Below are 134,107 nucleotides of genomic sequence, written 5' to 3'. Positions count from 1 at the left end.
AAGCAGCAGGGATGACCGTAGCCTGGAGAGGATTGTCAGGAAAAGGCCATTCAAATGTGTGGGGAGCTTCACAAGGAGTGGACTGAGGCTGGAGTTACTGCATCAAGAGCCACCACACACAGACGGGTCCTGGACATGGGCTTCAAATGTCAAACGTCTTACCTGGGCTAAAGAAAAAAAGAACTGGTCTGTTGCTCAGTGGTCCAAAGTCCTCTTTTCTGACGAGAGCAAATTTTGCATCTCATTTGGAAACCAAGGTCCCAGAGTCTGGAGGAAGAATGGAGAGGCACACAATCCAAGATGCTTGAAGTCCAGTGTGAAGTTTCCACAGTCTGTGTTGGTTTGGGGAGCCATGTCATCGGCTGGTGTTGGTCCACTGTGCTTTATTAAGTCCAGAGTCAACGCAGCCGTCCACCGGGACATTTTAGAGCACTTCATGCTTCCTTCAGCAGACAAGCTTTATGGAGATGCTGACTTCATTTTCCAGCAGGACTTGGCACCTGCCCACACTGCCAAAAGTACCAAAACCTGGTTCAATGACCATGGTATTACTGTGCTTGATTGGCCAGCAAACTCGCCTGACCTGAACCCCATAGAGAATCTATGGGGCATTGCCAAGAGAAAGATGAGAGACATGAGACCAAACAATGCAGAAGAGCTGAAGGCCGCTATTGAAGCATCTTGGTCTTCCATAACACCTCAGCAGTGCCACAGGCTGATAGCATCCATGCCACGCGCATTGAGGCAGTAATTAATGCAAAAGGGGCCCAAACCAAGTACTGAGTACATATGCATGATTATACTTTTCAGAGGGCTGACATTTCTGTATTTAAAATCCTTTTTTTATTATTGATTTCATGTAATATTCTAATTTTCTGAGATTCTGAATTTGGGGTTTTCATAAGCTGTAAGCCATAATCATAAAAATTATATCAAATAAAGGCTTGAAATATCTTACTTTGCTTGTAATGAGTCTATATAATATATTAGTTTCACCTTTTAAGTTGAATTACTGAAATTAATGAACTTTTGCACGATATTCTAATTTTTCGAGTTTCACCTGTATTGGAGGTTGCAGGTAACACTGCCTTCGCCACTGAATCCACACATTTTAAGCGCAAGAGCTTAATTAAACACGGGGAGAGTGCCAAGCACAAGAAATGCCAAAATCAGCGTGTGCCAAAGAATTCAGGATCAGGTTTGATTGTTGAAGCTTTTAATCACCAGGATGCTGCCGGACGTTCCGCTCAATTGGCAGAGCTGAACGTGAAATTTAACACCACCATAGAAGAGCTCACCTTTACTAAATTTAAACCCATGTTGCAGCTTATGAAAATGAACGGTGTTGAAATCAACATGACGTATGCAAATGACAAGTCATGTGCCAACATCATCGGCGTGATGGCAGATACCATCCGCGAGAACACCGCAGATAAAGTATCGTCAGCTCAGTACATCTGAATCATCAATGATGGAGACACCGAAATGCTTGTCAAGTAGTGTGTGATGGTGTATGTCCGCATCCTGCTTGATGGACAGCCCACAAACATCCTCGTCGGACATGTTGAGGTGGAACACACCAATGCTGATGGTGAGGATTTTTTGTAAAAAAAAAAATACATAGCCTATTTAGTTTTATATAGTAACACGTTGATTTACCTGCAATAATCAATGGCAATATATTAGCCTACTATATTAAGGTCACTTGTAATATCACAATTTGTCAGTGTCTTACTGAACAGGTATGTTGGTTTTTCTATTCTAATTTGTTTTATTTGGTAAATGTAATTGTTAAATTATTAATGATATTAGCCTTGTTTAAACAGCATTTAACCAGTGGGAATTATTTTAGTAATCTATGCAGCCACCAAGTCAAACGAAATCTGTTATTATATATTGCGTGAGTGTGAGGGAATTCATATAAATTGGTAAGGAAGTCAGAGTTGTGTTGATATTTTTTATGTTTTGTTTAAATTTTTATTTTTTTACAAAATAATTATGCAAAGTGCCCTTTTTTTCCACTTGAGCCCCTGCCCCCAAAAATGTCTGTGCACGTCCCTGATTAACGTTATTAAATTATTATGTATATTCTGTAAATTGACTTTCATTTTATTCATCTACTAAGATACATATAATTCTCTGGTTGTTTTAGGAAACATTTAGCCAAAGGCTGTGTACCAGTTTACAGTAGTTTAGATATACTGATAAACTACATTACCAATAATGCAGCTGAGTAGGCAGTACTTTCACCTGTTACACCAGGTGGCTGGTTGAGAAGGAAAAGATAACAACAAGAGAGGCAAAGACAGGCATGGAAACACAGACACACAGTGGAGATTTACATTAGAGAGCTGAAAGTGCTGCAGAGGATATCAATACCAGCAGAACACACCATCAGGATTGAAACAGCAGAAGGTCTTTGTGCTCTGAGATGCAAGTACATTGAGAGCTCTTGTCTGTTCTTTGTTCCTGTGGGAATTACTGAGAGAAAACCTGCGCACCTCTCAGGAGAAACAAGATATGTAAGGACAGGGTGTTAGGAGCAACACCTGAGCTCAGGTGAACAGAGACATATAAACACATTTAACTACGGGACACTGGTTCAGCACTCATTTTGGGAGCTTTACTGAAGAACGTGTTTTAACACCATATAACATTGATATTGACACTGGACCAAGTACAATGTTGTCCTGATCTTGAGTCAGTCTAACACATGGATCAAGAGGAGATGGAGTGGACTATGCATTCTGGATTAGAACCAGAAGACTCATTTGACTTCCTCTTTAAGATTATTCTAATTGGAGATTCTAATGTGGGGAAAACCTGTGTGGTCCAGAGCTTCAAGACTGGACTATTTTCAGAGAGGCAGCAGAACACTATTGGAGTCGACTTCACTGTTCGAACGCTCAACATTGAGGGCAAAAGAGTAAAGGTCTGGCTCATTCATGTTTTAAATTAATTTAAAATATTACTAGAATGTAAAATACCTGCACAACATTACAAATGAATTTATTTGATGTTTTTGGCTAATACAGTCTTAAATAAAAGTTAGAATGCAAAAGTGTGTAATACATTAAGCTCGCCTGATTCTTATAAGCATTTACACATTGAATGTCTTAGTGTAAGACTGAACAAGTTAAACCAGCATTGGTTTAGCAGAACAGGTTCTGTTGGTATATCTAGCTCCACATGCTATAAGGTTTTACACCAAATGTGTTACGTCATTACTCAACAGGAAATGATAATATAAATAAACATGGTAGTTCTGTTTCATGCATAAACTTTGTGTTTGTCTCTCGTATCTGTGGACTATACAGACTAATCTGATGTTGAATAAGAACATACAAGTATAAACCCATTACAGGAGGGTTGGAAACATTTTCATTTTGATTCGTGTAGTTTCATTAGAAATCACCTTTGGACTTTAAGTTTTGTTATTTGGACTTTGTGTATCATATTACATTAACATGTAATATAGTTCTTCTGAGGCAGAGAGGGCTCTTTCAGACTGCAAACAATTTATTAATTTGGTGTTTACCACCTTCTTTGTCTTATGCCCTGTCAGTCTGTAATCTTTAATCTGTACACCTTTAACCTTGTCAGTCTTGTGTACCCCTTCAGCCCCTTCAGTCTTGTAAATCCCCATAGCCCCATCAGTCTTGTGTACCCCCATAGCCCCATCAGTCTTTTGTACCCCCACAGCCTAAGTCTTGTGTGCAACGTCAGTCTTGTGTACCCCCACAGCCCCATCAGTCTTTTGTACCCCCACAGCCCCATCAGCCTTGTGTACCCCCACAGCCCCGTCAGTCTTGTGTACCCCCACAGCCCCGTCAGTCTTGTGTACCCCCACAGCCCCGTCAGTCTTGTGTACCCCCACAGCCCCGTCAGTCTTGTGTACCCACACAGCCCCATCAGTCTTTTGTACCCTGTTTGATTTGATTTATCTTTCAGTTTTTCAAACTCTTCAATCATGTTGATGAAGTCAATTTTAATAACTACTTAAAGTTTATTTCACAAACAAAAAGCAAGGAAAGATATGTTGTCTATGTAGGGGACAGACTGTCAAGACAGTGGGTGCATAATGAAGAATGTGTTGAAGGACAGAGAAGTGTGGAATATTACAGAAGAGCCTTAAGTGAGGATGCATAGGTGCCACTTATGCAGAAGACCTTTTTTGTTAAAATGATCTACAAACCTACAAAACAGTTGCTGTTAAGGCCCTTAACAATGAAATACTGTGTGCAAAATTATCAATACAATAGCTTCAACATCTTTTAGAGGAAAAGTTGGATAAGTCTTGAAATTACTAAAGCTAGCATTCAATTCACTATGAAAGGATTCACAATATTCTCAGTGAGTCCACTGTATTTTTTAGGGTGGGCGGAATTTCTGGTTGGCTAGCGGAAGTGCGATTGGTTGGTATTTTTTGTTTGTAGCCGGTCACTGCTTGGTTGCATGTCATGCAGTTAGATTCTTGCTTTTTAAATGTTGTAAGATGTCTTTAAAATTTCACAGACAGGAGGTGATGGGTGATGCCATGCGAAGAGCAGATGTGTGAGCAAAATCTCTGTGCCTTTGGCTAGTTTTTTTTTATTATTTTCATATTATAATCCAGTGAGATTCAAAACACCCAGTTAAATACTTGCTCTTTGAGGTAAACATGGCAAAGAAGTCAAAATCCTCAGACTCTGGAGATATTAAAAGACATCTCGGTGATGCTGATGAAGGTTGTTGCTGACTTGGAGGATCTCGCTGTAATACTTCAATCGATTATGGCGATGGAAACAAAATTCTCTGAGTAGGTCACAAGAGTGGCAGATGTTGAGAAACTGATCGATTATCTGGAGTCATCTGAAAGGGAATTATCCGCTAATCCATCCACGTCCAAAACAGACTTGGAACACATTTTGGAAAAACTGGAATATTTCGAAAATATGAGCAGAAGGAATAACATACAGATTGTTGGAAATCCTGAGCATGAAGAAGGCAAAGATATGGTGAAATTCCTTGATGAGCTCTTCCTGAGTCTGCTCGACATAACAGGCCATAAATTGGAAATTGAGCAAGCTCACAGAGTCCTGGCTCGCAGATCTGCTGAGGGAGACAGGCCCCGATCAATTCTGGCCAAATTTCTGAGATCATCTGATAAAGATCTTATGTTGCACCAAGTTGACGGGCTGAGTAAGTCACGGAGTATTTATTTATTTATTTTATTTTTCTTGATTGAGAAAGGTGGGCTAGGCCTACTCAAGGTTTTGTTTTATAATTATGCATTCGGTCTCAGGCATTTAGCTCATTGGTCGCTTCCACCTGAAAGAGCCCCTCCCTAGTTTTCTATTGAACAGTAAGTCCTTGCCCCTATTTCATCATTGTGAAGCATTTATATCAAACTAACCAGAGAAGTTAAATCTCACCCCGTTATCTCTCATTTGCACAAGATTTGGACAAGAGTGGCCAGAGTATTCAATTTGGACATTTATTTAAATGTTGCCTCGAGCATATGGCTTAACACAAAATTGTGTATCAACAAGTCCCCTTTCTGTTGGTCAGAGTGGATTTTGAGGGGGGGTTGCTACACCCGGCTACCTGAATGAGAGTGGAGTGTTGAGATCTTTTGAGAATTTGGGTCATAATTTTTGGATTCCCAGATCTCAGTTCTATAGGTATTGTTTGCTTTGTACTGTTTTTGGGTGTAGCACACACCCCCTAAAATGGCAGCAACTTTGGGAGAGGTGATTACTGCTTTTGGGAAAGGTCATGAGGCATCAGTGCATTACTCCCTGCTAATTCAGAGTCTGGGGGATGGAGCTTTAACTTCTATTAAGAGATTATGGGAGAAAGATTTGAATTTGTATTGGAGGATGGCGTGTGGACTAAGATTCTGAAAAATGTCAAATATGGATCTAGAGATGCAAGGGTTCGCATTATACAATTTAAGGTTTTACAAAGATTTTAGTGGACCCCCTTTAGTGTATATAGGCTTGGTCTTAAAGACACACCCACCTGATGGCTTTGCCAATCAGAAGTTGGAGTCACAACCCATATTTTGTCGGCATGTTTTAAGATCCAAGATTTTTGGATAAAATACATTTTAATTACTTACTTAAAATCCAGTTGTTTTTGGGTGAAAACAGACCAAAATATAGCGCCATCTAGCGCTCTGCACATGTGTCAAGCACTAGGAAGTGTAATCGAGCTAGAAATCATGATAGTGCCTAGAGACTGCAGAATAATTTGTGTGACATTCTGGGCACACAAATTTTACTTTGCCCCAGACTTTTGGGTGATGGGGAAGTTATAAATTCAGGGGACAAATATATAAAAAAATTGGGTTCTGACTGGTGTCATGATTGGCAGACAAATTATTTTCAGGGGGTGGACGTCAGATGGAGCGCCACCATTTCCGGAGTGTTGTGTGGAGATTGGGAGGATGGCGGCTTTTGAGAAGATTAGAGATAGAAGGCTGGGGCTGGAGGACTTGTTTTTCAGGAAGTGGGGTATTTGATGGTTTTGGGGGACTCTAGGGGAAGGGAGTGGGATAGATGTTTAGTTCAATTATGCATGTTTATTTGATTTTATTTTATTGTGTGTGTGTGTGTGTGTGTGTGTGTGTGTGTGTGTGTGTGTGTGTGTGTGTTTGTGTATTATTTTATGTGACCACATGGGTGTTCTTTGTGTTAGGGTGGGGTTGGTGTTTGGGGAGGGATATTAATGAGGGTTAAATGTTGATTCGGTGTGTATATGTTGTTGTGTTTTTCTCTGTTGTGTTATTTTCTTTGAATCAATAAAAAATGTTAATTACAAAAAAAATCAATTGAAGCTAAAGTTTTGTCTAAAACAGCAATGTTATGATCAGAAACCACTCGCAAAGTACAGCGCTCTAGTCCCAGATGCAGAAGGATTGACTTCGGAACATCTGTTTGAAAAAGCTTTGGAATAATTAGTTTGTGTGCTCTTTTAACTTTATTGGCAAGAAGTCAACAGGATTACTTATATAATCCACCGTTACGGTCCGGCTACGATAGACGTCCAGAAATGGAGCGCAATTATTTACATGTAAACGACTGCATTATTGTGCTAACAGGTGGGTGTACATGTGCAGAAGTTCAATAAAAAAGTTGAGAGTTTTTTCATTTGTTTAGCATCCTTTTTTGTAAATGCTTCATGTGTTTTGAAATGGCATTATTACGGAGTATAAAAAGTGTTTTTATTAAAGTGTTTTTCCTGAACTGTCTGTGACGATGCTAAATGCATTTTCATGCTGTCATGCTTAATGGATAAATTCAACAGTGGAAGACCATAATTATTATATGAGACATGTACAGTAGTGAGATGTTTTATCACTCTGAAATTAACTGTATTATGATTTTCCTCTTTCCTGCATTTTACCTGCCTGCAATTATCTTTCCTTTGAGTGGCTTTGCAGAATGTGCTTGTCTTCCCTTAAAGGGAAATGGTGATTTGGAAAACAGTGTGTACATTAATTCATTATCAATTAAATGTATTTGTACAGTGCTTTTAATAATACATACTGTTTTATAGTTGCTTTGCAGAGAACATTGAACTTTTGTGTACAATCTTTATAATGTACACTGGCGGCCAAAAGTTTGGAATAATGTACAGTTTTTGCTGTTTCGGAAGGAAATTGGTACTTTACTTCACCAAAGTGGCATACAACTGATCACAAAGTATAGTCAGGACATTACTGATGTAAAAAACAACACCATCACTATTTGAAAAAAGTAATTTTTTGATCAAATCTAGACAGGCCCCATTTCCAGCAGCCATCACTCCAACACCTTATACTTCAGTAATCATGCTAAATTGATCATTTGGTACTAGAAAATCATTTGCTGTTATATCAAAAACAGTTGAAAGCTACTTGGTTCGTTAAATGAAGCTTAACATTGTCTTTGTGTTTGTTTTTGAGTTGCCACAGTATACATTATATTGGCATGTCTTAAGGTAAATATTAGGTCAAAATTTGTGATTATACACACCCGGTCCATTATCAGTCTAATTAAGCCTCCGAGAGGGATAAAGGCCGATGGCAGACGGTGGTGTGACGAGAGAGAGATAGTTTACAGACATGTCCGTCATGTGTGTGTTTGTCTTTTTGTTTAAGTTATTCAATAAAATATTATTTATATTGCCAAGCCGGTTCTCTCCTCCTTTCCATTAGACCTAGGTTACACTCATCAGTCAGTCATTGTTTTGAGGAATGAAGGCTATACAATGCTTGAAATTGCCAAAAAAGATTTCACACAAAGGTGTACACTACAGTCTTCAAAGACAAAGGACAACTGTCTCTAATAAGGACAGAAAGAGATGTGGAAGACCAGATGTACAACTAAACTCACATGTCCTCAGCTGACAGCTTCATTGAATTCTACCCGCTCAACACTGGTTTCATGTACAACAGTAAAGAGAAGACTCAGGGGTGCAGGCCTTATGGGAAGATTTGCAAAGAAAAGACCACTTTTGAAACAGAAAAACAAAAAGAAATGGTTAGAGTAGGCAAAGAAACACAGATATTTGGAAAAGTGTGTTATGGATCTAAACCCCATTGAGCTTTTGTGGGATCATGCTTTTTCAAATTGTAATAGTCATTTTTCACATTATTGTGAAAACTATACATTGTGATCAGCTGAATGCCACTTTGGTGAATAAAAGTACCAATTTCTTTCCATAAGAGCAAAATCTGTACATTATTCCAAAGTTTTGGCTACTGGTGTATGTCTAAATAAATATGTTTATTTGTATTGCATATAGTTATTTCTGTATGGTATAGTTTATTGTGTGGCTGCACATACATTATTTTGTACACAAGAACAATAAATTCAATCAATCAACAGGATAAGTTGTTCAGTTAACACTAAAACATTTCATGTAGGTTATAGCATTTAGATACTGAGATTGTATGTAAACTGACAGTTGAAAGCTAGATTGAGTTTACTACACATTCATCTCCCGCAAAATTATTATATTTTAGCCAAAAAACAGCAGCATGACAGTCTCATCACCTGAGTCCTGTAATACACGAGCATCCTGCTGTCTGGACCTCTCCTGTATCTGCAATAAGTTCATCATCTTGGTACAACAAACTCTTCAGGTTCTGAATAGACTCAGTATAAGTTTAAAAATTCTGCCCACATTACCTGCAAAGAATCATGGTACTCAGGAATATTGTACAATATGAAACAAATTTAAAATAAAATTGTTTCTGAATTAAACTTCCCAAATATTATGGTAATGAAATTTGACATATCCAAAACATTAACATTTAACACAATTATTATCTTTAATTTCACTTCTCATTTAAAAACAAAAAATGTTCCCTAAAATGCTTGGTGTGATGGTAATGACATTGTCATATTTGGGACAGTGATTCTTTGTGATCCTTTTTTTTCTTTACAAATTCTACATATCAATTCCAAATTAATTAAAATTATGCATTAGGAAAAAGCAAAGTAGTTTTATGATATAATCTTTTTAAATATACAGTACAGTATCTAATAAAACTATATTAATATATCCTTTAAAACTAGAATGAATGCTTTTCATAAGACATTTTTAATCAGAACATATTCCTAATTAAAGCATCACCCTATACAATTTTGGTGAGAATATAGAGAATAATTAGTTTTTTTGACAGTATGAATTTTTTTCTGGCAGATGCAGGTCTGGGACACGGCCGGGCAGGAGCGTTTCCGCACCATCACACAAAGTTACTACCGTAGTGCACATGGAGCCATGATAACCTATGACATCACACGTAGAGCCACGTTTGATTCGGTCCCACGCTGGATCCATGAGGTTAAACAGTTTGGAGCAGCTAATGTACTCATGGCTCTCATAGGTAAAACCACAGCTGTATTATATAGTACAAAAACACACACTTAATTGAATTAAAATCCCACATTCAGCAACCTGGGGTTTAGTGTTTTGATCAAATGGGCCAACCGTGATAACTTTGTCAGGGTTTTAAATTGGCTCTTATCTGTGCTACAAGACATTTGAATATTTTGATGTTGTTGTTTTTTTCTAGGTAATAAATGTGACCTGGAGTCCAAGCGAGATGTTAATTTTGTGGATGCATGTAAACTAGCAGAAGAAAAAGACATGTTAGCAGCGTTGGAAACCTCTACGAAACAGGCTAAGAGCATACAGGATGCGTTCATCCTGATGGCACGAGAACTGCTGCTACGACATGGAATGAACATGAAACGGGACGATTTCTGTAATGACTCCTCACAAGTCATACTTCTGACAAATTCCCGAGCCATTCACAATCATGCTTCATTTACACATGAGAAGAAGATCTGTGAATGCTGATACACAATAAACACACACAGTATGTGAGATCTGATCCATTATCTCAGTGAAATGTGACAGTGACTGTTTTACTACTACTAATTTGATCTGTTGATCTGGAAAAAAATCATGTAACAAGATTCAACTAAATCTTTCAGACAACCTCATGACAAGTGTGAATCTTATATAGTAAATATCACTGAATCAAAACAAGAAGATGGCACAGACACAGCAATATTAATTTAAAGACTATGGGCTCTATTTTCATGACCACGCTTGCCGCAATACAATTATGTTCGCTAGATTTATTCAGTTTTCGTGAGAGTGCTAATTCTAAGTGCAGTTTGTGTGCCAGTGCAAATCTCAAGTGTGTTTGGATGGGAGTGTTTGTGCTATCTGTGGGTGTTTGATTGCAAATTGTGGGTATATTGTAATAGAAGTGGTGCACATCCAGGTGTTCACAACTAATGGATGTGAGAGAACAATACGTTCTGCATGCTGTACCATCAACGCCGCAGCAGTCACTGCTCACAAACATGCAGGGAGGCCTTTGGCGACTGCCTCTAAAATGTTGACAAGTACGCCACTGGTCTATATGTTCCTCAATGGGACTGAGCGAGGATCACTGCTGCTGTGCCTGCCGCCTCGTGCACGTGCAGATGATAGGGTTCATCATGATTTGGTAGCAATGTCCATTTCAGCAGTCCACTTGATAGGTTCCTCAGCCCTTGAGAGTGTTGCTTCTCTCAGGATTTTCTCATATAACGAGCAGTTTGGCACCCCATGCTCGACAAAATTTCACTAAACCCAATAAGCTTGCATTTAAGCCTTTGTTTTAGGGTGTTGGAAGGTATTAATCATCTTCACTCTGTCTGTGGAGAGACGTACTGTTCCTTTCTGTAGTTCATGACCCAGATTGATAGTTCAGTTTCACACCATTGCATCTTTTCTTTTGATGTCTTGAAGCCAGCCTTCGCTAATACATTGCACACAATAGTTGAAGCGGTGGTGCATGACTTGATGTCCGGGCCGGAAAGCAGAACGTCGTCAGCATATTGCAATAGACAGGTGGCAGCTTGGTGTCCTTCAAAGTAGCGTGCACTACAGCAGAGAACACAGCAGGCGAGTCTCTAAATTATGTTACTATTGGCCTCCATATGTGAATGCGAACAGCGGCTGTGTAATTGGCATAACTGACACTGAAGAGTGCAGAACACAAAATAATAGTAGTAAAATGAGTGTGGTCTGCTGGAATTTAGTTAATAGTAGTGCACACATCCGGCACCACTGGTGACAATGTCATTCATTTTCAAATCTTGTGTTAATCGCCATGTATTATTAGTGTTATGTTTCGGTGACATATTACACTTCACAGGAATGCCATTCATTCCCACAGAGTTCAGAGTGTGTCCCGTAACAGAGCCCTCATAGCAATGCGCCGTTAATTAACTTTTAGATGCACCAGTTTCGATGATAAAGGTATGCGGTTTTAATATATTAATTCTTTGCATATAGCCAGCATCTCTGGCAATGTTATTGAAATGATTTTATATCCGTCTGGGCACTTGATTAAAGGAAATGCAGATGTTGTACCCTCGCTCGTATCTTTCTTTGAATCTGAATCGAATACATCCGCAGCTGCAGCGAATGAGTTACCCTTTAAATTGTGTTAAATCGGGATACAACAGTGCGCATGGTGAATTTGGGAGGCTAGGGGTTATAGCTTTGTTCAAGACAATATCATATTTAGGCAGCTTGTTTTGAAACCGAGACCGCTGCGTGCATTTGATTAGTCTCTTTTTGTTCAGGACCTTTGTCCCAGAATAGTTTTATTTTGTTCTACACATCGCATGACCCTTTTATGTATTTATAATCCCACCGAGAGTCCTTTCACCCTTTTTAACCATAGATTTTAATTTACTCATGAATTGATCTAATTCATTTTTTTCTTCTTTTTTCTTTCTCCTTTCTCTGACCACCCAGTCAAATTGCTGATATATGGCTCAGTATTATAATCTTATTTATTGCAAAACATCCATTATTTTGGATTTTTCTTCGATAGAGGACGGCTTATTTCCTGTCCCACAATGTCACCCTTTTAATAATACTACAATAAAATGCCCGATCGACACGGTTCCTGCAGATCAAATTCCCTCTTTTCCTTAGGACAATTCCCGTCCTCTTCTTATTCATACCAGAATAAGGATATCCTTAAAACCCCTGGGGTTTTCCCTATATTATAATAGAGCAAAACCCTCCTTCCTATTTCCTAATAGGGCAAAATCGTCTCTTTGAAGAGGCCCCCGAGCAGAGTTATTAATGGAGTTAATATAGAGCCAAATTAAACTAAGTTTTATTCAATCTCGCATCAGACAGGAATACCTGATATATAAAATCAGTCTTACCTGTCTGGAGATATCCCGGACGAGCCCCCAAACTGTTACATAATTTTGTCATCCAATGTTTTTAATTTATTTGTTGATCTGCAATCCTCGTCTCGATACGGCTCAGCTGAGGGAAGAAAGAAATGACAGAGAACCAATGCTATCAAATCTCTCTTCAAAATTTATTGTTTCAGCATTCTGTTATATGGTCCAGAAAAACCACATTCCACTGGACCCCCACCAATGAAATAGTTCTTTACCTTATATGGGGGTGACATACATTTGAGGTACGTGGGAAACGTGAGAGTAGAGACAAAAAACACATTACTTAGAACATCAAATGCTATTTCTAGCCATTTTGCATGCACCAGAAACTTTGTTGTTACCAGAAACAATCATATTTATTTATCAAGAAAATTCACGTTGGATCATAATATCTTTTTTCTAGTAAGACCTTTGACATTAGGGCAAAAATAATATTCTTGATAATAATTTTTGTATTGTTTTCCTGTAGAAATATCTAAAAATCCTTAAAACAAGATCAATTTGATTTACTGCATAAGATGTGTGCATTTTGTCTTACTGTACAGGCAGAGTTTTTATAGTCAAAACAAGTGAAAAATCTACCATTGTTGAAGAAGTAATCCAAAATATTTAAAATACATTACTGACCTTGAGTAATTAATGGGAATATGTTACAAATTACATTTTACAGCAAGTAATCTGTAGTGCAGTGGTTCCCAAATTTTACAGTTGCATACTTCTTCAAACATTCAACATCCTTTCGTGTACCCCCTCTCTAACGCATAGATAATATTCACACAAGGTCATTTGAAAATATGTCTGTTTAACACAATTATCTTTGTAAATCAACTCCCTTATATTAAACATATTATATTGGTACATGTTATATGAATCATATACATAATGAATAAATGGATCAACGATTGAGATGGGAATGCTAGATATGACATAACTGCATAACCTTCATCGTGTCACGGTATGCAATAGTTCGGTTCTGTGCTTGGAATTGCACATCACTGCAGGTACGGCATTGCAGGCCGAATTCGAGCATTGTGGGTAAGTATCTGAGCAATTGCGTGGTCAGCTCAATGTGCTTTTTATGTCACATTTGACACTGTTGTGGGGGGACACTAAACTAAAATTGTGGATGACTGACATGTGCGAGTCTGGTAAAACAGTGAAGTATTTTACTTGCTATCACTTAGCTACGTCACTGGACTGGGCTGAAGAAAAAAGATACTTGTGTGACGCACGACGCAGTAGATGCATTTTTTAACCACAAAAGATAGGGATATTTCAGCTCATATTTTTCTGACCTTTATGACACAACGATTTTGGTGTTTCTACACTAGAGAGCACACAAAATAATTGTTGCCAGTGAGAAATACATGAACTTGGTTTGAATGTTATTTTATATTGTGATAAAATTGAAAGAACGATAAATCCACTGATCTATATTACTGGATTGCTGCCAGCAGTAGGTGATGCTACCGAAAGTGCTCTGGCGACCATCTTACTATTCCCTACTAATAGAGGGAATTGCGGCATGTGCAGCATTTAACAGCGAAACAACACTCACTTAAGGATGTGGCAAAAGTGCCCACAGGTTTTAATTTATACAGACTATGTACCTATTAAGCACAAATTAGTCGTTATCCCCATGTAGAGTGGCCATAACGATCATAATCTTTAATAATCAACAGTAAAAATACAACGACAAAGTGTATCAATACCCCTCTTTAAAGTAAAAGTATCCAATAGCGACATCTGCAGATTGTTACAGGATGCAATGTTTCTCTGCCTTCATAGTTTAAATCTGTTGATGCTCATTGTTCATAATGTTGACAAATCATCAGCATAATTTGCCAACATTATTAAAGGGTAACTAAACCCTAAACCAACTTTTTTTAGTTAATGATCTGTAAGAATGGGGCTTTATTAGTACTGGTCATTGATTCAAGTAATTGTTTTGACATTTGTGTATAAAGTGTTTTAATTCTACAATATATGGTGTAAAAACGTCTGAGTGCTGCCCTCTTCAGGTTGAACGGTGGCTATTGCAGTTGAATTTTCCTATTGGCTGTTTGCGGTACTTCGTGACGTAAGCGGTGACAGCTGACGTAAGCAGGTTCCAGCTCACCACGCCCTTGGTACGAGCTACCACTCCCATGGCAGTATAAAAACCATCTCGTCTGTCAAAACCACTGTAGTGAGTCAGGAGTTGGAATTGCGAGTATTGAAAACGATCAGGATAGAGTATTTTAGCATCTATTTAGCATAGCATTTATATAGTTATTTAGATTATTTCGTGTAGCCTAGGTAGTTAATTAGCATATTTGTTAGTGTAGTATTGTTAGAAGCATAGTTAGTTAGTAGCATAGTATTGCGTCAGTTAGGATAGCTTCAAGTTAGCGTAGATTATCTGTATTTAGTACAGTGGTCAGGATGGTACGTAGGTGTAATGTTGCTGGTTGCAACAGCACTGCTGGACTGTATTGCTTTCCATATAGACTTGGAAATTAGGCCAGGGGTTGCACGTCCTTGTTCTGGAAGACCATGAAGTTCCCGCCTAGAGCTGTAGGAGTGTGCAAACTGCATTTTACGCGGGATTGCTTCTCCAACGCAATGGAGGTGGAAATGGGCTTCTCCAAACAGCTTGCGCTGAAAAGCTGACGCAGTGCCAAACGCTGCTCCTCCTGCATGGACTCCACCACCTCAGCGGCGTCTTGAGGTGAGTGATCATATATATTTGAATCACAATTTATGGTTAGGCTAAAGTTAATCCTCTGGGGCCGACAAACGCGCGTTCGCGATGCGGGAGTGTTAAACGTATTGCACCCTTATACATTGTATTACGGTATTGACTACCTGTATAGTTTTATTTGGAGGTATATGGTTTTGTACATGATGACGTTACGATTTACGTCACATTCTTCTAAGTTGAGAGAACAGCTAACTGATGTTATGTTCAAGTGAAGCTTGCTAAATAAAAATCCTGCTAAAAGGATAAACATCACTGAACAGCGTTTCGTTTGTTTTTCCTGCACGTGAGTGAAGGTGAATGCGCACTCGGATACTCAACAGGGAGTTAAAACCGCAGTTTGAGCCAGCGGCTCGAATTGATATGGCTCCGGCCCTGTGTCCACAGACAATTCACCCTCCTCCACTTCAGGTGAATGTGGGGGAGAAAGGTCCTCGACTTCAAAAGACCGCTCCGTGGCAAAGCTACTTGCGTCACTCCATTTTAGAGTCTGACAGCAGCTGTCAATTAATCTGTTAACCCCCCCCGCTCATCCCCGCCCATCCCCGCCCTAGGTTCGTCCCCTCTATCCCCGCTGGGGTCTGCCCACTTTTCGAGCATTTTTCAAATATTGCTAGTGGGTGGAGTCAGACACTGAGCAGGGGTTTATTTACCCTTTAACTCTTCTTTTTTTTTTTTTTTTTTTTTTTTTACTAGATTTTATAGTAAATGTGAACTCATTTAAGCGAAGTTCATATGCATTATGTGTATTTATACACACACACATAAATGAATTTACCGTTACATGATGCAGTTATCCATTTGGAATATGTTCATACCAGCTTGTGAGCATTTAATTATTTCAACAATCCCCTGATCTTTTAAATCATAATCAGAAATAAGTTTATTGACATATGCACACACAAGGAATTCATACAAATTTGTTCAATAACAAAAGCTTCCCAAGTACACACAAAAATTTACTTAAACTGAACAATACAATAAAAATAAGCAGATATGTGGGGATAAATCTGCTAATGGATTTAACAACAATCCCACATATAACAGCTTTCAAAAGAATGGTAGCAAGACATGCCATCAGAGCTAGTGGCAACTGTTCTCCACTGGATAGCACAGTACACCTTCTGATATGCTGGCATTTCAGGCAGTGATGTTCAGCCTGAAACAGAAGACACAGTGAAAAACATCACTGTATGTCTTCCCAGCTTGTTCCATGTTCAAAGAGGCTATGGTGGGGTACATAGCAGGCTTTGCAGTTAAAACAACTATGAAGATAATTCTGTGCACTACCTGTTTATCAGCACTCAGTGTCGAGAGCTCTTCCCAAGATGAACACACTGATCGACATGAAGTCCTGAGGTGGATATATCAGACAGTGTCCTGAAAGTCTGCAAGACAGCTGAGAAGGTTCTGGAACTCCATGATGGTTCTGCATTCAAGTAACTTGAGGCACACATGTTCAACCTAGAACCATACAACAATCACATCTTCATACTCAAAGTGCAGTTTTCAGGATGCATCGCCCAGTGTCAAGTTTCAACACACAGGCATGTGATCAACAAAGGACAAAAAAGTAGGCTGCAACCCCAGCGCACCGAACCCCCCATTTCTCATTTGGCCACACAAAATATGAATCATTGTAATTACTCAATTCTGATTAGCAATTTTAGTTTTATCAGTACATTTTGTGATTTCTGCAATTAATCTGCATGTAATAATAGTATTTAAAATACCTTTTTAGGGGTTCTGCAAAAGAAAGTCAAATATGAAGGCTGCTAATTGGATCAATGCAGGTAAACGTCATATTATACGACTACGCATCACTTTACAGAGAGTTTACGAATTACTAGTTAAGTCTTGCCTTAAGAACAGGTGGTGCAACCAAATTAAGCACCGTCTTAGTTACAAATTTATTAGTAGTTACTAAACCCTTAGTGTGAACTTTATACACAAACCTAAGACCTTACGCACAGCAATTTACTCAACCTCATGTCCTTCCAAACATGTATGACTTTTTCTGTGAAACACAAAAGATGACATTTTAATGAATGTTTTTATCCATACAATGAAAGTCGATGTTGACCAAAACAAGCTATTTTGCTCACCATTTACTTTCCTTATATGGAATACAAAATACCTTTTTGGGGGTTCTGCAAAAGAAAGTCACATGGATTTGAAAGGACATGAGGTTGAGTATATGATGACAGAATTTACATTTTTGGGTCAACTTTTCTATTAATATTAAAAGTTATAAGTATCTGAAACACAGGGATTTTATAAGACTTGTAAAAAGTTACACTGCATGTTGCAAAAGTATCTTCATTGCAAATAGAAACAGATAGTATAATATTTTTTACTCAACTAATGTTGTCAATTCTCTTACCTGTTAAAACAGCTCTTCAGTGAAACCAGACTGACCACTGTCTCCTCATACATGTCTCATACATCATTTCCTCCTGTTGAAAACCAATTCCAGTTTTATCTAACATTCAGTGGGATGTTTATTGAAATCCAAACTGCAAACTTAACTTGTTTAACTTATAAAATATCCATGTGCTTCCAAGTCAGGGCTGGACTGGAAGATAAATTTACATAGCAACTGGCCCAAAAGTTGTTGAGGGGGGTGTTTGCTGTCCTTTTCTGCATATCGCAGCGCCGTTTTGTGGACCACAACGTACCATTCAGCAGAACGCGGCAGCTCATTTTGGCTTATCGCGGCCGACACAGCGGCCCGCTCGGTTCTCCCGATGGCCAGTCCACTCTGATCCCCCAAAGTGCGTCGGTCCACCGGAAAAATGCCCGATATGCCAGATTACCAGTCTAGCCCTGCTCCTCGTGAATTCCAATTGATCACTTTAGAAATGATGCCCGTGAGCTGGTCTGTATTCAGGCGTGCACTGTAAAAAGAACAAATTACACAAGGAGAATTAATGCAAGCCCACATTATATTCACCATATGTAACCGGTGTTGATCTGCAAGTAGATATTCAACTTGACCAAAAAAGCTAATTTGGTGAGTTATACGGTTTTTCATTGTAGTTATTTTCTATGGGTCAATTCCACACAACATATATTTGCAAAAATATAAAGTATTGCAAAATAAAATATATATTTTTTAAACAAAAATTAAGTATCACAAAACTATCGAGAGAAAAAAGAAAGTTTTGCAAACAAAAATAAACAATTGCAAAATATAAATAAAATATAGCTTATAATTAATTGCAAAAATCAATGACTGTTGTAAAAGAAACTAAAGAACTTTTATCCTTTTTTATCTCTGCAACAGATTTTTAGGCAGCAATGATTTTGCCACACATCTTTTTCTTTGCAAAGCCTACTAATTATTTTGCAACACTCCTTTTAATCTGCATTTCCATCACGTGTGAGCCCATGATACCGTTTTGCCTTTGCGCTTCACTTTTCTGTGCTTTTCACTTTATGGCACTGTTTTGACGTGGGGGTGGGGTCAGGGGAATGGGGCGTGTAAAACGGGCACAGTGATGCCTCCCTGGAAGTTATGTCATTGGCTTAAAGGGTAAATAAACCCCTGCTCAGAGTCTGACTCCACCCACTAGCAATATTTGAAAAATGCGAAAAGTGGGCAGACCCCAGTGGGGATAGTGTGGACGAACCGAGGGCGGGGCTGGGCGGGGCTGGGCGGGGCGGGGTGCACCTGAGACCCGTAGTGACAGATTAATTGACAGCTGCTGTCAGACTCTAAAATGGAGAGTGACTGGAGTGACGCAAGTAGCTTTGCCACGGAGCGGTCTTCTGAAGTCGAGGACCTTTCTGAATTGTTTGTGGACACAGGGCCGGAGCCATATCAATTCGAGCCGCTGGCTCAAACTGCGGTTTTAACTCCCTGTTGAGCATCCGAGTGCGCATTCACCTTCACTCGCGTGCAGGAAAAACAAACGAAACGCTGTTCAGTGATGTTTATCCTTTTAGCAGGATTTTTATTTAGCAAGCTTCACTTGAACATAACATCAGTTAGCTGTTCTCTCAACTTAGAAGAATGTGACGTAAAGCGTAACGTCATCATGTACAAAACCGTATACCTACAAATAAAACTATACAGTCAATACCGTAATACAATGTATAAGGGTGCAATACGCTTAACACTCCCGCGCCATCGCCAGCGCTTGTCAACCCCAGAGGATTAACTTTAGCCTAACCATAAATTGTGATTCAAATATATATGATCACTCACCTCAAGACACCGCTGAGGTGGTGGAGTCCATGCAGGAGGAGCAGCGTTTGGCACTGCGTCGCTTTTCAGCGCAAGCTGTTTGGAGAAGCCCATTTCCACCTCCATTGCATTGGAGAAGCAATCCCGCGTAAAATGCAGTTTGCACACTCCTCCAGCTCTAGGCGGGAACTCGTGGTCTTCCAGAACAAGGACGTGCAACCCCTGGCGCCTAATTTCCAAGTCTATATGGAAAGCAATACAGTCCAGCAGTGCTGTTGCAACCAGAAACACTACACCTATGTACCATCCTGACAACTGTACTAAATACAGATAATCTATGCTAACTTGAAGCTATCCTAACTGATGCAATACTATGCTACTAACTAACTATGCTTCTAACAATACTACACTAACAAATATGCTAATTAACTACCTAGGCTACACGAAATAATCAAAATAACTATATAAATGCTATGCTAAATAGATGCTAAAATACTCTATCCTGATCGTTTTCAATACTCGCAATTCCAACTCCTGACTCACTACAGTGGTTTTGACGAAACAAGATGGTTTTTATACTGCCATGGGCGTGGTAGCTCGTTCCAAGGGCGTGGTGAGTTGGAACCTGCTTACGTCAGCTGTCACCGCTTACGTCACGAAGTACCGCAAACAGCCAATAGGAAAATTCAACTGCAGTAGCCACCGTTCAACCTGAAGAGGGCAGCACTCAGACGTTTTTACACTATATATTGTAGAATTAAAACACTTTATACACAAATGTCAAAAAAATTACTTGAATCAATGACCAGTACTAATAAAGCCCCATTCTTACAGATCATTAACTAAAAAAAGTTGGTTTAGGGTTTAGTTACCCTTTAAGACACAGATCAAACATCATGGCCGAGCAGAGGCTTGCGGGTGGATCTCAGGTATGTAAAGTTGATTGTTTCCTTTTATTTAATTAGCAATAAATGTGTTTTAACAGCGTTTGCTTCAGATAAAGTAGTTAGAGATCAGTTAAAGCGGTGGATTTATTAGCCATACTCGCTTAACGTGTCTGAAATAGCCAGCATCTGCAGTTTTTTCTCTCTCAATTGATTCGACTATTGATTGATTTGTATGTTTACTTTATAGATTATAATTGTCTATACCATAGTATGTTGTCTTCTAAAAAAATTTAAACTACATATTTAAACATATATAAATAAATAGATGTTACTGTTAAAGGAGACAATAAATAGATTACAAAAAAAAGTTAAACGATCGTAACAAATAAGCATCCCAGGAAACGATCTACAAACAATAAAAGAACATCATATAAAGTTACACTTATAAAGTTAACTGTGCAAAAGCAAAACAAATTTAACAGATTGATTCTTAAGAGCAGGTGCTGATAACCTGGCCATATCCTGCTCTACTCGAGGCAGAGAAACAGCAGGAGAAAGCTGCTGCTGACCCTGAGCTGCCTGAATATACTGCGGTCAAGCCAGCCGCCACTTCGAAATGAGCGGTCAAACTAGCCGCACCTATATTTCGTGGTGCGCGTATACACTGGTTATTGCGGTATGACCGTCAGAACTAAAACAGGTTAAATTCCTGCCAAGGCAATTTCACATGCATTCATTTATTCTGTCTGTCTGTCAGAAATAAAGAAAGACAGAACGAAAGAAAGAAAGATTTTAGCACACCTCACAACCTGTCACTGCATGATATATTGAATTCCAAAATAAGAACCCCCCCAAAACACATATATTACCTTTTTTGTCCATACATTCAGAAAATCATAAAAATAAAAGTCCTAGCTTCCACAGACCAGTTTCACCTCACATGGAGAGGACACCTTCTCAAGGTGTGAACTACAATGTTTCAGGACATTCTGATGTTGAATTCCAAAATAAGAGCCCCCCAAAACTCGAATATTAGATGTTTTGTTTACACATTCAGAAAATCATAAAAATAAAAGTCCGAGCTTCCACAGACCAATTCCACCTCAGGTGGGGAGGACACCTTCTCAAGGTGTCAACTACAATGTTTCAGGACATTCTGATGTTGTCTTCCAAAATAAGAGCCCCCCAAAACTCGAATATTAGATGTTTTGTGTACACATTCAGAAAATCGTAAAAATAAAAGTCCTAGCTTCCACAGACCAATTTCACCTCAGGTGGGGAGGAAACCTTCTCAAGGTGTGAATTTCATTGTTTCAGGACATTCTGATGTTGTATTCCAAAATAAGAGCCCCCCAAAACTCGAATATTAGATGTTTTGTGTACACATTCAGAAAATCGTAAAAATAAAAGTCCTAGCTTCCACAGACCAATTTCACCTCAGGTGGGGAGGAAACCTTCTCAAGGTGTGAATTTCAATGTTTCAGGACATTCTGATGTTGTATTCCAAAATAAGAGCCCCCCAAAACTCGAATATTAGATGTTTTGTTTACACATTCAGAAAATCATAAAAATAAAAGTCCAAGCTTCCACAGACCAATTTCACCTCAGGAGGGGAGGACACCTTCTCAAGGTGTGAACTACAATGTTTCAGGACATTCTGATGTTGTCTTCCAAAATAAGAGCCCCCCAAACACGAATATTAGATGTTTTGTTTACACATTCAGAAAATCATAAAAATAAAAGTCCTAGCTTCCACAGACCAATTTCACCTCAGGTGGGGAGGACACCTTCTCAAGGTGTGAACTACAATATTTCAGGACATTCTGATGTTGTCTTCCAAAATAAGAGCCCCCCAAAACTCATATAGTACCTTTTTTGTCCATACATTCAGAAAATCATAAAAATAAAAGTCCTAGCTTCCACAGACCAGTTTCACCTCAGATGGGGAGGACACCTTCTCAAGGTGTGAACTACAATATTTCAGGACATTCTGATGTTGTCTTCCAAAATAACAGCACCCCAAATCTCGAATATTAGATGTTTTGTTTACACATTCAGAAAATCATAAAAATAAAAGTCCTAGCTTCCACAGACCAATTTCACCTCAAATGGAGAGGACACCTTCTCAAGGTGTCAACTACAATGTTTCAGGACATTCTGATGTTGAATTCCAAAATAAGAGCCCCCCAAACTCGAATATTAGATGTTTTGTTTACACATTCAGAAAATCATAAAAATAAAAGTCCTAGCTTCCACAGAACAATTTCACCTCAGATGGAGAGGACACCTTCTCAAGGTGTCAACTACAATGTTTCAGGACATTCTGATGTTGTCTTCCAAAATAAGAGCCCCCCAAAACTTGAATATTAGATGTTTTGTGTACACATTCAGAAAATCATAAAAATAAAAGTCCTAGCTTCCACAGACCAATTTCACCTCAGGTGGGGAGGACACCTTTTCAAGGTGTGAACTACAATGTTTCAGGACATTCTGATGTTGAATTCCAAAATAAGAGCCCCCCCAAACTCGAATATTAGATGTTTTGTCCATACATTCAGAAAATCATAAAAATAAAAGTCCTAGCTTCCACAGACCAATTTCACCTCAGATGGGAAGGACACCTTCTCAAGGTGTCAACTACAATGTTTCAGGACATTCTGATGTTGAATTCCAAAATAAGAGCCCCCCAAAACTCGAATATTAGATGTTTTGTTTACACATTCAGAAAATCATAAAAATAAAAGTCCAAGCTTCCACAGACCAATTTCACCTCATATGGAGAGGACACCTTCTCAAGGTGTGAACTACAATGTTTCAGGACATTCTGATGTTGTCTTCCAAAATAAGAGCCCCACAAAACTCGAATATTAGAATTTCCCCTTCTGTCGCTCTCTCCACGTTGTGTCAGAGAAGCGACACTAGGGGTCTCACTTGAGCGCCGATATCGCTCAACATATCGCACAACAGCGGCTTTCTCCTGTTTGCACAGCTGTGCATTTCCTGCCCCTGAGCGCTTCGACAGTGCAGATTATAAAGAACTCTCACGAGTCCTTTTCTGTCATAAAAGAGTGATTTTATTTAAAAGAGTAATTTCCTCTAAAAGAGCAAAACACAGCGGCGTTGAACGTCCTTTTAAGGACGCGTCTTTATAAAGATGCCTTTCCGCCCCTGTGTTGTTCCTGGATGCGGTAGAATACTCTCCGCTTCCGACAGCTTGTCTCATGTGTCTGGGTAGCAATCACACCGAGTCTGCGTTTGTGGATGGTTCATGTTCTCACTGCGAGAACATGACCATGACAGCGTTGCGGTCGCGGCTTGCTTACAACCGTAAGCAAGCCACTCCATCTGCCCCCCGTGTCGCTCCTTCCCACGGGATTGAGGACAATGCGGCTGGGGATGGAGGCGATTCGGGGATGGTAGCGGGTGCAGCTCCGCCGGTTACGCCCCCTCGGACCACCCGCGCCCCGGCACGCTCATTGACTCCCGTCCCCGCTCGAGGCAGTGGCGACTTGCCTCACAGCCAGTCTGCCTACCCTCTTGCGATGGAAGTAGACGAGTTCGCCGCGGAATCGGAGGGCATGGTATCTGATGCTGAGGACTCCTCTGGGCTGCCACCTTCGGGCCTGCATGCCTAGGAAGAGGCCGACGCACAGATGTCCGATATGCTTTCCCGGGCAGCCAACAGCGTGGGCTTGTATTGGAACCCTCCATCCTCCCCATCCCCACGGCTGAGCGCCGCTCACAGCATCGCCCCCCCGGTCACGTTCTTCCCGGAGGTGCATGATGAGCTGACGTCTTCGTGGAGAGCACCCCTCTCCACTCGTCGCACCGCCACCTGCTCATCCGCCCTCGCCACCCTTGACGACGGAACGCGCCACTGGTACACGGTGATTCCCCAGGTGGATAGGGCTGTTGCGCTCCATCTATGCCCCGGAAGCCCTACCACCTGGCGGGGCCGCCCTGTACTCCCTTCCCGGACCTGTAGAGCAACATCCTCGCTGACCCGGAAGGCTCCCAGGCGCTCCTGAGACAACGTACCCAGAGTTCAAGAAGTTAGCTCCGGAGGTGGTAAGACCGCTCCGTCCCCCGGTGGAGGGCCGGGAGGAGAATCTTGTGTTTTTTTCATTTGCCGCACCCCTCAACAGGGGCTGCGGTACCCAAATTCTCAATAAAAGAGCCTTTGTCTCTGGATCATGTGGCCCGCAAATGCTGTTCTCACGGCACTCTACTTTCAGGCCTCAACAGTCCCGGGTCCCTGGACGCGGTGCCCCCGCCCTCAGCCCCACGACTGTTCCCCGGCCGGCCGGTTCAGACGAGTCCAGAGGACGCCAGCATCAGACCTCCTCCTCAGTCACGAACCCGCCCCCCACCGGGTGCACGGAGCAAGGTAAGTGCTTTGAGTTTATTCTCAGCACCAGAGCCTCGGGACACTACGTTGCTTCCCGACGCTGTGTTACCTGTTCCGCACCGCTGCGAAGCCCTGCCGGGTACGTATAAAATACTCGTCCCCTTGGTGCCCCTAGCACGGAGCTTAGAGGCGTGGCTTTCACTGCCCAACCCGTCGAGCTGGCTGCACCGGACCATTCGACTCGGTTATGCAATTCAGTTTGCCAGGTCTCTGCTCCCCTTCGTGGGCGTTCATTTTTCCGTAGTGCACGACAAACATGCTCAGTCTCTACCTGAAGAAATCGCCTCCCTTTTCATCAAGGACGCGATAGAGCCTGTCCCTCCAACCGAAACGAAGAAGGGTTTCTACAGCTTTTACTTCGTTGTACCCAAGAAAGGCGGCAGCTTACGACCGATCTTGGACCGGCGAGTTTTCAATCGGACCTTGTCCAAACTCCTGTTCACAATACTCACCCAGAAACAAATTCTATCTGGTGTCCGGCATCTAGATTGGTTTGCAGCGGTAGACCTGAAGGACGCGTACTTCCACGTCTCGATTCTCCCTCGACATCGACCCTTCCTGCGGTTCGCGTTCGACGGCCAGGCGTATCAGTACAAAGTCCTCCCCTTCGGCCTGTCTCTGTCCCCTCACGTCTTCACGAAAGTCGCAGAGGCGGCTCTTGCCCTGCTCCGAGGAGCTGGCATACGCATACTCAATTACCTCGATGACTGGCTCATTCTGGCCCCCTCGCGAGGGTTACTATGCGCGCACAGAGACCAGGTGCTCAAGCACCTCAGCCGTTTGGGGTTTCAGGTCAACTGGGAGAAGAGCAAGCTCACCCCGGTCCAGAGCATCTCTTTTCTCGGTTTGGAGTTAGACTCAGTCTCAATGACAGCACGTCTCTCCAACGAGCATGCTCAATCAGTGCTGAAATGCCTCGCTTCCTTCAAGCCAGGCGCCGTGGTCCCTCTAAAACGTTTCCAACAGCTCCTGGGGCATATGGCATCCTCCGCGGCGGCCGTGCCGCTGGGGTTGATGCATATGAGAACACTTAAGCACTGGCTCCAGACTCAAGTCCCGAGACGAGCATGGTACACAACGTGAAAGTTACTACTGCCTGCCGCCAAGCCTTCAAACCCTGGACAGACCTCTGCTTTCTACGGGCAGGAGTACCCTTGCAGCAGGTGTCCAGATGCGTTCTGGTTACAACCGACGCCTCCAAACTGGGTTGGGGCGCCATGTGCAAATGGCGTGCAGCCGCAGGCCGATGGAACCGAGGCCCGCTGCGCTGGCACATCAACTGCCTAGAGCTGCTGGCTGTTTTTCTTGCCCTGAAGAGGTTTTTCCCGTTAATTCGGGGCAAGCACGTCCTAGTCAGGACAGACATCACCACGGTGGTAGCCTACATAAACCGCCAAGGCGGAGTACGCTCCCTCCACATGTCACAGCTCGCCCGCCATCTCCTCCTTTGGAGCCAGCAGGGACTCAAGTCACTGCGCGCCACTCACATCCCCGGCAACCTCCATGCGGTAGCGGACGCGCTGTCAAGACAGAGCTTGCCCGGCGGAGAGTGGAGGCTCCACCCCCAGTCGGTTCAGCTGATTTGGGACAGGTTCGGCAAGGCCCTGGTAGACCTGTTTGCCTCCCAGGAAACCTCCCACTGCCCGCTCTGGTATGCCCTGACAGAGGCTCCCCTCGGGGCAGATGCTCTGTCGCACAGCTGGCCCGCGGGGCTGCGCAAGTACGCATTTCCCCAGTGAGCCTTCTTGCACAGGTGCTATGCAAGGTCAGGGAGGATGAAGAGCAAGTCACTCTGGTGGCCCCCTACTGGCCCACCCGGACTTGGTTCTCGGACCTCACGCTCCTCATGACAGCCCCTCCCTGGCGAATTCCCCTGTGGAAGGATCTTCTTTCTCAGGGATGGGGCATGCTCTGGCACCCGCACCCAGACCTCTGGAACCTCCACGTCTGGCCCCTGGACGGGATGTGGAAGATCTAGCCAGCCTACCACCGACAGTCATAGATACTATCAACCAAGCCAGAGCCATGAGGTTGGGTCTACCACCGCACCAACTTTTCCACATAGGTCCTAAGTTAGGCCATCTGATGTATTTGCCACTTTTTGCCTCCCCTGCCGGGTAGGTGTGGCCTCCGCAGGGTCTTCTCCGCCCTGAAAGAAGGGCTAAGACCCCCTTCCCTCAATGCGTGTAAGGGCCCTGGCCGTAGTTGCTCTATGCGAGAAACATAGAGAGAAAAGAGGCCCAGCCAGGCTGGCCCGTTCCCAGGTTGGCGGCCATCACCTTGTTCCCCCCTCCAGGGTAACGATAAGGAGTCTGATGGCTTAAATGGGGCATTGGGGAAGGGTACGTGCAGCCTGATACAGTTGGTCGTCCTGTCGTCCTGCACGAATACCTGCTCGCTCCTGTATCAGCAGTTCACGTACACGGCTCAGCGCATGGCACTTTATAAGTGGACCCCTAGTGTTGCTTCTCTGACACAACGTGGAGAGAGCGACAGAAGGGGAATGTCTAGGTTACATATGTAACCTCCGTTCCCTCCATCAGGGACGTTGTGTCTCCCCCGCCACGTCGCTAAGCCGAGCCACTGTTGTGGCCGGACCATTTCCGGATCCTCAGAAAAATCCTGAATGAACTCCCGTATTCGCCGCTTAAATACCCGTATGTTCGGGGGCAGGACATGCAAATACTGACTGCCAACTCTCATTCGCCTTTTTTCATAGATCAGAGGTGGATATCGGCGCTCAAGAGAGACCCCTAGTGTCGCTTCTCTGACACAACGTGGAGAGAGCGACAGAAGGGGAACATCTAATATTCGAGTTTAGGAGGGCTCTTATTTTGGAAGACAACATCAGAATGTCCTGAAACATTGTAGTTCACACCTTGAGAAGGTGTCCTCTCCATATGAGGTGAAATTGGTCTGTGGAAGCTAGGACTTTTATTTTTATGATTTTCTGAATGTGTAAACAAAACATCTAATATTCGAGTTTGAGGGGCTCTTATTTTGTAATTCAACATCAGAATGTCCTGAAACATTGTAGTTCACACCTTGAGAAGGTGTCCTCCCCATATGAGGTGAAATTGGTCTGTGGAAGCTAGGACTTTTATTTTTATGATTTTCTGAATGTATGGACAAAAAAGGTAATATATGAGTTTTGGGGGGGGCTCTTATTTTGGAATACAACATCAGAATGTCCTGAAACATTGTAGTTCACACCTTGAGAAGGTGTCCTCCCCATATGAGGTGAAATTGGTCTGTGGAAGCTAGGACTTTTATTTTTATGATTTTCTGAATGTGTACACAAAACATCTAATATTCGAGTTTTGGGGGGCTCTTATTTTGGAAGACAACATCAGAATGTCCTGAAACATTGTAGTTCACACCTTGAGAAGGTGTCCTCCCCACCTGAGGTGAAATTGGTCTGTGGAAGCTAGGACTTTTATTTGTATGATTTTCTGAATGTGTAAACAAAACATCTAATATTCGAGTTTGGGGGGCTCTTATTTTGGAAGACAACATCAGAATGTCCTGAAACATTGAAATTCACACCTTGAGAAGGTGTCCTCCCCACCTGAGGTGAAATTGGTCTGTGGATGCTAGGACTTTTATTTGTATGATTTTCTGAATGTATGGACAAAACATCTAATATTCGAGTTTTGGGGGGCTCTTATTTTGGAATACAACATCAGAATGTCCTGAAACACTGTAGTTCACACCTTGAGAAGGTGTCCTCCCCACCTGAGGTGAAATTGGTCTGTGGAAGCTAGGACTTTTATTTTTATGATTTTCTGAATGTATGGACAAAACAGGTAATATATGAGTTTTGGGGGGCTGTTATTTTGGAATACAACATCAGAATGTCCTGAAAATTGCAGTTGACACCTTGAGAAGGTGTCCTCTCCATATGAGGTGAAATTGGTCTGTGGAAGCTAGGACTTTTATTTTTATGATTTTCTGAATGTGTACACAAAACATCTAATATTCGAGTTTTGGGGGGCTCTTATTTTGGAAGACAACATCAGAATGTCCTGAAACATTGTAGTTGACACCTTGAGAAGGTGTCCTCACCACCTGAGGTGAAATTGTTCTGTGGAAGCTAGGACTTTTATTTTTATGATTTTCTGAATGTGTACACAAAACATCTAATATTCGAGTTTGAGGGGCTCTTATTTTGGAAGACAACATCAGAATGTCCTGAAACATTGTAGTTGACACCTTGAGAAGGTGTCCTCACCACCTGAGGTGAAATTGTTCTGTGGAAGCTAGGACGTTTATTTTTATGATTTTCTGAATGTGTACACAAAACATATAATATTCGAGTTTTGGGGGGGCTCTTATTTTGGAAGACAACATCAGAATGTCCTGAAACATTGTAGTTGACACCTTGAGAAGGTGTCCTCACCACCTGAGGTGAAATTGTTCTGTGGAAGCTAGGACTTTTATTTTTATGATTTTCTGAATGTGTACACAAAACATCTAATATTCGAGTTTTGGGGGGCTGTTATTTTGGAATACAACATCAGAATGTCCTGAAACATTGTAGTTGACACCTTGAGAAGGTGTCCTCCCCACCTGAGGTGAAATTGGTCTGTGGAAGCTAGGACTTTTATTTTTATGATTTTCTGAATGTGTACACAAAACAGGTAATATATGAGTTTTGGGGGGCTGTTATTTTGGAATACAACATCAGAATGTCCTGAAACATTGTAGTTGACACCTTGAGAAGGTGTCCTCTCCATATGAGGTGAAATTGGTCTGTGGAAGCTAGGACTTTTATTTTTATGATTTTCTGAATGTATGGACAAAACATCTAATATTCGAGTTTTGGGGGGGGGGGGGCTGTTATTTTGGAATACAACATCAGAATGTCCTGAACATTGTAGCTGACACCTTGAGAAGGCGTCCTCCACACCTGAGGTGAAATTGGTCTGTGGAAGCTAGGACTTTTATTTTTATGATTTTCTGAATGTGTACACAAAACATCTAATATTCGAGTTTTGGGGGGCTGTTATTTTGGAAGACAACATCAGAATGTCCTGAAACACTGTAGTTGACACCTTGAGAAGGAATTCAATATATCATGCAGTGACAGGTTGTGAGGTGTGCTAAAATCTTTCTTTCTTTCGTTCTGTCTTTCTTTCTTTCTGACAGACAGACAGAATAAATGAATGCATGTGAAATTGCCTTCGCAGGAATTTAACCTGTTTTAGTTCTGACGGTCATACCGCAATAACCAGTGTATACGCGCACCGCGAAATATAGGTGCGGCTAGTTTGAACGCTCATTTCGAAGTGGCGGCTGGCTTGACCGCAGTCTGAAACATGACTGAGGCTTTGAGTCAGAACACTAATAAGATTCTGTGCTGCCGTCACGACATCTGGATATTCTCTTTGCTAAATGTGACATGGCAAATAATTACATGAGATGACCTAGATACACGTACATTTACTGTGAGCATCCTAAGAACTTAAGAAGCTGTATAACGCAGAGTTAAGAATATAGGGGATGTGAACATTTTATATTTCAAAACAAGTTTTTTTTTTTAAAAGACAGAACACATGCACATTTGTTACGATCGTTTAACTTTTTATTTGTAATCTATTTATTGTCTCCTTTCACAGTGATAATGTAACATCTATTTATTTATATATTTTTAAATATGGAGTTTACATTTTTTTAGAAGACAACATACTATGGTATAGACAATTATAATCTATAAAATAAACATAAGAATCAATCAATTGAGAGTGAAAAAAAACTGCAGATTCTGGCTATTTCAGACGCGTTAGCGAGTATGGCTAATAAATCCACCGCTTTAACTGATCTCTAACTAATTTATCTGACGCAAACGCTGTTAAAAAACATTTAATGCTAATTAAATAAAAGGAACCAATCAACTTAACATAGCCTACCTGAGATCCACCCGCAAGCCTCTGCTTGGCCATGATGTTTGATCCGTGTCTTAAGCTAATGACGTAACTTCCAGGGAGGCATCACTGAGCCTGTTGTACACGCCCCAATCCCCTGACTCCACCTCCACGTCAAAACAGTGCCATAAAGTGAAATGTACAGAAAAGTGAAACGCAAAGACAAAACGGTATCATGAGCTCACACGTGATGGAAATGCAGATTAAAAAGAGTGTTGCAAAATAATTAGTAGGCATTGCAAAGAAAAAGATGTGTGGAAAAATCATTGCTGCCTAAAAATCTGTTGCAGAGATAAAAAAGGATAAAAGTTCTTTAGTTTCTTTTACAACAGTCATTGATTTTTGCAATTAATTATATCTTGGTTTTTGCTGTATTTTATTTATATTTTGCAATTGTTTATATTTGTTTGCAAAACTTTCTTTTTTGCTCAATACTTTTTTCTTTTGCAAAACTTTATATTTTTGCAAATATATGTGGCGTGGAATTGATTCCATAATTTTCCTAAATTAACGTTAGCTGCATAGCTAATATGCATTTAGCCTAAGAAAATAACCATAATGCACGTTCAACGTAAACAAAAGCTAGGTTTAAGTTATGTATTCAGAATAAAAACTTTAAAGCCTGCAAAACATGTTTGAAAATGTCTACTGTTATATATTACCTCAGTTTCTTTAACTTGTTTCTATTGAAGTAAAAACGTGCACCGCTGAACGTAATGCTGCTGCAATAGAGTAACATAACACGCTCAAACTTACAATAAGCGGGGGGGGAATTAGAGTCCAAATAAATAATTAATTACATATTTAGGAAGATTGTATTGTTATGCAGTATATGCAGATTTAATTTAGGTTTTTTTTATGTGACTGGATAGGTAAAAATTACTCACTAAAACAAACGATTTCCCATTGAGACCCATAGGAATACAAAATGTTAGGGAATACCAAGATGGCGGCGCAGTAGCTTCACTGTTTTGAGGTCATGAGCAATCCAGTTTATATATATAGATCAGTGGGTAAATCTCCAGAATGTCATTCGCATACTCCATTGTATGGAAAGCCATAAGGGTCAAAATTCATGTGTTTTGTATCACCATATTAAGCTTTGAAACGCCGTTTTCTAAACACATACGCCGTCACGTTAAGTTAACGTGTGTTATTTTAGCGCCTCACATTCACACACACTGCAGTAAGTGAATGAAAGTTAGTAAATACTGTCTTGGTTAGCAAATATCCAGCTTAGTTAGCCAAAAGTCGGCTGCAGTCATTTAATGTGCATTTACAATGTGAAACAAAGGTTCTCGTTGCCATTAATGATTTGAAACCTCCGACTTGCTATAGATCCCTCAAACGCAATAGAGAAGTTATGTACATTAGCAAATGAATGGGCTTTATGTTATGTGAGGCACTAAAATAACACGCGTTAACTTAACGTGTGTTATTTAACGCCTAACCGTGCGTTCACACCAGAAGCAGCGAGAGCGTCAAAATTCGCTCTGGCTGCCCGCCTTCAACGCTCGAGGACGCTCGTGGACACTCTGACGTAGTTGAAATAGGCGGCAACGTTTGTTCAGAATGCTTTGTTTTGTGAACTATATTTAAATGGGCCGCAATTTAAACATCCAGACATGTCGACCATTTACTTTTTGCCGACCTATCACAAGTAGCGTATATCCTCATGAACTCTTTAAAATGTGAAAATAAGAAATCGATCGATGGCAGAAAGTAATTAAAATTATAGTTGTTTGTTATCAAAATAAAATACATTTGTAATAATAACTGTGGTCTTGGTTGTTTTATATCCCTGTAAGCAAACAGGGACAGATCATATATTACTGGGAAACCCGCCACGGCAATAATTAGTTTCTCCTCATTTTATCTTCGGAACGAGTGTTTGGTGGGAACCAAAGTTTACACTGTTGTGTTCTCTAGACTTCGCTAGAGCGGAGCACTTCTATATTCCAATAGGTTGCCGCCGAAGGTCGCAGGTCATTACCATAATGTTGACTGCACTTGAACTTTCATCTGACGCCCACACCGCCCAAGATTCGCCGTGCCGCTTCTCGCCGCTGAGAGACTCTGGCTGTCATTGAAAATGAATGACTTCCGGTCGATTTGACGCTCTCGCCGCCTCTGATGTGAACGCACGGTAACTTTACTTAGCGCCTTGTACCGTTTAGAAAACTGCGTTTCAAAGCTTAATACGGCGACACAAATACGTGAATTTTGACCGTGTTCGGGAAACACTGCTGTAGTGGAATACATTTCCAAAGTAACCCTTCCAACTCTGTGCACCTCTAATCTCAGCGGAAAGTTTAAACTAATTTCATTTTCTCCTAAAATCTGTCTTTTCCAAAGACATTTCCAAGTTCATGCCACTAACTGGTGGCACTTTCTACAAATGTATAACAAGGTTGCAAGTCATATGTTTGCAAATGTAGCGTAAATTCAGGAATACCTGGAGTGGCAGACCAAAAACTTCGTCATGTAAAAGATTGTCTTAAAAACTAGATGCAAGGTCCTTTTTGACCCACGTAGGTGTTCTAGGGTTAGACATCAAATGTCTGTATCCCCTGTTACCATATGATATCTCCCCCTATTAAAAAAAAACATGAAACATTACTTAAAAATGCAACGGCCAAGAAATAACATAATTTGTGATTGTTCTATATAACTATTTTAAATAACTATTTAAAAAAATAACTAGTTTTATTGTGTGACTGTGTTCGTCAAGCTCAGCATGAAGCCCTGTTACTTAAGAACAAATTATTAAACAAATACATTTTCTTTACATTTATGAGAACTGTATTAATATACTATTATCAATTAACTTTAAAACATAAAATTAAATCATTAATGACTGGTTTATTTATTAATAACTATAAACCAGCAATTGGTCCCAAACTATCTCAACATTACTGACTGATAGCTCAATTAATGTGTCTTCTATCATGTGAAATTACTTGTTTAAAATGTTGTTGAATTTTTTTTATTATTATTATAAGAGAACTTGTAATACTGTCTAACCTAGAATGTATATTTGGGTCATATATGTGTTTCCTATGGTATTCAATGCATTTAACGCTGGTAATGCATTGTTTTCAGTTTCCATTTGTATTATACCGTATGTTAAATACCATGTTCATGTTCATATCCAAAGTACTTGATATTATATCTATTACAGGGTAAAGATGAAACATTCATTTCAAAATTGTAAGCAATATTAGTGTATTATTTTTTATTTTGTACAATTTTAGAGTGAAAAAAAGGAAAGGAGCACCATGCAAAGATTTGGGCACCCCAAGAGATTTGAGCTCTCAGATAACTTTTTCTATAAGAAGATAGCAAAGCGTTTTCAAGTAGCTCAGTGCGTAAGTACACTCAGTGCGTAATGTAATTAAGAAATGGCAGTTAACAGGAATGGTGGAGGTCAAGTTGAGGTCTAGAAGGCCAAGAAAACTTTCAGATAGAACTGCTCGTAGGATTGCTATAAAGGCAAATCAAACACCCTGTTTGACCGCAAAATACCTTCAGGAAGATTTAGCAGACTCCGAAGTAGTGGTGTACTGTTCTACTGTGCAGCAACACCTGCACAAATATGACTTTATGGAAGAGTGATGAGAAGAAAACCTTTCCTGCATCCTCACCACAAAATTCAGCATCAGAAATTTGAATCTAAACAAGCCCGATTTATTTTGGAAACAAGTCCTGTGGATTGATGAAGTTAAAATCTAACTTTTTGGCCACAATGAGCAAAGGTATGTTTGGGGAAAAAAGTGTGCAGAATTTCATGAAAATAACACCTCTCCAACTGTTAGGCATGAGGGTGGATCAGTCATGCTTTGGGCTTGTGTTGATGCCAGTGGCACAGGGAATATTTATCTGGTAGAGGAAAGAATGGATTAAATGAAATACCAGCAAATTCTGGAAGCAATCAAAACAACATCTGTAAAAAAGCTGAAGATGAAAAAGGATGGATTCTACAACAAGATAATGATCCTAAACACTTCAAAATCCACAATGGACTACATAGATTTGCAAGCTGAAGGTTTTGGCATGGCCCTCACAGCCTCCTGACCTAAACATCATAGAAAATCTGTCGATTGACCACAAAAGAGCAGTGCATGCAAGACGGCCCAAGAATCTCACAGAACTAGAAGATTTTTGCATGGAAGAATGGGCGAAAATCCACCAAACAAGAATTGAAAGACTCTTAGCTGGCTTCAAAAAGCTTTTACAAGCTGGGATACTTGCCAGGGGTGTTACTAAATACTGACCATGCAGGGTGCCCAAACATTTGCTTCAGGCCCTTTTCCTTTTTTGTTATTTTGAAACTGTAAAAGATGGATATAAGAAAAAGTATTTAACTTTATGTCTTTTGGAAATCAGGACATCTTTTGCTCGCTAAGCTATTCACAGCTACAGAAATTTTGATCAAGGGTGCACAAAATTTTGCATGCCACTGTAGCACTTTTCATAACAGGCATTGCTTCAAAGCAGATGTACGTGAAATTATTAGTGGATAAAATGAGTAAACGAAGTGTTGTGGGAGAATGATTAACAAAACGATTTTATATGAACTATAAGTTTTAGTGTTAAAGTCAATGAAGTCATCCCGAATGAACCAAGAAAATACATGTACATGCATTGTCCTTTGATTTTGGCCAATTAATTTTCTATGTAGTTAATTTTTTTTTTATACTATTACTATTTCTTAAAAGATATTGTTGGTTTTTATCCACGAGTGCCCTCATCACCATGGAGTAGTCACATTTGTGACGTGACTGTTACCAAGCATTTTTCTGGAGTTCTTCTGCACTTAAATTATTTAGAAAATCAGAGACAAAGATGTTCATGTTCTGGAAATTATCTAAACCTTCATTCTGCATGATGAACTTTACTTGAAAAGTTTCTTGATTAAGTTTTCACAAACGCAACACTGCACATATGTAACAAAAGAAGACTTCCAAAAAAAAAAGGCATTTTAAAACAGAAATTGTTCATAAAATTGTTCAAACATTTCTACAGAGAAAATCTTAGTTTTCTCTTTTGAAATATGGCAGGTTAAAAATTGGATTCTTACACAGTCCACTTCTGCAACAGCAGCACCGCAAATATAACATCAAACAAACATCACGTATCAACAGTTCAAACACTCTCCCATCTTTCTGGTCTGTTTCCCTTTTGTTACTGGAGAAGATCATTACAATGTGAATGAACATGTCTCTCTGAAGAGATATACAGGGTCACAAGAGACTGAGGGTGTGCCAGTGGTTTAGTTGTCGGCACGATTCATTTGTGTGAAGAAACACATGTAAGTAGTCTGTATTATTTCCACCCGATCAGACGCATTTCACAGGGATACATGGACACTAAGTGCACACTGAATGAAGCATGTGAAAACATGAGACTAATGAACATATGAATGTAGAAGTAGATAATGAAGTCTTGGTGTTTTACAGTGCTGTGAAAAAGTATTTGCCCCCTTCCTGATTTCTTCTATTTTTGTGTATTTTTCATACTAAATTGTTTAAGATATATAACATAAAACAAAGTCTACCTGAGTAAACACAAAATACAGTTTTCAAATATAAATTGCATCAGTGGGTGAAGAGCTCCAGACCAGAAACAAGTATGCCAACCATGACACAAGCCCAGATCAGTCTGATGCTTAAAAAGGACAAAGATTCAAGCAAGTGTAAGAGTTCCAGTCCAATTTCCCTGATCCAGCTAGATGTTAAAACATTATTTAAAGTTATGACTTCTCTTATACATATATATCAGGTGGTGTTTATTCAGGGCCACAGTTCTTCTGATTTAGGCATTTCACCAATATCATGTGGTCAGTAGCAAATGATCAGTCTCCGGTCGCGGCTATCTCACTTAATGCCGAAAAGGTGTTTGATATTATAGAATGGGATTATCTTTTTAAGATTTTGGAAATATATGGGTTCGGGAATACTTTTATTGGATGGATTAAGTAACTTTATAGACTGTGGTACAAACAAATTGATTAATTTCAGATTATTTTACTCTGGATAGGGGCACCCGGCAGGGTTGCCCTCTTTCCCCCTTTATTGTTCTGTCTTGCCCTCCGACCCTACTAGATCTATGCCTTGCCTCCAAAGAATTATTAATTATTTTTCTAAGTTCTCAGGATACAGAGTCAATTGGTCTAAATCCGAACCTTTAGTTCTGACTGCGTACTGTCCAGTAACGGCTTTTCAGCCAGACACATTCCAGTGTCCCAAACAGGGCATTAAGTATTTGGGCATTATATTGCCAGTAAATTTGTGTGATTTAGTTTTGACCCTTTAATAAAAAGTTTTTCGAGCGATGTGGGCAGATGGGCTTCATTACATTTATCTATGAGTGGGAAGGTAAATGTTATTAAAATTAATTGTATTCAAAAATTCAACTACCAGCTCTCCCTATAGATGTCCCCCTCTCTTATTTCAAGCAATTTGATAGCATAGTTAAGTCCTTCATTTGGAATGGTAAATGTCCCAGATTACATTTCAGTAAATTGCATAGGCAGATTGACAAAGGTGAGCTAGGCCTACCCAAGATTTGGTTTTATAATTATGCATTCAGTCTCAGACATTTGGCTCATTGGTCGCTTCCACCTGAGAGAGACTCTCCCTGGTTTTGTATCGAACAGAAAGTTCTTTCCATTATTTTGCCATTGCAAAGCCTTTTTATCAATCTAACCTGAGAAGTTAAGTTACACTCCATTGTCTCGCATTTGCACTCGTGTCCGGAGTGTTTAATTTGGACATTTATTTAAATGTTGCCTTAAGCATATGTCCGAACCCTAAATTATGTATTAATAAGTCCCCTTTCTGCTGGACAGAGTGGATTGAGGGAGGTTACTACACTCGGTGACCTAAATCAGAGTGGAGTGTTGAAATCCTTTGAAAATGTTGTTCAACTTTTTGGGATTCCCAGATCTCAGTTCTTTTTGGGAGTAGTTTTCACCACCCTAAAGCAGCAGATACTCTTGACGTGGTGATTACTGCTTTTGGAAAAGGTGTATTACTACCTTTTAATTCAGAATCTGGACAGGCCTGCTGACTCTGAGTTTGGCTATGGGGGTATGTGGCAAGCAGGGTCTGGCCGAGCGGCATCATGGCAGAGCGAGTCCAGAGAGATAAGTGGTAAACAATTTCCACCTGTGCGCCATACCTGTGTCTTGCATTCTAGGGAGGAGCAGTGGGAGAATTTAAGTAGAAAAGACAGCAGCAGATGGGGAGAGAGAGAGAGAGATGCACAGAGCTGTGTTTGACTGTGTCACAGTGACTGCTGAAAAGTGTTTTTGAATGTGTTTGTTTATTGTGCTGAAAAGCACGTTTATGTTTTGATGTACACTGAAAAGTGTGGCATTAAAGTCTTATGTGGATTGTTCACCCGGCTCCCACTTACTCGTTAGGAAAGGCAGAGGTCTGCCACACACGCCACACACACACACACACACACACACACACACACACACATATATTTACCATAGAAGAAACTGACCCCACCATTTTTGTCAAAAGGTGGTGCTGCAGAGCTCCCCAGCCACACCCATGTGTTAACATTTGTCTAGGTGTAATGGCTGACAACTCTGATGTGTGTACAAAATATCATGAAAATTCAAGCATGCCAGTAACTCAAAAACATGTGAATATACATAAAAAGGAATAATGACATTTAATGCATTGCCATGGCAACACTCTTTAAGATATCAAGAATCCCTTCTGATTGACTACCACCCCTGGAGTTGCGAGTTCGATACCAGGGCATGCTGAGTGACTCCAGTTAGGTCTCCTAAGCAAACCTCCTTGTGGTTGTTATAATGTGGTTTGCTCTCAGTGAGACACATATTGAGTTGTGCGTGGATGCCGTGGAGACTAGCATGAAGCCTCCACATGCTCTATGTCTCTGCGGTAACGTGCTAAATAAGCCACGTGATAAAATGCGTGGATTAACTGTCTCAGGCATGGAGGCAACCGAGATTCATCCTCTGCTACCCGGATTGAGGTGAGTCACTATGCCACCACAAGGATTTAGAACACACAGGGAATTGGGCATTCTAAATTAGGGGGAAAAAGGGGAATAAATCACACAAAAAAAATCCCTTCAGAATTTTAAATCTGCGCTGTCTTAACATTATGATTTTTTTTTTGAAGCAATTCAGGTAAATATAAGAGGGATATTTCAAAGTCTGTTAAAAGTGCCACACTTCCTTCTGCCAGTTGGTGGCACTACAACCGTGACCAACAATAGCCACACAAGGCCAAACACTTGAACACAGAAGATATTACTTTTTTTGACGTTACTTTATCATTTGATATATCAAAAATCTGTTCACAATTTTGCATCATCAATGTCTTGTTGTTGCCCACATTTGGTACATGTAAAATGAAATTCTTAGGAGTATTATTTCAAATTCCAGATAATGCATTTTTCAAACAATTCAAAATGTCCAACTTTTTGGGCAGAGTTTATGACTCTCAATGTAAAAGTTGTCCGGCTTGATGAGATATATATATGTGTACAACGTTTGGTGACTGTAGCTTAAAAAGGATGTGCTACAGAGCCCCTTGAACATGCCCATCTTCTAGGTGGTGCTACAGAGCCCCCCTGCAACTTTGCCCAGCCCTAATGGACAACAACTCTGATGTGTGTGCAAACTTTTAAGAGTTTTCACACGTTAAGTATGCCAAAAGTACTGAAAACCTTGAAAAGAAGAAGAATAATCCTTAGAAGAACAATAGGGTCTCCGCACTTTCAGTGCTTGGACCCTAATAAAATATCTGCATAAATTACATGCACTTTTCTGTAAATAATTACATTAATAAAAACTATTTTCTTATAGTAATGTAATTGGAGAGTCATTCAAGGTGTAACGTAATATTTACAATAACTGTAATATAACTTAAAGAATATTCCAGTATTCTGTTCACATGCTGCATAATATATCCTGATATTGATTGTAAAGAGTTGATTAAAAGGAGTTTCTTCACACAAATTACCATTTCAGATAATATTTTTCTGAATTTTATAAAAATAATGACAACCATGATCTCACACAGACAACTCACAGACAGACATCCATCTATCCATCTTCTCCAATCAGTCTGAGTTTCTCCGAAGATTATTTTTTCTCCAATTCTTCTGGAGTTTTGTGGTCCTTGCCACAGTTGCTTACTCACTGGGGTTATAAATACAATTATTATTTAATCATTTATTTTTAAACACAATTCACAAATCGTATTTAATCAAACTACACAATGATGACTCTAAGACATTATAGATATTAAAGTTTAATTTTTTGTTAATGCATGATTTTCTGTAAAGCTGCTTTGAAACGATGCGTGTTGTGAAAAGCGCTATACAAATAAAAATGACGACTACAACTGGATAAACAAACAAATATCTTTTTTACCTGTTACTTCTTTGAATATTGAGTCATTGGTTGTAATAATTTTTGTTTTAAATAATTTAATGCTTTTATTAAAGTCTTACATCCATTCAAGTACATTTTTATAACACCTCTCTAACTGCATGTTTTTAAAATGGAGCTGTCTCAAGCATTATTCTGCATTTTAAGGCCTTAAACAAAGATAATTAAAAATGATATTTTATCAAACAAATAAAAATGATATAATATAACTCCAATAACGTTTTATTTGATTTGTTTTACTTTGGTGTCATTTAATTAGTATGGATTGTTCGGTTTTAATCTCAGTATGCAATGAGGCGTGTTTTCATGGATATTTGCCTTTTTGTTGTGTTGTGGGAGAGTTTGATCCAAATATAAAAAGAAAATGTTATGGCTTGAGAGTTCCCATAATTAGCTACATTGGAGTTATACTGAAATAACTACTAAACTATATCTATAAATGATGAAAGATTCAAAATAAAAGACCCGCTACACAAAAGAGATTCAAGTTTAGTTACTTAAGTCAGTTCTTTATTGATTTATTTTATGGAATTAAACAAGTTTACTAAATAAATCAGTAGCCAAGATAATTCTGACCCTTTATACATTTTTATAAATGTAAAAACAAAAGTCACACAAAGTAACAAAATGACCATACTTCTGCAAATGATTTCCTGCCAGATTTTTCATGTCAAAAGTGACTTAAATCACGGTCACTGATCCCAGATAAGCACTTGCGTTTCCTTTGACAAGAACTGTACTCTTTAGTGCACACGACAGACCTGCACTCTTTAGTGCACACGACAGACCTGCACTCGCGTTCAGTAAACCCCTGTACACAACATTCACACAAGTGACCCAGAATCTCTTCAGTTTATTATAAAACTAAAGCCCACTGATTGGAAGTATATAACAACAATATACCCCTCTATACATGACCATATGAAAATATAACATTTTCTTTTGTGTTTGCATGACTTTCAACAATCAGAAATGTAGTGTATTATTTTTCATTACAATTGCACTTACAATTATCTTATGATATGCTGTGGCTGAAATGGGACACTTTGAAAAATAATGTAAACAAATGCAAACATTTGACTTCAAATAATGAGACAATTTTGGTCTTCAAGTGAAGGAAAAGCTAAATTAATGCCATTTGATCCATTTTAGTCCATCTTATATAATTACCAACAAAACACAAACAACCACATCTTATATAATTACCAACAAAACACAAACAACCACATCAGAGTAAATCATTCTGATAAATACAGCAGAAAATATAGTGACCTAAAAGCCCAAATAACCAAAAGTGCCAAAGCAATGAATTCATAAGAAATCATATAATAATCAACTGAACGATTGCACAGCAGAGTTTAGCGGAATATAGTTCATATGTAAACCAGCTGCTGCAGTAAAGCTGCATATGTGCATTCAATGTTTGTAATGCAATTATAACTACATTCATCACTTCTTTTGCTGTAGTGTTTGTGATGTAGATCCTTCAACAGCTCATGTACTGTAACGATCCTGCAGTGATATAAACAAAAACACACTGTAAATAAAAAGAAAATAAATGGCGCTCATGCATGAATACTAAAAGGTGTGGATGTTTCAGATCTGAAATGCATATGTTAGCCATTAAAACCGGTTTTGACTACAAAATGTGTAAATAGTTTTCACAGTATTGAATTTAATTTAGAAAAATGTGCTACATCTATCAGGGATGAACATACCTTGTTCATTTGTACTAATTATGTCAATGTACTTATTTGTTTTGTCACATAGCTTGTGTTGGACTAATGAGGTTCCGCCAGACAAAAAGAAGCATATGTTTAAAGGGTTTGTGAATGTGATGAGAACACACCTGTATAGACGTCACGACTCCACTGGCCATGACCGACAGTTTTCCTGCCACAGATCTCACGCCGCTCTTAAACTGCATCATGTCAGGAACATTGGGCAGCACGTTACTCAACCTGTACGAACCACTGGGCGCTGACATGAACAAACACAAAATCAATTCAATACATGTTTATTACAGAGCTGTAAAGTGTCTGAATCATCCCTCTTCTAGTGCTTTTAGATCTTAGTGCTGCCTTCGACACCATAGATCAAGTTATTCTCTTGAATAGACTTTGGAATTATGTTGGTGTTTGTGGACTTGCATTAGAATGGTTTAGGTCTTGGGTGGGACTAGATTTAGAGCTCAATGCGTTTTTGTGTAACATATAATCTGGATTACGAAATCAATTACAAAATTCAAGTACTTTTAATTAGATCACATTTCTTTTTAATGGATTGCATTATTAAGTCCAATCCCTATTACTAATTTCCTCAACACCAATTCTCTTAAAATATATATATTTTTTAAAAACACCACCACAACATGCACATATTCATTGTCTTCCATCTTGAGCAAGAGTTAGTTTTTCATTAAACAATGTTTTGCTCATCGACTGAAAATTGGTAGTTGATGTAATTCAACATCATCATTAGTCCACTGAAGTCACTTCAACAAGCATTAAAATAAAACTCACATGTTGGTTTCTTCTGCACTTCAAACAGATCAGCTGAACTGATCGCAGAACTTCCTGAGAAATTCTCCAGTCGAGTTTGAACTTCATACTGCAAATGAGAGACAACAAAATCAGAAATTAACGTCTAATCTGAGACATCAGTAAACATACAGACAGAAGACAAAATAACACAAACACACTAACTGCAAACTGTTGAAAACCAAGAAATACGGCCAACACTTGAAAAATTAACAATTGTTTTGAATGATGATGAGGATCATAAAATATAGCTGAAGCAGCAATTATGAGGCCAAGCACACCAATGGCAAACACTTGGATCAAATATAGAATTCTGATGATATATTTAAGCAGACTGGTGAACAAAGACCAGTTTAATGTGTTGTAGTATAATACAAGTGCTTATAACATTTGACCAATAGGTGGCGCTGTCACCAAACTGATATGGTATTGTAAATGGCTTGGTCAAGATGAAAGCCAATGTCAATACTCAAAAGCATTCATGAAATACAGCCTCAGATCCTTATTGGCATTTTGCCATATAATTCATTTATGCATTACATTAGAACAGTTAGGTCAATCAAAAAGATTATGAATTTTTGTCATTGATGTCCCTATAATACATTTGTGCAAATCGGATATACAGCATAGGAGCTCCAAAAAGTAGGTTTTCAATTAAATTCAGAATGGTGGACAGAAAGTATGGCAAATTTGGTATCAATGTATTCGGCATGACCCAAGGAATCTAAAGAGACCGCTTAATGATTTTATGCCAAAGTATTCAGAAGTTATAAGCATAAATACCCCTCATATTTTTTGACCACAAGGTGGCACTGTGTCAAAACTGTGCAGATACCCACATTCAAAGTTTTAGGACTCACAGAAAAATAATATAGTTTCAAGAACATACACCCAGTCTACACCGGACAAGAGCATCGTGTCGCGTCAAAAGCAATAGAACTCCATAATAATCAACAATGTGGTCTACATTGGAAGCGTCCATTACTGCGCATTCGTCGTTCTGACAGTAAACGTGTGTCCCATTCCATTTTGCACTACACGCGCTGGCACTACTACACAGTTTAGAAAGTTTGTAACAACGCATCCAGTGTAGACAGCCTCAAGCCGTTGCAGCGAGTCACGTCAACAGAAGCGGAAGTTCAAACTTTTAACTGTTAATGGCGCTAGAGGGTTTGAGATAAAGACCCCAAATTTCATGAGCACTAGTCATACCCACCCTATCAGTGTGCCAAATTTCAGGATTTTCTGACACACGGTTCTATGGGCTGACATTGACTTCAAGAACAGAAGCAGAAGAATAAGGAGAAAACTAATAGGTAGAGTAGGTGATGGTTGGCCCCTAAACAAGAGACATAAAACGTTTTTCACTCATTTCACATTTAATGCTTCTACGAGAGGATTGGGAAAATCTCAATTAGGAGCAAACGTGGTACACCTCAGAGCGGTCTTGCTTGTTGAAGTACATGTCTGAGGAGATGGCTTTAATGTCACCAAACTTCCTGCGAGCGTCATCTGACACGGACTGATGCCCGGGGTCAGCATTCCTCCTCGCTGTCGCCCTGTCATAATCATGAGAGAACATTCAGATGGATTCACATCATCACTCTTCAAATAAAACTTTGCAGTTGTTTATGCGAGTCAGACCTCTCGTCTGCTGATGGGATCTTCGTCTCCATGTAGAAGTCTGACTCGGCTTTCATCGTTTCTTGAATTTTTGTTTTTGTTTTCGTCCACTGAGAGAAAAACTGATCTGATGAACCTGGTGCTTCATCCAGAAACCTATGAGAAGATCCGAGTGCAGAAAACCACTCAGAACTGAAGACACAAACCTCCTTACACACTAACTCATCCTTTACAAATAAGTCCTGAGGTGGTACCATCTCAAAAGGTCTCAAAGATCCCATCATGCTTTTGCAAAAGACGTTTTAACAGAGCAACAGCATATTCAATTGTTTAAATTTCTAAAGTAATAAAATTAGGTTCTCACTGTTAAAAGAAAAGATCCTTTAACTCATCATTCACTGACCTCATGTTGTTTCAGACCCATATGACATTCTTCTTTTTGGAGCTTGACAAACATTGAACTTTCCATTTTTTAACAGAAGTTTGGTAATAACATATAGCTCATATTTATAATGCATTCATAATATGTTGTATCTTATAAATAATTGTAACAATTATAATACATTTATGATAATTACATATTCATAGTTATATAATGCATTATAACTTAAACCAACCTCCAATTGCATCTGTGGAAGTTATAATGTATAACATCTATTTTAATTATATACATTAGGTATGCTTAAATTATAGTGACAATGTCTTTTATAATCCAGAAGATATTTTTACATGGTTGTAAGATAGGAGACATTACATATGTTTTATTCTTTAACACATCTCTCTTAATATCTAACAATGTATATTATGAATGTGTGCATTCGTAAACAGATATTTGTCTATAAATTCCAATATATACACTTGACATGTTATACAGTGCATCCGGAAAGTATTCACAGCGCTTCACTTTTTCCACGTTAATTCCAAAATGGATAAAATTCTTTATTTTCCTCAATTCTACAAACAATACCCCATAATGACAACATGAAAGAAGTTTGTTTGAAATCTTTGCAAATTTATAAAACAAAAAAAAACACATGTACATAAGTATTCACAGCCTTTGCTCAATACATTGTTGAAGCATCTTTGGCACCAATTACAGCCTCAAGTCTTTTTGTGTATGATGCTACAAGCTTGGCACACCTATTTTTGGGCAGTTTCTCCCATTCTTCTTTGCAGGACATCTCAAGCTCTAACAGGTTGGATGGGGAGCGTCAGTGCACAGCCATTTTCAGATCTCTCCAGAGATGTTCAATCGGGTTCAAGTCTGGGCTCTGGCCGGGCCACTCAAGGACATTTCACAGAGTTGTCCCGTAGCCACTCCTTTTTTATCTTGGATGTGTGCTTAGGTTCATCTTCCAACAGGACAACAACCCTTCGCCCCAGTCTGAGGTCCAGAGCACTCTGGAGCAGGTTTTCATCAAGGATGTCTCTGTACGTTGCTGCATTCATCTTTCCCTCGATCCTGACTAGACTCCCAGTTCCTGCCGTTGAAAAACATCCCCACAGCATGATGCTGCCACCACCATGCTTCACTGTAGGGATGGTATTGGCCAGGTGATGAGCGGTGCCTGGTTGCCTCCAGACATGTCGCTTGCCATTCAGGCTAAAGTGTTCAATCTTTGTTTCATCAGACCAGAGAATTTAGTTTCTCATGGCCTGAGAGTCCTTCATGTGCCTTTTGGCAAACACCAGGCAGGCTGTCATGTGCCTTTTACTGAGGAGTGGCTACCGTCTGGCCACTCTACCATACAGGCCTGATTGGTGGAGTGCCGCAGAGATGGTTGTTCTTATGCAAGGTTCTCCTCTCTCCACAGAGAAACACTGGAGCTCTGTCAGATTGACCATCGGGTTCTTGGTCACCTCCCTGACTAAGGTCCTTCTCCCCCGATTGCACAGTTTGGCCGGGCGGCCAGCTCTAGGAAGAGTCCTGGTGGTTCCAAACATCTTCCATTTATGGAAGATGGAGGCCACTGTGCTCATTGGGACCTTCAATGCTGCAGAAATGTTTCTGTACCCTTCCCCAGATCTGTGCATCGATACAATCCTGTCTCTGAGGTCTACAGACAATTCCTTGGACTTCATGGCTTGGTTTGTGCTCATGAACTGTTAACTGTGAGACCTTATATAGACAGGTGTGTGCCTTTCCAAATCATGTCCAATCAACTGAATTTACCACAAGTGGACTCCAATCAAGTTGTAGAAACATCTCAAGGATGATCAGTGGAAACAGGATGCACCAGAACTCAATTTTGGGTGTCATGTGATGTGTATGTACATGTGATTTGTTTTTCATTTTTTATTTTTAATACATTTGCAAAGATTTCAAACAAACTTCTTTCACGTTGTCATTATAGGGTATTGTTTGTAGAATATTTAGGAAAATAATTAATTTAATTTTTGGGTGAATGAATCCTTTAATGCAGTGAGGTTGAATCTGAACAGTTAATTTTCTACATGGCGCGAGTGTGTGATGTTTGACCTGGAGGAGAAGCGTGTATCATCATCATCCTCATACGTTCTGCTGCTTGGGGAGGAAACGGCAGCAGATGGAGTTTCCTGTTTTATGGTCTGCATGTCCTCCATCACGGAGTGAGACATTCCACTAAAATGACACCACGACAGTCCAGATCAAAATGGAGAATCAACAGCAGTGCAACTCCTTAAACAGCAACACGTTCACTTTTAATCTCTGTTGCACTGTTTTGTTAAGCTCTGCCCACAGTGAAATCGTATTTGGTCCAAAATGCACATGATATAAATTCATGTATATTAAACAGCACAGTGCATTTTCCTCTTTAGTTTGGATGCATGTACAGACCTGCGTCCGCCGAAGCCCATTCCCAGCCGCTCCGCCTGCTCCTTCTTATTCCCCTGCAGACAGTTCATCTGCTGCTCGTCTCTCTTCCGCTGCAGCTCCAGACTCTCATACGACACACTCAGAGAAGGCACTCTTATCACGAGAAAGAGAAATCAGAAAAACATCAGGAAACCATACTGGATTAGCAAATATATACCGTTTCTCACTACATCTAAACATCCTTCAAATTAGATACATTTACTTAAGAATTCACAAGTTCATTTCAGACAATACAGAATAACATACACTTATTTTTCATTGGAAATACGTTTTTTTCTTGTTTAAAGTGTAAATCTAGTAATAATTGTGAGATTAATGTTTAAAACAATGAAAACTATTTGACTATATTACACTTCAGTCAAGATATGGACACATGCATTTGACAATTCTAAACAATTTTGAAGCAATTTGGTAAATATAAGAAGAAAATTTTAAAGTCTGTTGTAAGAGCCACACTTCCTGCTGCCAGTTGGTTGAGCGAAAACAGTGACCCACAATAGCCACATCCATGCGATCAGTCCCCATGAACAAAAAGACTGCACCAAAATGATTTAAATCACACAGAAAATATGTGACACTGAGAGCAGAAAATTTGGGACACTTCCTGTTTCCCACTTTTTCCATTAACTTAAAGCCTCGCCATGGCAACATCGTTCAATATATAAAAAATCAGTTTGCAATTTAGCATCGTCATTGTCTTGGCATAAGGTTGCCAAAATTGGTGCCGGTCACATGAATCTCTTAAGAGAAGTATTAAAAAGTTCAGGGCCTGCAATTTTCTAAATAAATTATTTACCATTTTTATTTATCCATAAACTGGCTTTAAATTAAATTAACAAATGTAATTAATGGCATTAGGTGTTAAGATAGTCCAAGTAAATTTTAATATGCGTACAGAAGTCATTTAGGTTTGTAATTTCACTGCAATTGTTGTTGCATTTTTTTTTCCCTGTCTGCATTCATTATTCATATGCATAACTGTTTAAATAGCCTCTAAATTAATGTAGGGCAAATGAGGGCATAAATGTGTTTGAATAATTATTCTATGGGTGAACATGCAGTATTCTAAAGCATAAATGACCAACAAACAACTAATTGTCATGGTTCTGGATTTGTGCCGGCTCATACTGTTGTTTGTTTTTCTCTCTCCCTAGTGTCTCATAGGTGGAGCACGCGTTTACTTTGGTCTGTTCTATAGAGTGGAGCACATTAGCATTTCCATGGGAATGGCGATCTATCTCAGGGAGATGCTGATCACAGCAATGATTTACTTGTTATTTGCCTGTTTATTGTTAACTGTGCTCTTGTGTAGTTGGAGCATGCTCGTGTGTCTGTTGGTTGCACCTCTGTAGAGGTGCGGTTACCTTCCTGCTTGCGGTCACCCTCGCCAGTTCTGTGGGCAGTTCACATGGAGGAGGATTCCTCAGTCTCTGCCCGCACATCGGGGACTATATCATCTGGGCTTTGCTTTGCAACACCAGCTTCAACAAACTCTCTTTAGATTGTTCCTGACTTCCACAAAGCACACACTTATCATCTGAACACACCCTTCACTAGCCTGAATCTCAAGATCACTGAATCTCAGCCTTCTGCAGCCGGCATGCCTTATCTTGACATTGAGAATATGAAAATGAGGTGACCTATGACACTATTGAACCACAACCTTGCCACAACGTTGTCATGATGGACTGGCACCGCTCCAAAGATACATTGTGGCAACGAATACAGAAATTTAACTTGTCTGATTGTCATAACATATATGACTCCGAGAATGCAATAAAACTTGTCTGAATTTCAGTGCTATTCATGCCATTAAGAAAACAGTTTCACAATGAAGACACCATATAACCATATGTGGCAGTCAACTAATAATACCAATTGACATTTTAAAAACACATCCACACATAAAAGCTAGAACAAAGGAGCTCTAATACAAAGAAAAAGCCCTCTAATAATATTTGCGACTTAAATTTTGCTTGCAATACATTTTGTTTTGTCAGGGTACACTTTTCCAAACTTGATCAGACACTGAATGCTCATGCAGCCTAATTTACACTTAGAAAACTCATGATGTTGCTATATCAATACAACTCTTTGTGGTGCTGCGTATAATTTTAGCCACATTCAAGCATGTGAACGGCACGTAACATGATTTAAAACACTGCGCTGAAATTTCTAAAAAATATTTGTAATATTAACTAATGGATTATGGGCCATGGAGAGTGACATCATTGTTCCCGAATAAAAGCTGTTATTTCTAAGAAACAGACATTGTTATTTTGCTAGCCATCTTAAATGGATCTTTAACTTAAAGTTCTTCAGTTAACTATGTTTATCAATAGAATAACAGATAGTTACACATACATAGAACTATTGTTCGTCGATGTTGCCACAATGTCGTAATGCCAGACTGTCCAAAGTTACGTTGTGGCGCAGGTGTACGCATGAATGGAGAGTTCATGCATATCCAATGTTATTCTGCTAATAAAATCCTATAAGCCTATTAACTTCAAAGTTAGTTATAAATAAAAATACACTAGGAAAACTGTACTTTGGGTGGCAGTGCTGCAAATCTCATGAATATTAATTATTTTATGCACAATAAGAGATTATTTTAAAATCACCTATTTTGATAAATAGTCGTTCTTATTGACTCATTCAATCACTCAAATAGATATACACATGAAATGAGAAATATAATTAACTGAAGATCATAGTTACACATGTTTCATATACATGACTTACGAAAGAGGGATTGCTTCTAGAGACAACACGAAAAACCTTCTGTGTTTTTTTAAGAATCATTCAACAATGGAGCTTGGATGCCCTGTATTGGACATTTCTTGTAATTGCCACTGAGTGTCTAACACACTGGGTTAGACTTAGCCTGGGTTTTCAGTTGATATTTGTAGTCTATTTTATTTATATTACATTTAATAATTATGTTTATTAACAATAACCTTTAAATTCAAACATGCAAAATACCTCAAAACATGTGAATATACACAAAAAGGAATGATGAGATTTAATGGATTGCCATGGCAACAGTATTTAAGATATCAAGAATCCCTTCATAATTTTAAATCTGCACTGTTTTGACATTATTATAATTTTTTTTTAAGCAATTCAGGTTAACATAATAGGAATATTTCAAAGTCTGTTGAAAGTAACACACTTCCTTCCGACAGTAGGTGGCACTAGGGCATGACCCACAATAGCCACATCAATGTGATCACACTGCAAGGACAAACATTTGGCTCAATTTTTATGTAAAAAAAAAATCACACCATGCACACAGACGATATAAGACATTTCCTTATTCCATTTTTTTAAACGCTATTTTATCACTTCGCCAAGGCAACACCGTTCGATATAGCCTTTCACAATTTAGCATCGTCAATGTCTTGGCATGATGTCATCCACATTTGGTACCTGTAACATAAAATCTCTAGGATTTCAAATTCCTAAGCATACATTTTTCAAACAATCCAAAATGTCCAACTTCCTTTTGGGCAGAGCTTATGACTGTCACCGTGAAATTTGTCCGGCTTAATGAGATCTATTTGTATAAAAAGTTTGGTGACTGTAGCTCAAAAGGGATGTGCTACACAGTCCCCCGAACATGCCCATGTTCTAGGTCGTGCCGCAGAGCCCCCCCTCCACACACCTGTAACTTTGCCACGCCCTAATGGCCAGCGACTCTGATGTGTGTGAAAACTTTCAGGAGTTTTCACACGTTATGTGAAACTTTCTGTGCTTGGGCCCTAATAATAATCCTTAGAACAACAGGGTCTCTGCACTTTCAGTGCTTGGGCCCTAATAATATATATTGTTGCAAGCAATAATTAAGGGGCCAAGCACATCAACAATTATTAGGAATATCAATGGGAAAAAAATAAGTAATTAAAGCAATCTGGTCATGATTTTAGGCAAAATGGTTGAAAAACTATGAATACTATCATTTAGCATTGCACTAGCATTGGGACATAAAAGCTTAGAACTTTTGACCAACAAAAATGTATATAGTGTGGTCAAGGTGCGGTCATGATGACACAAAGTTTCATGTCAGCATTACATTTGGCATGCTCTACGTCGAATTTGATCGCATGTTATTCGATAACCGCTTGACTAATCAACTTGAATTCCATAATGTTTTGTCAGCCTGGTCTGAAGATGATCCGATAAAATTTTCGTGCAAATTGGACAAACATCTATGAGTTCGAGGTTTTTTTTTTTCAAGACAGAAAATTAGTAAATAGTGTGCAGTCGATTTGTCTCGAGCCGAGGAATTGGAGCAAAACATTATTTTGATTCTAGCACTTACGGTTCAAAATCTATTAGCATAAACGTGTGAAATTTGGGCAGTTGGTGGTGCTAGAGGGTTTGAGTCAGAGACTCCAAATTTGCTACAGGTAATGTTCAGACTGTCCTTTATCAGTGTACCAAATTTCACAAATTTCCCACCTGAAATATGGGCTGCCATAGACTCAATGGCGGAAGAAGAATTTTAAAAAGAGCACTAACGATTACTACACACTTTCAGTGCTTGGCCCCTCATAATCCTTAGAAGAACAATAGGGCCTCCACACTTTCCGTGCTAAGTTTAACTTTGAAGTTACTTTCTAAATCACACAACAGGTTCTTTGTTTATTGTCGCACGCTCCACAGCTTTGATCACAAACAAACAAACAAACAAACAAACAAACAAACATACATACATGCATGCATATTAATTCATCTTTTATATGTTTTATACAAAAAAATATTTTTTAAGAAATATTTGAAACCCAAGTAATGCACATAAAAGTAATTAGCTTAATTGAAAGTCAGTAACTGTAATTTGATGACAAGAATTTAAATGGTAATGTGCTACTCTACTAATTTAATAAAAGTAATCAGATTACAGAACTGGGTGGTTCTGTCAGATTATTATGATCTTGAATGTTTGTAAATCTTTAGAAGATGTCTTTCAGATAGGGCTGTGAATCTTTGGGTTGAAACCAAATGCATTTGAGTCACAATTCATAGTTTTTTTATTTGATTCAAAACATTTTTTTTTTTTGCCAATTCAGAACGATTTGATCCATTTCAATACACAATTAAATTGATCCAATTCGATCATCGGATTCTTTAAACACTCCCCCTAATGTGTCTTGGACAAGAAAATTTGAGTTTTGGTGGCGTAGTGAGCTAAAGCACTAAACTGTAAAGCAGAAGGTTGCTGGTTCAATCCCCACAGCCACCACCATTGTGTCCTTGAGCAAGGCACTTTACTCCAGGTTGCTCCGGGGGTACTATCTCTCTAAAAAGTGCCCTGTGCTTTGGATAAAAGCGTCTGCCAAATGCATAAATGTAAATGTATATGTAGAAAAAGAAAGACAAATTACTTCAGATCAAAAGCAGCTTGAAAGAAAACACATTAAATCCTGTACATGTTTGGAATTAAACAGAGTTCAATGTGCCAAAAAATATTTTAGAGCCAAACAGAACTACTAAAATTATTCTTTTTTTTTACTACAAAAATCCATGATTTTTTTTTTTAAGATTATATTCATTTGAATGACTTTTTCAGGCCTGCAAAATACCATTTTAAAATTCCCTGATATTCGCTGACATGACCATGGGAACCCTGAATCAGTAAAACAATCCAAATATTACAGCATTAATAAACACAGTTGAAGTCAGAAATTTGCATACACTTAGGTTGAAGTCATTAAAACTAATTTTTTAACCACTCCACAGATTTCATTGTAGCAAACTATAGTTTTGGCAAGTTACTTTGTGCATGATACAAGTTATTTTTCCAAAAATTGTTTACAGACAGATTGTTTCACTTTTAATTTAATAACTTTTCCACGCTTCCAAACTGGAATTGTAATATAGTCATATTACAATTCCAGTTTGGAAGCGTGGAAAATTCCAGAAAATTATGTCAAGCCTTTGGACAATTAGCTTCTGATAGGAGGTGTACTGAATTGGAGATGTACCTGTGGATGTTTGTTAAGGTATCTTTAAATTCAGTGCCTCTTTGCTTGATATCATGGGAAAATCAAAAGAAATCAGCCAAGACCTAAGAAAAGAAAAAAGTGGACCTTCACATGTCTGGTTCAACCTTAGAAGCAATTTCCAAATGCCTGAAGGTACCACGTTCATCTGCACAAACAATAGTACTGAAGTATGAACACCATAGGACCATGCAGCAATCATACCGCTCAGGAAGGAGACACATTCCGTCTCCTAGAGATTAACGTAGTTTGGTGCGAAAAGTGCAAATCAATCCCAGAACAACAGCAAAGGACCTTGTTAAAATGCTGGAGGAAACAGGTAGACAAGTATCTATACCCACAGTAAAACGAGTCCTATATCAACATAACCTGAAAGGCTGCTCAGCAAGGAAGCCACCACTACTCCAAAACCACCATAAAAAACTAGACTACAGTTTGCAAGTGCACACAGGGGACAAAGATCTTAATTTTTGGAGAAATACCCACTGGTCTGATGAAACAAAAATGTAACTGTTTGGCCATAATGACCATCGTTATGTTTGGAGGAAAAAGGGTGAGGCTTGCAAGGCAAAGAACACCCTCCCAACCGTGAAGCGTGGGGGTGGCAGCATCATGTTGTGGGGGTGCTTTACTACAGGAGGGACTGGTGCACTTAACAAAATAGATGGCATCATAAAGATGGAAAATAATGTGGATATATTGAAGCAACATCTCAAGACATCAGCCAGGAAGTTAAAGCTGGGTCGCAAATGGGCTACCAAATGGACAATGACCCCAAGCATACCTCCAAAGTTGTGGCAAAATGGCTTAAGGACAGCAAAGTAAAGGTATTGGAGTGGCCATCTCAAAGCCCTGACTTCAATCTGATAGAAAATTTGTGGGCAGAACTGAAAAAGTGTGTTCAAGCAAGGAAGTCTACAAACCTGACACCGTTACACCAGTTCTGTCTGGAGGAATGGGACAAAATTCCAGCAATTTATTGCGAGAAGCTTGTGGAAGGATCCCTAAAATGTTTGACCCAAGTTAAACAATTTAAAGCCAATGCTACCAAATATAACACAATGTATGTAAACTTCTTACCCACTGGGAATGTGATGAAAGAAAAAAAAAAAAAAGTGGAAATAATCACTCTCTCTAATATTATTTTGACATTTCACATTCTTAAAATAAAGAAGTGATCCTAGCTGACCTAAGACAGGGAATATTTCTCCAATTAAAAGTCAGAAACTGTGAGTTTAACTGCATTTGGCTAAGGTGTTTGTAAACTTCTGACATCAACTGTATGACTACAGTCAGTATCGTCAAGGTCTATATGAGGAAAAGAAAAAAGCAACATCGACTGATGACTTGAACCAAAATATATTTTGCACGTCAAGTCTACGATATCAGAACACACCATTTATATTATAGAAAATAACGTCTTTGGCTCCCTGCAATGAAAGCAAATTATTTGAGTAGTGGAAACAATCAGATTGTTCAACAATCTGTTGAGTTGTTAGCTGTACGCTGCTTTCAATGTTTCACTTGCGAAAAGAGCGCAAGCTCATCTGATAGTCAGTAGCATCTAATTTATTTATACATTTTAAAATATTGTACACTTTTTTTTTTTTTTTTTTTTTTAAGAATCACGATTCATTAAATCTTAAGTATTTAAAATGTGTCATTGATCAACATAGACGATTCTGGAATGAAAAATAATACTTCAAAGATGGATGCATGTAGAAATCGAGACAACAGAAGAACTCACGTGAAGTCTTCAGTGCTCTTCTCCTCTGCTTGAGCTCTCTTGTGCTGTGCGGAGAAACTGGCACTGCTCACCTTCTGAGCGCCCAGACCGCCTTTTCTACCACCCGTCTGATTCACACACCAATAATACAACATCATATAAACACAAACACCCAACCACAATTATCAACTCATCATCTGAACAGTCAACAAAACTCACACTTCTCTTTCCTGCAGTCGGTTTCTTCTTCAGAAGAGAGGACGGCTCTGAAAGAGCACAATAATTAATCAACTACACAAACACTCAAACGTTCTGCTGTTTGTGACATGGCAGGTACATTAGCTAAGATGTCTTGTATGACATTTGACAAGAAATGCTGTTGCTGAGACACAAAGAAATACACCACTTTTTTTGTACTCTTTATTGCTTTCTATTATGATTTAATAACGAAGATGGACAGGTAACAAGAACTTCTAAACTGTGTTCTAAAAGACATATATGAATGTAATGTCAACAGAGACTCAAACTAAAGAGATCCACTTTCAATTAAAGAACTGGGTTCTTATTTTGGTCCACTTACAGAATTCTTTGTACGTTTGTTCAATTTCATATGTAAAAATCTAGTGGCACTTTTCTACTGCCCGTTACGGTTCGATTCTACCCACTTTACTTTTCTGAGCTTGCATTTCCACTGCGCCTCAACATGGGTGGGATTATAGGCTGATCGTGATAGTGGGGCTGCCTCTAATGCTCTACATTATCTTAAACGGTGGTGGCAGTGGTGGCTCAGTGGTTGAGGCTCAGGGTTACTGACCAGAAGGTTGGGGGTTCAAGCCCCAGCACCACCAAGATGCCACTGTTGGGTCCTTGAGCAAGGCCCTTAACTCCAGGTTGCTCTGGGGGGATTGTCCCTGTAATACAGCGACTTAAGTGCACTGTAAGTCGCTTTGGATAAAAGCGTCTGACAAATACATAAATGTAAATGTGAACGCGACACAAAACAAACAATAACACGACTGCTAGCTGTTAGCTATTACCTCATTGTGCTGCATAAAGCAGTTGTTGCATGGTGATTTTACACAAGTGTAAGAGTTAAATTGGCCTGGTTGTTTTAGAAGCAAGCTTTCCAGTAGCTAGTCAACTAAATAAAGAGAAGATTTCAAGCAGAGTATAAAGTTAACATACCATCCTCCATCGTGGACTCCAGCCATGGCGGAGTCAAGGGCACTCTCCCTCCCATTGCTCGCCGGTCTAGATAGCGTCCATTTGGTCGAACCACATCCACTTATCCTTCATGGTTCTGTAGTCACTTTTCCCTACTCTGTTGGTAGGTCCGGTGGTAGCCGTGTGCGGCCAACAGCTGAGACACTTCCTGAAATACTTCGTTTCACTTAGTTTCGTTCGTCTGCACCTCGTTTATTGACGACGGCATGGTTTTGCGCATAGCCATTTCTTTTTACAATTCGAAAGTGGCATGAACAAATGATACTGCTATCACTGTAGCTAACTTTAAAACTAGTGGGTTGATGTCCCACGTTGCAAATCCAGTGACGCTGATATTGACAATTCTCTCAGACCAATCAGTGATCTGCAGGGTTTTGACGTGACATTTAGTATCGGCTCGGCTGGAACCTTGTCACGAGGTGGTACTAAAAAAAGTACCAGGTACTATCCACAGTGGAAAACCCCCAAAAAGCGAGCAGAGTTGAATCAAGCCGTACAGTGCAGTGGAAAAGCCCCATAAGTGTCTGTTAAAACTGGGCAATGAGCAGTCATTCCCACTGCTGTATTGTACATGTATGGACTGAACAGTCTGAATATGATGAATGTTCAAGTGTTACCTGCGGCTGTTTTAGGTGACACACTGAGCTGATCGACACTAGGACCCTCTTGACCTTCACTTGCTGATAAAACACACATTAATAATACATCTGTGATCAGTTACTTGTGCTTGAATTTTTCTTATTTCTAAGGCAGTTTAAATAAAAGGGTCTGAAAATGAATAACTGTAAATGTAAGCACAAATTATCTGTATAATTATCATACCAGTATTATTTTTAGCCTGAACTGATTCCAGTGATTGGTTAATGTCCAATTGAAAAGTCATTTCTTCATTCTGTGCAGTCTGAAAAAAAAAAAAAAAGGCAAACAAATACACAACAGACAGTTTTGACAAAAATACAATAGATTTATGTTAACGTTTTACAGAAAAATCTAATGTTGCAAGAATAGCAAAATGGCACATAAAGATGGCAGTGTGTGATATGTCTGTCTGCTTTGTGTGTTAAATAACGCCATATAACTGGGACTAACAATATGGGACTCACAATAAAAATTCACAATATAACACAACATCTTGTTCCTTATTGATAAAATATAATAAAATACAATATAAAATAACATAATACATTATACTGTAATTCTGTCTAACATAATATAATATTAATATATAATGATGACAAACACACACAACGTGTTCACTGGCGGCTGAACTCTCACCTGTGTGTGTTGAGTGAAGAAATCCAGCTGTTTGTCGAGGGGTGATGTGGGCGACAGAGGAGCCTGACTGTCCAACCATAACTGAACACACACACACACACACACACACACACACGCAAAAATGATATAACGCAAGACAAATTATTAAAAGATTCACAATGGCATTATGTGATGGCAGAAGAACATTCATGCCCATGTTTAACAGATATGGATGACACCAGGTGTAAGTACAGTATGAGCATATGTGACCTCTGTGCCGTGTTGTCTGGTGGCATGTGAAGCCAGGCTCTTGACCTTGTCTCTGTACAGCACTGCCGCTCTGCTGTTGTATTTGGTGTTCGCTGCGTTGGCGATGCATCCATGCTGACTGAAAAACGCCCTCTGTAGGAAGCATGAGTGATAGATCAGTGTATACCGATGTCAGATTTGCAGGATGCAGATTTAACACTGAACAAACCTGACTCACCGCACTGGCATTACCGCCCACCTGCATACAGCGCAACTGAAACCACGACCAGTTTGAGTCCAGTTCAGTCGACCTGCAACAGCCACAAAGAGTTTAAACTCACCTCAAAAACATTCTAATCACTATGCAATCGTGTTCATAAAAGATACTGATACTTTAAATGTATCATACATTACAGTGGAGACATTTCTAATGTTACAAATGACTATTTCTTTTTAAATGAATGCTGTAATCATCCATGATCTTCAGGTGAAGTTTCAGCTCATGTTTTCTGCAGCACTTCTCAAACATCTCATTAGTGTGTTGGACACTTCTCACACATTTTCCAACCAAGCTTGATTCCACACTTTCAAAAAGTATGTATAACTTACACAGTGTGCATAAGGTGTGAAAATGCAAAATAAATGGCCAGAAAAACATTAACAATGAGAAACAAAAAAAAAAATAAAAGGATACCAATGCTTTATTTTGGGGTAGTGTTTTATTTTTCATTTGGTGACCCAACTGAAGCAGGTAGCCCATTATAAATCATCAGCTGTCCAAAGACAACAGAGCGCAACAGTCTGCTTCTCAAAGTAGAAATCACATAAATGTTCTCCATAGGGGAATTTATTATTAACTTTAAAGGCCTAGAGATGTACCATGAGTGCGGAGGTTGTTCATCGATGCTTCTGTCGAAGACATTAGTCCACATTATTTCAACTTCATTGTTTAAAAATCAAGTTTAACAGCAGAATTCCAGGTGAAGTACTACACTACCCATAATCCTAAAGAGAGATCCACCAATCAGAGAAGAGTTAAGCAACTCCACCCACTGTATCATTATGCAATCTAGTCTCCCTCCCTACACTGTCAACCTACTGATTTCTGTATATTTGACAATACATGTAAAACATTAAGTTTCTATACTTCTATTTAAGAACTTAAATAGTTAAATGCGATAGTCACAGACAATAAGTACTCAGTCTTGTACATTTGCCATTTTGTCTGATTTTCAAATATTTTTTGCTTCAAACCAAATTTGTAATGTGATTCACCTCAGAGCTGGTTGGTTTGGTTCATGGCACACAACTCTTATATGAAGACTCTTCTAAAATCCCTATGGTGAAAAAATAAATGTGAAAAATACTTCTGGAACCCAGACCAAGGTGCCGTGCCCCTATTTAAGGCGAAAGCGACCAATATAACCACCCTGTTATTGGACACTCATGAATTAAATGAATTGTGACTGACTGTGCACAGTGAATATCTACAATGGCATCAGTAACTGTAAACTACTGTGTTGGAATCAGCACAAAACACCTCAAGTACTATTGTGTGACTGTTTTAAATAGTTTGCTGTCTGTTTATTGGATAATAAATCTTAAATCTGACCCACATCAGCTGACATCAGGCCTGTGCCAGTGTGTTTTACCTGATGAAGGACAGGTGAACTCCCAGAGATCTGTGTGTCCCGGAACAGTCAATACATAAAAACACACCGTATGTGATGCTCGCCCAACTCGGGTTCTTCGCCGAACAGTCGAAACACGCCTACAAACAACATTCAACCAAATAAATAAAACACACTGTATGTTAATAACGAAGTTAAAAAATGTCTTTGCACAAACCGAACCGAAGGTTTTAAACAATCCTCAATCCTTTAATTTTGCACAATTAATGACGTATTCTTTGACGCAACAATCTGCAAACTACACTGGCGTCTTTAAAACGCTGTAGGTGACACAAAGGGTCTTATGGTAAAATCATTCTAAAAGGTTTTATTCGGATTTAAAGAAATAATGAAATTGTCAGACGTCTAACAAATCGTGTATTAAAAGTCATGCAGATTTATATTCAGAAACATTTATGCATTTCAAAAGACATTCATGCAAGACAGTGTTTTGTGTTTTTATTTGATCGTTTTTCTGTTACTGTACAATTCTAACTCCAATTAAAGATCTGATAAAACAATTGTTGAAGTTTGCAGGAATACGAAAAGCAAAGTTGGGATTGTTTTTAATGAGTAAAGCTTGTTTATGAATAATAAACATGATTTAAGACACACAGGTTTTCTCTAGAAACAACAACCTGAGCTGCCATATGTCTCATATAAACATGCGACGTGTCAAAACTCTTCCTGCTTCTTTCGCCAACACAGAATCGCGTGCTTCTCCAGATCAGTTTTACCTTGTTTGTTGGGATTGAGCGCAAACGCTTGAAAACGGCAATGATGTCGTGTTTGGATGGTTCTGTCATGTTTCCACCTGTTGCAAAGTCTCTCAGAACGATGAAAGTGGTCAAACACAGATTATATGCGCACTTCCTGACAGTGTGACGTCACAATCAACGTTCACGCACAGCGCGCTTCATTGGCTGAAACACTCACACTCAGGTCATACATAACCTATTTGAAACAGTTAATATTCTATTAACTGTTATTTATATTGTTGTCTTTTGTTTTGGTTGTTTGTTATATAGCGGGAGCCAAGAAGTCCGAGAACACCAATAAAAATGCTCTTATTTTGCAATCTTTGATAATTGAATTGTAAACGAAACAAACAACAACAAAAATTATATAATACAAAAAAAATATATAATCATTACACATTATATTATCATGTTCTAAGTCTTTATGCAATCTTATGGGATCAAAATCCCGCCAAATGTATTGCGGTCACGGATCCAAAGATAATAACCGTGAATCAAAAATAATAAGCGCAGATTAAAAAAACAACAAGCGCACAAATAAATAAAAATTGCAGATCAAAATAATAAGCTCAGATAAAAAAAATAACAAGCATGAATAAAAAAATATAAGCAAATTTAAAATATGCTGCAAAAAAACAACAGATTAAAGCAAAGTCATCAGAACTGCAAACAAATCATGTTTTCCTTAGTTATATTACTGTTGTTTGTGCTCTCTGACAATTTTGCTCATATTTTCATTTTCCAAGTGCTGCGCTTGATTTTCCAAAAACTTGTGAGAAGATTTCATGTAAATCAGGAGGCGTTTTCCGTCGTTCTTGATCGACAGCTCCTCTTCTAGCGACTTCATTGGTACAGCTAGTAAAATATACATCTTTTTTTTTAAAGAAATGCAGCCAATAACTTACAAACAAGGAAGTCTTAAATACTGCCTAAAGACTCTACTCTACTCTATTTAATTTATGCCTAACTAAATTAAAATCCATTGTATACATAAAAAAAATATATATATATGAGCAAAATTGTCAGAGAGCACAAAAAACAGTAATATAACCAAGAAAAACATCTCGGTTACATACGTAACCTTGGTTCCCTGAGACAAAGGGAACAAAACAATGCGTTTACTAACACATATGGGGAGTGCCTTCATACATAACCTATTTGAAACCTCTCTACAATAACGGCAATATTCTAATATTGGCTATGGTGTTTGAGCCCTGCCTGTGTGAAACTGACCGCTCGTTTCGGCGTGAACTGACAGCAATAAAACAGGTGCACAGACACATTTCCTCAGAATTTCTGACTGAGAACAAGGAGCGCATTGCTCGTGCCTCAAAAACTTTCAGTCTTTTGGTGCGGCTAGCGTTCACAATGTCACGTTCCTGTTAGATAATTTTGTCATCCAATGTATTTAATTTATTTGTTGATCTGCAATCCCCGTCTCGATACGGCTCAGCTGAGGGAAGAAAAGAAATGACACAGAGACTCAATGGTATCAAATCTCCTCTTCCAAGTTTATTGTCTCAACACTCTGTTTTATGGTCCAGAAAACCACATTCCACTGGACCCTCACCAATGAAATAGTTCTTTACCTTATATGGGGGTGACATACATGTTTCAGTTACGTGTGAAGCGTGAGAACACAGACAAAAACACATTCCTTAGAACATCTTTGGAACAAGAAACAGTTGTAGCTACCCCCAACAAAAGAAGTGTAAAAGAGGCCTTCATTATTTCACATTACATCACCAGAGAAGTTGTTGAGAAGCATTATTTATTCCACAATGCCCACTTTGATCCTGAAAGGATCACATAGCCTTCTCAACCAACTTCAGTATTTGGTACACGCATATAATGGAGCATGGCGATATTATGCCTGTTTATCATTACATTCATCTTTTGCATTAGTAGTAATTGTAGCAAACATGGGCCAAATAATAACATAAGTATAATGGATACACCAATCGATATAATGGAAGACATCCAGGGTGCGAACCACCCAAACATATTGAAAAAGTTTCCCCATATTCCCTGATGTCCGGCGTTATCTGCTAACTCTTTATTCAACCTATCCATTTCCTTTAATACTTTCGTGAATTCTCCATCATCATCAGTGTGACCCGGAATGTATGTACAGCATTTGTCACCAAACATTTTACATACTCCTCCATCTTTAGCCAAGAGGTAATCCAAAGCTATGCGATTTTGTTTAGTCATTTCACTTGTGGCATGTAATTGTTCTTTCACCAAATCGAAGGCCCGTTTAGTTTTATTAAAGAAACGCTGCTGATTATAATAGAGGTAATTGATCCATTCAGTGTTTTTATTCGGGGTTATCCATAAAAAGATGGATTCAAAACCACTAGCAATTTCGTTTCAGGCTTTGTACTGGTTTGGAATACCTCTAGGCTGTCCAACACTGTCTAAATATACTTCAGGGTCACTCGAGGCATCACCTTCTAGGTACCTGCGTATCCGGGTGTTCACCCGTACCTTCATAATAGAAACATCTTCCTGTAACATTACTATGAAACACAAACCATCAAATGGGGTGGGGGGTGCGACAAGAAGTTCTGAATCATTACCGGAACAAATCCACCACATATCTGCAACCCCCCTCATGTTGTGAAATATTTGTGCGGGTAAACCGATGCTTTGATGTGAATAAGATTCTACAGCCTCGATCCACCTCACCTGAGAACAGTATTTGATCCGAAACCATTTTTTATGTAATGAAGTTCTGTTACCTGTATCTGAGAATTTATAACATTCAGTCTTATTAAACTTGACCCAGGAAACTAGCTTGGGTGGACTGGCACCTGGCACTGGCCAGTTTGTACATTGGGAATTGTCCAGTATAGTTTTGTTAACACGTCCACTGGCCCTGTAGAGTAAACAGTTAAAAGGACACATTGACTCCTTCTGGAGCACGGCTATGGCATTAGGGTCAGTGCAAGTTCGAGTTGTTTTGTTAGTCCCGGCTATTGGCAGATTGATTGTATAGTTCAAACATGGAGGCCTTTTCTTAACCAGCTCCCCCTGATGAGTTAAACATGTTGATGTATTCATTGGTACAGGGATGACATAAGAAATTGATGCTGGCGATCTAGAGCACACTATACATTGTTTACCCCCAGCGGTATAGTTCATCCATAACCACCATACATTGTTCCTGGGAATTGGAATTACACTTGGGACTCCCTGCTGTTGTGTTAACACTGAGCGGGTAAAGGCAAGCATAACCGCCTGACATATACAAAGCGTCAGTAGGAGTACTTTCATGTTGACTATTCCGGGTCCCTCCTCAGGTCCTTCTAATTCAAAGATTCCGGTTGGGCACTGGCGCTGCGTGTTCAGCTCCTCCAGTGCTTTCACCGTTCACCCTGAATTAGTAAGTCCCTCCTCTGGAGCAAGCTTCACGCGGCTTGCGTGGATCCACTGCGGTTGAAGGTCAGTCAGCACCCATGTTCTTGTCACTGCCAGTACAGTAGTTGGGGCCAAATACTTTGGTTCTCCTAACTTCGTTGGTCTCAGACACTTCACAAGAACCTGCTGATTTGGAACAAATGGATGAGTAGGACTTTCTGCAGGCAGAGGGAGAGAGAGAGAGACATCACCATTTATGCCATTTAATGTCTTAATGAGGGAATCCACATATTCTGCAATCACCACCTCCGTGTCACCTGTGGAGAGAAGCCAGCTGGCCTTTGACCCAAGGGGTCGGGAAAGGCCTACCCATTAGTATTTCAAATGGAGAGAATTTAACAACAGAAGATGGTGACATTCTGAGTTCAGTCAACACAGCCGGTAGAACATCAACCCATGTTCTTCCGGTTTCGGTGCAGGCTTTGTTCAATCTTTCTTTTAATGTGCGATTCGTTCGTTCAACGACGCCCGCCGACTGTGGGTGGTACGGTATGTTGAAATGCCAATTTATGTTCAATTCCTTTGCGAGTAGTTGCGTAACTTTGGAGGTGAACGGAGTGCCATTGTCACTCTCAATAACGGTTGGAATGCCGAATCTTGGTATTATTTCTTTTGCCAGAATTTTTACCACTGTTTTAGCATTTTCCCTCACACATGGGAAAGCTTCTGTCCACTTAGAAAAACGGTCCACGATTACGAGTAATAATTTGTTATTCTTACATGGCGGCATATGTGTAAAATCTATTTGCAGGTGTTGGAAAGGCAATTCCGGGTGCGGTAATGAGTCGTGCTTTGTAGACTTGTGTCTGTTATTCTGTGCGCACGTTAGATATGAGTCTAGGATTAGTTTTACTGCACTTCGTACCCCACTTATGCAATATGTTTGATTTATTGACTGTATAACTTTTTCTTTTGAAATGTGCGAGATACCGTGGTAATGTCGACAGAGTATTACTATTGTGGTTTTAGGCAGAGCCAGACGCCCTTGTTTATCCCTTAACAAATTATTCCGGTCTGGTTTCACTTCATTTGAGGCCCAATGTTGAATATCAGATTCAGATGGATTTGCCTGCAACAGTTTTACGTCAATGTCTCTTACCAGGGTTGATTGCATCATGGAAACTCTCTCTTTAGCTTGATTCAGATCTGGGCTTCCACAACTTCCTTCGCAGCCCACTTTGCTACCTCGTCAGCTAATTTATTTCCCCTTGCCTCTTCCAGCTCCCCTGTCATGTGCCCCGCAACTTTTATTACGGCCAATTTGGCAGGCAACTGTGCTGCTCTTAATAATTCTGAAACCAGGTTATGATGTGATATAGGTTTGCCTTCAGCTGTCTTGAAATCTCTTTCCTCCCACATTCGAGCAAAATCATGTATCACCCCATAAGCATACTTCGAGTCTGTGTATATATTGATTGATTTACCTTTAGCTAATTGGCATGCTCTGATCAACGCAAACAACTCAGCAGCTTGTGCAGATTTATATGGGAGCGAATAGGCTTCAATAATTCGATTTGGAAGTTCTGTTACAGCATAACCACACCAGTATACTGAATCATTTGGCTTGGAACAGGACCCATCAACGTACCAATGATCCCCCTCCTCCAGGACGGATGAAGAAACATCTGACCTGCAGGAAGTACATGTTTTCAAGCGATCAAAGCAATCATGTGTGTCATTGGAAAATTCACCTTCAGTTAGCAATTTGTGTAATGACAATGTCGGGCCGTGTACAGAGGAAGTTGGTTTAATGGACAGATTAGCAGTAGCCAATAAAATAGCTTCATACCCCGATCGACGTTGTGCTGTCATGTGTTGCGTTGTAATATTGTGCATGATCGTTCCTACCTGGTGAGAGGTGTGCAGAACTAATGGATGTGAGAGTACAATGCGTTCTGCATGTTGTACCATCAATGCCGCAACAGCCACTGCTCGCAAACATGCAGGGAGGCCTCTGGCGACTGCATCCAAAGTTTTTGACAAGTACGCCACTGGTCTATATGTTCCGCCATGGGACTAAGCGAGGATCGCTGCTGCTGTGCCTGCCGCCTCGTGCACGTACAGATGAAAGGGTTCATCATACTTCGGTAAACCTAGCGCAGGTGGAGAGCAAGGCTGTTTCGTGGATGTTTGAAAGCCATGTCCATTTCAGCAGTCCACTCTATAGGTTCTTCAGCATTTGAGAGTGTTGCTTCTCTCAGTATTTTGTCATATAATGAGCAGTTTGGAACCCATGCTCGACAATAGTTCACTAAGCCCAAGAAACTTTGCATTTGAGTTTTTGTTTTCGGGCATTTGAAGGTAGTAATCGTTTTCACCCTGTCTGTGGAGAGACGTACTGTTCCTTTTTGTAGTTCATGACCCAGATAGTTAACCTTTGGTTCCACCCATTGCAGCTTTTCTTTTGATGCTTTGAAGCCAGCCTTCGCTAATACATTGCACACAATAGTTGAAGCGGCTGTGCATGACTTCGATGTCTGGGCGGAAACCAGGATGTCATCAGCATATTGCAGCAAACAGGTCTGTGGTGGCAGTTTGGTACCTTTGAGAGTAGCGTGCACTACAGCAGAGAACACAGCAGGCGAGTCTCGAAATCCTTGAGGCATTCGCGTCCAAGTATACTGTTGGCCTCCATAGGTGAATGCGAACAGGGGCTGCGTAACTGGTGCAACTGGCACACTGAAGAAGGCAGAACATAAATCAATAACAGTAAAATGAGTGTGGTTTGCTGGAATTGAGTTAATGATAGTGTGTACATCTGGTACCACAGGTGACAATGGAATCATTAAATCATTAACTTTCCTTAAATCTTGTGTTAAACGCCATGTACCATTAGCTTTCTTTACTGGATTAATCGGTGTGTTGTATGGTGACTGAGTAGGTTTTAAAATACCTTGTGATAGGCATTGCTGTATTATTGGGCCAATGCCTTGTTCTTTCTCTTTGGAAAGTGGATACTGTTTGCAGTATACTGGTAGGTTTGAGCAGAGCTTGGCAACATATGGTCTTACGTCAATAAGGCCCGCCTCATCCTTGTGGGCGGCCCATAGCGCTGGGTCGACGTCGAGCATTTCTGGTTTCGCAGCAGAAGTGCGGACAGACGTTGAGCTGCAAACATCTCCACAATGTCCTGTATACACAGACTGAAAATATACTGAGGGAAACAGTAATTGTAGTGAGTTGGAATCAAAAGTTATTTTTGCCCCAATTTTATGCATCAGATCACGACCCAGTACGCAGAACGGAGAGTCAGGCAAAATCACAAAATCGTGCATTTTAAACAAATTTGGGTTATCCGGAGATGTTACGGGTAATTTTGGTGTCATCTGACACTTAACGGGAACGCCATTAATTCCCACAGAGTTTAGAGTGCGTCCCGTAATAGAGCCCTCGTAGCAATGTGCTGTTAATGAACTTTTAGATGCGCCAGTATCGACCAGAAATGTGTACGGTTTGTGGTCAATATTTAACGATATAAAAGGCAGTGTTGAGTTATCGAAACGCAGCGTTGATGCTAATGCATATGCGGAGGGCTCAGTGCTCTGTGGGCTTCCCTAGCGGGGTGTCCATTCTGTGGGATATCGCGGTGTGGAGCGGTTATGTGGGCCAATTTCTCGTGACTGTTCAGAGCGCGGTGGTACAGAGCGCGCTGAATGTTGTCTCTCATTTCGTTTACACCAATACGATTGTCCCAGATCTTTCATCATTTTACGACAATCTTGCTTTAGATGTCCCTGTCTGCCGCAGTAATAGCATGTGCGAGAATACATCTGGGGCGTAAATTGCACCATTGCGGATGCCGTTTTCAAGAACGCTGACAGTCCTCAAAAGCCCCAGCAGTGGACAGCTCACGAAGACGTCGTCCGAACTCTGAAATTGTCATTGCAGTCAAACCAGCAGTTGTGATACGAATTAATCGAGCGGTTTCAGGGTCCATGTTATTCAAGAACGTGTTTATAAATAGAACCGCTTGATCATCATCAGTCGAAAGGGACGATTCGTCTGTCCACGAAGCTTTAAACCGGGCAAAGAATGCCACTGGACCTTCGTCTTTTTTTTGTTTCGTGTTAGCCGCATGCGTAATATCTTGTCTGGATGCGGCCATGCCCTGCAGGAATTTGAGGAGGTCTCCAAAAAATATTGGCAAGGCGTCATTGTCTCCCCATGCCCAGTCTATGGTTGTTCCTTTAAAGTCTCTTCCTGACCTGGTTTTCCCTTCCTCCACTCGTGGCTGATCGAATTTAGAATCCAGCAAAGGCACTTTATCAACTAATACTGTTTCAGTTACGTCTGGAGGTAATGTTTTGGACAATATGAATCTATAATCGCGCCCGGTCAGTTGACTGTACGTTGTAAGTTTCTTTAAAATATTCACGTATTGCAAGGGAGATCTAACTGGGTCGGGTAATTCCTTGCATATTGCCAGCACCTCCGACATTGTTAGTGGAATGATCTTATATCCATCTGGACATTGGATAAAAGGAAATGCAGCTGTTGTACCCTCGCTTGTATCTTTCTTTGAATCTGAATCGTATACGTTTGCGGCTGCGGCTGCAGCGAATGAGTTACCCTTTACTTGTGTTAAATCGGGATACAACAGTGCGCATGGTGTCGCTGGGAGGTTAGGGGTTAAAGCTTTGTTCACGACAATATCATACTTAGGCGGTTGTTCGGACACAGAGACATTCGGAAATGCGTGCATTTGATTAGCTTCTTTTTGTTCAGGACCTTTGTCCCAAAAAATGTTCATCTTCTTCCATACCTCATATGACTCTTTCATGTATTTATAATCCCACTGAGGGTCCCCCCACCCTTTTTTAACCATAGATTTTGAATCGCTCATGAATCGATCAATAAATGAGCCATCTCTAGGATATGTATCCAATTGTGTTTTTCCTTCTGACCATCCAGCCAGATTACTAATATAAGGTTCAGTATTGAAACCCTGATTATTGCGAAACATCCACTGTTTTGGAGTTTCGTTCGATAACGAAAACTGTCCCATAATGTCCCATTTCGTTCGATATTTCCTGTCCCATAATGTCACCCTTTTAATAATAACAATAATACAAACAATTTCCCGATCGACAAGGTTCCTGCAGATCAATAATGCAGATCAAATTGTCTCCGTCTTTTCCTTAGGACAATTACCGTCTTCTTCCTATTCATACCAGAATAAGGATATCCTTAAAACTGCTGCTGCGGTCGTGGGGTTTTCCCTATTTATAATAGAACAAAAACCCTCCTTCCTATTTATAATAAGGCAAATTCATCCCTCTGACAGGGCCCCCGAGCAGAGTTATTAACTGAGTTAATATCGAGCCAAATTAAACTAAGTTTTATTCAATTTTATTCAATCTCTCATCAGACAGGAATACCTGGTACTTAAATCAGTCTTACCTGTCTGGAGAGATCCCGGACGAGCCCCAAACTGTTAGATAATTTTGTCATCCAATGTATTTAATTTATTTGTTGATCTGCAATCCCCGTCTCGATACGGCTCAGCTGAGGGAAGAAAAGAAATGACACAGAGACTCAATGGTATCAAATCTCCTCTTCCAAGTTTATTGTCTCAACACTCTGTTTTATGGTCCAGAAAACCACATTCCACTGGACCCTCACCAATGAAATAGTTCTTTACCTTATATGGGGGTGACATACATGTTTCAGTTACGCGTGAAACGTGAGAACAAGAGACAAAAACACATTCCTTAGAACATCTTTGGAACAAGAAACAGTTGTAGCTACCCCCAACAAAAGAAGTGTAAAAGAGGCCTTCATTATTCCACATTACATCACCAGAGAAGTTGTTGAGAAGCATTATTTATTCCACAGTTCCCTTCATCTCAGGGAACCGAGGTTAAGTACATAACAGAGACGTTCCCTTACGACTTCAGTCCACTTGACATTGCGTTTACTATGTCAACGCATATGGGGAACAGAATCCCATCACGCTGCATTAAACAACATAACTTCATAGAGAGGAAACATGGTGGCGCAGTCTTATGAGATGGCAACTGACATGTGTATGCCGCAGTGAGTAATCCTCATGATGGCCAGGAGGAGAGCACTTATAATGAATATATGAGCTATAGCCATATAGTATGAATTACTCCTTATGAACCCGGCCAGGAAGGGAGTTTATTTATAATGAAGTGCTTGTGACTTATGAAATTACAACAGCCTCAATGCAGGAGGTTGTATAAAGGATGCAGAGCCCATACTTAAAAAGGGGGCATAAGTGTATATATATATATATATATATATATATATATATATATATATAAAACCCAAATTCCGGAAAAGTTGGGACGTTTTATAAATTTGAATAAAATGAAAACTAAAAGACTTTCAAATCAAATGAGCCAAAATTTTATTCACAATAGAACTTAGATAACAGAACAAATGTTTAAATGGATACATTTTTACAATTTTATGCACAAAATGAGCTCATTTCAAATTTGATGCCTGCTACAGGTCTCAAAATAGTTGGGACGGGGGCATGTTTACCATGGTGTAACATCTCCTCTTCTTTTCAAAACAGTTTGAAGACGTCTAGGCATCGAGGTTATGAGTGTCTGGAGTTTTGGTGTTGGAATTTGGTCCCATTCTTGCCTCATGTAGGTTTCCAGCTGCTGAAGAGTTCGTGGTCATCTTTGACATATTTTTCATTTAATGATGCGCCAAATGTTCTCTATAGGTGAAAGATCTGGACTGTAGACAGGCCAATTCAGCCCCGGACTCTTCTAGCAGCAGTATGTGGTTTTGCATTGTCCTGCTGAAATACACAAGGCCTTCCCTGAAATAGACGTCGTCTGGAGGGGAGCATATGTTGCTCTAAAACCTTTATATACCTTTCAGCATTCCAAAACATGCAAGCTGCCCATACTTATGCACCCCCATACCATCAGAGATGCTGGCTTTTGAACTGAACGCTGATAACACGATGCTCGGAGGACACGGCGTCCGTGATTTCCAACAAGAATGTCAAATTTGGACTCGTCGGACCATAGAACACTTCCACTTTAAAATAGGCCATTTTAAATGAGCCTTGGGCCACAGGACACGACGGCGCTTCTGGACCATGTTCACATATGGCTTCCTTTTTGCATGATAGAGCTTTAGTTGGCATCTGCAGATGGCACGGCAGATTGTGTTTACCGACAGTGGTTTCTGGAAGTATTCCTGGGCCCATTTAGTAATGTCATTGACACAATCATGCCGATGAGTGATGCAGTATTGTCTGAGGGCCCGAAGACCACGGTCATCCAATAAAGGTCTTCGGCCTTGTCCCTTATGCATGGTGATTTTTCCAGTTTCTCTGAAACTTTTGATGATGTTATGCACTGTAGATGATGAGATTTGCAAAGCCTTTGCAATTTGACATTGAGGAACATTGTTTTTAAAGTATTCCACAATCTTTTTACGCACTCTTTCACAGATTGGAGAGCCTCTGCCCATCTTTACTTCTGAGAGACTCTGCCACTTTAAGACATCCCTTTTATAGCTAATCATGTTACAGACCTGATATCAATTAACTTAATTAGTTGCTAGATGTTCTCCCAGCTGAATCTTTTCCAAATGTCTTGCTTTTTCAGCCATTTGTTGCCCCCGTGCCAACTTTTTTGAGACCTGTAGCAGGCATCAAATTTGAAATGAGCTCATTTAGTGGATAAAAGTGTAAAATTTCTCAGTTTAAACATTTGTTCTGTTATCTATGTTCTATTGTGAATAACATATTGGCTCATGTGATTTGAAAGTCTTTTAGTTTTCATTTTATTCAAATTTAAAAAACGACCCAACTTTTCTGGAATTCGGTTGTAGCCTATACATATATACATATATGGCCAATGAATAGCAAGTGCTCTAAACAGAGAGGACTTGTGAAGAGACGTTACATCTAGGTTGTAAAACCTTGCGAACGTGCAATTATTGTTCCTCATCTGAATTAAATGGAGGAGGGAAGAAGGCCTGAAGGTGAACCACCTGCGCTTTGAAGGGTGTGATCAGGACCTTGGGTACATAGCTTTCCTGGGTTTGACAGTGGCTCTTGAAATACCAGGGCCAAACTCCAGACATGAATTGTCGACTGATAATGCATGTAGGTCACTGAACTGTGTTTCAGAGGCCAGAGCCAGCAGTAGTGCAGTCTTAAGCATACGCAAATCAACAGAGTCCAAAGGCTCGAAGGGGGCCCTGCGAGAGCTTTTAGGACTAAAGTTAAGTCCAAATTCGGGACTGTAGCTTGCTGAGGTGGGTTTAATCGTCTTGCTCCTTTAAGGAACTTTATGATTAAATCTTGCTTGCCTATAGAGGCGGCGGTTTCATGTGCGTGATACGCAGATATAGTTGCCACATACACTTTGAGCATTGACAGGGTGAGTCCTGCGTCTAATCGCTCTTGAAGAAATATTACAATTTCATGTATGGGGCAGTTTACTGGGTCCTTGCTGTGTGAGAGACACCAATCAGCAAACACCTTCCATTTTAGTGCGTAGAGGCATCTAGTGGACGGTGCTCTGGCTTGTAAAATGGTGTTCATGACTGAACACATCAGTTCTGGTGCATGTAGTGCATACCGTTCAGGGGCCACACATGCAGTTTCCGCAGCTGGGGCTGGGGATGCAAGATTGTGCCTTGCACCTGAGAGAGGAGATCCCTCCTCAGTGGTATTTCCCATGGTAAGCTGAACAGCATCTCCATCATTTCCGGAAACCATGGCTAGTTGGCCATTTCGGTGCAACCGTTTCCTTGTCCTCTCAGACTCTGCATATGGCAGAGTGGATCAGGCATACCGGAGGAAACGCATATTTATTTTTCACCGGCCATTTGTGTGCCATTGCATCCCTTCCAAGTGGAGCTTGGGACTTCGAATAACAGAGGGGACAGTGGGCATTCTCAAATAGATTGATTTCTGCTTTGCTGAATATTTCCCAAATCCTCAGTATAGTTTGAGAATGAAGTCTCCATTCGCCCGGTATCACCCCTTAGCGTGACAGTAGACCCGCACCATAACTCAGGCAGCCTGGGACATATGTCGCTCTCAGGGAGACATGATGCTTGCTCCATAGGAGGGGGTGACGCGTTATTCTTGATAGTGGCGGTTAATGAATTCCGCCTTGGCTGTTTATATATACCACAACTGTCATGTTGACTGAGCAAACCAGGACATGACAGCTCACTATTTCTTACTAAAAGCCTTTAAGGCTAGAATTACAGCCAATAGCTCTAAGCGGTTGATGTGCCACGCCCTCCTCGCACCTGTCCAGGTGCCAAAAGTTGGGCATCCATTGCACACCGCCCCTCAACCTGTGTTGGAAGCATCCGTGGTCACCACTTTCTGCCTGACAACTTGGGACTTTGAGTACCAGAGGGGACAATTAGATCGATTTCTGCTTTGCCAGATATATCCCAAAACCTCAATACAGTTTGAGGGTGAAGTCTCCTGAATAGAGAGGTTTATATATGCCACACTGTCATATTGTCTGAGCGAACCAGGACATGACAGTTTGATATTTCTGACTGAAAAGCCTTTAAGGCTAGAAATACAGCCGATGGCATTAGGCACTGCGTGACACTTGCCCCAGCTCGGCACCTCGCTGGTAAAATGTAGGAGGAGCTGTCCGTGGTGCTAAACAGCAGCTGGATATAGTGATGCACATGCGTCATTGGCACTGAAGAGGTCTCATGTGTAAGAGACCTAATGGAATGACGGCGGATGACGCCGCCACAAATCCCAATGCTTTCTGAAATACGTTTCCCTGGAAATATTCTCCCCAGTTTGAACTGAGATGGACACTGTAAAATGGCTGAAGCAGTAAAACTGTGCTGGCATAACAAAGCCTCTGATTGCGGCAGTAACTACCAATTGTCAAGGTAGTTCAAGATGCGCATGCCGCTCAGTCTCAGAGGGGCAAGAACCGCTTCAATGCCCTTTGTGAATGTACGAGGAGCCAGAGGCAGTCCGAAGGGCAGGATTTTTAATTGATACGCTGTTTCCTCGAACGTGTGTAAAATTGGATCATATAACCATGTCCGATCGTTTTTGCACCCATTCTGAAATACCTGTTAAGGCTCGCCACGCATCCGTGTAATGGGACAGAGGGAAATTTGGTTTGCTCACAGTATGATATGATGCAACGCTCACTATAGGGAAGCGGTTGCGCATAATGTGTGTGCTTTGAAGAAGAAAAAGGGGCTCTTTATTGAGAATGTGTGAGAATCTTATTCTTTTTTTGCACTTATTGCATTTTTTATTGGATTTATTTGAGCGCAAGACACAGAAACAACATGCCTGTTAGGCAGCAGGTATGGGGCTTTTAGTCGCACGCTGACTCGAAACAGAGCAAAGGCGAACCGGCTGTGATATACTCCGTGTGGGGATAAAGTGTCTCATAGCCTGTGACTGCTGCTGAAACATAATGCTCAGCAAATGTATTCATAGAGCTGCCAAAAAGGCTGGCTGGAGTCACTGGAGAATCCAAAAGAGTGGCTTTTTCCTTATCACTATTTTCTGGCCTGGAGCACCGCCATTGTGTGGAGTGCTGATAAAGCTTGTTCTGCTGCTGAGTAAGCTTTTCCCGCCAGTGCCGACATTTGTCGACACGGTTTGGAAGGATGTACATGTTACTCGCTGGGCAGAGGTGTGCCCCTACTGCCTCCTCCACAGGGGATAATTGGGCATAACCGTTTTCTTTCCTATGATCCACATTAAAGAGGATGGTGTCACTGCGCGTGCGCGCCATATAAGGTCACACGCCAGGACTTGAATAGTTTGTTATGAACTACGGGGAAGAATTGTGCGGGATGCTGTGCGGGACTGCTGGAACCATTCATTGAGGCGAGACTGTTCAGGTTCCTCTGGGGGAGACCAGTCAGGGTGAAGCTCTTTGACTGCCCTTGTAAGAATGCGGAGCATCTCCCTGTCAGTGGCATGTGCACGTTCCTCGTCCTCGCTGGGGGGAGGGGTGACAGCATCATCCACTGACCATTTGCCTGATGTGGCGAGAGACATGACATTGTCATCATCCCCAACATCAGATCCACCAAACGAGACAAGGCCGCACACTCCTTCAGAGGACCGGAACTTGTCTCGCACATATGCGCTTCGTGGAGATTTTCGTGCCAAAACAGGCGGGGTTCAAACACCATAGCAATATTAGAACATTGGCATTATTGTAGGGAGGTTTCAAATAGGTTGTGTATGAAGGCACTCCCCATATGTGTTAGTAAACGCAATGTCAAGTGGACTGAAGTCGTAAGGGAACATGATTTTGTTTGCAGTTCTGACGACTTTGCTTTATTTTTTTAGCTGCATATTTTAAATGTGTTTATATATTTTTGATTCATCCTTGTTAATTTTTGATCTGTGCTTATTATTTTGATCTGCATTTTTACATTTATTTTTGCGCATATAATTTGTTTTATCTGCACTTATTATTTTTTTGATTCAGGCATATTATTTTGATTCACACTTATTAATTGTGGATCTGTGACTGCAATACAGTTGGCGGGATTTTGATCCCATACAATCTGACCGTCTATATGAAGAAATGACACGAACACTTTACAGTAGGAATGTATTTCTTAACTTTAGTAAATCCATGAGGTGTCATTAGCTAATAATGAACAATATTTTAACAGTCTTTGTCAATCCTGCTTCATGTTAAATTATAATATTACAATTGCTCACTGTTAGTTCTTAATGCATAAAAAATGTGAACAAAATTTTAATAGTAACATGAACCAAGATGAATAAATGCTGTAAAAGTATTGTTCAATGTTAGTTCATGTTTACTCATGTTTTAACTATGTTAACAAATACAAACTTTTTGTAAAGTGTTAAATAAATGAAATAATAAAATAATAACAAGAACAGTCAAAGAAACCAAACTTCTGTTTATTTATTGCCAATTTGACAATATCAAAAATGAAATAAACTCCTAACTGTGTGACTGAATTTTGCAAACTGAACATGTCACCACATGTACAACAATATTCAATTAATTCCATATAAACTTGTCCATTTCATTCAAGTATTGCTCATTGGTAAAAATATCCATGTGAGAATATTGCAACACTCACTCACTCACTCACTCACTCACTCACTCACTCACTCACACACACACACTACACACTCACACTACACACACTCACTCACTCACTCACTCACTCACACACACATTCACTCACTCACTCACACTACACACGCACACTAACTCACACTACACACTCACTCACAATACACACCCACTCACTCACTCACACGCACGCTCACACGCATGCTCACACACGTGCGATAACAAACACGCGCCCACACACATGCGCTCATACACACACATATCTCAATGTAAAGACCACCGGAGAGGTTTGGTGGTGTTGGGTATTCAAATTTATCTATAAAACTGTAAAGCAATGAATACATGACAGCGCTCATTTCATATACATTCTGACTGTGAATCACAGCATTAGTCAAAGCACTTGAGGCATATTTCATAACAATCCTCTATATTTAAACTCATAACACCCCATTTCCTTTCAATTTGTGCTGGATATTGCTATATACATGCTCACTTCTGTAGTCGCTCTATCTGTGTGAGAAACTCAATATATATGAGGCAGGTTTCCACACAATGATTCATCATGTTCTAGTATTGAACTACAGCATATTGTCCAGTGCATACAGCCGACAGTGAGACCCCTAAAACAAACGACAATAACAGAGAAATTAAAATAAAACAATGTGAGTACACACAAGAGGTCAAATGAAGATATTACACGCCATCTTGGTGTGGTTTATATAGAAGTTTGTTCATCTGTTTTATTATTGTCAACGAGGGCCGTTTGAAAGAAGCAGGTAAATATAATAAAATCATTTTGATTTGACTGCTTTTTACACTTAAATCATGAAAATCAAAGAAGCATTTAAAAAAATATCTTTCTAAAAAAAGTTAATTCAGCATTCGATCCAGACATTTAGAATTTGAACCTTGAGCAGCGCCTATCGCTCTGAATCATGGAGATTGGCAAGAGGAACGCTTGTTTTTCCTAATCTAAGGAAACTGTAAAATGGCAGTTAAATGTGACAATAGATGTTCCGCTCAGAAAATCAAGTGAAGAAAAATATTAAATTTAAGAATACAATAGTGCAACGTGAATGTCATGCTTTAGTTTTGCATTAAAACCTGTATTTTCCATATTCTTTAAGATTATACTCCACAATTCTATTGCAATTTTATTGAACATATTAATTGTGATTTGTTTTAAATACGTGGTGAGATGAGACTTATCTAATTAATTGTTCTCTAATGACTGTCTTTCATGCTGATCAGTGGCCAGTAAGGAAGAGTTGACTGTCTGTAGTGCGTGTGTCTGATCAGTGTACAGATGAGCATTCAGTTAGAATCTCTACGGGCACAAAATACAATCATCGGTCACGCTCACTGAACACTTTCTACATAATTGGCAGGATAGAGTCCAATTGTCCCATTAGACAGACATCCTTTACACCAGCCCTGCTCGTCCTCCTCGCCGATTTTAGTGAACTCCTCTCCTGTGATGACACATGAACAGACAGTCACTTCATTTTTAACATTACAGAGTCCAAAATTCTAAAAAATATAAATATAATAAATAATATAATATTCAAGGTTCTCCGAAATCAAAATTAATAGTAGAGATATTCTGTCAAATATCATTGTGACACAAAGCAATAAACCATAAAACGCCATGTGTTACAGTGATTATTAACCATGGTAGAATCACTGTAACAAAGTTATCGAGAGAAGCTCAATCTAGGTGTCGTTGCAAAGTTGAGATCCTGTATTATATGTATAATATTCCACAAACCTATTTTGCCAGTGACTGTTTATCATGCTTTTCCTGCTGAATGGCATATTTTGTTCTGGAAATCTGAGATATTAGATTGGTCTATTTACCTCAGCAACTCACAGAAAGTAGAAAAAGTCTCATTTTGAAAAAACAGTGTAAAGTAAGAGCTGATACGGAGTTTGTGGCTACTTGAGGATTACAAATGCAGTGATCAGAGCTGACATGAGACATTTCTCTTTGTTGTCTTACAGAGACATATTTTACTGACTCATAATCATTCACAGTTGCGTTCCTGAGAACAAGAGCTTTCATTTGATATATGTCATGTCTTTTTTAGTGCTATATGAAAAACTTTCATATTATTATTCATATCACATACGTCATTACCTCAAGGTGGTGCAATCAGTATTCAGAGGCTGAACCATTAATTTTAGAACTGTATAATTTAACTTTATAACTACAGCAAAGTGTTTGGCACTGAAATGTTTCCCTGTCAGACAAACTCCTCACACCTGTTTTGAAGCTCAGCTCGTCCTGCTCCTGCCCCTCGTAGTCGTATAAAGCGCGAACAGGTTCGGACACTTCAGGAGAAGACGGCTCCTCATCAAACGGATTGCCATTAGAATTTGAGATCGCGAAAGGATTCCCCGTCTCTTCATCTGAACAATCAACATTCTTCTCCACAATAATGGCACTGAGAAAGACAGGAATAAAACACTTGTGAGCTGGACACGTTAAAAACACTGAAAAAGCTAAGGTGCTGAATAAAATCACAAATTAAATGAAATGAAAAGAACAAGGAAACACAAGCCACAAAACATACATAGTTAATACAAATGCCTGAAAACAGCTCTGCATTTGTAACAGACTTTATTTTCAGATTCATACATCAATTACTTATAATTCATCAGGTAATTATGATGTCATTAGCATTATCTGAGGTGTGCTTTTTAACACAGAGCTGTGATGAGGCAAATATAATGAAGAGCAGAAAAACAGCACATGCATTTGAACATCAGAGGATGCATTTTGTCACATCACCACCAAATGGCAGACAGAACCACAGAACTGCACACACACACACACACACACACAATATAAAACACACAGTTTGTGCTCACACCTGAATAAATGTTTGCTTTTTGAAAAGGCAAATATTTGTTGTGAATATATTTCCCACACTGAGTCACATCCTGTCATATCCGGTCTCCAGAGACATTTTCCTGTCCTCTCCAAAGTTGGGTGATAATATTTCATTTTATCCATGTAAAAGTTTATGAGAGTGTCTTTCATGAGGATTTTTTGGACATTAAATTTCCTATGCCAGTACACAATGATTCGATTCATCACACCTTGATTCTTGCATTAAACATTTAGAATATAATGGCTGCTTGGTTGAAATGATGATTCCAAAAAATACAACATCACCCTTGTAAACAATTTCAGAACAAATACATAAATATCAAGATTAATATATTATTTTGAATATTGTCAAAATTCAGAAAATTTATATATTTCCTTATTTAACCCAGTCCTAGTCTAAAATCACAGCCAATCAGAACATACCCTGATAGCACACGTGCATCAACCAGACGTCTATTCGATGTGGGTTTACATTTGGAAGATGTGTTTTTATGTTGTTTGCTCATCTGCAAACGTCTAAAAGATGTTTCTTCCCAGATGTCAATAAGACATTCAAGCAGATGTCTTTGAGATGTTTCTGATTTAGAATATTTGTAAATCTGATCTTTTTAACATGTTTAGCAGATGTTAATTAGATAGTGATGCTTTCTAGATGAAACACTCTTAAACAGACGCCTCGGAGATGTACTTTGAGAGATCTAGCGTGTCTGCGAGAGAGTGAATGACATTTGCTCACATTAGCGGGTCTGACCACACTAAGAATTGCCCGTTTCACAGCCGAGTTTCATATCTCAAATATATGATTGTACTGACACAGCCACACTCAGCAATACAGTAAAAAGACACAGTGAGTGAACATGTGAGTGTGTTCACTGAACAGTCATGCAGAAACACATCTGAGCTAGAGAGAGAGCGTACATTAGAGCGAGCCACATAGACAGAGAGCACAGAATAAAGCAGGTGCTTTGAGTTCACCAACGTTTTGGCAATCACTTGTTCAGTTGTGATATTTTGAGGGCTGCTCTTGTTGAGGACTGCTGCATCTTCATCTTCATCATCCTCATCGTCAAATGGGTTTGCACACACTGGTTCTGTGCTAGAGGGCACAGTCAAGCTAACAACATAGAGACAGCGCTGCGTCACATACACGCATCATACATGACACACACACACACATACACACAACATTATACAGCTCCTGAACCTAAACAGTCAGGGACTCCAGAAGTATATGCTGGTGTGTCCTGTACAGCTCACAGCTAAATTAAATATTAGAATAAAAAATAAATAAATAAAAATACTTTTGAAACTTTGATTCCCCGTCTGTCGCTCACTTCGACGTTGTGTCGAAGAAGCGACACTAGGGGTCTCTCGAGCGCCGAATATACCTCTAATCTATAAAAAAAAAGCCAATGAGAAGTTGGCAGACAGAATTTGCATGTCCCGCCCTCAGACATACGGGAATAAAGGCAGGGAAATGCATCTGTTTCATTCAGAAATTTTCTTTGGAGCCGATGGTCGTGTATGCAGCGAGCTGCGAGTCACCCACCTGTTCCTCTACCTCTGAGCGATCTGCTGTTGGATCTACGGCGCACTTCAGCGGCTTTCTCCTTCTCTGCACGGCAGTGCAGTTTGCCCCTGGGCGCTTCGATAGCGCTAACTTAAAAGAGTGCTGTAAAAGAGTGATTTTCTCTAAAAGAGCAATACACAGCGGTGTTGAACGTCCTTTTCAGGACGCGTCTTTATAAAGATGCCTTTCCGCCCCTGTGTATTTCCTGGATGCGGTAGAGTGCTCTCCACTTCAGACGGCCACAGGCGCTGTCTCGTGTGTCTGGGCTGCGATCACACCGAGGCAGCGTTTGTGGATGGTTCATGTTCTCACTGAGAGAGCATGACCATGGCAACGTTGCGGTTGCGTCTTTCCTGCAACCGAAGGAACGCCACTCCAGCCACCCCCGCGTCGTTCCTTCTTCCCACGGGATTGAGGATGACGTGGCTGACGATGGAGGCTATCTGGGGATGGCAGCGGGCTTGGTTTCGCCGGGTACGCCCCCGCGAACCACCCGCCCCCTGGCACACTCGTTGACTTCCGTCCGGGCTCGAGGCAACAGCGGCTCGCCTCACAGCCAGCCTGCCTATCCTCTGGAGCCCCCCGAGCTGGATGAGCTCGCCGCTGCATCGGAGAGCAGTCCGGCATCTGACGAGGGTGACTCGTCTGGGCTGCCGCATTCGGGCCAGCACGCCCAGGCTGAGGCCGACGCCCAGATGTCCGACATGCTTGCCTGGGCCGCCACCAGCGTGGGGCTGGACTGGAACCCTCTGTCTTCCCCACAGCCATCGCGGCTGGATGATTGGTTCCTGCCTCGCCGCCTTCAGGTGCTGTGCAAGGTCAGGGAGGACGAGGAACAAGTCACTCTAGTGGCTCCCTATTGGCCCACCCGGGCTTGGTTCTCGGACCTTGTACTCCTCGCGACAGCCCCTCCAAATTCCCCTGAGGAAAGACATTCTTTCTCACGGACGGGGCACGCTCTGGCATCCGCATCCAGACCATCTTGAACCTCCACGTCTGGCCCCTGGACGGGACGTGGAAGATCTAGCTGATCTACCACCTGCCGTCGTAGACACGATCAACCAAGCCAGAGCCCCTTCTACCAGGCAACTTTACACCCTAAAGTGACGCTTGTTCGTGAATTGGTGTTCTTCACAGGCCGAAGACCTACAAAGGTGCGCAGTCAGGTCAGTGCTCTCATTTCTGCAAGAGAGGTCCCCATCCACCTTGAAGGTGTATGTAGCTGCTATCGCAGCCCACCACGACGCAGTAGACGGCAAGTCTTTGGGTAAGCACGACTTGATTATCAGGTTCCTAAGAGGCACCTGGAGGTTAAATCCCTCCCGCCCAAGCCTGTTCCCCTCCTGGGATCTCTCAGTGGTCCTCTCGGGCCTTCAGAGACCTCCTTTCGAGCCGCTAGAATCAGTTGGACTCAGGACACTCTCCCTAAAGACGGCCCCGCTGATCGCGCTCGCCTCCATCAAGAGGGTCGGGGACCTGCAAACGTTCTCTGTCAGCGACACTTGCCTGGAGTTTGGTCCGGCAGACACACATGTGATCCTAAGACCGCGGCCAGGCTACGTGTCCAAGGTTCCTACCACGCCTTTCAGAGACCAGGTAGTGAACCTGCAAGCGCTGCCCTGGGAGTAGGATGTGATCTAGGTTACGGATTTACGGAGCTGCACAGTAATTAAACAATTTGACACGTTCTAGGGTAACTATAAGGATTCCGATGACTTTATGGGGCATTGGGGGAATGGTACGTGCAGTCTGATACAGCTGGTCGTTTTGGCACTTCAAGTACCTGCCCGCTCCTGTGTCAGCAGTACACGGTGCATGGCGTGATTTAAATTGGACCCCTAGTGTCACTTCTTCGACACAATGTCGAAGTGTGCGACAGACGGGGAACGTCTAGGTTACGTATGTAACCTCTGTTCCCTGATGGAGGGAACGAGACGTTGTGTCCTCCTGGCCACATCGCTGAGCCAAGCCACTGTTGTGACCGGACCATTTCCGGCTCCTCAGAAAAATCCTGAATGAAACATACGCATTTCACCGCCTTTATACCCGTATGTCCAGGGGCGGAACATGCAAATTCTGTCTGCTAACTTCTCATTGGCCTTTTTTCATAGATCAGAGGTATATTCGGCACTCAAGAGAGACCCCTAGTGTCGCTTCTTCGACACAACGTCTTGTTCCCTCCATCAGGGAACGGAGGTTACATCCGTAACCTAGACGTTTTCTATTGGTATAAAACAGCACAAGAACAATTAAGTCAACATTAATGAGAAACACAATCAAAATAAAGCTGCACAGTAATTAAACAATTTGACTGATTGGAATGCCCAATTCCCAATATATATATATATATATATATATATATATATATATATATATCGGCCATTCTGCTCTCTACATATCGGTCTTGGCCACTGAAAAACCCCTATCAGTCGACCACTACTGACAGGTTAAGCACATGGAAACATAAATGCATGTCAATATATGTTGAGGTCTGATGGGTTTGACATGAACAGCTGCCGTTGAAATGCTCGATTACACAAGAGGAGTCTAAACATACTGCTACACCTGGATAAATTTTGGGACAGATTTAGTCAGAAGACAATAAATACAACTCTTCAATTATTTCAAATACAACAAAAAGATCCAAATCCTTTTAGGTCTCAGGTAATTACAACTTCACCAACCACAAATATGTTCATGTTGCACTTTTCTAAAACATTTGCAAATCTAAATAACAAATAAAAATATGACGACATACTCTGCTTGTGTAGCTGAATGGAGGACTGGTTTAGGGATAGTTCTTGTTACCTGCTGCTGGTTTTTAAAACTTCATCTCCAGTTTGACTGATTCCCATCAGTGTAACTTCATCATTGTGCTTTCTCTTCGTTTCTCGTCGACTGAGCGTTCGATTCAAGTCCATGGACAATTCCTACAACACACACAGTTGATAAAGTCTCATTCTTTTAGTATAACAACAGATTAAACGAGCTAAACAATGAAACAATTAATCAGCCAGTGTTGTCAGACATTTTGCGATTACCCTTCTTGCCTGATAACTGCACCCACTACGCAGAATAACAGAAGAGTTAACACCATTTGGGTCAGACTAAAAAAAAACTACCAACAGTTATGTAAATGGATAAACATTTTCTGTTGTCAAATACTGAGGTGAAATCTCTGTCACTCCACTCGCATATGATGTACTACAGTCCTGTGTACATTAATGACACACAAAGATTGATGCTCTGGCTTCTATCTGAATTATTTTTGTTGGTGGAGCAGAAATACAAACAAAGTGACCAATTTTCAGCTGATACTTGATGTGAAATTCTTTCTTATAAAACTATTGAATAAAATAAATAATATCACACAATTAAAGTGATATTTATGGGAGTTAAAATGTGCATGTGTGTGTGCACCTCAAACTGAGGCCAGTTCATGGGCATTCCCGGGCCGTGGTTCGAGCGGAACCACTTCAGGTCTTCCTCTACGTCAGCTCCTTGAATGGTGTCTTCGAGTGTGTGATACACAGTCTTGTACCTGACATGGGACAACAGCATTGCATTCATTCACTTCCGTTTTTAGCCATACAAAGCCAAAACGCAGTAACAGCACCAACACAATGACTTGATTTAATTGTGCATTATAAAACCGTCTCACTCTGTTTTCTCTGAATCTGATCATAGTCGAGTCAAAGCCATCTGTCACAGGACAGATCAAAGTTTAAGAGATCTGATATCACTCGAAACTTGATTGTGACAAAATGTGTAGTTACTGTCTTTTGCCTCTGCACAGCTGTATTAGTGTTGTATATTTACTGTTTTGTGAATATGTGAGAATAAAACTATGACCGTTTGCATCTGCAAACGGTCATAGTTTTATTCTCACATATTCACAAAACAGTAAATATACAACACTAATGAGTGAATTTTTGCATCAAAATGTTTTACATGCAGATCTTTGAATAATGACATAACAAATGTACTAAATCTCTATGCAAAATTCTGACTATTTTCTCACCCACTTAGAATTACTTTAGCACAATTCCTGCCCTTCAAAAACACTAACATTATTGACATCAAATAAAATTGTTGGGTTGCTCCAATATATAGCACAGAATGATTTTCATTGTCAGGCAACACTGTATTTACTTGGTTGTTCAAAAAATACCCTTGTGATGCCATGGCCAAAATAAATGACAATACCATGGGTACTTTTTTGTTAGAATGTGCTTTATATGACTAAATTTTGTTAAGCTGCTATCTGTCAAGGTTGTGGGTTTAAGAAACACAAAGTGCAGCAGTGCCCATCCACTTTTTAAGGCATCTTGGTTCCGGAAGTATTTTTTCCCCATTCATTTCTTCCATAGGGATTTCATTGAATCCTTCATAAAAGAGTAATAAGCACCATAAACTAAACCAATCAGCTCTGAGGTGAATCACAATATTATATCTTTGATTTGATGCAAAAAAGCATTTGAAAATTCAAGGAAGTGTACTTAATGTCTTTAATAAAGGAATTAATTTCAATGCCATGAAGCATTGCCAATGATGTAATTGAATTAAAACAATAACAAAAGTTGTTGAAGTAAAGAAACAATATATTTAAATTTTATTGCAAAATATTAATAAACATACAAATGTATAAGTAGTTTGAGAATGTAGGGAGGGAGACTCTGATTGGTGGATCTCTCTTCAGGATTATGGGTAGTGTAGTTCTTCACCAGGAATTCTGTTATTAAACTAGATTTTTAAACAATGAAGTAGAAATAACGTGGGCTGATGACTTCAACAGAAGCATATACCATCGATGAACAACCTCAGTGCTCACGGTAGATCTGTCTTTAAAGGTTTATCGGTTATCGCTAATAATCAATTAACCTATGGAGAAAATGAACATGATTTCTACTTAAGGAACCAGTCTGTTGCACTCCACTTGGAATTTACTTGAGTAATGACCTGCAGTTGAACTCCACACTTCCCTTGAAGCTTTGTGACGTTCAAACTGTGAAATTTTAAATGTATGAGCTTGTTCATACTTGTGATTTGTGGAGAGGTCGAGATGCTCTTTGATGTTCAATAGCAACTCTTTAAAAAAGCACAGTCGCTTGTCCTCAGACTGCTGGCACTGCTCAAACATCTGCTCCATGTTCTCCATATACTGAGGGGTTAGTTTATCCAGCTCCTCCAGAGACTTCTCATAGCGTTCCTTCATCTAAAACCCAACAAACACAATCCATCAGCACACTGTAATAGTGCAGAAAGTTAAACACACTTTAAACACACACACACACACACACACAGCACATGCACACACCTTCTGAACTTCTTGTTGGCATTTCTCCACCTTCTCCTGCAGTTTCTTCTGCACGTCTGGGTTGTTGTTCTCAAGTTTGCTTGTAGTCTCTCGACTGGTGGCATTCTTCTCCTCCTTACAGGCAGCGTGGTATGCTTTCTTCATCGTATCCACCTGACATCATGCCCACAATGCTCAGTGAGCTTCAAACACTCAATCACAATTACAATACTGAGGAGGATGAAAAACATGTTCAGTGATGAGCTACGGACCTCTTTGAGTTTTTTGGCCCAGGGTTTCTGGGCTTTGCGGAAGCCATCATCCACCTCTTTGGTCTCCTTGAATCCGCCGATCATCTGCTTGTGGAATGTGTCCTTCTGCCAGTTCTTCACCTTTTCGAAGTCTTCACCCATCAGAGCAGCTTTCACCTCCATGTGCAGATCGCTCACTTTCTCGGCTTCAGTCATGAGAGCGCACCACGCCCGTTCCACTGTCCCATATTGAGGTCCTGCAGGCCAGACATTTATGCAAATCAATCCACATGACTGTAGTGTCCACTGCTTCCACAGCTTGTCATTTTTAACCCCTAATGAGAAGTATTAAACTTCAGCGCTGTTCATGGTTTGAGAGTGAAAAACACTAACATTTGGGTTTGTTCATCATACCAAGGATATGACTTTTGAAGGCTTATGGTGTGTTGTGTGGCCATCATATATAGGGAATAGTGAATGAGAGAGTGATTTCATGTAAGGTTCTATTCGATTTTATGGAGAAATGTGATGGCTGACCCTGGTGCCCCCTCAAAAAATTGGTGCGTGGCACCCCTGATCCTAAAAGATTTGTCCTTTGCTACATGGCCAACCAAAATACAGCTATTCTAGCACTCGGAGAAGTCAACAATCATTTCTCATAATATTGTCTGGCGACTGAGGTGTGGTGCTAATAAATTTATCAGAATGAATGTATGCATGTAGTAATCATGATCCAAGAAAGTTATGAAACTCCAGATAACACAATCACACTGAATGACAGCATTCCTGGGATATCTATGTCAACACTGATGCAATGCATTACTGATACAAGCACCAACAGAGATCTTTATAAAACATACATATCAAAGTCCTGCACAGCTTGGCATCACAGCATATTTTAAAAACAGCAGACAACCTAAATGTCATAAAAATGATGCAAGATTTAAAAAATATAAATTACATCAGGGATGGAAGGGAAGTTGTCTATCAATGTTTGAAAGAACATCAATGGGCAGTACTTAGTTGAGTACATTTCAACCCGAGCATGAAATCTAACTATTATTATAATCTAACTATAATTATTATATAAATAACTATATAAAATATCCAATAACACATTTTAATATATATGGCTACAGAATAATGTGCACTGTTCATAAGATATCATTATTTTAGACTGTAGTTATTATGCGTGGTCACAAACATTAAACGTGCAAATATTTACAATGCGTACAAAATGTATCTCCATAGTATAAAAGTATTAGTTCATAGCTTCAAGATAATAAAAGGTAAATTCAAGAAGGATGAATATTCATAACCTAGAATTTTTTTAGACATATAATTTTCCAATGCAATTGATGTGCATTCAACATTACAGAATCAAAGTGACAATTTAAATGCAAGTTCAAGAGTGCATATTCTACCACATCTCTTCTTCACTGACGCAGTATGCTGAAACAGTAAGAGCACTGCCTCACTTTCATTTCCTCTTAATGTTTCCTGCTTATCAGTACTCTATTACAACACTGTTCGCATCTAATGGCATTTCTGATGACAACAATCCATCTCTGTGTATGGAGAGTTTTTATTGCATTGTTCGTTTGGGGGTAGTGAATTTGTATTTGATGGCTTAACTAGAAACTGTGTTCGGTTCCGCAATGACCATCATACAACAATTAGTTATGAGTGCAAATAGCACAAGTGAAACTATAGAGATATTCCCACGACCAAATCCGGATGTTCCTTTAACAGACGCTAAAAATACTTTCAGAGTTACAGATCACTCACTTTCTGGGACAAACATTTCTGGACGGATGCTGAATTGGATTCTGAAAGTTTTTCTGAGTGTTTTAAACTAAATAAAGGTGAAATGTCCTGTTAAATCACCATATATGTGTGTGTCCATCATGAACAGAACACTGTACCTTTCTCAATGAGTTGTCTCCAGCGTTTGGACCACTCTGTGAGCTGCTGTGCATAACTCTTCTCAATGCGTGCACGCTCGTGTATGCAGTTCATCAGGTCATTACACAACCTGTTCCCATCATCCACACGCTTCACTGTACGCTTATAGTTACCCACCTGACAGGAAAGACCATGTGGAAACACTCAATATTGGTTCTGGCCAACATATATTGGAAACACTTTGTAAATACATGCTGTAAACATTAAAGTTTAAAATAATTTATTTTTCAAATTGAAAGAATGTTTAGTTTAAATTTGGTTGCTTTCTGTGAACTGTAGGACTTATGGTCAGTAATACTGATAGACTTATGGTCACTAATATGGTAAATAACAATATATTGCCATCACTTTTAGTGTTGTCTTATCAATGCTTTACTCCTCTGCGACATTAATAAAATGCATTATAATTATTATTATTATATTTATCATATCTATTCTATTTATTATTATTTAAATGTAACTATTTACATTTATTTAATCATTATATATTGAATTGTTAATATTTGAGGGCATTTCTCAACAAATATTTTTATAAATGCAATTTTTCAGGATATCATGAAATTATTATTAGATATTTCATAAAACAAATATATAGCAAATAGGCCCAAATAAATGAAGTACATTAAAATAATAAAGTACATATTTTAAATATATCCATATACCAACAATGTAGTTTTTTGGAAATTCATCAAAAATGTCTCCAGAGAAATGTGTGTGAGTATGTGTGTTAAGTACCTCCCAGAAACTGTCACTGGATACATCGTTCAAAGAGTCGTTAAAGTCTGACATGTCTGAAATAAAAACAACATCAGGATTATTTCATATCACCACAAATTATCTGGCAACACAAGCTCTTGTTTCATTTGAACAAAAGGTCTAATCTGAATTGGTCATGTGTTTAAAAAACAAAACAAAAATATAATTATTCTAATATATATATATATATATATATATATATATATATATATATATATATATATATATATATATATATATATATATTCAGCTACCGAATACAACATTTATTACAATATTCATATTTATTACTAGGGTTGGGTGATATCTTGATATTCTTGCTAGACAGTGTTATCAGGATATGGGCAACACATTGATTAAAAAAATAAATATGGAAAAACAATGATCCAACAAAGAAACACATTTAAAGAATCAATATTTATTTTTAATATTTAAAAGTCATGTACATTGCAGTTAAATAAACGTAAATAATAATTTTTCTGCTTGCCAATGTTTTTTCACCCTAACATACACTTTCAACAAAAAGTTTGGAATAATGTACAGATTTTGCTCAAATTGGTACTTTTATTCACCAAAGTGGCATTCAACCAATCCCAATGTATAGTCAGGACATTAATAACGTGAAAAATTACTATTGCAATCTGAAAAAAATATTCAGAACTTCTTAAACTACTTCAAAGTGTTCTCATAAATAAGTCCTCCACGTGCAGCAATGACAGCTTTGCAGATCCTTGTTATTCTAGTTATTCTAGCTGATACTCCGGTGACATTTCACCTAACACTTCCTGTAGCACTTGCCATAGACGTGGTACATAGATGTGTTCAAAAGTGGCTTTTTCTTTGCAATTCTTCCCATAAGGCCTGCACCACTGCGTCTTGATGAAACTGGTGTTGAGCGGGTAGAATTCAATGAAGCTGTCAGCTGAGGAAATGTGAGGTGTATATTTCTCAAACTAGAGACTCTGATGTACTTATCCTCTTGTTTAGTTGTACATCTGGTCTTCCACATCTCTTTCTGTCCTTGTTAGAGAACGTTGTTCTTTGTCTTTGAAGACTGTAGTGTACACATTTGTATGAAGTTTTTTTGGCAATTTCAAACAATCATTCCTCAAACCAATGATTGGCTGATGAGTTTCTAGAGAAAGCTGTTTCTTTTTTGTCATTGTTTACCAAATATTCAACTTAAGACATGCCAGTCTATTGCATAATGTGGCAACTCAAAAACAAACACAAAGACAATGTTAAGCTTCATTTAATGAACCAAATAACTGTATTTGATATAATGGCAAGTAATTTTGTAGTACCAAATAACACTTGATTACTCAAGGATAAGGTGTTGGAGTGATGGCTGCTGGAAATGGGGCCTGTCAAGATTTGATCAAAAATAAATTTTTTCAAATAACGATGGTGCTATTTTTATATCAGTAATGTCCTGACTATACTTTGTGATCAGTTGTATGCCACTTTGGTGAATTAAAGTACCAATTTCCTTCCGAAACAGCCAAATCTGTACATTATTCCAAACTTTTGGCCGCCAGTGTAGTTTTGTTTTTTTCCAAACAAAAAAAAGTGTGGCTAGTCTCTTTAAGTTGAACATTACGTTTGCACTTTTACGTTCTGATATGATGCTATTTTATTTGTTTGTCCAGATCTACTAAAATATTAAAAAGACATTAAAAATGCAGTTTACAGAGGCAAAGACAGTAAAAAACAATGTCTCATTAAAAGCTGAAATTCTTGAAAAGTTGGTATGAATAGTGCAGAATAATGGGTATTATTATTTCTTTAAAAAAATAAGCAGTGAAACTAATATTAAAATCAGATTCATATTTAAAAATCTTTTGCCCACCAATTCAAAGTCAGTTCACTTTCAGTGTATCAGTTTCAGTTTACCAGGGACCAGGGACCGGAATTAGCCGATTTTCCGCATGCTCGGCCCGGACCAGTGATCGGCCGGTCAGCCTCATGTCTTTCCGATTCCAACCCGGTCCATTTTGTTGCCAGCGGCGCAGGCAATAACGTCACAGCCGCACGTAAACATGTCATTGGTGTGGGAGATCTTCACTGTGAGTGAAGAATACTTAAAGTTCGAAATGTGTAATGCCGTGGGGGAACCACCACAATAACTTTCGGATCAACAAACCTAATTAGACATTTATAACACCATCACCCAGCTGAAAATGCCCATTTTAAAAAAGAAGCTAAAAAGTGAAAGCGGCTCAAGCTAGCCAGAGCTCAGAGCCAGTCAGAAGTCAGCAGCCTCTCCTATCATTCCTTGGTATGAGCAGCGAAAATACCAAAGCAATTACGAGGAAAATTATGGAATTCATGGCCCTGGATGACCAGCTGTTCTTCATAGTTGAGGACAGAGGGATCATGACACATTTCCTCGATACAGAGTATGAGGTACTTTTAGACGTTGCGTTGCCCGAGTTGTTTAATCTCATGTCATGTCACACACGCAGCCTTTTCTCTGTCAACATTTGGGTAAACAAATCCGGGAGAGGGGAAGGGGGGTGCTAGATGGCAGAGGCAGGCTAAATACTATACAAATTGTGCCGTTGTGATTTAACGTAATTATTCCCACCGGGTCCGATATTAAAATCAGTGCAACACACATTGCAAAAGGTGTGGGCATTGTCGATATGGCTTCGGGATATGAAATTAAATTCTTCCATCCAGCTGTTGTTAAATGTACATGTATATTTTGTTTTTTTCACCGGCGCACCAGCTGAGTCCTCCTCTCCCATCTACCAGTGATTCTTGATTTAACATCCCGCGTCTACTGTCTGCGCAGATATCAACAGCGCAAATGGGTTGTAGCAGGACAACTGCAACTCGACACCTTGGAATAATATATTGATGTGATTATTCATATAACGTGGTTTGGGCCATACAAATTACGGGAGTTTTTTTGGGAGAAATAACAAAACGGGAGACTCCCGGGAAAAACGGGAGTGTTGACAGATATGGTAACAAGCCGTTCCCGAAGCAGTGCTCAGTTTTACAACTGATATTTGTACATCTAACGTAAGTTGAGCGTATTGGACACTTCAGTTTTTCAGATCTTTAGAATTGTTTTGTTAGACAAGTAATAAAGAGAAAAAGGTCAATTTATAAAAATAGTGGACAATGACATCTGTTATATAAAGCAACTTATTTGCAGTTAATTTTTATTTCTACCTCTTTCCTGTCACAGAGCACTTTATTTTGAGAGTTGTTTAAGTGAGAGAAGATTCTGTAACTTAGTGCAGATTGGGGGAAATTGTAATGTTTAATAATTTATTTTAATATGAAAATAAAATTTAGCATTGAAGAAAGGTAGATTTTGTTTGTATATATGGTCAATAATAGTTCTTAGAAAGAAAATCGGTATCGGCAGGTCAAACTTGCAAAAAATCGGAAATCGAAATCGGCCAAGAAAATTGCAATCGGTGCATCTCTAATAATTAGTTCCTGTCTCTCCTAGTTTTCCCCCTGGCAATCTATATCTGCAGTCTAAGGAAAGGAGTTCAAATTCTCTGTTCAAAGGATGCTCAAGACAACTAAGTATTGAATAGGCTTTCTTTAAAATATGTTCCCTAAAAATGTAAATTGGAGTCTGCTGAATTCCTATCACTTTCAAGGCAGTTTTAACCAGCTCTATCAGCCTATTCTTGCTGGTTAAACTAATGCAATTAAACCATGCCAATCATGTCACGGTATGACATAACAGATTCCATAAAACTACAATAAAATGTAATTAGCATATTACATGCTTGGAGACTTGGAACACTTTTTGGAAAAATTGGAAGACCTTCAGAATCATAACCAGCAAAACAACATATGAATAGTTGGAATTCCTGAGCATAAAGAAGGCAGAGATATGGTGAAATTCCTAGACAAGCTCTTCCAGAGTCTGCTCGATATAACAGGAAATAAGCTGGAAATCAAGCAAGCTCACAGGGTCCCGGCTTGGAATAAAGATAAATTAGGAAGAGTCATTATTGCTTTAGCAGAAATTCAAGGGCAAAGGTTGATTCTGGCTAATATTTACGCACCTAACGCTGATGATCAGGCTTTTTTATAGATCCTGAAGGGACGTTGCAAGCTGCTGGCACCCCTCATGATATAATATTGGGAGGAGACTTTAATATTTTAAAGGACTCAGTCCTTGATCATTGTGAAGCAAACGTGTACAAGCCCCCTAGAGCAACATAGATGCTTCACAGAATGTGTAAAAATCTTAGACTTATACATATTTGGAGAATTTTAAACCCTTCAGGGAGGGACTATACATTTTTTCATCAGTCCATAAGATTAATTCTAGAATAGATTTTTTGTATCTTTTGTGGATTGCTCAATTGGAAACATTTTAGTCTCAGATCACACCCTGGTGAGTTCAGAGGTGTTGCCACATACAGAGAAAAATAAATCATATAGTTGCATTAATGTATCCCTTTTGCAAAATCCTGATTTCCAATAAATGTTAAAGGCTGAAATCAATGATTATATGGAGACCAACTGGTCCTCAGTATCCTCTGTTGGCGTGGTTTGTGAGGCACTTTAGGCAGTTCTTAGGGATCGGATCATAAAGTATGCCTCATTCATCAAAAAATATAAATAATGAGAATTAGTGAAGTTGGAAGGGAATATTAAAAGTGCTGAGGCAAAACTGAAGCGCCGAATGTAGTCTGATTTCCTCAGAGAAATGACCCGATTGAAATACAGATATAATACCATTGTGTCGCAGAAGGTGGAGATTTGGCTATTCAGGGCAAGACAGTCATACTTTGAGTCGGAGGACAAAGCAGGGAAGCTTTTGTCTAGATATATAAAGCAGAGAGTCTTTTTCAACCATTTCCTCAGAGAAATCTGCTGGTGGTGAAATATTTACCTCAGCCATATATATTAGAATTCTTTTAAAAGCATTATTATCTCGATCTTTATAGTTCCAAATCTTCAACTACCGATGAAAATATTAGAAACTTTGTGGAACCATTAGAACTCCCAAAAACCTTCTGAGATAACATTGGAGGAGCTTGATGAGGTAATTAAGGCCTTGTCTACAGGCAAGGCTCCGGGGCCAGAAGGTTTGGCACTGCATTTCTTAGATCTTATGCCACAGAATTGGCTCCACTTATGTTAGAAGTTTATACAGAATCATTAAAGAATGGAAAGCTTCCACCAACCATGACACAAGCCCGGATGAACAAAAGTGTCCAGAGTGTTCAATTTGAACATTTATTTAAATGTTGCCTCGAGCTTAATGCTTAACCCCAAATTATCAAATCAAATCCCTTTATTGTCACTCAGCCATATACACAAGTGCAACAGTGGTTGAAAGTCTTGGGTGCAGTTCCAAGCAACATAACAGTATGACAATAACAACAAACATCTGATTTACACATAACACAGTTTACACATCTGTTTACACAGTATACAAATACCCCACCCCATGTAATCAGTGGAATTAAATATGAAGTGTTGTGTTGACATTCAGCAGTCAGTGGATAGTGTAAGGCTGGCACCAGAATGTCTATGACTTTTACTGAAAATAGTGCCTTTTGGGCAAAGAACTCTGCAAGAACCAACATCATAAAACTCTCACACAGAAGAGCAGCTCCACCTTAGACAACACACCCTACTGATTGAGGACCATAAAACACAAATCTCACTCACATCTGTATACCTCACCTCAGGTCATTTTAGGTTCACCAAAAACCTTATGACTTATTTTGTTCTGTAATGTAAAAGGTTTTCTGATCATACATGTTTGGTATCATTCAAGAGGTCTCAGTGCAACTCGTAAAATGGTCTCATTCCCTTTCAGCGGAGTCAAATCACAAGTAAGATTTAAGAACTTAGTAAAATACTGCATTCTATCAGGGACCAGATGCTGTATGCAGATTAGGTGCATTCTTTGTAAACATCAAACAACCTACTCAATCACAAGTTTCTAAGGTCTACTTACAAATCCCTAAATTGTAAACCAAATCCTGGATAACATAAAAAAAAAAACACATCTGAAATAACAATAGAATAATTTGGTACTTAAGGAGAGACGGCATAGGAGCTCTGTAGTCAGATATCCCATGCTTATCGCTGCATATAATTTTCTATTGCCAGGTATGTTTCTTTGACTTTTATTTTTAAGAATATTTGATTATTCTGATCATGTGGGAAATTGGCTTTGATTGATTTTGTAACTTATGTTTTAAATCCTACCTGGCAAATGAATTGTTACTTTTTCATTTATTCTGTATTCCTCTGAAATCATTTATCACCGGTAGATTCAGGGGATGCCTTTTGTTACCACAAACTTATGTCCAGCATAACGATCATTACTGAAGCTTATGACTAAGAGAAAACCATGTAAGACTACCAGTCACTGCTTATCACCGTCTTAGCGAGTTGTATGAAATGTGACTAAATCAAACTATAGTCTGGTTATGAGCAAGCAGGACGAATATATTATAGGCGGCCGAACCAGATAATACCATATAGTGGTTTAAACCATGTGAGTGGTTCTAATCTTTTTGGCTCTATACACCACCACAATGGATTTGAAATGAAACGAACAAGATGTGCTTTAACTGCAGACTTTCAGCTTTAATTTGAAGGTATTTACATCCAGGTGAACAGTGTAGGAATTACAACAGTTTGTATATGTGCCTCCCACTTTTTAAGGGAGCAAAAGTAATGGGACAATTGGCTGCTCAGCTGTTCCATGGCCAGGTGTGTGTTATTCCCTCATTATCCCATTTACAAGTAGCAGATAAAAGATCCAGAGTTCATTTCAAGTGTGCTATTTGCATTTGGAATCTGTTGCTGTCAACTCTCAATATGAGATCTAAAGAGCTGTCACTATCAGTGAAGCAAGCCATCATTAGCTGAAAAATCGAATGTATAGAGCCTAAAAGATGTCCCAATATTTATGGACCTGACTGTATATGTATGTATGTATATATATATATATATATATATATATATATATATATCATATATATATATACATATACACACACACACACGCTTATGTATGTGTGTGTGTGTATATATACATGTATGTGTATATATATATATCCCTGAATGTTAATATATATATATATATATATATATATATACACACACACACATGTTTGCGTATGTGTGTGTGTATATATACATGTATGTGTATATATATATATCCCCTGAATGTTAATATATATATATATATATATATATATATATACTGTATATGTATACATATATGTGTGTATATATATATATATATATATATATATATATATATATATATATATATACACACATATACATACACATATTGCTCTTGTATATATGTTTTGTAGGAATCAATAAAAAAATGTTAATTACAAACAAATTATTCCAAGCTATAGAAAGCCTGATTTTATTTTATGTTTCCAGGAGTGTTGATTATTCATGTTTTTGAGACATTACCGACATTACATTAGAAATTAGCATAATTATAAAAAATTAAAAGTGTGATTATGGCATCTTCAACGCCCCTACATATGATACGATCCGACATATCTTCCACATGCTTCAGTATCTCTTGTCTAACTAGTTTCTCAAAAGTTTTCATCATCAGACAGGTACGGGCTACTGGTTTTAAAATCATTTAAAATGTTATGATTCCTGTATTTAGCCACTGGAATGACTGCATGACTTCAGCTCTTTACCACAAATATTATCTTGTCCAGTGCTTTTATTGGAGTAAAAAGCCTTGCCACTATAGATGTATCAAGATTAAAAACTTTTGTGCTGTAACAGAACAGACATCACCAGGCAGATGATGAACCCAATAGCAGGAATTTAATGAGGTAAGTGGATATATATATATATACACAAGAATACAACTGGAAGATGAATGAAGACTTGATGTTTACAATCACCAGATTCATTGGTAGTAAATAAGCAGAAAGAATAACACTAGCCTGAAAGACAGTGCGGTCAGTATACACAATGTGAGACTAGACAAAGAACATGGGGAAGGGGCAGGTATATATGCTGTCCTAGATGACAGGAATTGTAGTGTGCAGGTGCTGGTGATTAATAGGCTGAGGAGAGTGAACGCTGTATGGGGAGAGAGGGTGATTTCGAAGGAGGCGTGACAGTACCCCCCCCTCCACGGCCTGCTCCAGAGGGCCGGGGCCACTTGGGCCGAGGACCCCTCCACAGAGGACAACTCCTACCACATGGTGCTGGATGGCTTGGATGGTTGGTGTGAAATGAGGTAAGTAGATTGGGGTCAAGGATGTTGTCCGAGCTACCCATGATCTTTCCTCTGGGTTGTAAGTCAAAGAGGTACTCGAGACGACTCCTCTGGTGGCGGATGTCCAGGATGTCATGTCCAGCATACACAGGGCCCTCATCGAGTAGCAGTGGCAGAGGGGGCCAGCTGTCATCAGACTCTGGGGAAGAAGGTGAGACAGAAGGGTGGTGAGGTTTTAACAAGGACACAAGGAAGGTAGGAGTGATGCGATAGTGAGATGGAATCCCGGTTACAACGGCATGTGACTGGGTTTATTTGCTCAATAACTGGAAAAGGCCCAATATAGCAGGGATTTAACTTCCTACTAGGGAGTCGCAGACGGATATACCTTGTGGAGAGCCAGACCTTCTACCTGAGCTGGTACTGTGGGGTTCCGAGCGTCGAACATCGGCCTGAATCTTTTGGTGGTTAATTGCTGTTTGTAGGTGCACATATGAGTTGTCCAAGATATTCTCACTCTCTTGAAACCAGTGGTTTACGGCTGGACGTCTGAGGGCTCACCTGACAATGGGAACAGAGGCGGCTGGAAGCCAAGCACGCACTGGAAAGGGGTTAATCTAGTGGAAGGCTGGCACAGGGATTTCTGGGTGTACTCGACCCTGGGAAGACAATTACTCCAACTGACTTGATGGTTGTGGCAAAGTTATTTCACGTCCTGAATCTTACATTCTGTTTAGCCATTGGTTTGTGAGTGGTAACCAGAGGAAAGGCTGACAGAGACCCCAAGGAGAGAGAAGAATGCCTTCCATACCCTAGAGATGAACTGCGGTCCTCTGGGAGACAGAAGTTCATAAACACATGCTGGAAAAGTGAGGGGGACTAACCGGCAAGCTTTTGAGAAGTGGTCGACCGTGACTAGCACACAGGTGTACCCGTTGGAAGATCGGAGGTCAGTGATGAAATCCACCCCAAATATGAGACCAGTGGTTATGAGGGATAGGCAGAGGTAAAACTTTCCCAGCTGGTACACGGCGTGGTGACTTAGACATGGCACAGTCAGGGTACGCTTTGACAAGATGTTTGACGTCTCCGGTCATATCAGGCCACCAGTATTTACTTTGCAGGAGTGAAAGGATTTGGGCGATGCTTGGATGGCCAGTGCCAAGGGACAGAAGTAAGGACTTGAGGAGGGTTTGACGGAGGTTAACAGGGACATAAATTAGCTCAGGTGGGCATTCAGGTGGGGTAGGCTCTGTACGTGTTGCTAGGGAAATTTGATCATCCAGGTTCCAGTGTATGGGACTGATGGTGGCGGAAGGCAGCAGAATGGTGTCAGAAGTGTGATTGGACATTCCCAGTAGATATGATAACAAGACTACTTTGGCCTGGATTCTGTTTAGTCGCCGAGCTTCACGAAGATATTCCAAGTTTCGGTGATAAGTTATCACATGAAAAGGATGTTGTGCCCACTCAAGCCAATGGTTTGACTCCTAAAGAGCCAATTTGATGGCCAGCAGCTCTTTTATTTGTTACCAATGCCATCATTTTTCTCTGTGGATGACAATTTCTTGGAGAAGTAAACGCTTAGAAAGTGTCCCCTGGCGCTGAGAGAGGACAGGTCTGACACTGGTGGTTGAGACATCTACTTCCACTAAAAAGGGACGCTCTTAGATGGCGGAGAATGGGAGTGATGTTGAAGGCTTTCTTTAAAGCTTGGGAAGCTAGCATAGATACAGGGGACCATGGTAAGGGCTTGGGTTTCTGGCATAGCAGGGATGTCAATGGGGTAAGCAGGGAGCTGAAGTTCCTGATGAACTGGAGATAGAAGTTGGCAAAACCAAGAAAATGTTGCAAATTTATGGTGGTATGTTGTGGCCATTCTAGCATAGCCTGCACTTTGCCTGAATCCATCTGCACGCCATCTGGGGTGATGTTGTAACCCAGGAATTGAACAGAGGTTTGATGGAACAAAAACTTTTCTGTGTTCAGGAATAGGTGGTGTTCCCTGAAAATTTGAAATACTGAGAGGGCATTGGCCAAACCACATGGCATCACCAAGCATTCATAGTGGCCAGTGTGGGTAATGAAGGCCATTTTCCACTCGTCACATTGTTGAATACGAATGAGGTTATAGTCGCTCTTCAAATCTAGCTTGGAGAATACCGTAGTTCCTCTCAATGTCTCCAGAGCAGACGGAACCAGAGTAAGAGTGTAGCGGTACTTAATCGTGATGTCATTAAGTGCTCTGTAGTCAATACAGGGACGTAGGCCTCCATCCTTCTTGGCTAAGAAGCAGCAGCTTGAAGCTGCTGGGGAGGTGGAAGGACAAATGTAGCCTTGTTGGAGTGCCTCTTCGATGTACTCCTCCATGGTTTCTGTTCTGGTAATGAAAGGGGGTAGATGAAACCATATGGCATTGAGGGTCCAGAAAGAAGCTCTATAGAGCAGTCTCATGATCGATGAGGAGGAACATACTGGTGGAACATCAAGTAGCAGGAAAGATTCAGTATGCATGCCCCCACCTTAAGAATGATAGAAGGGATTTGATGAGTGACTTAAACCTTGCCCAAGTGTTTTCCTACTACAGAGTGGATTGGAAGAGCATCATGTAGTGAGATAGGTCATAGTTGATGCTGTTAGCAGAGTGTCTCTGAAATGAAGTTCCCCACCCAAGCCAATGAGTGCTATCACAGAGCGAGAGAAGGTGGCGGATGAAATGGCGACTTGAGTACTCAATGGAGCAAAAATGCAAAGAGATGATTAGCTGCTCCACAGTAGAGGCACAATCACTGTTGCAAGTGCCGATGGTGATCAGCAGGTGTCAATCTAGCAGAATCATTTCATTGGGTTCTACTATGGATTCATATTAAGGGCTGATAGAAGAACACTGGATGAAGACAGATATGTGAAAACTTGTTCAGTTTGGCAGGACCTCATGCGACTTGCATCCCGGATGGAAAGCTAGATGAATTGCTCCAACCCCATAGCGTCTTCATAACTGGACATTTGCAGTTTTAACACTGGTTCAAGTCCCTGACAATAATTGGTCAGGAGGGCTGGTTCATTCCATCTTGCCACAGTGTGGATCCAGAACTGAATGGCATAATCACTGACAGAGAGTTTACCCTGCCGGAGATGGTGCAGTTGATCGCTAGCATGTGAATCCCCAGTAGGGCGACCAAACACCTCTCTGAAATGCAGAGGAACATATTCTATGAGTGTGTGATGGGTCTGTCCTGTTTCCAAATTGTGGTGGCCCACTGCAATGCTTTCCCAGATAGCAAAGCGAGGATATAAGCTACCTTGGCCAGGTCAGTGTTGAATTGATTGGGATTCATCTCGATCACCAATGAACATTGCATGAGAAAGCCTCCGCAGTCCTTCGCCGAGCCAGAGTAGGGCACTGGCGTGTTGACGAGGCCCGCAATGATCCCTGCAATAGCGGAAGCAGGAAGTGGAGCTCTGGATAGTGACGGTGTGGTGAGTTCCTCCACATCCACTGGGTTTTGGCTGGTAGAAGGATCCAAAGTTAACGTAGTGATGAGCGTTTGATGAAAACTTTGCGGAAGTGAGAGAAAGTTAACTGATATGGTCTAGTCTTCTGTAATGGAGCAGACAACACCAGGCAGGTGATGAACCCAATAGAAGGACTTTAATGAGGTAAGTGGATGTATACAGGAATACAACTGGAAGATGACTGAAGATTTGACGTTTACAATCACCAGATACAACGGTAGTAAATTTGCAGATATAATAAACACTAGCCTGAAAGACAATGCGGTCAGTATACACAATGTGAGTCTAGACAAAGAAGGGGCAGGTATATATGCTGTCCTAGATGAGCTGAATAATGATGTGCAGGTGATTGATAGGCTGGTGAAAGTGACTTGGTTATGGTTATAATCACCCATTAAAAAGCATGGAGCATCAGGTGAAATGGACTAGAGTCTCTGCAACATGGGGAAAAAAAAAAATCACTTAATTTGCCTTGGGATGAATGTACACAACTGTCAGGAAACCCTGAGGTAATTCCCTGGGCATGTAATACGGCCTCACCGATACCAACAGTAATTCAATGTCCGGTAGGCAAATCCTCTCCCATACAGTCGCATTATTGCGCCACTGAGGGTTAATATAAAAACATGCTCCACCTCCATGTTGCTTTCCCATTAGTTTCTGGATCATGGTACAAACGTACTGGTAAACCAAATCCATCAATACTGAGGATAGAATCTGTCTCGTTTTCCATCAGCCACTTCTACGTGAAAGCCATCACACACACACACACACACACATCCCTAAACTCGTGAGTATGAGAAACACGGGCCTGAAGTTCATCAGTCTTATTTTTAAAAGATTGGACATTAGCGAGGACTATACAAGGCAGAGGCAGGTGGTTTCCCAGTCAGTTTTCTCACGTGCTGTCTCACACAGTCCTTCTAAACCCGTTTTCTAGTTTTGCTTTCCAAAACGCATTTGTTTCTAGAGATGTTCCCAGAAGGCACTGATATCAAATTAAGGAGAGTTTATAAAATGGCCCAACACCAGATTATTCCTGTTAAGTCCCAGGAGAAACTCTCGAGTATACTGGATCCTGTTTGACAATTTTTTAACCTTGTGGCTGAAAAATTAAGTTAAAAACATAAAAAAATTATACCCATCTTGCTTTGGCTCAGAAACAAAGAAATTAGATGCATCAGTTTACATTCCACAATCACCGAACACAAACAAACATAATCAGACAAACTCAAACACAGACACCTGTTGCTGGTCGCCACAAGAGCAGCGGCCCTCCAAGTGATGTGGTGTAACTAACATGTGGGTAGATATTTCCATTCCCCTAAAAAGTTATGTAATAAAAACAACAGTAGTTCATTATCAGAGTGCGGATCATCTCTTCATTGTATTAGTTTTCTATTGTCATGTGACATGTGAAAACAAAAACATAAAATAGAGGAAAAACCCCTTTAGACACTCATGAGAGTGTGTGAAGTTTCTAAAAAAAAAATGTGACCCTTTTATAAAAAGGCACATTTTTTTCAGGTCAAACTCCTTGATATACGTGACTCAAAAATTCATGATCTTTCAGGGAAAAAAAATTCACTTTGAAACATTAATGATGAAGTTGTGTACACTCATGTGTAACGCCTTTTACTTGATTGTTACACCACGTGACGACATTAGACCTGTCACGATAATTACGTTATTGACTTTTCATATGATTTATGTACATGACCTCGATCGTTTTTGCCCATTGTGTTTACATGCGTGTTTACATAAAAAAATTTATGTCACCTATATTTTAGCAGGTTACGCTGCTTCTGTGCTCTAGTGTGCTCGTTGTGCCAGAGCCAGGCTCAGGCAGCTCCTCCAAACACCGAGCAGAGAGCGGCATGTGAAGATTACGTAACTCAGGTCTCTACATTAATGCTTGTTCGGGACAAGTGAAAGCTTTGAACGAGCAAGGTAAAGAAAATTTTCTTGCCAGACCGGACAAGTAGCCTAACTAAATTCACAATAACGAATGATAGCTCAATAGCGCGGGATTGAGCACAATTTTAATCATCCCCGCATGTTGCACTTTCAAAATGCTGAGAATTCCCTCTATTGCATCACCCTCTCTCCTTCACTCATGGTGCAGCATTCAGCAGCTTGTGAGTGTGTGCAGTGGGGAAGCGCATATTTTCTGATCTTTAGATTTTACATATATAAACAGGTATAACCCTGTTAATTGGACATGCAAATGGTGTTGTACTACATCTCTAGAAGCGAACAATGTGATAAAACTATTGCTCCTGTTTATAATCAACAAAGCTGTCTTCATCGCAAGCATGCAAAGTCAGAGAAATCTAATTTTGTCTCGTCACATCATGACATGCTTTCATAATACTGCAAGAGCAAAACACTTTATGTAATAATACAATCTGTAGAGTGAAGACAAACGCTTAAAACAGACTTATGTACCTGTTACATCTCTCATCTTTCTAGAGCTCCATCCGAGGTATTTTATCTGCTATGTGAATCAGTCAATTTGAATAAGTATATAACTTTATACATTTATAATAATACTAACACTATAACATTAAGAAATTACACACAATGAAAACATTATCTATCTTTATTATTCATATCTGTTTTGAAAATACAACATAACTGGTTTAGCAGTAAGGTTCTCTCAGGATTTTATCTGACATTTGAAATGCATTTTGCCATATTAAACAGCCATTTTTAATGCAACTAGTGAGAATTGACATGTACTCTCAGAGATGATTCTGTAACATATGAAAGAGGTCACGAGAGCAGGATCTAGGTGCAGCTTAATTTAATAGAAAAATAACCAAAGTAAGGATGACTCGCAGGCGGAGTCATGGGAGGCTCGAGGGGCAAAGCCATGGAAGGCAGAGTCGTGGGAGGCTCGAGGGGCGAAGCCGTGGAAGCCACAGCCGTGGGAGGTTTAAGACAGAGTCCTGGATGACTGGGAAACGACCTCCGTTTTCGCGAACATAGGAAGAGTCTCGGGTGCGACCATTTGTGAGGTAGGGTCTTTATGGCCCTATGCACGACATCAGTGGCAGATCATTCAACTTGGAGACAGGGGCCACGGAAGGATTGACTGTAACATGGCGTGGAGCAGACACGGACATGGCTGTGACATGAGGCGGAGCAGACTCCGGCGTGGCTGTGACATGGCGTGGAGCAGACTCCGCCGTGGTCGTGACATGGAGCAGATTCAGGTGTTGCTATGATGTGGAGTGGAGCAGAATCAGGCGTGGCATGATGTGGAGCGGACTCAGAATTGGTTGTACATGACGTGGAGCGGACTCGGAATTGGTTATGACATGACGTGGCGCGGACTCGGAATTGGTTGTGACATGACGTGGAGCGGACTCGGAATTGGTTGTGACATGACGTGGAGCGGACTCGGAATTGGTTGTGACATGACGTGGAGCGGACTCGGGCATCGAAGGCTCCGAAGCTGGGATAGGATTTAGAGAGGAGGATCCTCTGAACTGAGTGTTTCTAATATAATCTTCAGGTATTCCTCCCACGTGTGTTTTCCGATCTCCGGTAGTTCCAACGCTGTGTGTCCGATCCGGTATATGGAATTCAGGGTGGAATCATCATATCCTGTGTGGCTGGAAACAGTGGTGAAAAAAATTGAGTATTCCTTAATAGACAAATCTGCTTGGCTCGGTTGGATGAAGTATGCTGCTAGTTCCATTTGTTTGGTGAGTTGTTCTGTAATGTATGAAGGAGGTCACGTGAGCAGTACCTAGGTGCAACATAATTTAATAAAAAAAAATAACCAAAGTACAAAACAGGGTAAACACTGGAACTCGGCAAGACTAGGAACAGGAAACAAAAACAAAGGATACAACAAACAGGAGCAAAACAACAGCGAATCATGACAGATTTACTAAATACATTTTATTTGGTACCCCTTTACAAAAAGGTTCCACTTGTTCACAATAGTTAACTACATCAGTTAACATGAACTAACAATAAACACCACTTTTATATAATTTATTAATCTTTGTTAATGTTAATTCCAACATGTTTATCAATACATTTTTATACATTAAAAAAGTTGTCCACTTAACATTAGTTCATGCACTATGAACTAACAACGAACAATTTTTGTTTCATTTTAGTAATTACATTAACCAATATTGATAAATGCTGTAAAATATTGTTAGTTCATGATAGCTAATGCATTATCTAATGATAATGAACCTTATTGTAAAGCGTAACAAAAATTCTGTCATCATTGCTTGCCTTTATGTTGTTCCAAACCAGTCTAACTTTCTATCTTCTGTGGAACTCAAAAGGAGGAGTTAGGGAGAATGTTAGTTTCAGTATCAATTCACTTATATTTAATGGGAAAAAAATGCAGTGACAGTGAATAGTGACTGTGACAAACATTATGCCAAAAATCTAATTTTGTGGTCCTCAGAAAAGAGATTCATACAGCCTTGAGGGTGAGTAATGATTTACCATCTTTCTGCACTGTGTTCTTAATCCCTATTAGGTGTAAATGTCGACAATGGAGGCTTTTCTTTTTTTTTTCTTCCTTACATCATTTCTTTTGTTTTTGTCTCTGGACAAGTATTTTTTCACTTGTCGGACAAGCACATGCCATTGCTTAATGTCTAGCCCTGCATGTTGCTCGAGGCTACTAGGCATTTTAATGGGTGTTTTTCCCGACGACAACATAATTCCAGTCAGAAAGTTTGGAAGAATAAGTCCAAATGGACTTGGTTTCAAAGCCCCATTCCACAGCTCCAGTGTGGGAACATTTTGGCTTTAAGACGAACGAGAGAGGAGAGTCCATTAATGTGAACGAGCCAATATGTCGACTTTGTTTAAAAACAGTGACAATGAAAAGTGGCAATACAACTAACCTAAAAGCCCATCTAAATCATAACATCCCATTCAGTTTTCCGAGCTGGGAACAAAATCTGCAGTTGGAGATTAAGAGGGGCCTTCCCGACTTTAAAGAGCCCATATTATGCTAATTTACAGGTTCATTATTTTATTTTGGAGGTCTACTAGAATGGGTTTACATGCTTTAATGTTCAAAAAACACATAATTTTTCTAATACTGTACATTTCTGCAAAACCCATTTTCATCCTCTGTCTCAAACAATCTGATTTAGGTCCTGTCTCTTTAAAGCGCCCCTTTCCGAAAAGCCCAGTCTGCTCTGCTCTGCATCTTGTCAGCTGGCCTAGTCTGTTGTGATTGGCCAACTGTGTAATGTAACGCCCTTTACCATAACCAAGTTTCAGGCTTCCTCAGCAGCTGTAAACACTATTGTAACTATGGTAACAATGGCATCAGTTTTTGCCATACCAGTTTGAGTCCGATAATGAAAGTTTGGAAGAACAAGATGATCGACCCGACCACCTTCACAAGCATGACTAGAGCAGGATGTTTTTACATTGGTAAGTTTTACTTTTGTAGCTTTCACTGTTTTTCAAAAGTACACTGTTGATTATTGTGAACCTAACAAAGCTTCAAGTAAAAGACACATAGTCATAAGTTAGTCATCTTTTGCTGGAATGGTGTAGCCAAACTTTTTTCATCAGAGCTATATGAACGGAGAACAGAGGCTTACTCCTGGTTGGACATTACCGGGGTTATTGGAGAGTTAGTGAGCAAGTTAGCAGTGGACTACTGTGGATAGCGGCTATAACAATACAGACTGTAATTATAAAATTATTTAAGACTCTTGAGATCAACCATTTTTTTTACACAGTTTTAGGTAAAAGCAGGCTCACAGCTGAATAGTAAACTCTTACCAAAACAATAACATTACATAGCAAGTTAGTGGAGCACTACCATGGATTTCAGATGTAAAATGACCATTTGTAAAAATAAATCCATCTCCACACTTGATCACTATTCATAATAGTAAGAGCAACAAACAATCTGCATAATTCTGCACAATTGTAGGGCAAAACTATTTCAACACAATAACATTAGCTAGCATGTTATCAGAGGCCTACAGCTGTGCACTGGGTGTACACCGTAGCTACAACACAAAACTCTGTATTTGAAATCTAGGTAGCAGAAAACCCCACAAATAATCAAACACACTAACAGGTTGTGATTCTGAAGTGCCAGATTGTCCCAACAAAGTGGGAACTGCACCATCTTTCAGGAGTAATCGTCTTGAAAATACGGCTTTGTTTGTGGTTGTACTGCTAATAAAAATCAATTTTAACCACTGATTCTTCAATTTGTCTGCCTTAGATTTTTGCTTTTGCAGTGAAGTAAAAAAAACTGCATCTTTTCGACATGGAAACAACACTAACCCAACTCATCCTGGCTTCAGCTATAACTACGTTTGTTTGAGGGCGGGCCAAAGTAGTCCTTAGGCGGGCATTATGCAAATGGTCTACATAGTGACGCAGATACTTTATGGAAGAAATGGCTGGACTATAGGGATGTCGCGATTACCCAATTTCACAATTAACCGCGATTAAAATGGTCACGTTATTAAACCGTAATAATTTGGAAGCTACGGCTAAAAACTGGAAAAACAACCATGTTGTCCATTTAAAAAAAAAAATACTGTTAATAAGTCTTTCGGTGTGGGTCTAACTACTTGTGTGTGTGTCCTGCCCTCTGCCTGGCTGGTCTGTGAGGCTGTTACTACAGAGTTCACGAGGTGATTGCCTCACGGACGCGTGCAGAATGTGAACTTTCAGCGCACGCACGTGAAACTCTCAAAATGAAAACATGGCAGAACAACGCGATCACCTGGAATTGTATCTGCCGAAGAAGCTAATTAAATTAGCTATTTAGGAGCATTTTGTCTATCTAAAAAATTACACAGGAGTTGTTGAAGATGGGTATCCAGAGGTGCTGCACGATAAATCATATCACAATCGCGATGTCAGCCTGTGCGATTATATGACGGCAAAATGCTGCGATTATATTAAATAAATAAGTGCACGTGTGGACGTGACAGCCCATTCTCTCTGAGAGCGGTTTGCCCATTTTCTACACCGCTAATAAAAAGATGACCATTCAGTCTCAGTTTAGGGAGTGGCACGTGTGGTAATGTCATGTCATGTCAGCGTGGAGATAGATGCCGAGCAGACTGAAACTGAACTGGTGGCCAGAAAAAAATACCACAGATCATAGCTTGGCGATATATCTTTATTTCATCTTTAATTCAAGTTCATATTATACGGGAGCGTGCCATGTAAATAAACACAAACTCCAAAACTGTCATTCTCGGTGTGATCAGAGCCGCTTCAACCAGTCGCGGAACAGACACAATCTGAGCGGGAGTCAAGACCGGGAGAGATTTAAAGTTCTGCCTGGTGATGCGCACTCGAACATGGAGACGCTCGTCTCACACCCCCGCTGTCTGCAGCTTCATCATGATAAGATCAATCTGATGTGAAAAACAACACTAAAATGACAACAACAATAAAATGTGTGTGTGTGTGTGTGTGTGTGTGTGTGTATGATATATATATATATATATATAGGTTTTGGATAGACAAGACTGACAAACGCTTATCAATAATACTCTTATGGCTAAAATGTTTACAGTGTTCAGTGGCTAAAATGTCAATATGACTAAATGTTACTAAAATATGACTAAAATGTCAACGGTTTTCATTGACTAAAACTACATTAAAAAGCCCAGTAAACAAAAGCACAATTACAGATGTGTTTGCGAGTATCACGACATATGACAAGTCTTCACAGAGATATAAAGAGACATGATGCACCGTTAGCAAAGTGGGATTCAGAAAATGATCCACACACTGGACAAGAGTTTACCAGCGATAAGTAGAACTTTTTAGAAAGAGGATTTGGAAATACCAGTTGGTCATTTAAAAAAAAAAAAAAAAAAACACAACAACAACAAAAACAACAACAGTTTTAGTGGTTTGAGTGAACCACACTTTTATATCCAGTTTCCTTTTCAAAAGAGTTCATAGAAAGTACATGTTACATCCTGATTAAATGTCCCTGTTTGTTTGGACAATCTTATTTTCATGAAAATTTGTATGTTCTTATTTATTGTTCCATTTTATTTAGGTGTAATATTGAGAAAATAACAGCAATGCAATGCATAGATGTTATTTAATTTTGTAAAAATATTTTAATTTGAAAACACTGCATTTATAGTTGTTGTTGTTGCTAGTTTGTATGTTTGAGTTGAGAAATACACATTTCAGCATTATCAGTAATCTATTTGTGCATTTTCCTTGATAACCAAGCAAATTGACTCATGTTACCATTTGATTATTATATCGCAAATCGCAATATTAGCCTCAAAAATTGCAATATGACATTTTCCCCAAATCATGCAGCCCTGCAAAACGTGCAGACGAAAAGTGTCAGCAAAAGCAACATCTAATATGTTCCAGCACCTGAGGGATCGCCATCCAGAGATTCATGCCCAGATGAAGGTAATCATTTTACAAACACAGTAAACATTACAGGTGAAACTCGAAAAATTAGAATATCGTGCAAAAGTTCATTAATTTCAGTAATTCAACTTAAAAGGTGAAACTAATATATTATATAGACTCATTACAAGCAAATTAAGATATTTCAAGCCTTTATTTGATATAATTTTGATGATTATGGCTTAGAGCTTATGAAAACCCCAAATTCAGAATCTCAAAAAATTAGAATTTTGTGAAAAGGTTCAGTATTGTAGGCTCAAAGTGTCACACTCTAATCAGCTAAACACCTGCAAAGGGTTCCTGAGCCTTTAAATGGTCTCTCAGTCTGGTTCAGTTGAATTTACAATCATGGGGAAGACTGCTGACCTGACAGTTGTGCAGAAAACCATCATTGACACCCTCCACAAGAAGGGAAAGCCTAAAAAGGTAATCGCAAAAGAAGTTGGATGTTCTCAAAGTGCTGTATCAAAGCACAGTACTAGAAAGTTAAGTGGAAGGGAAAAGTGTGGAAGAAAAAGGTGCACAAGCAGCAGGGATGACCGTAGCCTGGAGAGGATTGTCAGGAAAAGGCCATTCAAATGTGTGGGGGAGCTTCACAAGGAGTGGACTGAGGCTGGAGTTACTGCTTCAAGAGCCACCACACACAGACGGGTCCTGGACATGGGCTTCAAAATGTCAAACGTCTTACCTGGGCTAAAGAAAAAAAGAACTGGTCTGTTGCTCAGTGGTCCAAAGTCCTCTTTTCTGATGAGAGCAAATTTTGCATCTCATTTGGAAACCAAGGTCCCAGAGTCTGGAGGAAGAATGGAGAGGCACACAATCCAAGATGCTTGAAGTCCAGTGTGAAGTTTCCACAGTCTGTGCTGGTTTGGGGAGCCATGTCATCGGCTGGTGTTGGTCCACTGTGCTTTATTAAGTCCAGAGTCAACGCAGCAGTCTACCGGGACATTTTAGAGCACTTCATGCTTCCTTCAGCAGACAAGCTTTATGGAGATGCTGACTTCATTTTCCAGCAGGACTTGGCACCTGCCCACACTGCCAAAAGTACCAAAACCTGGTTCAATGACCATGGTATTACTGTGCTTGATTGGCCAGCAAACTCGCTTGACCTGAACCCCATAGAGAATCTATGGGGCATTGCCAAGAGAAAGATGAGAGACATGAGACCAAACAATGCAGAAGAGCTGAAGGCCGCTATTGAAGCATCTTGGTCTTCCATAACACCTCAGCAGTTCCACAGGTTGATAGCATCCATGCCACGCCGCATTGAGGCAGTAATTAATGCAAAAGGGGCCCAAACCAAGTACTGAGTACATATGCATGATTATACTTTTCAGAGGGCCGGCATTTCTGTATTTAAAATCCTTTTTTTTTTTTTATTTCATGTAATATTCTAATTTTCTGAGATTCTGAATTTGGGGTTTTCATAAGCTGTAAGCCATAATCATCAAAATTATATCAAATAAAGGCTTGAAATATCTTACTTTGCTTGTAATGAGTCTATATAATATATTAGTTTTACCTTTTAAGTTGAATTACTGAAATGAATGAACTTTTGCACGATATTCTAATTTTTCGAGTTTCACCTGTATATGTGGTGTACTTCTTACCTTTTGGTAAAGTCAAACACTGAACTGAAACTGTGTAAATCTGAAGAGTATATTTTAAGTTTAAAAGAGGAGGGGTTCAGCGTTATATAATGATTACATTGCTTCCAAATAGTTTTTCCTACTTGATTAAGATTTTAGTGAGCGTAAAAGTGCTGTGATTATCCGGCGGATTGTTAGATTACTGAATAAAGAAAGGAGGTTATCCTACCTAGCCTGACACTGTTTTATTTAAAACATATGGTTTAAGTTATAGTTGTTTTTGGTTATTTATTTTTAATTTACATTTCATTTTATTTTTATTTATTGAAAGGGTATACATATTTTATGTTGAAAAGGTACAGTACAGATTGAGAAAATTGCAAAACTTAAATACAAGTACTTTACCTACATATTTTCAACTGCATGTCATAACAAATGCTGCAATAAAACTTAAGTAGTGATATGTTTGTGGAGGTTTTTATTGTTGCATAATATGTAAATTTGCAGATAATCGTAAAAATCATGAAATCGTGATTTTTTTTATCAGACCATAATCGTACCATCAAAACTTCACATGGTGACATCCCTACTGGACTACAATCCAGACAATCCAGACTACAATCCTTGTAGTTCATAAGCAGTGTTGTCTGTGGGAGAGAATAACTCCCTTTTGCCTGGACTTTATGCTTTGCAACTTTGCAAACCTTTTACATGAACAAACAGCTATATTACACACTAAAGGAAAGGTAAAAGACCAAAAAGCATAATAGGGCCTCTTCCAATATCTGAATATTCTTAATCATTAAAAGTTCATTGCTCTTTGAAAATGAGTACTTGCATTATTATGCTATTATATTTAGGGATGCACCGATACCATTTTTCTCTTCTGATCCCGATACCGGAAATCCCAGTATCGGCCGATACCAGTCCCGATCCGATACCAGTGTTGTTTTTTTGCATAATCAGTTTAGAATTTCTTTACATTATTGTGTGTAACTAATTGGGAGTACTCTTTAATATGTAAAGAAAGACAAACTTCTAACTAGGGCTGCACGATTTGGGGAAAATATGATATTGCTATTACTGAGGCTAATATTGCGATATGCAATATAATAAACAAATGGTAACATGAGTCAATTTGCTTGGTTATCAAGGAAAATGCACAAATAGATTACTGATAATGCTGAAATGTGTATTTCTCAACTCAAACATACAAACTAGCAACAACAACAACTATAAATGCAGTGTTTTCAAATTAAAATATTTTTACAAAATTAAAATACAAAATTATCTTTGCATTACTGCAAACTTGTTATTTTCTCAATATTACACCTAAATAAAATGGAACAATAAATGAGAACATACAAATTTTCATGAAAATAAGATTGTCCAAACAAACAGGGACATTTAAGCAGGATGTAACGTACTTTCTATGAACTCTTCTGAAAAGGAAACTGGATATAAAAGTGTGGTTCACTCAAACCACTAAAACGTTTTTTTTTTTTTTTTTTTTTTTAATGACCAACTGGTATATCCAAATCCTCTTTCTAAAAAGTTCTACTTATCGCTGGTACCTCTTGTCCAGTTTGTGGATCATTTTCTGAAATCCCACTTTGCTAACGGTGCATCATGTCTCTTTATATCTCTGTGAAGACTTGTGATATGGCGTGACACTCGCAACCACATCTGTAATTGTGCTTTTGTTTACTGGGCTTTTTAATGTAGTTTTAGTCAATGAAAACTGTTGACATTTTAGTCATATTTTAGTAACAATTAGTCATATTGACATTTTAGCCACTGAACACCGTAAACATTTTAGCCATAAGAGTATTATTGATAAGCATTTGTCAATCTTGTCTATCCAAAACCTACACACACACTATTGTTGTTGTCATTTTAGTGTTATTTTTCACATAAGATTGATCTTATCAATGATGCTACACGTTGCAAGCTGCAGAAAGTGGGAGTGAGAGACGAGTGTCTCAGTGTTAGAGTGCCCATCACCCGGCAGAATTTTATATCTCTCCCGGTCTCGACTCCCTCTCAGATTGTGTCTCTTCCGCGACTGGTTGAAGCGCACCTGCTCTGACCGCACCGAGAATGACAGTTTTGGAGTTTGAGCTTATTTACATGCCACGCTCCTGTATTATATGAACTTTAATTAATGATGAAATAAAGATATATCGCCAAGCTGTGATCTGTGTTTCTATCAGACATCTGAGCTGCAGACAGCGGGGGTGAGAGAAGAGTGTCTCCGTGTTACAGTGCGCATCACCCGGCAGAACTTTATATCTCTCCCGGTCTCGACTCCCTCTCAGATTGTGTCTCTTCCGCAACTGGATGAAGCGGCTCTGACCGCACAGAGAATGACAGTTTTGGAGTTTGAGCTTATTTACATGCCACGCTCCCGTATTATATTAACTTTAATTATTGATGAAATAAAGACATATCGCCAAGCTGTAATCGGTGTTATATTTTCTGGCCACCAGTTCAGTGTCGGTCTGCTCGGCATCCATCTTCACCTGATTTCTACGCCAGGTATAAGTCATCAGTATGAAAACAAATTTTTTCAACTTTTCTGGACTTTAAAGGATTCAGATCTCTTTTTTGTTCAGTTTAGTTATAGAGTTATACACACTTTTCATTCACAGTTATTTTTTTGAACCCATTCAACTTAAATATTTTTATAATTTGTAAACAAATAATAATATATAATAATAGTAATATATCTCAATCGTGCAGCTTTAACTTTTAAACCCTCACGCTTTTATTTTGACATTCTGAACTCTCCAGTAAGTACTGTATGAGTCCGTTTTTAGGCAAGTTCACAAGTAGTTTAATTCACTTCTTATTCAAATTCTGGTTAAAAAAAATAAATTAAAAAAACTCCAGTGCCATTATAAATCCATATTATAAGTGGACTGAACTTTTGAGCATCTACATCTGAGATGATGTTCGTGAGTACCGCTCAAATATTGCGCACTGCGTGAAGGCTAAAAATAGCTGCAAAAGTGTGTGCGTAAACAGAGCAGCGCCATTCAATAACGCGCTAGAGCTGCATGTGCATTTTATATATTTACTTAATAAGGCTATAAACACAGCCTTTTGTGCTTCACAGAGCTATTCATGTCTTCACGTGGCTTTGAATAAAATGCACGAGTCATATGAACAACTTTAATTGTGGTTTTATGGATCTTTTTTGTCATTTTTTGAGCTTGATAGTAACGAACATAACGTTAGTTATGACACAGTATCGGATTTGGATCTAGCTCATCAGACTGATAACCTATCCATCTAAAAGCTTCAGTATCGGAGCAGATACCGATCCAGGTATCAGATCGTTGCATCCCTAATTATATTATCATTATATCAGTGGCATAAAATTGTCTTAAAATGACAATAATATCGTTTAGTGCAATTATTTCTCGGACAACATATCGTTCAACAAAAGTAGTTATTGTGACAGGCCAACATCACATTTTATAATCATTAAATCAGTTTTCTTGTAGAAAATGCTATTAATTGTTCTTCAAATATTTATGAATACAACATGGACCCAAAGATTACATTTCTACAAACTTGACATGTGTTTTAAAATAGATTATTCATTTTTATCACCTCAGATAACATTTTCTTGCCAACGACCCAACTACTGACAAATTAAAAAGAACCACCTTAAGAGTAATTTGTTTGTGACTCATGTTACAGTCCTTTCATTGGAAATATATGACTCAAAAGAACCGTGTGTTAACAATTCATTCATTGCTAAAAGGAAACAGTGTCAGAGGATTTTAATGGTCTGCCATCTGCATCCACACAACAAAGATGTTCAAGAACTGAACATCATGAAAATTATTTTTGTTAATCATTCCAGTACAGGCTGTTAGTCTTCTGTCTGTATCCACTGAACTCTAGAAGCTTCTCAATCAAAACTAATGTCACAGAAACAATATGATGTGTAAAGAGAAGTAATTAAACCACACAAACTGGAACATTCTTTACATTCCTACAGAAGAAATGAGTGACCCCTGACTGCTTTAAACCACACACACACACACACACACACACACACACACACACACACACACACACACACACACACGTGTAAAAGTGTGTGTTGTTCCCGTTGGCATTAGTTGTCCTCTAAGCTGACCACTATTAACTGAGTGAAATAAGATGAGGAAGTTCAGTCATGTCTTTCAGCCAAACACACAATTGAGATTGTTCTTCAGGTCAGACTCAAGTATAAGCCAGTATAAATATAACACACAAGTTCACACATGCAGCTCAGGGATTGTTTACATGAGAAATGTCAAGCAGGATGATGTCACTTTCTCAAGAAGATATCCTGCGTATCAGTGCGGTCATATGACAAACATGTGCATACGCTATATTGTATGGCACTTTTCCACATCTCACAGCACTGCTCCATGAGCAGACAAGTATTTTTATAGAATGTTACCAAGCTATAATTTAGGCCCACTAGATACGTTATAAATCAATTATTAGAACGATTAAATGGACTATTCAGGCAGATAATGCAATTATTGATCAACAATTCAGGCTTTTTTACTTGAAGCTTTGTTGGATTCGCACTAATCAACAGTGTACCTATACGAAAGCTACAAAACTCAAACTTACCACTGTGGTACATCCTGCTCAAGTCGTGATTGCGAAGGTGTTTCGGGTCGATCAGCTTGTTCTTCCAAACTTTCATTACCAGACTCAAACTGGTATGGCAAAATCCGACGCCATTGTTACCTTAGTTACAATAGCGTTTACAGCTGCTCAGAAAGGGGCATTACATTTCCGACATACGCGGTTGACCCATCACAGCAGACTAGGACAGCTGACTAATCAGAGCAGAGTGGGCTTTTCGGAAAGAGGGGCTTAATTTGATTCAAAACTGGAGACTGTGAATCAGAATCAAGGCAAATTATTATTACAGTAACTTGAACAGAGAAAAACTTGAACTCTTATTTACTATCGCTTTTACTATTTCTTGAATCAACCCATAAACAAAATTAATGTTCAGTGTGGGGATGGGGGCATGGGCGTGTCTGTTTGCAATAGAGAGGGAGTGGTGTGGCTCGTCAAGCTGGATAGCAAACTTTATAACACTTGTTTCTCATTACAGTGATGGTGGAGAGAGCTCTTAAAAGCAGCAAAAATGCCACAGAAGACAGAGAGAGAAGGAGTGTGCCGTGTTAATGTCTATTATATTGAATGTTTATTATTTTGAGTATTGTGAAGAAGTTTATGTTTATTTTGAAAGTGAATTACTGAACTGAGTGAATAGTCTGAAAAGAGTGCATCTGCTGCACATGAAGGCAAAGAGAATAAAAGGCTTACCAGAAGCATGTCCCCGCCCCCTCCTCTTTCTGTCTTATCCCTGCCCCTGGGAAACTGGGCGGTTCTGTGCACAGGTTTCTTACCCCCCACCTGTGTCTCCTGCTAATTCTGTCTCTCTCCAGTATCCCTCCCAGATTGGCGAGCCTGGCCACCCCCGATCGAGCTGGAGCATATCGGATACCGGTGAGTACCCCGGGGGATACATTTCAAGTTTTGGTGGATTCTGGCTGTTCTCAGACCTCCATCCACCAAAGCTTGGTACAAGACAGGGCATTGGGTACAAATAGTTGGTTGAAGGTGTGGTGTGTGCACGGGGATATTCACACGTATCCGACAGTTACCACTGAAATTCTATTCAGGGGAAAAAACAGAGGGGAGTCCACGGTTAATTAGCACCCATCCACTGATTTTGGGGACAAATTGGCCTGATTTTAAGAATTAATTAATGGAAATATGTGCATGACGTGCGATGCTATGGCTTGGTGCCAGGGCCGTCTACATCTGCTCTATGTCAAAGTGACACAGAGGAGGGTGTCCCCACCCTAAGGAAGTTCCATGAAGGGGATTTCCCTCTAGAGTAATCAAGTGAAGAGTCCCTCAAACACGCATTTGACCAAGTGAGAGTAATCGATGTTCAACAGCTCCAGCCTAACGTAGTGCTCGCATATCCATATTTTTCAATTATTAAAGACCGGTTGAATCAAGTAACGCAGGACACACAAACAAAAGAGAATACAACCCAGCTATTAATTCCAAAGAGCCGTCGGGAAGCTCTCTTCACCATAATCCTATGGCAGGCCATTTAGGACAGGAAAAAACACTGAATAATGGCCCGTGTTTTTTTTGGCCAGACATTCACAGGGATGTTTGCAGGTGGTGTGCGGCGTGACTTGAATGTCAGTTGGTGAATCCACCAGCCACCAAAAAAGCTCCATTGCGCCCTCTACAACTAAATGAGGTACCCTTTGAAAGAATTGGTATGGACCTCTTTGGGCCATTAGAACAAGCCGCACACATGTTTTGCTTTGCATTAGTTGTAGTGGACTATGCAATGCAATTTCAGGAAGCAGTGCCCCAGCACAACATCTCGGCACGCAGAGGCACTCTTCAGAATAATCTCTCGATTGGGGAATCCAAAAGAAATCCTCATTGATCAAGGCACTACATTTATGTGACAAACACTACACAAACTATACAAACTATAAGGTATTAAATCGATTCACACAAGTGTTTACCACTGTGGCAGGGCGGAGGGCGGGGCCGGATGGTGATTCTACACACCCGGTCCCTTATCAGGCTAATCAAGCCACCGAGAGGGATAAAGGCCGACTGCGGAAGATGGTGCGGGAGAGAGAGATCGTTTACGGGCATGTCCGTCATGTGTGTGTGTGTTTGTGTCTTTTGTTTCAGTTTATCATTAAAATATGATTTATATTGCCAAGCCGGTTCTCGCCTCCTCCTTTCCATTGAACTGCGTTACAACCACCCACAAACAGATGAGTTGGTGAAACTATTTAATAAAACCCTGGAAAATCTTATTATTAAAATTAGATATGTGCAAACCGGAAAAATTATTTACGAGCAATAAAGATTGTGCGAATAAAGATTACAAATGTAACGACCCCCCAACCTGCTGCTAATTGTTTAAAAATTACAAGACCCACATTCCACAAGCGGCTTGTGCCAACCACAGTAGAGTTTTCTGTGATGACGCAGTCCAGTCAGAGAGAGAAAGATGAACAACGTGCAGACATCGCATTTTATTTTAAGCGAAAAAGAGATGAGGAGGAAGAGGAATCCGGCGAAGGGGATTCTTAAGTTTCAACGAATGAAGTCTCTTCACAAGGTTTACCTGAGACGGCTAGCATTAGGGATGCTGAGAACAACTTTAGCGAAGCTACCGTGACCCCAGCTGTCACTTCAATGTCCACTGTAGCCGGTGGAGGAAGAACATATAGATTAAATGCGAATTGGCTCAAAATGTTCCCATGGCTAGAGTTCGAAAACAACGTCATGTTCTGCAAATATTGTAGAGGGCAGAAACAGGTGGGCAACTCGTCCTTCTTGTCAGGAAACCCGCATCTAAAATAGTGATGGATCGTTTGCGAACGAGTCGGCTCTTGTAGGTGAATGTTGGGAGCCGACTTGCAAATCAGAATTTATTTATAAAAAAAAATAAAATTAAGATATGAATAATCAAAAGATTTAAAAATCGATATAAAATAATATAGGCCTAAATGCTAAAGCGCACACATTCGTTGTGACTCGTTGAGACTAACAGCCTCATCTGTTGTTCCTGTCAATCACACATGCTGTGTCAACCAATGAACCAAAGATGCGTGAGGGAGGGGCGGAGCCAATTTATGTTGTTCAAGTTGTATTCGTATTGAATTGTTATATTTATATGCACTTTGTTTATATACATTAAAAAGTTATACTTAAATGCATATGTGAAATAGCATCCTTTTTTACATTTTTTTCAATATGTGGGATGCTGCAGTTATGCAAATTGTCATTTATTTTTCTTTGATATGGTGCAATATTCTATTATCAGTACCAGCACTACCTATACGCATGCTACGCAGTTTACGTAGGACACCAACTCCCTAGGGGGGCACCAGAAAGTCCACCGGCTGCCCTTACTCGCTCGCTACACGTTATTCAAGGACCTGAAAGCAGTTGCGGAACACAGACGATCGCTTCACGCTCATATCACACTCATATCTGACCTCTAAGTATGCCAGACGGTCAACATACAAAAGCAGCTGGATATCTGATATCCTTTGATTCTAGTAGGGATGGGTCAATGTGTGATTTGGATGGTATGTGCTGTTCCACTGATGTGTGTCCCTTAGTACACGCACACACACTCATACACGCAGTATATTCAATTCAATTCAATTCAATTTTATTTGTATAGCGCCTTTCACAACACACATCGTTTCAAAGCAGCTTCACAGAACATCAGCATTAACAGACGACAAAAACTGCAACGTCCATAAAGTCGATTAATCATCATTGTGTAATTTAGACAAAATTTGATTTTAATGGTTTAAAAATAATTAAATGATAATTATATTAACTCTTTCCCTTCCAAACACGGAATTTTCCGGGGTTTATGAAAAAGCTTCCGCCAAACACGGAATTTTCCTGGTATCCGTGTTTTAGGTGGAATACTGGTAAGAAAGACCACGACGCATGTTTTGAAAGAGTACGCAACTCTTTGATCAAAGAAACAGACTGCGATCGTCTTAAACGTAAAGTGGAGTTTTGAGAATGTAGCTCAAAATGTAGATAGAAATGCCTTTTTCTCAGCTTTTTGTCCGAAATGTTGTTTTTGACAAAGCCTACCTTTAATGCCTTAATGGCATTAAAAATAACAAATGAAGATAAAATAAAATCGTTTTTTATTTGCCTAAAAGCAGAGGCTCAGATCTTTATTTTGATATATAGCATCTTCATATATTCATGGAATTAAATATTCTGCGGGCCATTAAAGTTTTGCGAAAATCGTCAAAAACCCTGGCGGTGGCTGGCAACTTTTTTTTTTAAAACGCTGGCGGGGAAAGAGTTAATAACCCCAGTGAGCAAGCCGTAGGCTGACTGTGGCAAGGAACACAAAACTCCATAAGATGTAGATTAATGGAGAAAAATAACCTTGGGAGAAACCAGACTCACTGTGGGGGCCAGTTCCCCTCTGGCTAACATTATGAATGTAATGTAAATATTAATTATGTATAGGTAAAATCATGTTTTAAAATTATTAAACTAAGTGTTAAGGTGTCAGTGAGTAAAAATCGATTGTGTTTGAACTGTAAGATTAAAATAAATATGTATGCAATAAATGGTTGTTAATAAACTCTGTATCAAATCTTTCACTGTGCTCCTAAATTTCTTTGTGTGCTCCTAAATTTTCATTAAGGAGCTCCTTGCATGTACTCCTTGCGAAAAAAGTTAGCGTAGAGCCCTGGGGAGAGAATGAAACTGTACCCGGCTGATGCACACTCTGTCTCGGGGGCGCTCATCCCTCGAGTGTGCACACTTAATGCAACTAGATTATAATGTGATGGCTCACAATTTATTGAATCATACTACATGTCACTGTGCATTTCTTATCGTGAAAAATATTGGCAACACGTAGCTTTATTATTAAGAGAGAGTTTTTTGTGAATTAAAGATGGATTGACGTGAACAAGAAGGTAAGAGCGGGTAGTCTTCACCCCATTATACACTGCAACAAAATAGATTTTTGATTTGTTTATGTTTCAGCTTGTTTTCCAATACAAATATCTCCATTAAAACAATGTACATTTACTTTAGCAGCTACACTGCAGAAGAAAAAAAAATTTCTGAGAATGTTGAATATAATATTAAACATATTTTAAAATATCTAAAAATCCTTTAAAAAAAGATGCATTCATCGGAGAAGCAGCATATAAGATATTTAGACTTGCTTTTAGAGAATAAACCTTGAATATAAGTATATTTTGTCTTTACAGCACTCGCAAAATTGTGAAAAAGTACACGTACAGTATATACAAAAATACACTTATATTTAAGATACATTTTCTTAAGCAAGTCTAAATATCTTATATGTAGTTTCTTAATTAAATGTATCTTGTTTTAAAGATTTTTTGATATTTGTAAATGACAAAAACAAGACAAAATCACTTCATAACAATAGGATTTTTTGCAGTAATTGTTTTTACTGAATTAAAGATTTTTTTCCCCTTTAATTCAGTGAATGTCATATAGAGGTATTTTTAAAAGATTATTTTGTCAGTCATGTGACGGCATGCAGGGTTCACACATGTCAATGGCGAGCTGTTGACAAAAATTACAAAAACTGTTCTAGGAAGACAACATATTAAAGGATACAAAATCTGCAGGCTCTAGAGACATTAAAAGATACTTACGTGCTCCATCATACACACCCGGAGGCCTCGGACCAGGGAGTCAATTTGGCTGGAGAGGTGAAATATTTTACATGGATTGCTAAACATTTCGACAATGCTGATAAAGGTTGTTGCTGACTTAGAGGAGGATCTTGCTTCAATACGCCGATCGATCACTGCCATGGAGACGAAATTCACTGAGATGGTTACAAGAGTGGTGGTTGTCGAGAAACAGATAGATTATCTGGAGTCATCAGAGAGGGAATTAGCTGCTAATCCGCTAGCAACCAAAGCAGTAGTAGTCTGCAGAACAATGTCCGAATTGTTGGAATTCCTGAGTGAGCAGAGGGTCAGAATATGGTGGAATTTCTGGACACGCTCCTTCAGAGTCTGCTCAACATAACAGGCCATAAGCTGGAAATCGAGCGAGCTCACGGAGTTCTGGCTCGGCAATCCACTGAGGGAGACAAACCCTGATCACATCTGGCTAAATTTCGGAGATCATCCGACAAAAATCTTGTGTTATGCGAGGCGAGGAGTAAAAGAAGTTTCTTGGAAGAACCACAACATTTTCTTGTTCCCAGACATTGCAAATTTGACAAGAGCGAAACATGATTGATTCAAGGAATGCAAGAAACTCTTACATCAATGGAAGATTGCTTTTGCATTGATGCTCCTGGACAAATTGAGAATAGTGGTCAAGGATGCCTGCAAAGTATTTACATGTCCCCAACAAGCATTGTCCTTCATAAAGTCAATGATTTCTTTTTGTGCTAGTTCCGCCTAGCAGCTGGAGTTTGTTTTGTGTAGTAACACTCCTTCGGGACAGTGTTGTTGATTAATCTGCACGTTTTTTGTGCTTATGCCTCCTATTGGTTGGAGTTTGTTTGGTGGTGTATTTCTTGCAGGACATTGGAGTGATTAGGTCATTGGTTGCACTGATGTAACAGTTGAATGGGCCTGACTAACTGAACATTCGTTTGACTGCCTGTGGGGTGGTACATGGTCGTGTGTCTGTCACTGGGGAGAGAGGAAGCAGTAAAGGCCATCAACTGGTGATTGTTGATATAAGCTTTAAAAGCCTGCCGGAGCGACAGACCGGGAGAGAGAGTCCCAGTCATGCATACCTAATGTTATGAGAAGCTGACCGCTGCAAAGCTGTTTGTTTATTTATTATTTATGAGTTTATGTTGTCTGTTATCACTGAAGCTGATGAGTGTAATCTGAAATAGTCTTTAAAAGGCAGAGGTGTGACTGGAAACCTGAGAAATAAAACAGACTTACGTGGACTGCAGCCCCATCTCCGCTTCCTTCTTGGTGGAACTAGGGATGGGCATTCATCAATAACCCACTTTTTTGGTGTCCATCTAAACGTACTGACAGAACAGTTTGCTCATCAAATGTGATCAACTTATGTCAACACTCAACAGCACCACCCAGTGCATTCTGTTATAACTGCCAGTTTTAGTTTGTGTGTTCAGGATTTAAAGGAGACCTATTATTCCCCTTTTTACAAAGTATCAGGTGTCCCCAGAATGTGTCTGTGAAGTTTCAGCTTAAAATACCCCAGGGATAATTTATTATAACATGTTGTAAATGCCTTTTTGGGTGGAATCAAAACACGCTGATTTTGTGTGTGTCTCTTTAAATGCAAATGAGCTGCTGCTCCCTGCCCTCTAAGATAATAAGGTGGGGTCCGTCACCAGTCGTGGGCGAGGCCTGCTCTAACATGACATCATGTTAGAACGGAAACTAAAATAAATCACTTTGAGACACTGTTTTTGATTAATAGAAACATATGTGAGGAGCGGGTGAACTTTTAACATTGTAGGGTCGTTGTGTACACACGCAGCCAACTCACATTTATGTACGAACGCCATGTAAAAGTGAATTTTGCATAATAGATCCCCTTGAACATGCATCTCAAAACTTTTCAAAATTTGAATAGTATTTTTACTATTCGAATAATTAAATTTATGCATTTGCATTTGGTAGACGCTTTTATCCAAAGCGACTTACAGTGCACTTATTACAGGGACAATCCCCCTGGAGCAACTTGGATTAAGTGTCTTGCTCAAGGACACGATGGTGGTGGCTGTGGGGATCAAACCAGCGACCTTTTGATTACCAGTTATGTGCTTTAGTCCACTACGCCACCACCACTCCATAATTACTGCAGATCAAATACTCGAGTATTCGACTACTTGTGCACATCCCTCGTGATTACTGCTTTTGGAAAAGGTCAAGAGGCATCAGTGTATTACTCACTGCTAATTCAGAGTCAGGGGGACGGAGCTTCAACTTCTATCAAAAGATTATGAGAGAAAGATTTAAACTTGGTATTTGAGGAGGGAATGTGGGCTAGGATTTAAAAAAAACGTAAAGTCTGCATCTAGAGATGCAAGGGTGCGCCTTATGCAATTCAAGGTTTTACATAAATTCTAGATTGTATAGGCTTGGTCTTAAAGACACACCCACCTGCCGGCGATGTCAATCAGAAGACGGAAACACAACCAATGTCTTTTATTGGCATGTTAAGATCCAAGAATTTTGGTTGAAATTTAGAGATTTATGTGTGATGTACTGGGGACTCAAATTTCATTTTGCCACAGACGCTGTATTTTAGGCGATGGGGCGGTCATCAATAAAGCTAACCAGCGTCATGATCGCCAGACAAATAGTTTTAAGGGGATGGAAGTCGACTGGAGTGCCCCATTTCAGGAGTGATGCCCAGAGATGGGGAGGGTGGTGGCTTTTGAAGAAGAGTTATCTAGAACACTGGGGAATTTGGACATGTTTGTGGAGAAATGGGGCAAATATCTGCCACTTTTGGAGGGCTCTCGAGGAGGTAAAGTGGAGAGAGAGGTGTAGTGGTTAATATGATTATTAGTTAATTTTTTATGTGTGTTTATACACATGTGTGACCACTGGGGTGTTGTTAGAGGTAGTGGTGGGGGTTAAATATCGATTATGTTTCTATACGTGTTGCTTTTCTTTGTTTAATATATGAATCAATTAAAAACGAATTATCACAAAAAGTTTATTTTGTCCTCTTTATTGTTAGTAAGCATGTTTAATACAACTTTTTAAGTCAGGGTACAAGCTGAATATTAGTTTAAGAGCTAATGATTAATTGTTGCAATAAATGCTGAATAGTATAATAATCATTCTAATAATCGTTAGATTAATTATCAAAATAATCGTTAGTTGCAGCCCCACAGGCAAATGATGAAAACAGTGATGAAAACACTAGAAACCTCTTTCACAGAAACACACACAAACAATGTGATTAAAACAGTGAAGCAGCACTTCTGGGCATGTAGTATGCAGCATAAACATAAAATTCAACTGTCAGCAGACACACAACAACATTAAAGAGTGAATAAAAACATCCCTGCTGTGTGTGATGTGTTTGAGATTCTCTAAAATACTTTCACAATCTCTCCTGTCAACATACATACAGGGTTTGTTCTTTCATGAAACAAACAGTACATACTCATCTTTCATCCCTGCACAATTTATACTAAAGACACTGACTATCCTGGTCACTCTTATCAAACCAATCAATCAAAGTCATGCAGCTTTTGAACAACATGAGGCTGTGAGAACGATGACTGAATTATCATTCTGAAAAAAGTATCCCGGCCTTTGACGTTATAATAATGAACTCTCACTATGTCAACAGCACAATACACAAACAACAATGCTTTAGAAAGGGGTTTACATCTCGGACCCCAAACTATATATATGTGTGGCATCATATAGGCAGCGCAATGACGTCATAGTGACAGATGCAGCATTTATAGAGATAAAGCAAGCGATTCACTTCAGCAAGAGCAAATTACTGAACTGAAAGCACAGAAAGTTATCGTTTGTGTAGTCAAAACAAGACACGAAAACTCCATGAAATAAACAGTGACACTGCCCCGCCCTGTTTCTTTTCTCCATTCACACACACTATAAAGAGCTGTAATCGCTTTATATGGGCATAAACAAACATAAACGAGCGTTAGACGAGATCTAAAGCCTTTAACTGCGAGCATTCAGAGAGTTAGGCGTTTAAAAAAACGCAAAGCTACAGAGAACGACTCGACTCAATTTCAGAGATGTTCACATCGGAAGTCGCTTTTAATGAAGCGTCCCGAAGTTAAAATAACACACGTGTCATGATGTATAGACGTGTAATGACAGATGATGATCAATAATAACTGATTGATCCGGAGAGTCTCGCGTTCAGAATGTTTTCTAAGACAGCATGAAAAGTGCCGATGATTATCTGAATCACATGAAAAGTGTCGTTGAAATCGTTACCTGTGTGTTTGATAAAATTCAGCTGTTGAAACGAACACTACCGTGTCGATGTTTCTGCGACTTTCTCCGATTTTCATGCGTTATTTCCCCCCAACCCGTATTCTGGCAGGTCCCGCCTTCTGCTTTCTGATTGGCTACTAAGAGCTACATTCAATCGGTCTGTGATTGGCCAGTTTAGAAGTCGTTCATATCGCCTATACCATAGTAAATAGAGGGGAAATAATATCGTATCCACCCACTGATCTATATATATATATATATATATATATATATATATATATATATATATATATATATATATATATATAGATATAGATATATAGATATATCTATATAGATATAGATATAGATATAGATCAGTATACCCACCTTATTTCTGGGGGTCTCACTGGGGAATGTGGGATGAACTTCCGGAAGTCGTTCTGTAGCATTCGCTAACGTTTTTTTTATTTTTAATTTTTTTATTATTGAACTATATCATGTACAAACAACATGCCAACAATCATATATCTTTGCAATATAACACTGAAATCAGGTGCAAAATTGCATTGCAGAAAAAGAAAAAAGCTAGGGTTTGTTTTTTAAATCATATCTTCTATTATTTCTATTAAGTTTTTGTGCATTTTTACTTTTCATCATTTGAAGGGCCTTTGTGTAAGAAAGAAACGCATTGTGAAATACAGAAAACCTGGGTTTTACTTTCAAATATTTATATGTGTGTTTAAAAAAATTCCCAAAAATAAGGAAGTCATTAACCAGAAAATCATCTTTGTTGCTGTTCATAACAAGTCCAAAGACAATGTCCTTATGAGAGAAAACTGCAAGAAGAGGAACCTTTGGGTAAAGCCATTCATGAATATCAAGCCATAAAGCCTCTACATACATACAATGGAAAAATAAATGATCAGTAGTTTCAATCTCATCACAAAATACACAATTACTAGTTTCAATTCCAAATCTTTGTCGTAAAAATTCACTGGAAGAATAAACATTGTTTAAAATTTTGAAATGGATTTCCTTATCTTTGGAGGTTAATGGGAATTTTAAATAATTTGTTCGTAACCTGCAAATTGTTTCTTTGAGACAAACTGTGATACCAAGTTTCTATAAACTACAAAAGGGAATAAAATGTTATCAAACTTATTTCTGATAGATTTGATTGAAAAGGTAGTTTCTTTGAAATCGTAACCTCCAATTAAAAGTGATGGGAGACACAGGGTGGTGGGATTAGAATTTGAAAGGAATCCTTTGATTAGACATATAATAGAGTTGGGGATAGCTTTGATTATAGCATTAAATGTGTTCCGATTACAGATTATATCATATTTAAGACAAAAATTCTCATATGAAATAAAACATCCTCTGCTATTGACTAAATGAAGCACCGACCAGATACCTTTCTCCATCCAGTCCTTATTATATAGTGATTTATTTCTTATTGTGATATATCTATTATTCCATATTGGGGTCTTATGTGATGTGAAATTATGATTGTATAAAAGTTTCCAGTACAACAAGACTTGGTGGTGAAACTGTGATAGTTTGATAGGGAGATGTTGGGGAGTGAAATAACATCTAAGTAAAAATTCTATCCCTCCCAATTTTTAAAAAATTTCTCTGGGAATATGAAAAAAAAGGTTGTTGTTATTTAGAAAAGATTTTAACCAGTTAATTTTCAGGTTACAATTTATGAAATCAAAGTCAATGGCTTGTAGACCCCCATCCATGAAATCCTTAGTCAACTTTGCTCTTTTAATGTAATGGAATTACTTCTCTAGATATAATCAGTATAGTCACTTTGTTTGGAATTGCCAGTGAGTATGCAGGATAGATGCACCTTGATAAACTATCCATTTTAATTAAAAAATATTCTTCCCAATAAACTAATATCTCTTAATAACCACGAGTTAAGTTTAGATTGGCACATATCAATAAGTGGGGCGGCACGGTGGTGCAGCGGTTAGCACTGTCGCCTCACAGCAAGAAGGTCGTGGGTTCAAACCCTGGTTGCCCCGGCCTTTCTGTGTGGAGTTTGCATGTTCTCCCCGTGTCTGCGTGGGTTCTCTCCGGGTACTCCGGCTTCCTCCCACCATCCAAAAGACATGCAAGCTAGGTTAATTGGTGTCTCCAAAAAAAAAAATTGCCCTAGATGTGGGTGTGAGTGGATGTCTGTCTATGTGTGGCCCTGTGATGGACTGGTGACCTGTCCAGGGTGTCCCCTGCCTTTCACCCAATGTTAGCTGGGATAGGCTCCAGCCCCCTGTGACCCTGTACACAGGATAAGCGGTTGACGATGGATGGATGGATGAGTCTTTGGAAATATATATTTCACTGTGGATTTTATAGGGATGTTGTAGGCCTAAATTAATTGACATTTATGAATTAGCATTAACTCACACTTGTTCAGATTACATTTTAAGCCAGAGTCTTTAGAAAAGGTGAGAATCATTTGTAGAATTTTCGGAATTTCTGACAACTGCTTCGCTAACTGGCTGATTATTACTGGTTGACCAAAAGCCTCTAATGGAGCTATGTTAGAATTTTGAACAAAGATAGAAAGCAGCTCTTTAGTCATTATAAAGAGAAATGGGGATAAGGGGCAACCCTGTTTAACTCTACGTTTGATAGGGAATCTGGGTAATGTACCTCCTGGTAAGGAAATGGAACTATTTGAATTTTCATAAACAGATTCTATAATGCTTATACATTTTTCTCCAAAACCAAATAAACTTAAACAGTGGAAAATAAATGGGTGTTCAATTGAATCAAAGCCTTAAAGAAATCGAGAAATAAAATAAAACCATCATCTGTAGCGAACACACACACACAAGATGAGACAGTCACAATGTCGGATGAAACTGCTTTATTAAGAGAAAGCAGTGCAGGCAAAAGTACAAAGGGCAAATCCAGTGAAGAGTTGTCGAGGGAAGCGTAGGGTCAAAAGCCGGGGAATCAAAGTATCGTGAGGGGCAAATCCGGGAGAGAGTGGTAAACGAGAGCAGGAGGTCGAAGCCGGGAAAACAGTTAACAATTAGGGCGAAGAACTAGACGGGACTAGCGGGATCAAAGACAGGGGAACAAGGGGAGCTGGCAAGCTAAGGGGTAAACAAGAAGAGGTCAGAACTAGACGAGACTAGCGGGGGGCAAAGATACGGGAAACTAAACACAATAACCAACACCCGTGAAACGGATGTGCTGTGGTATTTATAGGGGAAGGTGCAGGTGTAAACAATGAAAGGTGATGAGACGAGTGCAGGTGAAACTAATGTGCAGGAGGATTGGAAGCGCGTGAGAAACTCATGGAAGGGAGATAACCTACGAGCATGTGAGCGAGTAGGAGCAAAAGTGGGCGTGAGGGCTCGAGCGAACAAAAAGAGCATGAAAAGCTCGAGGGGGCGGAGCGAGGGAGTGAGGTCGAGGGAGCGAGTGTGTGTGCGACGAAGCGGGGATGGGGCAGAGGAGCGGGGTTCGTGACATCATCGTCTATAACATTACTATAATCTAAAATATCAAGCACTAAACGGATATTATTGTGGATGATCTTCCTTTCATAAAACCAGATTGAGAGTCACTTACAATTTTATGTAGGATTTTTTTCAATCTGCTAGCATAAATAATAGTTACAATTATGTAATCAGTATTTAATAAGGTAATGGGTCTAAAGTTATCTAAAATGTTGGGGTCCTTATCTGGTTTAGGGATTAAGGTTATTACACCTTGTTTCATAGTAGAGGGGGATGTCATATTATCTGTTGCTTCTTTTAACATAAGAGAAAAAGAGCCTTTTAATAAGTTCCAGAAGTGTTTATAGAAATTAGCTGTAAAGCCGCCGCTGCCTGGAGATTTGTTTAACGATAAGTTGTCTACAGCTTTATACAGCTCATCAGCGGTAATACCAGCATCACATAACAACACACACTCATCATCTATACGGGGAATTAGAGCTTTAATTTGGCTGAAGAAGGATTCAGCATCAACCGAGGAAAAGGCTGAGGAATATAATTTTTTATAGAAAGAGACAGCTTCCTTAGCAATCAGAGATCGATCTTTAACTACATTGCCATTAATCAATAATGTTTTAATTGAAAGTCTCTCCTGCCTTCTTTTTTCAAGATGACAAAAATATAAAGTGCTTCTTTCCCCTTCCTCAATCCACTTTGCCCTGGATCTTGTGAAGGCTCCTTCAGCTTTTCGAAGATACATATCATCCAGTTTAGATAGCAGAGATTGTAACTTCTGTTTATCATTATCCGTGAGTGATGTCCTGTTATAATAGTTGTTTATATCTTTAATTGTGCTAATTTCTGTTAATTTATTGTTTCTGTTGAGTGATAAACAACAGTTAGATAAATAACTGTTAAATTTAAGGAATTCCCATTTGGTAATAAAGGATGTTAGAGAAACATCATTCATAACATTAGAGATTATATTTTTAATACCCTCGTGGAATGATTGGCATTTTAATAAATTAGAATTGAATTTCCAATACCATCTATTATTGAAGCTAAAATTAGAAGGTTTAAGGACCAACTTAATAACAGAGTTATCTGTGAGAGGAGCAGCTGACATACAACAGTCAGAAACAAAATTCATCACTGAGAAAGAGATTAACCAGAAATCTATTCTTGACTTAGCTGCATTATTTGGTTTAAACCAAACCAAGGATATTTGGTGCGCCAGGGATCCAATAAGTTTTGCGTGCGACAGAAATCAGATAGGGTAGGGTTATAAGAGCTGTGATGACATTTAGGAGGTGATCTATCAAGCCATTTGTCGTATAACATGTTAAAGTCGCCACCCATAATTACATTAGCAGTAGGATAACAGAGCTTAAGGTCATCAATAACATCGGAAACATCTGAAATCAATTGTCTGTTTTGAACTAGATTATTAAAACCATAAACATTTATCAGAAAAATATATTGATTGTCAAAGTTCAAAACACAAATTAATCAGTGACCGTTATTACTACCCCTAGAATTCACACATTTATTGGGTGAATTGCAAAACAGAATGGCCAACCCTGCAGATTTAGATGAACCGTGATCAAATATTATTTTGTCTCCCCATTAGTTTACCCAGAATTTCTCATCCTCAGGTATTGAGTGCGTTTCTTGTAACAAAAATATTCACTTTCTCTTAATATTTTCTCTTAAGCCCCTAGCGTTAAGTGAAATACAATTAAAAAAAATATTTATAGCAAAAAACAAACTAGTGAATGCAAGAGAATGCTAATGAGTCCAATGGACTATATACAATTAAGGAAAGAGCCTGAAAAAAAGGCAAAGTCTCATCGTTATACAGTAATTGCATATATGCCATCCATTCTGAATTCTAACAAACAAACCAAAGACCTTTTCAATACTTAACTCAACAGGCCCTCGTTAGTTAACCTAATTCCTAAGTGATTCTCTGTCCATTGATGTACCCAGCACCGCCTCTGTAGTATGCAAGTTTTCCGGCTGCTCTCGCCTGTTGTATCTTTGGCCACAACGCTGCCCGCATCTCCTTATCAGCCTTACAGAGATCTTCGAGGAAGCCGATTCCAAGTTCTTTGCCGATGGTGAGATCCTTGGTCATCCGCCACAACGCATCTCTGTGTATTCTCTGAGTAAATTGAATGATGACATGCCTTGTTTTGTTTTCTTCCCGTCTGCCCACGTGGTGAACTGAATCCACTATGTGGTTGATGTTTGGGGACCATGATGGGGAGATTTTCATCAGCAAATCAGCTACCACTTCGCTTATATCTTCACCTTCCTTTTCTTTTAATCCACGAATCGTAAAATTCCAGTGGCGCTTGTACCGTTCGAGTTCTAAGACACGTTCCATTAGCTCTGCTTTGTCTTTCTTTAAAGCCAACATATCACGATCAGTAGTTTGTAACTGGGATTTGCATTCTTTAATTTCTGCCGCGTTGAACTCGACAGTCTTAACTATACTAGCTAGCATGACAGTATTTTGCTGTAGCTGGATGCCAAATTAATCCACTTTATCAGTTAGATGGTTTATAGCATCCAAGATGGCATTCATACCTTCTTTACCCTCTGATCCAGTGTCTTTTCTTTTAGTTGCTTGTTACGTCCCAGGGCGTATCTTTCTTTTATTTTCTTGTTACATTTGTGGATGTAGACGTTGTATGTATATTGACTATACATTGTTTGTATGTTTTCTGTTGTCTCCCTTGTGTTCCATGTCATCCCAACCAGGTTAATTTACATCAGCTGTGAGTAATTAAGATCGAGTTCTGAGCAGCTCTGATTGGTGCACTACCAGAAGAACATGGGAATAAAGCTGAGGTGGAAAGACTGCTAGGAGAGACTCTTTCCTCCTGCCCCAGCGTTGATAGTCTTTGTGTTTTAATGCTGTTGTTAATTGGAAACTACAAGCTGTTTATGTTAAACTTACCCTAATTTAAACGTTGTTCCTTTGTTGGGTGTGCGATCTTTTCCACCCGTTGGTATCCACGGAAGTGGTAGAGAGGTGGGCGCCATTTTCTTTGTTAAACCGGTAGGTAGGGAATGAGGCAAGATTTTTGTTGTTAATTTCTATTTATCTGTCTGTAAGGGTAAGTAGTTTGTGCCTCCCTTTTCAGCTAGACTCATTTTGTTTGTTATTTTGGCCTGGTCCCCTCTTGAAGACTTTATGCTTCCCTTTTGTTCTCTATTTAATAGAGGACAATAAAACTTTTAAACTGTTTTCGTAACCTGTTGTGGTTATTGTTGGCTGGGACAGGAGTGAAGACCTCCAAACACTTTTTTTTTTTTTTCCTTCCTATCTTTAAGTTCCTTATAAATTGTTAGTTTTCTTCCCAACCCCTAGATGGGGAGGAAATTTAACATTTGGGGGCTCGTCTGTTCGTCTATTGAGATGTAACAATTGGGGGCTCGTCCGTTCGTCTATTGAGATGTAACAATTAAGGGCTTGTCCGTTCGTCTATTGGGACATGACAACTGGAATCTCGTCTTTTTGTGCACATTCGGTAAGTCTTTTTAAATTTTTTTTGTATTGGCTGTTTTTGAACTTTGAGTGGGGGAAGAGATCCCATATTAGTGAAAATGGAATTTGACCTAATTATGTTCACTTTATCGCCCACTTTAGAATAATTTGACCGATGTAGAAAGAAGGATCTGATTCTAATTGCAGATTTCTTTAATATATTAGTTCCCAAAGAAGCCAAGAAACAGGTGTTAAAAGATAATTTATATCGTAAGTTGGTAGAGGAGAGTATCTTACCTGAACGCTCTGGGGAAGGTGCGGGTAATGCAGAGTCGGATGGTGATTCCTCATCCGTTAAAATTAATTCGGTAAGTAGTACAAAGGTCCCTCGCGAAGATCTTAAAGATGCAATTCAATTGAAAGAATTGGATCTTGCTTTGAACCAACAGGAACACGAAACTCAGCTTCTGCGCTTGAGAGCTTTGGAGATTGAGGCAGGTCGGGATATTAAACTGCGAGAATTAGAGCTTGAGGCTCAAGCCTTGCGCAATAAACCAGTTCCATTACCTTGATTAAGATCTTTCTCTGATAGTGGTGCATCGCAAGCTAAATTTGATGTCAGTAAATGTCAAATTAGTACCTCCATTTTGCAAAACGGAGGTTGATTCGTATTTTACTGCCTTCGAACGTGTTGCTGCTATATTAAGTTGGCCGAGAGACATGTGGGCACTAATGTTGCAATGCAATCTCGTTGGCAAGGCTCAAGAGGTGTGCTCAGCTTTGCCAATAGAAGATTCATTGGACTACGATACTGTAAAGGCTGCGGTTTTGCGAGCTTATGAATTAGTGCCGGAGGCATATCGACAAAGATTTAGGGCTTGTTCAAAAGCAGCCAAACAAACATTTGTGGAGTTCACGAGAGAAAAAAGAACACTTTTTGAGAAGTGGTGCTTGGCTAGCAAAACTACAACATTTGAGGAGTTTCAAGAGCTTGTTTTACTGGAGGACTTCAAGTATTGTGTGTCCGAAAGTCTTGTAGTGTATTTAAATGAGTAAAAAGTATCTAAACTTTCTGATGCAGCGGTTTTAGCTGATGAATTTGTGCTCACCCACAGAACTGTGTTTCCATCTGTTCGTTCTGTTCAAACTCCATCAGTGGGTGAGAAAGTAAGGAAGGAATCACTGCGGGTTAGTGTTTCTAGACCTGGCCATGACTCTAAGTTCATCCCAAAAAATGCTGCGGGCAAAAGAGTATGCTTTTACTGCCTTGACCCTGACCATTTGATCTCAGATTGCAACGCATGGAAGCAAAAAAATGCCACTAGCAAATCTAAAAGTGTTTCATTTGCACAAACTCTCTCTGTTCCCGATGTGGATCATCCTTGTTTACCAGCTACCTTTAAGCCATTTGTGATGGAAGGTACAATAGCCCTTTCCAATGACACTGAGTTTAGACCGATTATGATGTTGAGAGATACGGGGGCAGCGCAGTCATTAATTTTGGAGAGCGTGCTACCTTTTTCGGCTGAGTCATATACGGGCAGTGATGTGCTAATTCGTGGTGTGGAATTAGGCTGTATTTCAGTACCTTTACATCATGTGTATATAACCTCTGAACTCATTACAGGTGCTGTGAAAATGGGAGTACGTTCACAGCTGCCGGTTGAAGGTGTGAGCATGATATTAGGTAATGACCTAGTTGGTGGAAAGGTTTTTCCTCATCCCATTTAGTCTGCTAAACCTGACGCTTATGACCAAGCTGATGTCTCTAGACAGTTTCCTTCTGTTTTTCCATCTTGTGCCGTAACTCGTGCTCAAGCAAAGAGATTTGGAAATGTTGTTGACATTTCAGATTCATTCCTAACTACTAAGGGAAAGCTGTTTATTACACCCCAGCATCCAGGAACTGCTGAGCCTTCCAACCCAATCCTACAGCCCATAAAGGTAAGCCGAGAGCAGTTAGCTGCTGCTCAAAGGGCAGACCCAAATTTGGCAAGATGTATTGACGCTGTAGTAGATAAGTCACAAGTCTCAAAACGTACGGTAGGTTATTTTTGGGATAACAACATACTCATGCGTTGGTGGAAGCCGCAAGACGCTGATGATGATTGTCATGTGATATATCTTCTGGTTACCATGACCAAGTTCTGCAGATGGCTCAAGTGCAGCTTTAGTGCTTGGCAGTTTATCAAATCATGTCATGCTTGTCAAAAGGCTGGAAAGCCCAATCAGACAGTTCCACAAGCTCCACTTCACCCCATTCCAATCATAGAAGAACACTTTGAAAGACTTCTCCTTGACTGTGTAGGTCCATTGCCAAAGTCCAAATCAGGCCATCAGTACATTTTAAGCATTATGTGTACAACCACCCGTTATCCTGAAGCCATACCACT

The 134,107-nt window shown here is 39.6% G+C and overlaps 4 protein-coding genes and 1 long non-coding RNA gene across 7 annotated transcripts; 1 reads left to right on the top strand and 4 right to left on the bottom strand.

Annotated features, from left to right (window-relative positions):
• The first annotated feature begins 2,306 nt into the window (after window positions 1–2,306).
• On the top strand, window positions 2,307–11,868 carry LOC127639129 (ras-related protein Rab-19-like). The gene is made up of 3 exons (XM_052120995.1): window positions 2,307–2,932; window positions 9,676–9,859; window positions 10,049–11,868. The coding sequence occupies exons 1-3, from the start codon at window positions 2,714–2,716 to the stop codon at window positions 10,333–10,335; spliced, it is 690 nt and encodes a 229-aa protein (XP_051976955.1). The 5' UTR covers window positions 2,307–2,713; the 3' UTR covers window positions 10,336–11,868.
• Window positions 11,869–16,516: 4,648 nt separating this feature from the next.
• On the bottom strand, window positions 16,517–17,917 carry LOC127639132 (uncharacterized). The gene is made up of 3 exons (XR_007969930.1): window positions 17,867–17,917; window positions 16,774–16,947; window positions 16,517–16,642 (listed from the first exon to the last, which is right to left on the bottom strand). It is a non-coding gene; the product is annotated as an uncharacterized LOC127639132 (long non-coding RNA).
• A 22,912-nt stretch (window positions 17,918–40,829) lies between these two features.
• Window positions 40,830–60,364, bottom strand: LOC127639124 (ADP-ribosylation factor GTPase-activating protein 3-like). Of its 2 annotated transcripts, none has more exons than XM_052120986.1 (16): window positions 60,222–60,364; window positions 59,467–59,585; window positions 58,053–58,125; window positions 57,836–57,967; window positions 57,587–57,667; window positions 57,134–57,212; window positions 56,929–56,991; window positions 55,307–55,353; window positions 55,109–55,215; window positions 47,318–47,449; window positions 46,979–47,101; window positions 44,521–44,655; window positions 44,312–44,435; window positions 42,859–42,946; window positions 42,186–42,316; window positions 40,830–41,848 (listed from the first exon to the last, which is right to left on the bottom strand). In XM_052120986.1, exons 1-16 carry the CDS (start codon window positions 60,288–60,290, stop codon window positions 41,831–41,833), a joined length of 1,521 nt encoding a protein of 506 aa, XP_051976946.1. In that variant the 5' UTR covers window positions 60,291–60,364; the 3' UTR covers window positions 40,830–41,830. The 2 variants fall into 2 exon arrangements, 1 of the variants encoding a protein (XP_051976946.1); XR_007969926.1 differs by lacking the exon at window positions 40,830–41,848 and adding an exon at window positions 44,093–44,215 and having other exon boundaries at window positions 42,258–42,316.
• Window positions 60,365–61,745: 1,381 nt separating this feature from the next.
• LOC127639128 (uncharacterized) lies at window positions 61,746–69,154 on the bottom strand. The gene is made up of 2 exons (XM_052120994.1): window positions 69,066–69,154; window positions 61,746–63,823 (listed from the first exon to the last, which is right to left on the bottom strand). Exon 2 carries the CDS (start codon window positions 63,519–63,521, stop codon window positions 62,616–62,618), a length of 906 nt encoding a protein of 301 aa, XP_051976954.1. The 5' UTR covers window positions 63,522–63,823; window positions 69,066–69,154; the 3' UTR covers window positions 61,746–62,615.
• Window positions 69,155–75,556: 6,402 nt separating this feature from the next.
• On the bottom strand, window positions 75,557–124,897 carry LOC127639125 (protein kinase C and casein kinase substrate in neurons protein 2-like). Of its 2 annotated transcripts, XM_052120988.1 has the most exons (11): window positions 124,776–124,897; window positions 88,456–88,511; window positions 87,681–87,837; window positions 85,777–86,012; window positions 85,526–85,678; window positions 85,248–85,423; window positions 83,629–83,749; window positions 83,017–83,138; window positions 79,618–79,752; window positions 78,008–78,189; window positions 75,557–77,217 (listed from the first exon to the last, which is right to left on the bottom strand). In XM_052120988.1, exons 2-11 carry the CDS (start codon window positions 88,507–88,509, stop codon window positions 77,105–77,107), a joined length of 1,449 nt encoding a protein of 482 aa, XP_051976948.1. In that variant the 5' UTR covers window positions 88,510–88,511; window positions 124,776–124,897; the 3' UTR covers window positions 75,557–77,104. The 2 variants fall into 2 exon arrangements, with proteins under 2 accessions (XP_051976948.1, XP_051976949.1); XM_052120989.1 differs by lacking the exon at window positions 75,557–77,217 and having other exon boundaries at window positions 78,017–78,189; window positions 79,632–79,752.
• Between the last annotated feature and the right edge of the window lie 9,210 nt (window positions 124,898–134,107).

This window comes from Xyrauchen texanus, chromosome 47, assembly GCF_025860055.1.
Source record: "Xyrauchen texanus isolate HMW12.3.18 chromosome 47, RBS_HiC_50CHRs, whole genome shotgun sequence".
NCBI classification, from domain to species: domain Eukaryota; kingdom Metazoa; phylum Chordata; class Actinopteri; order Cypriniformes; family Catostomidae; genus Xyrauchen; species Xyrauchen texanus.
This window is presented reverse-complemented; position numbering and strand designations above follow the sequence as displayed.

Coding starts and splice junctions, on each gene's coding strand:
- LOC127639129 (XM_052120995.1), top strand. CDS start 2,714: ATGGATCAAGAGGAGATGGAGTGGACTATGCATTCTGGATTAGAACCA. Junction 2,933..9,675: donor TTGAGGGCAAAAGAGTAAAG/GTCTGGCTCATT, acceptor TTTTTCTGGCAG/ATGCAGGTCTGGGACACGGC. Junction 9,860..10,048: donor TGTACTCATGGCTCTCATAG/GTAAAACCACAG, acceptor GTTTTTTTCTAG/GTAATAAATGTGACCTGGAG.
- LOC127639124 (XM_052120986.1), bottom strand. CDS start 60,290: ATGACAGAACCATCCAAACACGACATCATTGCCGTTTTCAAGCGTTTG. Junction 59,586..60,221: donor GCTCAATCCCAACAAACAAG/GTAAAACTGATC, acceptor TGTTGTTTGTAG/GCGTGTTTCGACTGTTCGGC. Junction 44,656..46,978: donor GATACACGCTTCTCCTCCAG/GTCAAACATCAC, acceptor ATCTTCTCATAG/GTTTCTGGATGAAGCACCAG.
- LOC127639128 (XM_052120994.1), bottom strand. CDS start 63,521: ATGAAAGTACTCCTACTGACGCTTTGTATATGTCAGGCGGTTATGCTT.
- LOC127639125 (XM_052120988.1), bottom strand. CDS start 88,509: ATGTCAGACTTTAACGACTCTTTGAACGATGTATCCAGTGACAGTTTC. Junction 87,838..88,455: donor CCAGTGACAGTTTCTGGGAG/GTACTTAACACA, acceptor CTTTCCTGTCAG/GTGGGTAACTATAAGCGTAC. Junction 86,013..87,680: donor GAGACAACTCATTGAGAAAG/GTACAGTGTTCT, acceptor TCTGGCCTGCAG/GACCTCAATATGGGACAGTG.